The sequence below is a fragment of the Ruditapes philippinarum genome, unplaced genomic scaffold (genome assembly GCF_026571515.1).
Source record: "Ruditapes philippinarum isolate M1 unplaced genomic scaffold, ASM2657151v2 ctg3128_1_1_1_1, whole genome shotgun sequence".
Lineage (NCBI taxonomy): Eukaryota > Metazoa > Mollusca > Bivalvia > Venerida > Veneridae > Ruditapes > Ruditapes philippinarum.
Window position 1 is genome coordinate 61,954 of NW_026866287.1, and position 106,943 is coordinate 168,896.

The following is a 106,943-nucleotide window of genomic DNA, read 5'->3' on the forward strand; positions in this document are numbered from 1 at the left end:
TTGTTGAAGGGCAGTTTTTATCATTGTTATAAATGTAATTATTGCATCTTTTTGCTCATGGGTCATCCTTGAACATAAAAGTATTGTATATTCAATTTTAAATTTAATAAATATTCAATATATTTCTATATTAATTTAGCTTATACATATTAGGAACATAATTTAACAATTACAAGATAAACAAATATCTGTATATTAGTAAAAATTAAAAATTGATAATTATGTTTATATATAGAAAAAGATAATAATTGGAAGAAATGATTACACAAAAGAAAAATTAAAGGAGAGAAAAATCTGTGCAATAGCAGGTTTTGGAGAGGCAATGTTTATATTTTTTGTTTGTTTTTGATTATGTTAATCAATATGATGTTTACATAAAATTGTATGATTTTCACAGAGTCAGGTTGGCAAGGAAAATTTCAAAAATTGTACAAATAATCACGGGAGTAAGACATGTGAGAAAAGTATTTTGTGTTTCAATTCAAATTGATTACCTTCTTGCATTGTTTAGAAAGCACACATTGATATATGTTAACAGTTTTGTATATATATTTTTTCTGCAGGGTTGGGGACATATACATTATTTCAACAAATTATCCAACATTTACCAGTAGTTAACGACCAGTCTGAAAATACTGCTCTCTCACTTTTAGATGCAGCAGATCAGGGCCTTTGTTTAACAGACTCTGGCTTGAACCTTGTCAAACAAACTTATTGCTCAAATATTTAAATTCATTACTCAGTAAATGCAAGTCACTTGATCTAGTTTTAGTTGATATAGTACTGCACCTTTTTTATAATCATTTTATTGTGAACATAATCTCATTTATATACCATTGTGTAAAAGATGTGTCAAATTAAGACTCTTTCATTTTATAAAAGGCACCTTTTCAGACATGATAATACAAAAATTACAATGTTTTAAGAAGAAAAGTGTTGAAGGTAATATTGAGGTTAAGTTTAATCATGCTGATTTTCTCTTTCAAAAGAACAGTGTTGTAGAAGCTTTTTTAGGCATTGTATTTTGCTACAAGAAGAATTGGAAAATTTATATCTTTCAAGACCTGAGGTCCAGCATAATATGTATTTTCCCAAGCTGAGAGTATCAAAATACATGGCCTTCAGAAAGCTAGTACTATTTATCTTTTTATTATATATCTGCTCATTTTAAGACAAAAAGAGTTTCAATTCACTGAACTTCTATAAATTGTTTCAGGAACAGAAATATAGCTGTGAAAAAATAAAAATAATGATGGATGAATACATTTTTGTTTGCAAAAAAGACCACGCTCTTAGTAGTACAAAATGCCACGAAATGTACAGCAAGACAGGAACAAGCGAAGATAACTTGTTTGACAGTGATTTTCACTAATGTTATAATAGATTCCTCTATTTGTTGAATAGTTTTGGCTATTCATGATTTAGTAGTACATTTGGAATAGAAATTTATAGGTATATAATAAAGAACTTTGTCACTCTAGTTTGTATCTACCTTTCTTCTGTGTAATAAATGTGGTTATCATTATATTGATGTTGTTGTTTTTAGCTTGCCAGAGAGGGTGGGGGGTGAGAGTGCGAAAAACAGAGCATTCAGAAATAAGGTATCTGGCATGAAGTGTTTGGTATAAGTTATTCTTTTACATTTGTCTTCGCTAACAAGGTAGATGTAAAACATTTTATTATCTCAAGAACATGCATGGAAGTCTACGCATACTTGAATGTAAGTCTCTGTTGTTAAGACTTTTGATTCAAATTTACATGTATCAGTAATTGTCACAAGCAGACTTTTGATTCAAATTTACATGTATTAGTAATTGTCACAAGCAAGTGGGGATTTTCCGACCGTTAAACAATTACTGTTTAGTCCCAACAAGAAATGCAAATATGACGAGGTGCAAACTACCTTCAATAGGAGATATAACAAATTGAACAAGGCATAACAAATGACTAGGGTTTCTAATAATACTTTTTTGAATTTATAAAATTTTTCAGTCGGCCGAAAGTATGACCTATCTTATTCTTATTATCAGATAAGTGGATACAATAACAATTTCACAACATAGTTGTTAACAAAAGAGCACATGTCAATGTTTGTGGTTAAATCTATTGTTATTCAAATAATAGGTCAGAGTATGGATCTATCAATTGGTGCCAAAATTAAAGTAAACCATATGAACATGAACACCCATAAACAAGACAATATAGAGGATATTTGTTTAGTTCAGTGTACCGGTAAGATCAGAATATATATTTCACAGAGTGTGTTCTGAATTTTGGTGCATAAGAGACTGCTGAATATCTTATCCCTTTTTGATTAATTCAGTATTGAAAGACACTGATGGAATATCCTTTTCATTACACAAACCAAAATAAGTACTTGAAGTACTGAAATCTGTCTATGGCCTCCCTTGCATTTCATACATGTTTATGTGGAGCACATCTCTTGCATCAACTGGAGGGATATAAAAATAACAACTTCTTACAAGGTGTTTAAAGCAAATTTAATGACTCAGTCAAATGTTTTGATAATAACTGACAATATGGTTTACAAGCAAATGATGCTTTATTAAGCTCATTATTTACATACTATATACACATGTATAATCTAAAATTAGCAATAAGCTTTGGCTTTTTATAGCAATTAAGATACACAAGAAATTACTTCCCTTTCTTTCTTTGTAGAATGGAATGAAAAAATAATATCTTCAGATTAGGAGCTTAAGTTAGAATTCTTTGAAAAATAAATGATTAAATACTTAAATATCAAAGAAACAAAGGGAGATCACTCTTACAGCAAAATAATCTACCATGGCAAAATGCAAGCATGAAAGAAACCAGTCAAATCAATATAATGCTATAAAACAGGAAATTTGTCCTTTTTTTTCCCCTCAATTCATTCAAAAGTTTTATAAAAAGAAACAAGGAAATAAAGAAAATATGCACAGATCATGAGCTAAATAAAACCTCATATAAATGATGAAATATTAATTAGCTTGAATTTTTAGTTGTTTCAAAACAGCACCCCGCACAAATTTAGTGATTTTTTTTTCATATAAAATTTGTATTAATTCTGAGATAATCTTACAGAAAAAAAACATTAACCGATAATTAAAGCTCATGTTTGAAGAGCACAAGTTAAGGTGTGACATTTTGAAATTCTTCACATACATTTATATTCATTCACTTAATCTCACATTTTGGCTAAATCAGTTACCAGTATTGTAACAAACCAGTTTGAACACCAATACATTGTTGTTGCCAGATTAATAAAAAATATTTTAAAATTAAAATCCTTCAATTCAAGACATTTCAAAATTCCATGTACAATAGTGATGGTACAGTTTAGACCACTAGAGCAGGGAATATTACAGAAATTTTAAGGACATTACAATCATCAATCACACTTTAATATTACTAGCACTAGCATCAAATACCTCATCAATATCAATGTATTTAACAAAAAAATCATTTTAAAACAAGCTAACAGACAACAAAGTGTCACATGATCAGGTCATGTGACGTAATACTATAAATAGCTCAGGCCATGATGTAAAAATAATACATATAGCTTTACAAAAAGCCTATAAAGCCTACAGAAGCTGAGAAAATGATAATTTATCTAACAAATGTCTACAATCATGATTAAATATAAAATCAACTGCCAAATTATTTCTGACAAACAAATTAACCCTATCCATATAATGTGTTTCTCATTTTCCTACGATGACAAATCTCATGGTTCAGTATTTGTTACATTTTATTAAAGGTAGTGATCTTGATCTGAGTCTTGTATTTGACTTGAGCAGATTTTTCAAAAGCACCCTGCATGATCCATTCTAGTAAATTCTATGAGAGTCATATACAAGATTATAAAACTCCCTATAATAACATATTTACATGTATACCTGTACACTGAATAGCCATATAAATTTTTGTCTGTTGCATCATATTTGTGAATGTGATACAGGTGTATAATATAAACACTTCTAGATCAGTTTCTTTAATAGTCTCCCTGTCATTTAATACGTTTAATGTTACTATAACAAGTGGGTAGCAATTTTCTTCTTTTCTGTATGCTTAACAAAGAGCTCCCTCACAAACTACCATTTGTAGCAATCTGATGTACAATTTTTGTTAGGTTTCAAAATTTTGGGACAGGAAGATCCCTAGATAACAAACTCGGCCCTCTGAGGTAAAATGGGAAAATAAGACCCCAGAAGCTTCTCAGACACAAACAGGGATCACCAAAAGTCTTAACAAGTCTGTAATAGAGACTAGGAAGGTATATGAACAATTCATAGGAACATGAGAAACATGTATACATTATATGGATAATGTTGTAAATTTGAAAGTGAACTTAAATAATGCACTTGACAGTATAAAATTGTAAAAATTACTCTGAAAAAATGTTCAACCGGGATTTTATTGTTTTTTTCATTGTTTCACCCATGTTGACATATAACATACTGTTATAGTCATATCACAATTATATAATTTAACAATCATTATCTAGTTAGTCTACAATATGTGACAACATCAATAGTAAAATTCCACATATTTATTATATAACATATCTAATTTTCTACTCATTGTTGAGAGCAGATACTTCATTTTTTAATGAGATACAAAAATGTATACCTTCACATTACTGCCCACATATCTTACATTACAGAGTACACTTTGCTTTCCATTTAGGAAAAAAAAATGTTATATTATGAATACATGTATACGAAACCTATGTTACCTCAAGGTGATTTCATCAAATAATTTCACATGTTTTGTATTGTGAATTTCTGTATATAAAATCTCAGGTATCTTTAGAATATACATGTATATCATATATTTACTTGTAACAAAGTAAACAGATGTGTTGGTGAAAGTTTGAAAATAATGAGCAGTGAAATATTTTATATATTTTCTCTTCCAAATAAGATATTTTTCATATTGATCATGATAAAAACAGCGCAGGTGTCTATATTGAGATAATATTCCATTGATGGGGAAGATTATATCCCCAAAGAAGAATATATACAGCAAAGTCTATACAATTTATGCCTACATAAAAATAGAACACATTTAGCATGTACATGTATAATAAACTTTGGAGAATTACAAAAACTAAACAATATCATATACAATGTACATGATCCGAGAGAAAAACTTATGACTCTGTTAACTACTTAGTTTAACCCTACAGAATATAAGAATATAGAATACAAGTAGAATTATAAAGACAGGACAGCCTTTACCAGTATAGAGACAGGGACAGTCTTCAAACCTTAACAGTTTGGCCAGATTCTTTACTGTTTGAATCATTGATGTGAAATTTCTTAGTCAATGAACAATGTCAGAAGACCATTTCACAGATGCAGCATGGTGACAATATCATGAACTAGAAGGATTGGTGAGAAACAGTTGTTTCAACACCTAGCCCTGTCATGTGACAGTTCATCACCTAGCCCTGTCATGTGATAGTTTATCACCTTGCCCTGTCATGTGACAGTTTATCACCTAGCCCTGTCATGTGACAGTTCATCACCTAGCCCTATCATGTGACAGTTTATCACCTTGCCCTGTCATGTGACAGTTTATCACCTTGCCCTGTCATGTGACAGTTCATCACCTAGCCCTGTCATGTGACAGTTTATCACCTAGCCCTGTCATGTGACAGTTTATCACCTTGCCCTGTCATGTGACAGTTCATCACCTAGCCCTATCATGTGACAGTTTATCACCTAGCCCTGTCATGTGACAGTTTATCACCTAGCCCTGTCATGTGACAGTTTATCACTGAGCCCTGTCAACCTAGCCCTGTCATGTGACAGTTTATCACCTAGCCCTGTCATGTGACAGTTTATCACCTAGCCCTGTCATGTGACAGTTTATCACATAGCCCTGTCATGTGATGGTATCTGATATATACTAGTAACCACTTTATCTACTATACATTATATAATGATAAAGTTTGATATAACCTGTACACTTAAATCTTTCCCTAACAATAAAAAGAATGCAGTAAAAAGAAATTGAATATAACTATAAAGTGATTTCACATTATACATGCACAAAAATATAGTATAAATGAACAATAGTGTATAATTATCAATAATCATCATCATAAAAAGTTATCACAATTTTTCCAACCAAGCAAGCAAAGCATCTATATATAATATTTATACAACACAATTATAGTCTACAATTTTTTATACAAACTATGACTTGATATCCTTGATTTATCAAACAATGAATTTCAGCTAAAATTCAATAATTCAGAGTTAAAGTTAAACCATTCAAACTGTCCAAAGACAGTTTATAAACACTACTTAACATCCCACCCTATGATTTTTGTTTGATTGGCTTTTACGTCACACCAACACAGAATAGGTCATTTGGCGACGTTCCAGCTTTACTGGTGGAGGAAGACCTCAGGTACCCTTCTGTGCATTATTTCAGGCACCAACAGGCACCTGAGTAGAATGACCGACGTTCCGTAAGCTAGCTGGATAGCTTCCTCACATGAAAGAATCCAAAGTCCCTGTCGGGATTCGAACCCACAGCGGTGAGGGGCAAGTGGTTTGAAGTAAACGACCTTAACCACTCGGCCACTGACGCCCCCCAACCCTATGAAAAAATATTACCACTACTCCTTACCCTAAGAAAAACTTATCATCCTTACCCCCTCCCCTGTATTCTTCAGAAATATGGATAACCCAACTTCTTCAGAAAAAGGGAAAACCAACTTCTTCATAAATAGGGAAAACCAACTTCTTTTGAAATAGGGAAAAACAAAACTTCTTCAGAAATAGGGAAAAAATGAAGCTTCTTCAGAAATAGGGAAACATACAGCTGCTTCAGCAATACGGTAAAATACTTGTATCTGAGGACAATATAACTTGAGATATGTGAGAGCTATTATTTCAATAATTGCAGACTATGAAACTTCATTTCATTTCAGTATATACAAAAATTTCAATAAGGACCAGAAATAATGTATTATGTCTTTGTATATCTATATCCCGATAAACTAGAAAACAAGAAAGATATTAAAGCTGGCTGCAATCAACCACATTTTGCACAACATATATCTTTTGTTTGTATCAGAAATAAAGGAAAATTGATTTTAAAGTAGCAAAAAAAACCCATTTTCAAAAGTGATGACAATAATGAAATTTGAAACATCATTACCTTAACATTTTAGAATCATTTTATGTGGTGAACTTACAACAGATATAGACTTTATTAAATGCTAGATTTATACATTTCTGTTGCAAGGAGAATCTTCTATTAACTTTACAACAAAAGCTGTCTTCATGTTTCTCTGTTTTGCTGATAACATTATGCATATCTCACAGAAACAATACATTGGACTATAATACAGACAGTTTAATGAAAATTTCCTCATTAGAAAGTATGAACATTAAGGGAGTGCTGACGTTAAATATATTTCATTTATCCAAAATAAACTTCTTTATCAATCACTATGCAGTCTACTTATTAGAATAACTAGAGCTACATACACACAGTATGAAAATAACAAGGCTAACACAAGTCTACTGTGATCAAGTAAGCAAATAATAAAGAGTTTGATTGGACGTGAAATATGTATTTTTAATCTTATACCATGTAATATATGTCTATACAGAATGTAAAATTTTACATCATTCACTCCCATTGTTATTTTTATTGTACAAAAAGGCTTTATAAACTCATATCAGGTTAAGAATTGCACTAAATATTAATTTTTAATTTGATACAAATATGTTGCTTCCCCCCTCACCAATATCTTTCCATGTTAAGGGCCCCAGCTGATCTACTTCCCTACCCTACTCCATATTGTTCCATTTGAAGTGGCCAAGTTGATCTACTTCCCCACCCCACTCCATATCGTTCCATTTTAAGTTGCAAAGTTGATGTATGTAAGGGTTACAAATGTTATCTAGGCTTGTAAACCTCAGTGAAGCTGTTTTAGGATCAACATTTATCCTTCTCAACAAGAAAACTCCTTTTCCAATTATTTCATATTTTAACATGCATATATTAATAAAGGTTGAGAATAAAATATTACATATTTATATACACTGAACAATTATGGCATGCTAATACATGATAATACATTTAATCAAATGAATAAAAATCTTCATTTCAGCATTCAAAATTCATTAACACAAAATAATAGGAGCACTATGATGATGATATATAACAAAATTCTTACATTCCCAACAAATAGATCTCATAAAAAATACAGAACTTTACTTCCCCAATCATATAATAATAGATAGAAAAAAAACAACAATGCTAACTGTATGAGTTCAAACAATATCATTCTCGACTTTTATAATTTAAGCAAAGTTTAAAAGACTAACAGTATGCTATACTATTTACCAAAGCCACAGCCATGATACACATTCATGATCTGTGACTGGTCTACCTGCCACGGCCAATAGTACACATGCTTTGTCAGTGGTCTATCTGCCACAGCCAATAGTACAGATGCTCTGTGACTGGTATACCTGCCACAGCCAATAGTACACATACTCTGTGACTGGTCTACCTGCCACAGTCAATAGTACACATGCTCTGTGACTGGTCTATCTGCCACAGCCAATAGTACACATGCTCTGTGACTGGTATACCTGCCACAGCCAACAGTACACATGCTCTGTGACTGGTCTACATACCACAGCCAATAGTACACATGCTCTGTGACTGGTCTACCTGCCACAGTCAATAGTACACATGCACTGTGACTGGTCTATCTGCCACAGCCAATAGTACACATGCTCTGTGACTGGTCTATCTGCCACAGCCAATAGTACACATACTCTGTGACTGGTCTACCTGCCACAGCCATTAGACACATGCTCAGTGACTGGTATACCTGCCACAGCCAATAGTACACATACTCTGTGACTGGTCTACCTGCCACAGCCAATAGTACACATGCTCTGTGACTGGTCTATCTGCCACAGCCAATAGTACACATACTCTGTGACTGGTCTACCTGCCACAGCCAATAGTACACATGCTCTGTGACTGCTCTATCTGCCACAGCCAATAGTACACATGCACTGTGACTGGTCTACCTGCCACAGTCAATAGTACACATGCTCTGTGACTAGTCTACCTGCCACAGTCAATAGTACACATGCTCTGTGACTGGTCTACCAGACACAGCCAATAGACATATGCTCTGTGTCTGGTCCACCTGAGACAGTAAATAGTACACATGCTCTGTGACTGGTCTACCTGCCACAGCTAATAAACAAATGTTCTGTGACTGTTCTGCCATAGTCAATAGTACACATGCTCTGTGACTGGTCTACCTGCCAGTCAATAGTACACATGCTCTGTGACTGCTCTATCTGCCAGTCAATAGTACACTTGCTCTGTGACTGGTCTACCTGACACAGCCAATAGACACATGCTCTGTGACTGGTCTACCTGCCACAGCCAATAGTACACATGCTCTGTGACTGGTCTACCAGACACAGCCAATAGACATATGCTCTGTGTCTGGTCCACCTGGGACAGTAAATAGTACACATGCTCTGTGACTGGTATACCTGCCACAGCTAATAAACAAATGTTCTGTGACTGTTCTAACTGCCATAGTTAATAGTACACATGCACAGTGACTGTTCTACCTGTCACAGCCAATAGTACACATGCTCTGTGACTGGTCTACCTGCCACAGCCAATAGTACACATGCTCAGTGACTGGTATACCTGCCACAGCCAATAGTACACATGCTCAGTGACTGGTCTACCTGCCACAGCCAATAGTACACATGCTCAGTGACTGGTATACCTGCCACAGCCAATAGTACACATGCTCTGTGACTGGTCTACCTGCCGCAGCCAATAGTACACATGCTCAGTGACTGGTCTACCTGCCACAGCTAATAGTACACATGCTTTGTGACTGGTCTATCTGCCACAGCCATTAGACACATGCTCAGTGACTGGTATACCTGCCACAGCCAATAGTACACATGCTTTGTGACTGGTATACCTGCCACAGCCAATAGTACACATGCTCTGTGACTGGTCTACCTGCCGCAGCCAATAGTACACATGCTCAGTGACTGGTCTACCTGCCACAGCTAATAGTACACATGCTTTGTGACTGGTATACCTGCCACAGCCATTAGACACATGCTCAGTGACTGGTATACCTGCCACAGCCAATAGTACACATGCTCTGTGATTGGTCTACCTGCCACAGCCAATAGTACACATGCTTTGTGAGTGGTTTACCTGCCACAGCCAATAGAACACATGCTCTGTGACTGGTCTACCTGCCACAGCCAATAGTACACATGCTCTGTGACTGGTCTACTTGCCACAGCCAATAGACATATGCTCTGAGACTGGTTACCTGCCACAGCCAATAGTACACATGCTTTGTGAGTGGTTTACCTACCACAGCCAATAGACATATGCTCTGAGACTGGTCTACCTGCCACAGCCAATAGTAAACATGCTCTGTTAATGGTCTAACTGTCTCAGCCAATATCATAGTAAAGTACCAAAGTTAGTAGATTTAAGGTACTTTCTCAATCTTTTAAAGAGAGATCCAGGGTTAATTAAAGTAGTCACAGGAGTTATCTGAACTTAATGTGAAACCTTAGAATGCAATAATGCATAAAACACAACTTTGTAAATACTTCTTTTAATGGCCCATTATAGTTATCCTTTATAGACATCTAGAATATATTATTTCTAAAATATTATTACAAACATTTTATCATTGATTTCAGACTTGTATCACTAAACTCTACAGGGTTTTATTCTTAGAAAAAAATCCTTACAATCTGTTCTTGTAAATTCATTTATTTCAGCATTGGGCTGGGACTTAAAATCTTGACCCTTACATATTAACAAATACAACTTGACACTTTTTTCATGAGAATCTCAAAGAGAACTCATTATTACCACTATTTATATGTAATGAACTACAGATACAAATCTCTACGATAGTAAAAACACATTATGGTATAGTGAAGTTTAAAACCATGATTGTACATGTACACATATGAATTCATGATCACAATATTGTCATAATTTGTATACAAATAATAAAAATGTACACATATATGTCAATTATCTCTAGTTTGTGTGTAAACTTTATAACACATTTGTGTAAACTTTTTAACACATTATGCACAGCATAAAGCTTATGAACATGCCGATTTTGAATTCTTATTCATCTATTTATGTGAAATGTCTGCCCAACATTTAAGGTTGATATTTTCATGACATACTGGAGCAGGGTAAGCCCGGTGACCCCATCTGTGTTAGAACTCTGTCCAACCATTGTAGAGGTCCATTCAAATGTATTTCTATCCAGCATGGTGTACTTGTTACTGTTTGTCTCCTGCAGTCATACAATGAAATACATCTGTCATAAGTTTATATGGTCAATTTAATGAAGTAACACACCTATATTCAGTGTTTATATGGTTTATTGAATGAAAAATCACCTATATTCAGTGTTTATATGGTCAATTTAATGAAGTAACACACCTATATTCAGTGTTTATATGGTCAATTTAATGAATTAACACACCTATATTAAGTGTTTATATGGTCAATTTTGACTCACCTATATTAAGTGTTTATATGGTCAATTTTGACTCACCTATATTCAGTGTTTATATGGTAAATTGAATGACGTTACTCACCTATATTCAGTGTATATATGGTAAATTGAATGAAGTTACTCACCTATATTCAGTGTATATATGGTAAATTGAATGACGTTACTCACCTATTTTCAGTGTATATATGGTAAATTTAATGAAGTGACTCACCTATATTAACAGAGCTCCAGATAATTTTTTTGGCCAAGGGGTTTTTACCCCTCAAAATTTAGAGTGAGGGGTAAAATGCAAATTCTGAAAAACTTAAGGGGTAAAATCTGTCAAAAAAGCATTTTGCATTTTTTATAAACAAATTAAACTTATTGGTGTGTTTGTTTGTTTGTTTATTTTCTTTTTTTAGAAAAACCTTTACAAATTAAATACTGATTTAATGTGAAACAATACAAAACATGCCATGTAAAGTCAGATTTCCAGAGTATACACAGTAAAATTATCAGGGCTTCCATTTTCAAAATTTGGAAGTCAAAGACTTCAAAATCTCTGATATTTGAAGTCACATTATATAGGTAAAGAAGGAAAAGTATTGATTTTCTTAAGTCACAGGCCAAATGAAGGAGTAAATGACTCCCAAACTTCCACTAGTGGAAGCCCTGAAATTATTTTATTTTCTAGGAGTCAATATTTTTATTTTTTTTATTTTTGTTGGCATGTACCTTATCATGTACTCCAGTTTGAACAATTATAGTTGGAATTAAAGAAACATAAAAAAGATTTTTTAAATCTTTCCTTAAAAAAAGTATTGGTCTGAGAGAAAATTGTCCGTAACTGTAGACTGGGTACTAAAATATTGAGTACAAAACTGCAAGTGAAAAACATGTTATTTTGTTCCAACAACAAAAGTTAAAGAAATTAAAATATATTTTTGTTTATATTGAGGCATTAGCATGTCAATATATGCCTAAACAAACTTAATACTGTGTTAACTCCTACAACGATTATCTGGCACAAATTTCATCAATAAATTCACAGGTTGATCTACGGGAGTTACCTCCCTTCTGTATTTCCTGCTACTTTCGTTTTTAACATGCGTTGTTGACAGTTTTCAATGCAATTAAATGGAAATATATTGTATTTTTATGCTCAAAACATTTTCTTTCTACATATCAAATGTTTACACTTCTATTCTTTCACGCATAAATTTTGAAACACGAGCGTATTTTCATTTTGTTGTGCGTAACTGTGACGCACGAATTTTGAAAGTGATGCGTATTTTAGATTTTCTATGCGTATTTTACGCTTATACGCACGCTATCTGGAGCTCTGTATTAAGTGTATACAGTAAAAACTCTGAAAACCGGACCCTGTCCGGACTTGACAAAAAGTCCGGTTTTCAGAGGATTCCGGTTGTCAGAGGTTTTACACATAGATAAAAGGAGATGACCATTACCAGGTATTTGAACATGTCACAAGTTGAGATTATGTTTAGATTTACATTAAAGTACACAGAAGGTTGACACTTTAAAATGCTGTCCGGTTTTCAGAGGATTTTTTATGCATGTTTAGCATTAGAAACCGTAGAAAAGCGTCCGGTTTTCGGAATTCAGAGGTTCCGGTATTCAGAGGATTTTTTTTCAATGAACATATAGGGAGAAAAAACGGGACTTTTAAAATGGTCCGGTTTTCAGAGGATTCCGGTTTTCAGAGGGTCCGGTTTTCAGAGTTTTTACTGTATATGGTAAATTGAATGAAGTAACTCACCTATATTCAGTGTATATATGGTAAATTGAATGACGTTACTCACCTATATTCAGTGTATATATGGTAAATTGAATGAAGTTACTCACCTATATTCAGTGTTAATATGGTTGAATTAAATGAAGTGACTCACCTATATTCAGTGTATATATGGTCAACTGAATGAAGTGACTCACCTATAATCAGTGTATATATGGTAAATTGAATGAAGTGACTCACCTATATTCAGTGTTTATATTGTTTATTGAATGAGGACTCACCTATATTCAGTGTATATATGGTTAATTGAATGAAGTTACTCACCTATATTCAGTGTATATATGGTAAATTAAATGAAGTGACTCACCTATATTCAGTGTATATATGGTAAATTGAATGAAGTGACTCACCTATGATCAGTGTTTATATTGTTTATTGAATGAGGACTCGCCTATATTCAGTGTTTATATGGTTTATTGAATGAAAACACACCTATGTTCAGTGTTTATATGGTAAATTGAATGAAATTACTCACCTATATTCAGTGTATATATGGTAAATTGAATGAAGTTACTCACCTATATTCAGTGTATATATGGTAAATTAAATAACGTTACTCACCTATATTCAGTGTATATATGGTAAATTGAATGAAGTTTCTCACCTATATTCAGTGTATATATGGTAAATTGAATGACGTTACTCACCTATATTCAGTGTATATATGGTAAATTAAATGAAGTGACTCACCTATATTCAGTGTATATATGGTAAATTGAATGACGTTACTCACCTATATTCAGTGTATATATGGTAAATTGAATGACGTGACTCACCTATATTCAGTGTATATATGGTAAATTGAATGACGTTACTCACCTATATTCAGTGTATATATGGTAAATTGAATGACATTACTTACCTATATTCAGTGTATATATGGTAAATTGAATGACGTTACTCACCTATATTCAGTGTATATATGGTAAATTGAATGACGTTACTCACCTATATTCAGTGTATACATGATCAATTGAATGACTTTACTCACCTATATTCAGCTCCCCAACCTTTGACAAAGCTCATACGTATAGTACACATTCTAGTTAACTGGTATACAGATTCAAATCCTTGATTTACAGACTGGGCAAGTAGTGCCGCAAACTCTTGATTGTTAAAAATCTTCAAATTACACCCTGGAATGTAAACAAACATTTTTGGTGCCAATATTTACATTTTGTCAGGGAACCTTTAAATATTTTCTTTTCTTACAATTCTTTTTCCACAGAGTAAATGCTGCCAACAATATAAAATGTATATCACAGTCAATTGCATGCTGGTTTTACAGCTGTATATATACAAGGAATTTTAATCATTTTAACAAAGCTAGTGCTATGATAGATTTGTTTTCGTGATATATTGAGGGATAGTGGTGGTATGGGCTTTGCATATTGCCTTGTTCAGGTGAACATTTGAGCCAAGTTTGAAGAAAATCCTTCAAAGGGTAAAGGAACAGAACAGAACAGAATATTTTATTGGCATTAAATACAAACAAACAATATTTAAAGGACAATAAGGGAACCAGTCACTTACCAGGTGGTATCTTACATACTGTGGCCGGGTGCCATCCATACCTCTGGTTACAATTAGGGCTTTGAACAAATACAGCACTTTCACTTAGACATTCTGCAAATACTTCTCCTCCAATGTAATATAGCCTTACCCCTTTACCTGAAAATATTTGTGTTTTATATATATTGTGAATAAATTGTGTCACAGCAAATGTAGTTTTACTGAAATATAGTTGACACTCGTTATCTCAATGTCACCGGGAACATTGTGGAGATTAACATATAAGGGTTTGAATAAAACAAAAACAGGATTGTTTCCTCAAAAACAGGAATGTTTACTTGAAATTTCTTCATACTCTTTTAACAATGACAAATTAAGGATGGTGTTTTTTTTCTGTTTTCTTCAGGCTATTATCTTATTATTTTACAAGATATTCATTATGCAGCAAACCTCTATAAGCGGATGTTTACCAGGGTAAATAAGAATATGTAGTGAAATTGTATTATAAACACACAAAGAGATAATTACTCGGTTATACACCACTAAAATAAAAACCTTATGTTTTTAGCTAAAATTATTTATTCAGCATGTATTTGTTTCACATAAGGCAAGTTATCATTTTACTGGATTCAGTCCCTCTATTGGACAGGACTGTGTACCTGAATTTTTTCCGACTTTGATAAATTTGTTGCGGTTATAAAATGTCAATATAAACAGGCAATCTTTAAAAGATGCTTGTATGATATTTAGAACATTAAAAGGTATTTCTATATTTTTTTCATCTTACTTGTCTCAATTATACTTATTCATCTAAACTGTATTTAACACTAAGCTTTTGTAAAAGTTTCTTATTTCTATATCATGTTTAATTTGATACCTTCACTAAATGATGTTATATTTTTGTGGAATTGATGATTGGAATCCAGTATCAACATAGCTTTACCATTTCAAATCAATTGGCCACTGAGATTCTTTAAAGTATATAAAATATGATAATTTAATGCCTCTTTCATTTATTAGAAGATCATTTACCTATATGCCTTCTAGTCATTTCTACTTGCTGTGTTCTATTTATATTTGACAACAACCCTAGACAAAATCTCTCCGAGTTTGAAGGATCTGTGAATCCATCAACTGTCAGTGAAGGCTGTGATGCATGAAATGTCTCGCCAACACGTGTGTTTAACTCGTAGTAGGCAATTGAACACCAGTATGTCGGTTCTTTATATGTGACTGGCTGGGCATCGAGGGGCGGGCTTGGTGACATATCAACCCCTTCTGTAAACAAAACTTTAATTAATACAACATCTCTTTCATTTAGTATACCATAAAATATGATAGTTCTTTACTTATAATATGAAGAGCCTAATAGTTTACATGTCTATCTCTAAGCCAGGACATTGATGGCTTATGTCCTACTTGGTTTAAAATCGCATTTTCTCATTTGAAATTCTGAATTCTGCTTTTATGACATCAGTCTCTGGCAAGAATAATACAGATTTATTCAATGAGTCTAATAAACAATGTATTGAACCTACATCAATATAATATTCTATTTATCACATATCCAAAATATGAGTTTACAGAGAAAAAGATTTTTTCATTGATGCCCCTATACTACATTAGTGCATAACTCAGACGATCATGTGCAGCAATTTTTCTGAATGTTGTATGAAGATTATAACATTGGGACCCTAAGTGATGTCTACAATCACACATTCAGAAAGCAAATTGTCTTCAACACCATCAGTCAACATATCTAACAACTGCAACCTATTGAGGAGAAAGGAAACTGAATTGAGCGATCTGAACCATAAAAATATGGAAGCTCTTTTCAACATAGTCCGAGGACCCTCCCTGAACTACTTGGTCAAAGACACCCTCCAGTGTTTGGTCACTATCAGCCCTAGAAAGATAGAACTTACCCATGCCTTGGTTATCTGTGTTATCCCCATCTTCACTAATATATCCTGGTGGAGGCGTGTCTGAAAATATACACCATAAACAATATAACATTAGGTATTTTCAATCTAAACTTGGCATGGCTCCGGTAATCATAATACGCAACATAATTATATGCCTTATACCTCCGCCGGGTTACATTCTCCCCTGATTTTTGGTCTAGTCATCAGATCTCCTGTTGTGGTATCAAACGTACTACCCTGATATACAAAAATACAGCCAGCTAAAAATTCAAATCATCAATATTATCAATAAACATAAATCAATACACTTAAGATTATAAGCATATTAAAATCTTTATATCAACTAAGATGATGTCTCCATAAAAACAGCAGGGTTAATTTTTATAACATATTCTTCAAAATTTTGATTTCTTTCAACTGCTTTCATGAAGACATGACACATTCTGTCAAGCAGTGTTCAGGCACTTAACCAATGACAACATCCGAATAATTAATGCAAAGCAGCCATGATCTATCTATTTTGTAGGACTGTCAGTGTTTTGTCTTTGAAGTTGATTGAAGAACTGAATAATAGATGTAGATATAAAAGAATACTGATCTGAGGCAAGTTACAAATGTTTAACTCAAAGAACCGTCTTCATTCTCATAGTATCAAGAGTTTGTGTAGTATAATATAGTGGAAAAATTAAATTAGTTCCTAAAATAACTGAAACAAGAGCACTCCATGCAATGTTATTGCTCATCTGTTAAAAGTTCTAAATCAGAAATGGGCCTGAGGGGCAATTACCTCCTAAAATATTGCTCTTGTCTAATAACTGCACCATATCAGGATAAGCAAGAGTTTCATGTTGATAACATTTAATATAATGGGATACATTAAAGGTTTTTAGGATAACACAGCGATTGTAATAGCTAGCTTGACTTTTCCGCTAAAAATCACAAATTTGATGTACAAAATAATGTTTTATTTCAGATGTACCATTATTTAGAGTAAAAAAAAAATAATTAAAAAAATCTTATTTGATCTTCCAGCAGGAATGTTTCATTACGTACTGTGACAGTTAAATAAACCATCAAGACAACATAGGCACAGAGTTTATCCAGGAATTCTGGATGACAGAACCAAACTAATGGACACATTGCAGCAATTTTCACTAATTTCTGGTAATTTTCTAAATGAGAGACTAACCACTGACAACTCTTTATAGATCAAAAGATTACAAAAGACAACACCACACAGGTTTAAAAACAAAGTCCATCTATTTTACCTTTCAATAAAAAGCTCAGAAATTATGATAATTAAAAAGAACCTTTCATCTTGAAAACCAAAACTGTTTATGATCAGTGAAGGAAAAGTATTTTATCTACTTAATCTAAGAGGAATCAGGTAGTGCTGTTTTGTATTAAAAAAATATTTCATTGCAACAGTGATATGTTATTCTTATAAAATGCATCAAGTTAACATGTTTTGCCCAGAAAGTTCCTCTTAATTTACCATACAAGTTAGAGTAAGACAGCATACTATCTGATGACAAGGATTTTATGTATTAAAACATTTAACAATGACATGCTGGTTTTATGATTGAAATAATCTCTTACAGTCTTATGGACAAAAACAAAAAAATGAGCCGTGTCACAACAAAACCAACATAGTGCGTTTGCTACCAGCATGGATCCTGACCAGCCTGCGCATCCGCGCAGTCTGATCAGGATCCATGCTGTTTGCTATCAGTTTCTCTTCTTGTTATAGGGTCTGTAAGCGAACAGCATGGATTCTGATCAGACTGCGCAGATGCGCAGGCTGGTCTGGATCCATGCTGGTCGCAATCCATTATGTTGGTTTTGTCGTGACGTGGCTCAAATGGATTTTTTGTGTGTTTGTGCAATATCATTGTAATGAGAATTATGATCTATCAGCACACCGCTTTATGATTGAAATAATATGTTTTATTGTTTATTTCCTAGTCATAGGTAATATAGTAACTAGAGAATATATCATTCTATTCCTGGCTTTAAAAACCAAGGAAATATGGCTATGATTTTTCAATGCAATGCTTAGAGAATTTCACCAAACCATTTACACTATTAACCTTTTTTATTTATATAAACTAAGTATGTTTTTATCTGCAGTGTTCTAGACAGAATGAGTCAGTAAATGTACGGAAATACATCTTTATTTCTTCCTAGTGAAACAACAAATAACAACTTGTTCATTTAAACTTTTTGAAAAACATACAAATGAGTTTGATACCAACGAGTTTGATAAAATCATGATGGTATAAAGGTAAAAGGTAAAATAATAGGTTATGGTAGCAAAGGTGAACTTATTTTCTGTATTTTAAGTACTGTAATAGAAAAGGGACAGTTCCATTAATAGCTACATGGCTCTGAGAGCAAAGGGAAGCTAAATTCCACTAGCAGTAAAGGTGAAATAGGCTTATAAGTCAGTTTATCTTTAGATTAAAGATGATAAAACAACAAACTCTATTTGTTTTTTCTAGGAAAATATTAATGTTGAACGCCAGATCATGCCCTGACATTATACAACAAGACACTGTAGTGATAGAACTAAATATACAAATAATTTTAAAATGCTGAGGATATGCACAACTAAACTTGGTACTGATCATTCCTGCAAAGTTTGGACGAAATTGGACATGTAGTTTTTAAGGAGTAGTCCGGACAAGTTTTGTGACAGACAGACGGACAGGCAGACAGATGACAGAGAAGAGACCCCCATATTCCAAACAAAATCCAACAAAAGCAGGACAAAGGTATAAGACGTAATCAACATAAAAAAGTCTAAACAACAAATCAACATGGAAAAAAACAATTTCAAAATAATTGAAACGTAAGTGACAAATCTATTTTCTATCTATGACACAATAAGTATTGCGTAAATACTGTTATTTTCTAAAAGCAGGTCAAAATACATGTCCTGTAAGTTAATCGATAAGACAAGTTTCTCAACTTATAGATATATCTACGCAGAGCTTTCTAAGTAAACAACAGTATTGGATTTTTTGCCTACTAAACCACATGTTTGTTATTTAATAAAACAATGTGTTTACATCTAACAGTACAATCTACATGGACCATGTCTTGCTGCCCCGAACTGCTTGCATTACCTCCCGTTTTTACCGATAAACCGATATATAGGGAACCAATCAACTTGTAGCACTAAAAATATGATCAGCTGATGCTGTGTTACGTAATACGCCACAAAATGAACAACAAATTGGCCGAAAGTTGCTGAATATGCAGAATAAAAAATGTTCCGATGACTTAATTCAGGCCGCAGACGTCTTTATATGACGTATGAATTTATTTCCAAATAAAGCTTTTTCAGTGATTTTAATATTTGTCCTTTGATTTTGCATAATGGACTTTGCATGCTTAAATTTGGAACACTTCAAAGCTTATTTTGAAGACTTGAATACTAAATAACTTAAATTAATCTGCCTTAGAAACTACATTTAGACTCACAGTCAAGATATGCATTCTCCAGCCCAGGACTGTTCACCTGACATAAACTCATAGGAAGCATTAAAAGACAAGAAACATGGCAATGCCATGAAAACCAGGTTTTCAATTATCACCATTGTAGATAAATATGTTGTATTTGATATACAAATACAAGCAACAAGCAATGTAAAACATGAATAATGTAGGAGGAATTGCCACAGAAGAAATTGTTCACTATATATTCTATATAAGGAAAAAAAACAAAGGGCCATAATTAGGTCAAAAATTATCCAATCACAAAACCCTGACAATATACGCCAGGGCACTTGCTTACAAAGCTTCTGTGAAAGTTTGGTCAAAATCCGTTGAGAAATGTAGGAGTTCTTGTTCACTATATATTCTTTATAAGGAAAATAAACAAAGGGCCATAATTAGGTCAATTATTATCCAATGGCAAAACCCCGACAATATGCCCCAGGGCACTTGATGACAAAGCTTCTGTGAAAGTTTGGTCAAAATCCGTAGAGAAATGTAGGAGTTGCGCACAGAAGAAATTGTTAATGCCCGCCCGCTGACATACCTCAATCTAATAACCAGTTTTTTCCTTCGGAAAACCTAGTAAAAAAACTTGGAAGATTATTTTAACAGCCCAGTAGGTTATAATTTCCTGCAAATGCAAAACAATCTATTATGAAATGAAAAACAGCTTAATTTTCTACACCATACTCTATTAATAATATAAAATGAGCAATTGACTTCATCCCTGCCAACCCCAACCCAGTTTTTTTTCTCCTTTAAAAATGATACTTGTACAAAATTGAATAAATTGACTTAAAAATTTCCCACACACCATGCAAATAAAATTGAAAAACAAAATGGTAAAATGTCTGACTGCTTGTCATGCATGTATACAATCATATATAAGTATGAAAATTATGAGGTATTTCAAGGAAAATTCATTTAATACTGGAATATGCAATTAAACTTGAGCAGCGAATAAATGACAATATTGGAACTTTATTAATTTTACCTCAACAAATTTTCAGTCCAAAAGGAGTGAAACTTTAAAACAACACAAACTGACTGATACATTAAATAATTTATGTGTTTACTTATTTTATCTTACTACTAGAACAGACCTTATTGCAGAGCATTATTAATGTCAGATACTATATATAAATGATAATGTGGCTCAAATATGACTATATATATCCCATTATTTTTCCTTAAAAACGTTCAAATATTTTGAAAAAACATATAGATAATTAGTGATTCAATTGAACTTCTGAAAATCAAACATCTGTTGAACTAGCCAAACATTTCAGAATTTCCAAGTTTCTGGAATACAGTAGTGTGGAATATTCTGAACCTATAGAAGAAACATGAAACATCAGTTGGTTTATTAATACATGATGAAAAATATGAGCCGCGCCATGACAAAACCAACATAATGGGTTTGCGACCAGCATGGATCCAGACCAGCCTGCGCTGATCAGGATCCATGCTGTTCACTATCAGTTTCTCTACTTGTAATAGGGTTTGTAAGCGAACAGCATGGATCCTGATCAGACTGCGCGGATGCGCAGGCTGGTCTGGATCCATGCTGGTTGCAAACCCATTATGTTGGTTTTGTCGTGACGCGGCTCATATAAGAAGCTGATATAATGTGAGGATCTTTTCCTAACAAGTTTATCGAGTTTTATTACCATCTAATTGACTTTGTTAATATAACAGTATTAAGTTATCACAATTTGATCCTTGCTTGTTTGACAGGTTGTGATTGTAATAGATAAAATAGTCACTATTTATTAGAAACTACTGACATTTTACAAGTTTTATAATCTCAAGTATAATCATCCTTTTTAAAATTTGCTGCAAATAAATTTCAATTGATATATCCAAATTTTTCCAGAAAATTGTCCTGACTTCAAAATTTAAAAGTTCTGGAATCCAGAAGTATGAGTAACAGAAGAAGAGTGAATTTTAGGACCCTGCAATTCTGAATTTACTGACAAAATACAAAAGTGTTAATTTCCACTTAAGATAAACACTTTTTAAAACAACAGAGACAATCATAGATCTTTTTGGTAACAACGCTCTTTTTGGAGACATTAGAGAAAATCGAAATTGACCCTTGAATATCAAAATTCTTCATGGCAACAACAGAGCAAATCAAAATTCATGGCAACAACTGAGCAAATCAAAATTCATGGCAACAACTGAGCAAATCAAAATTCCTCTTTGCAACAACAGAGCAAATCAAAATTATTCATGGCAACAACTGAGCAAATCAAAATTATTCATGGCAACAACAGAGCAAATCAAAATTATTCATTGCAACAACTGAGCAAATCAAAATTCTTCTTGGCAACAACAGAGCAAATCAAAATTCTTCATGGCAACAACTGAGCGAATCAAAATTCTTCATGGCAACAACTGAGCAAATCAAAATTCCTCTTTACAAACCAGAGCAAATCAAAATTATTCATGGCAACAACTGAGCGAATCAAAATTCTTCATGGCAACAACAGAGCAAATCAAAATTATGCATGGCAACAACTGAGCAAATCAAAATTCTTCATGGCAACAACAGAGCAAATCAAAATTCTTCATGGCAACAACAGAGCAAATCAAAATTCATGGCAACAACTGAGCAAATCAAAATTCACGGCAACAACTGAGCGAATCAAAATTCTTCATGGCAACAACAGAGCAAATCAAAATTATTCACGGCAACAACTGAGCGAATCAAAATTCTTCATGGCAACAACTGAGCGAATCAAAATTCTTCATGGCAACAACAGAGCAAATCAAAATTATTCACAGCAACAACTGAGCGAATCAAAATTCTTCATGGCAACAACAGAGCAAATAAAAATTCATGGCAACAACAGAGCAAATCAAAATTCATGGCAACAACAGAGCAAATCAAAATTCTTCTTGGCAACAACAGAGCAAATCAAAATTCTTCTTGGCAACAACAGAGCAAATCAAAATTCTTCTTGGCATCAACAGAGCAAATCAAAGTTCTTCTTGGAGACAATAAAACAAATCAAAATTCTTTTATTTTCAGATTCCCTTATTCACAAGGTTGATTTCCTATGCAATGTTGTAAGATATTTGTACAGACAGATCTCTATGGTGTGAGTTTACTTTCCAAGCATGTATACATTATAGCATGTAAAATAATACCAAGACACAAGGACCCTTCATTTGATACCAAGAATATTGAAGTACAACAGTTCTATTCCCTATAGACATTTTTAGTTAACAGGAAAAAAAACAAGCTTCAATGACAACAAATGTCTTAATTCAATTTATAGATTGCCACGATCTCTTAAATTCTTTGTCTTGACAAATTTCACCTGCTTTATGAGACTGTGTGTGGATTAAACCAGAACTGATTATTAGCTTGCTTTCTCCAATAGTCTCAGTATGTCACATCAAAGTTTTCATGACTGTCTAGAATTTTTGTCCTTTCTTGTCTAGCCGTCGGAAACATATTGGAAAATCTGAACTGTATACAATAGTTCCTTGTACATCTTTTTACATTGGTCTTTCTTTATTGCCAATAACTGAAATGTCATGTCTGTACATTTTAAGGGCGGGTTGCACATTAATAGATTTACATAACTGTATCAGTTGTAAACATAATGTTCTACAATAATAATGTAGTCAGGGAATTGATATATAATATATTATTTAACTGATCAATAACTTAGCATTATGATGTACAAACTTGGTAAACTCCTGAACATTTCTAGTGTGTTGATATGTACAAATTCAACAAGATGTTTAACAGAAAGGACAAAATTATATTTTGATGAAACAACCACACACTGTCAGTGACACATGGTGCATGGTTTTTGCATGTTTTGCTAACAAGTTCATGTGTCCTATACTTCTCATGACTTTATTTCTCATTTTGTGACTTCATTAGAAACGTACTTGCAAGAAAATTGCCGGTCCGATATTTTTTTCCGAGTTCCGGACCTTATGTCCGGTACGAATACCGGGATATCCAAGACCGATCAAGACCAAGTTTTGATTCGCCGTTTCATTTTTAGTGTCCAATCAAATTCTAGACTCGGAAGAAAATGTCGGTGTTACTGCATTATTAAATTATTACGTTGGCGCTACGCCAGGCAAAAAACGTAAATTATCTAATGAAGGAAAAAAGCGAAACAAAAGAAATACGAGTCCAGGCGCCTGCCGAGAAAATTTGTGGGTAAATGGAAAAATGGCCGCTCATGGTTGGTTTTTAACGAGGAAGAAAATAAGATGAAATGTATACTCGGTTCCTATGATATCAAGGGTTCTATGATATCAAGGTATTTAAATTTTCTGTGACTGCTAGTAAAAGCAACATATGATGATGCTAATATTTGTAAAACTTGCATTCTAGATTCATTTTCATCTGCCAATAAATTTAATTTGGTGAATAATGAATGTATTTGGGGCAAGAAAACTATTTTATAAAACCTTCATATTTGACTACCATTTTCCTTAGTGATTTTACACAGTCAATTAAAATATGTTATAAACACATATACTGACATATAGTCTGTTCATATAGTTTTAATTTTATAGCAAGTTAACTGATGGAAGTTTTTCACAACTTAACTTGAAAGTTTTGACCCATCAATCCTTCCATACTTGCTTTTTTGGGGATTACCTTGATACCGTAGTAACCTCCTCTGAAATGACCCAAAATGGCAGGCATTGAAAATATTCTAAATAATGTCATTTTTATTGGTTCTTTTGAAATAATTTTTTGAGAAACAGTTCTAGAAAAGGTCCATTTATAAGATGGAACAGTGTTTTTTTTCTTTACATAACTACTACCCTAAAACGGTACTGTTCCCAATAGAAAATAGACATTAAAATTCCCAATTTCCAATGTTTAAATTCCCAAAATGGCTGTTCAAAATTTCCACAAGGCCAAGAAATTTATCTGAAATCATTTAAATCCAACATATTCATATAAATCACCACATCATAGTTCTACCTTGACAGTGGAAGCTGTTAGCTATCTTTATTCATGATTAATCTTATTTGTAGCTGAAAAAATGCATTAAAAAATATTCCCAATAGAAGTCAAAATAACGCATTTTTTCCCAATCAGTCTGGTACCGGCACCATTCCCAAAGTAGAGAAAAAAAACTCTGTGGAAGAAAAATCTCATTCATTTATGATATTTACATTTAAATATTTTCCGATAAACGTTAAGTACCTTGATATCATAGAACCCCGGGCTACATTGTGTCATAAATTTTATAAAGATCATATGATGATGATGATTTTGATCATGAATGTTTAAATTTCCAGACAGAGTCCATCAATCTGGATAAACTGATGTTTTATTTAAGAGAATAAAATTGTGTTGCAAATCTTTAAAAGTTCCTATGTCTTTAAAAAAACACAAAGGTATTACCATATACATATATTTGGAAAAAAAATTCGGTCAGACAAAAGTTCTTTCGGTCAGACAAGAATTGAAAGTTTGTCTGACCGAATGTCAGGCAAATGTTTCAGCAGTTTCGCGAAGCCTGTAAATATAACATAATATTAGTAGTGGTGGTATGGCAGAGTGGTTAACATGTCAGAGTAGTAATATGAGCTAACTAGGGTTGCTGGTGGCATGGGTTTAATCCTGTTATTTCCTTGAGCACATTACTTAATACTGAACCTGATTCCAGGAACAGATTCAAGAGTTTATCAACAAGCCTATACTACTTCCGACACAATCGAACTAAAATAAATTATGTATAAACTAACATTATAAACCTAGATTCAGGACAAACATTGCTGCAACAAGAGTGAATATAAATAACAAATTTTTCACCAGATAAACGTGATGAGTAATACAACCTGTTATTAACATAATTATACCTACCTAGGTTAACCAATCTAGGAACTAAAGAAAACTAAGATTATTTTATAGATGTATTTGTATTGTGAAGGATAGAAAACAAGTGGGGTATACTTCACAAGATTATCTACATACCTTAGACAGTGTCCTCAATACAGAACGGTTTAATAAAATTTATCTAAATTTTTGTTTTCTTTTAAAAACTATTTCATATAATGTTTTTATATTGGCCTGTAATCAATACTCTTAAATATATAATTAATTTTGGTATTTCCAGATTATCCCTTGTACTAACTCGCTTGTTTCATCACTATAATACATATAATTTTGTCGGTCCATTTGACCTTTCAACTTTACTTTTAAATGACATTTTACATGTGGTCGTCAAAATGTAACGCCATCCTGCAGACGCTTGCACTGCCTAACAAAACTGCCACCCTCTACTTTCAATTTACGAAAATGACACACACATATATAATTTTGTTAAAGTAGTATGCATGCTTGTTCTTATAATATGAGTAAAAGACAAAGCATCAATGTAACAAGTTCTATTTTCTCTACAATATTTTATTTTTATAGCCTCTAAAACCATCATGCTTCATTATGTCCTCATGTTAAATTTGATCTAATTATGTCACTTTGCGACTTTTCTTTCTCTCTAGGTCATATTGGCATACTATTGACCTAATTATGCCTAATGGCCTGATAATGGCAGTCTCTTATATTTTTTTTGGGTCACATTGTCACATTATTAACATGATAAAGTCTTCTACAGAGAGAGTGTTCAATCAATTAGCCAACTATTATATTACTGTTGATGTAAATGTGTTTCCTTATTTACTTCCATCAATAGGGCACTTCTTCATAATTCAGTACATTTTCAACTAAAATATCTCTGGTGATTACTATAAACTGCTTCATACATGAACTTGATAAAGCTGGCCTAAAATCAAGATGTCTATTAACTGTTTTATACCTGTATCTAATACAGCTGGACTAAACACCAGATGTCTATGATATACCGTTTCATACATATATCTAATACAGCTGGCCTAAAAAAAGATGTCTATAAACTGTTCCTTACATACTAGTATATCTAATACAGCTGGCCTAAACACCAGATGTCTATAAACTGTTCCTTACATATATCTAATACAGCTGGCCAAAACACAAGATGTCTATATACTGTTTCATACATATATCTAATACAGCTGGCCTAAAAAGATGTCTATAAACTGCTCCATACATATATCTAATACAGTTGGCCTAAAAAAAGATGTCTATATACTGTTTCATACAAATATCTAATACAGCTGGCCTAAAAAAGATGTCTATAAACTGTTCCTTACATATATCTAATACAGCTGGCCTAAACACCAGATGTCAATATACTGTTTCATACATATATCTAATACAGCTGGCCTAAAAAAGATGTCTATAAACTGCTCCATACATATATCTAATACAGATGGGCTTAAATCCAGATGTCCATAAACTGTTTCATCATGCACCTTATACAGATGGCCTAAACACCAAATGTCTATAAACTGTTTGATACATGTACCTTATACAGCTGGCCTAAACACCAGATATCTATAAACTGTTCCATACATATATCTAATACAGCTGGCCTAAACACCAGATGTCTATATACTGTTCTATACATATATCTAATACAGCTGGCCTAAAAATGAGATGTCTATAAACGGTTCCTTACATATATCTAATTCAACTGGCCTAAACACCAGATGTCAATATACTGTTTCATACATATATCTAAAACAGCTGGCCTAAAAAAAGATGTCTATAAACTGTTCCATACATATATCTAATACAGATGGCCTAAAATCCAGATGTCCATAAACTGTTCAAAAAAATGTACCTTATACAGATGGCCTAAACACCAGATGTCTATAAACTGTTCCATACATGTACCTTATACAGATGGCCTAAACACCAGATGTCTATAAACTGTTCCATACATATATCTAATACAGCTGGCCTAAAAAAAGATGCCTATAAACTGTTCCTTGCATATATCTAATACAGCTGGCCTAAAAAGAGATGTCTATAAACTATTCCTTACATATATCTAATATTGATGACCTAAACACCAGATGTCTATATACTGTTCCATACATGTACCTAATACAGCTGGCCTAAAACCCAGATGTCTGCAAACTGTTTCATACATGTACCTAATACAGCTGTCCTAAAAACAAGATGTCTATATACTGTTCAATACATGTACCTAATACAGCTGGCCTAAATACATTAACCTTGTACATTGTTGTCACAAGTATACCAGCAGGACCAGACTGGAATTTACCTATTCTGTCCTGCAGCCATTAGAAACCTGTATTTCCCATTTTCAGACTGTAAAAATGTTATTGTACAAAGCCGTGCTTAATCTTGATGCCAAAAGAATTTGGCATTCAATAAGCAACCTGTTCCAAACCTGGCAACATAATTACAGAGAAAAATTACCACATTTATTTTGTTATATTTTAGCTATATTGTAAAATCATTTCATTCAGGAAGTTGTTTTAGCTATACTGTGGTAATAACACTAAACTGAATTAAAAACAAACAAGACTTGTCATTAGAAACAGAAAATGCCCCTAAAGCTTTTCCCAGTAAATGAACAATGTAAGGTCATTTTTTACGCCTGATTATGGACAACAATATGCCTTTAAGATAGATGGGAAATCTGTTGTTGTAAATGGCACATTAATGAGGATTTTTTTCTGTTTTATTGTGAAAAAAATGCATTTTTAGTATCAGAAGTAAAATTAACATACTTGATTTCATTTTGACTTAACAAAAAACTATTGTAATGTTCAAATATCAATTATTTTAAATTTGCCTCATCAAATTCAAAATTGCCTTAATGGACATAAAGAAAGTAAAAAAAACAACTCCTGACTGTGAAAATTACTAAGTTACACAATAATATAAATGATCCATAAATACAATCTTTCAAATGAACAATGGCATAACCTTTAAGACAAAAAAAATTCACAGCTATATATAAAACAGGCAAATTTGTTGAATAATTCAAATCACTTATTTCAAACATTAAGGTTGTATGATCTTCAACAACACGAAGTTGACAAACAAGAGCAGTGTAAAGCAAAGGGACATACCACTTTAAAATAGGAAAAATAGCAAAGGGGAGGTAAGTCTTACATAAAGCAAAAGAGAATTGTGGTTCTTGGACAATGAAGATTTCCTTAATGTGATCTATCAATATATGAAGCTTCAAGTTGACATCTTTTAACATTTCTTCAGTTTTGTAATCAAGAAAATTATATGTTAATACTTTCAAACTCCAAAATCATATACATTTAGTGAGAGTTATTGTTCTAAAATAGTGTGCTTCTCAGCTGTGAAATTTTTAATAGAATGATATCTCCCAATATTGTAAGAGTTATACCCTGGACTAAAATTAAGTTTAAAAAAAAATAGGAAGCATTGGCCAAACTCAACTTTTTCTTATTTCTAAATTCAAACACACCCAAAGTAAAAATATTGTAGTAAAGAATACTCCTGGAAAACATAATTTTCTTATTAGAAAAACATGATTCAAACTTCATACTTGACCTTGAAAGTCAAGGCCATTTACAAAAAAGGTCACACTTAACTCAAAATATTCAAAACATGATGGTTTGTCAACTGTAGCAAAATTCACCAAATTGACCTTTATTGTCAAGCCATTGAATTACAGTCAAGGTCAATTAAAGTTCAATTGAATCTACTTCACTAGTGAGTTTGACTTTTTTTAAGACATTGTCCTCAATGAGATATAACCACATGTTATAAAGTTATATGTTTTAAGAAAAAAATGGTTTGCTCCATTCAATTCAGTGACAGACGCCGCACAGAGTGAATGCAAGAGGGACAATACCAAATATATATCCTCCTTCATCAGGGGATAGTAAAGTTACATGATATAAAATAATTGCTTTAATAATCTCGTCATGTTGCAATAATCATTCTACTCTGTATCAAAAGTTCAAAACCAATGAAATTACTTGAAATTACCTAGACCTGAAAATCATGATACAAATTTAATAAACATTACCTTGAATGTCATTAAAATTCATTCTGCATCTCAATGGGAATAACAAAATCATTTATTTTTTGTTATAATATTTCCAAAACTAATTTAAAATTCTTTCTCTCCAGCTAATATATAAGTCTTCTATAAATGTCTCCCTATGTTTTCTTGTATCACATCTCCGACCAATCAAGTTGAAGGAGGAGAAATGAAAGTTGGTCTGTCTGCATTATTTAGGTATCATATTGTGAAATTAGAGTCGCTTACTTTTGTAGAAGACATATAAAACATCTGACATAACAAGATCACTGTATAAAATCAACCTGTTAAACATATAAACAAATATTTTATCCCTCCTGCCATTTTTTATTTACAGTTGAAGTTTATTTATTTCGGAACCGTTGTAAACAAAGCACGGATCAGTGCACTTTAGAACATGTAAGTCATGTGTGTATAGATAGTTTTATAATACTTATTGGCCATACTTCGTATGTACAGTGAGATATAGTAGTGTAGTGGTAGCGCGCAGGTCTGTCAACTATACAGGTGCAGGTTCAAATCCCAGCATTTCATTTTTTTTTTAAATATTTTTTTTTCAATGTACAGGTACTCAATTGAGCTTTTGTGCTACACGTGACATCATAGCTTGCAACGGAAATCATTTATTTATTGCGAGCACAGGAGTTCTGGGCTGTTTGCATGAGGTGTATGTTGTGACGCTGCTAGGAGGACGTCATCACACTTTTTGTACTTGGTGAAAACCTTGCCATTCATTCTCCGTGGTATCACCTATTGAGGTACTCTCTTGGCACTGGAGACGAACACGCCAGTGCCAGTGCGAATTGAGTGCCACAGAGATTGAAGGCATTGTTTGATTGATGAATTAAATTGAATTTTAACTAATTATATATGCTACAGCATTCCCTTGAATAAAAAAAAAAACATGGACAGTTTATAATGTTCCAAAAATGTAAATAGAAAATAAATAAATCAGAAATTGAATGAATAAATAATGAAATACAAAAGGCCTAATAAAAGTATTACCCCCTTGTTGGATTTGAACTTACGACCTTCCGCATGCAAAACAATCCCCATAACTACTACACTGTCAGGCCAGTTAATATTCATTTTCCTGTTTTCCTGGTAATGTGTTTTTGTACATGCCTTTTTTTCCTGCCACCCCTATGTACTTTTAGATTTAAGATTTCCCATTCTCGATCATATTTGAATTGACAGTAGCTTGTTTTCTCTCTGTCCACAGATTGTACATATTTTGTCACATCAGCACAGTTTTAGATCATGGAGACATACCAAGAGGCCCTTGATTACAATCAATCAATCAATCAATCAATCAATCATCAATCATTCAATCATTCAATCAACCAACAAATTATTCAATTCATCAAAACTAAAACAAGTCAATATTATCAAATACAATGATGTAACAAAGAGGGCATATTTACTGAAGGGTAAGCTGAACATCAAATGACAATGTGATGGATTGAATGCTGATATAAAACAAAATATACAGAGAAATATATGTAGCAATATAGCTTTTGTTCTGAGAACAAAAAATTATATATGTGCCATTTTACCACTGTCTATTTTATATCACCATTTTGTTACATTACAGGCAGATCAAATAATCTGCTAATAAACAAACAAACAAAAAATGAACAAATGAATGAATGAATTAATTAATTAAATGAGTGGATGAAACAACAAATGAAGTAACAAATGAAAGACAGAAAGCAAAACAGTTAATACATCAAATTTACTTAATGTATATTCTCTAAAAATCATGCCCCTGTTTTTTACGAAAGGGGGCTCCCTTTTTTCGAAAAGGGGAACATTAAATTTTATTAAAGAACAAATTGAAGAAAAATATTAAATATCATAAAATAAAAAGAATATGTACTGTTTTTGTATTATTTTATTGTTTGATTATAATTATATTCCTTGAAACATCAACTGTCTTATATTTTGTGCTAATTTATCATTAACTCCTAGTTTCTTGGTGGTTTTCTTTTCCTTTGTCAAAAGGGGAGGGGAAAAAATTATGGGCAGGGCATTTATTACAGATTACACAGTAATTTACTTGCCAGCAACACCATTGCCATCTTGAGCCAAGAACATTTCAAATCAATAAATAAATTCAGTATAACATTATGTCACTGAATCCTGGAATATAACAGCATAATAAATACTCCATCTGATGACATTAACACCAAATTGTCCCACAATTCAATCAGTGGGTCAGAAAATTATTGGACCTGGGAAATTCAGCACATTCCTGACCAGTATTCTTGGTCAGCAAATATGCTCCAAAATAAGATCACAATGAACAGTGATGTCCAGACATGACTTGACAGAATTAATCTAGCTGAAAATCATTCATCTATTAGAAAACTAATAACATCAATGTCTGGAAAACCAGGAAAATAACCTAGAAATACTGCAAAGGTCAATCCACTTGCCTAAGATCTTTTCAGCTTAATAAAGTTCTAGTTCAAACCATCAGCAGATTCATACTTTTATGAAAATGTCAACAAATATAAACTACATTTTTACTTATATAATTACGGTATTGTTGAAATATCTATCTTTTGTAGTTAAGTGGCACTTCACAAAACAGAAACACAACACCTTTCTTGTTTTCAGTGGTCAAAGCCATGGTGACCTTGACCTTTGACCTTTAAATCAATTGGGTTCATTTACCAGTCATGATCAACCCCAAAACGGAATCTTAGGACTGTAGGTAAAACATTCTTTAGATATTGGTCAGACAAGCTTTAAGTGGTCAAGAGCATGATAACCTTCACCTTTGACTGAATGACCTCAAAATATATTAGATTCATCTACAAGCTATGGGCAATATCCCTACCCAGTTACATAAACCAAGACATTGATTGGACAAGAGGGAGAGAGCCCTATTCATAAATTGACATCAAGGGAAATTTGGCACAAAAATAAAATATAACAAGCTTAAAGTTGTACTGATAAAATAAAGTTCCCAACTATTTACCTGCACCAAAGAGTGACGATATAATATGTCGATGCATCTGTGCTGGTCGACTTTCTTCGTTTTCCGATGAAGACGAGACGAGAACGACCTGCGTACTCGACATTTAGCCGGTCACTCTCCGAATGTTGTCCCTCGATCCACCAGAGATTTGTTTGTTAACTGATCCTGATAGTACAGTCTAATGATGTCATTTAATCTTACTTATATGTTCATCTATACAGATAGTCAAATGTTCAGACTGTTGTGTCTGTCAGTAAACTTCCATTTAGCAAGTTCTTATAAAACAAGTTAGTGCTTGTGGTCTTTTCTTAATTGTTTCCATGCCAACATAAACAAAAAATTTGCTTAGAAAAAAAAAAAGTCATCTAATATGTATGACTTGTATTCATATATATATATATTTATTGCAGCAAGTCACTCCTTATTAGAAGAGGTAGAAATTTCAGCATTTTCAATTAAAATCATTGTGATCAACAAAGTCAGATATGATTTTATATCATGTTATATATTTCAATAGAAAACAAATACTATCACTTAAGGTCTCCTACTTTCAATATGTGAAAAATTAATGAACTGGTGTACGAAAAAATATGAACTTGACCTGTTCATAAATTATAAATTATGACCAAGTAATATTAGACCCAAAGTTAACACGTGTATAAATCATAACCCAGTAATTTTAGATCCAAAGCAAACACTTGTATAAATCTTGACCCAGTTACTAACACTTGTATAAATCATTACCCAATATTAACAGACCTAAAGCAAACACTTGTGTAAATCATTACCCAATATTAACAGACCAAAAGCTAACACTTGTGTAAATCATTACTCAATATTAACAGACCTAAAGCAAACACTTGTATAAATCATTACCCAATATTAACAGACCAAAAGCTAACACTTGTGTAAATCATTACCCAATATTATCAGACCTAAAGCTACCACTTGTGTAAATCATTACCCAATATTAACAGACCTAAAGCTAACACTTGTATAAATCATTACCCAATATTAACAGACCAAAAGCTACCACTTGTGTAAATCATTACCCAATATTAACAGACCTAAAGCAAACACTTGTGTAAATCATGACCCAATATTAACAGACCAAAAGCTACCACTTGTGTAATCATTACCCAATATTAACCAGACCTAAAGCTACCACTTGTGTAAATCATTACCCAATATTAACAGACCTAAAGCTACCACTTGTGTAAATCATTACCCAATATTAACAGACCTAAAGCTACCACTTGTGTAAATCATTACCCAATATTAACAGACCTAAAGCAAACACTTGTGTAAATCATTACCCAATATTAACAGACCAAAAGCTAACACTTGTGTAAACCATTACCCAATATTAACAGACCTAAAGCTACCACTTGTGTAAATCATTACCCAATATTAACAGACCTAAAGCTAACACTTGTGTAAACCATTACCCAATATTAACAGACCTAAAGCTACCACTTGTGTAAATCATTACCCAATATTAACAGACCTAAAGCAAACACTTGTGTAAATCATGACCCAATATTAACAGACCAAAAGCTAACACTTGTGTAAACCATTACCTAATATTAACAGACCTAAAGCTACCACTTGTGTAAATCATTACCCAATATTAACAGACCTAAAGCTACCACTTGTGTAAATCATTACCCAATATTAACAGACCTAAAGCTACCACTTGTGTAAATCATTACCCAATATTAACAGACCTAAAGCAAACACTTGTGTAAATCATTACCCAATATTAACAGACCTAAAGCAAACACTTGTGTAAATCATGACCCATTATATCAGAGCTAATACTAAAACTTGTACTAATCATGACCCATTACAGGGCCAAAAACCCTTCTTTGTAGAGGCCGAATATAGGCTCAGCTTCCACAACCAAACTAGCCTCTTTTCCCCCCAGTTTGGTCCTAAAAAATCCCCAGTCTTTTGAAATTTCCCATAGAATTTAGAACAAAATTAAATGATGGTGCTGAATTAAGGTCTTTTACTGCCTTATTAGTATTTCCCTGTGCTTTTTGCTTTTCTATTTTGAAGAACTTGTTAAAAGTTTGTGTCAAATTTGAGACTTCTTTTCCCAAAGTATGCCAAAATCACACATATTTCCCCCCAAAAAGGCTGAGGCCAGCCTCTTCCCCAAAAATGATGTTTTGGCCCTGCATTATTAACAGACCTAAAGCTAACACTTGTATAAATCATGACCAAGTATCATTAGACCTTAAGCTAGTACTTGTGTAAGTCATGAAATTGTATTAACTATTAACAGACCCCAATCTAACACACCTGAATGAATCCTAACTCTGTATAAACAGGCCCTAATCTATTACTTGAATAAATCATGCCTCATGATTAAGTATTGGCAGGCTTTCATTTACCTTAATCAAGGCTAAACACCCATAGAACAAAACATCAGAAAGTTGATACTTATATTAATCATACCTCAGTGTTTACAGGCCCTCAGCTTACACTTGTATAAATCATGGCTCAATATTTACATACTGTACATTAAATTGTATAAATCATGGCTTAGCATCAAAAGAATAGCAAAACACTCAGCCTTAAAAAAAAAACATTTTCTACGTTTTTCTAATATTTTTTAGGAGATATTTTCTCACATACAGTATTTAACTGGCACATACTTCCTAATGAAAGCAATTTCTACATTACAAAAATCTAGAGGCATGTCCCTTTAAAGCATCAGTTTTAAGAGATGATATATAACACAGACCAGACAGTTTAACTAATACATTTGTTTTCTATTATATATATCATATATTGTAATGTTACATTAATATATTGACTTGTATAAGATACAATATATTCCAATAACTCATACATTAAAATTCAAACAGATGTAAATAGAACAACTGCTGTAAAATTCATAATACCATGTATATATATATATACAAAATATATACAAAATTTTACATGCAAGATAAAGGTATGGTAACTGACTACTGAATAAATTTCAAAGGTCCCTTGAAAAGCAATGAAAACTAAATTAAAAAGGAGAAAATTGCAGTATAATGGGTTGATTCTGTTCCTGAGACAAACATTTCGCACACTCCCTTATACCAGTTAAGTTCATGATAAAGAATTGGAATCAATCATCATAATTATAGGACCAGAAACACACGTCTTATAGGACCAGAAAAACATGTCTTATAGGACCAGAAAAGAAAAACATGTCTTATAGGACCAGAAACACACGTCTTATAGGACCAGAAAAACATGTCTTATAGGACCAGAAAAACATGTCTTATAGGACCAGAAACACACGTCTTATAGGACCAGAAAACATGTCTTATAAGACCAGAAAAACATGTCTTATAGGACCAGAAAAACATGTCTTATAGGACCAGAAAAGAAAAACATGTCTTATAGGACCAGAAACACACGTCTTATAGGACCAGAAAAACATGTCTTATAGGACCAGAAACACACGTCTTATAGGACCAAAAACCACACGTCTTATAGGACCAGAAAAACATTTCTTATAGGACCAGAAAACATGTCTTATAGGACCAGAAAAACATGTCTTATAGGACCAGAAAAACATGTCTTATAAGACCAGAAAAACACGTCTTATAGGACCAGAAAAACATGTCTTATATAGGACCAGAAAAAACATGTCTTATAGGACCAGAAAAACATGTCATATAGGACCAGAAACACACGTCTTATAGGACCAGAAAAACATGTCTTATAGGACCAGAAAAACTAAGATTGTACTTTAAAATTCTATATTCAGCTTCTGTGACCTAGATTATGAAAAGGGTTGGTACCGTTTGTTTAAACTTGGTTCAGCTTCATGCAAGCAAGTTTCATTAAATCAGGCATCATGGTTTCAGAAATTAAGGTTCAACAGGTGAGCTAAAAAGCCATATAAACAAAAATGTTGTGATGGTTTGGTGAAAGTTTAGATTTTTGGTAATTTTCATAAAATAAAATAAAACAGAAATTTTCAATAGTTTCATCAAATTTGGTAAAAGCCTTTAATTAGCATCTGTTTAATGCAATTAAATTTATGGACCTGAAACACTATATATAATTATAGACTATTAGAAAAATGTCCTCTAAAAAGTGCAAAATAATTAGCAATGTAAATCATATATCTAGATAAGCTTGCACCTGTTAAGATTTCCCCGGGCCTGAAAAACACATAAATGATAATGTTGGCCTTCAATATAGAATCAATAACCTATCAGTCTGCAGCATCTGCTAAATGAATTTACTTAATGAGAAGTGAGAGTTAACATCATCATTTAACATCCATAAAACATCATAAAACATGAAACATTTAACCTATTCACTCATTTTATATTAATAAGATTTGTCCCTAAATTATAAAATTATTTTTAGTATATACAAAAGGTTCTGGGGTAGATTTGGAGGTGTGTTTGTCTATCAACAAGAGAATCAGTATCAATGATGGATACTGGCCAAAATAAAGTTAAAAACATGCCCATACTACAAGGCCATTCTGGAAAATCTATTTTCAACTTGTGACAGTGTCCTTAAAAATTAGTAAGTCACAAATTACCCTAGATATCAGTCATAGTATTTCTAAAACTATCAAATAATGTAACTATTTTGTTTAAAATCATAAAAATGGCTGGTCCACTGATTATATTTAATGTTTGAATCATATGGTGTACTTAATTATTAGTGTGATGAGAAGGGGTATTGGGGAGAATGGGTATTGGGGAGGTGAAGGGTATTGTGGAGGTGAAGTGGTATTGAGGTGAAGAGGGGTTTAGGGGAGGAGAAGGTGTTAAGGGAGTAAGGGGTTTAGGGAAGGAGAAGGGGTTAAGGGGAGGAGAAGGGGTTTAGGGAAGGAGTAAGAGTATTGGGGAGGTAAAGGGGTATTGTGGAGGTGAGGGGGTTTTGGGGAGGAATAGGGGTATTGGGGAGGTGAAGGGGTATTAGGGAGAAGTAGGGGTATTGTGGAGCGGTGAGGGTGTTTTTGGGAGTAGGGGTATTGGGGAGGGTGAAGGGGTATTGGGGAGGTGAGGGTTGTTTTGGGGAGGAGTAGGGGTCATTGGCGAGGTGAAGGGGTATTGTGGAGGTGAGGGTGTTTTGGGGAGGAGTAGGGGTATTGGGGAGGTGAAGGGGTATTGGGGAGGTGAAGGGGTATTGGGGAGGAGTAGGGGTATTGGGAGGTGAAGGGGTATTGGGGAAGTGAGGGGGTAGTAGGGAAGAGTAGGGGTATTGGGGAGGTGAAGGAGTCTGAAACTTTCTACTTCACAGTGAATAGAGTCTTTAAATTTTCTCTAAATGGACCATACAAAATCTTAATATATAGTTACATAATCATACTAGGCAGTAGGGATAATACAGGCTTCTTTAACGTATATCATCATACATAATAACCTATTCATTTAATATCTTAATATAAACTTAAGAAGTTGGATAAGTCTGCTATTACATAATCACCTTAAAGTATAAGTTACCTTTAAGGAGATAACAGAGTTAATAGTACAAATGAGCTGTGTTGGTTTTGTCCTGACACGGCTCAAATATAGAAAATTGTCAAGTCTACAGAGTTCTGCACTTTCCATGGATACAGTATGTAGGTTTCAAGTAATTGAATTTCCTATTTCTTTAATTGTTCCCTCCTTATTTAATGGAATTCTTATGTTATGACAGAGAGAAAATAGTTTCTATTATTTGTGTTTTAAAATGAGATTTATATCTAAATAAACTTTTATTCTGTTAAAAACAGTTTAGACACATTTATATCTAAATAAATTAGGATAAACACATTTTATATGTAAATAAATCTTTATTATAAGTTATTATTCATATATAAATAATAATAAATCCTTATTCTGTTCACTTTAGTTATACATTTGTATGTAACTATAAAAATTTAAACTTAGGAAGTAATATCGGTCTTAGCAGTGTTTATCGGCTATGTAACACCGGTTTGGAGTTTTGATGCAAAGGAATTTACCACGAAGGCCGTTAAGGCCTTCGTGGTTATTTTTTTTGCATCAAAACAACAAATTTATATATTCATAAACCTTTACTCTATTAAATTAAGTTACACATTTATATATTCATAAACCTTTATTCTGTTAAATTAAGTTACACATTTATATATTCATAAACCTTTATTCTGTTAAATTAAGTTACACATTTATATATTCATAAACCTTTATTCTGTTAAATTAAGTTACACATTTATATATTCATAAATCTTTATTCTGTTAAATTAAGTTACACATTTATATATTCATAAACCTTTATTCTGTTAAATTAAGTTACACAATTATATATTCATAAACCTTTATTCTATTAAATTAAGTTATACATTTATATATTCATAAACCTTTATTCTCTTAAATTAAGTTACACATTTATATATTCATAAACCTTTATTGTGTTAAAGGGACTCCACTGAGGTTTTTTGACATGACAGGACTAGAAATAATTTTTTGAGATAATACCGTATTACTCCATTTGATGTAGATCTATACTAATAAGGTATGTGCAAAATTTCAGATCATTAGCTCCCTACGTTTTTCCAGAATATTTATTATAATAGTGAAAAATGACCCAAAATTGAAAAGCGTTTAAACGCTTTTCACTCAAATTGGACTGAGAATAGCACAAACATATAATTTTCAATGTATTTCTTGCATATTTCTTGGTTATATTTTATTTACATTTCTGTTTTAAGTGCTCATGTTTATCTATGTGAAAAATTAAAATTTTATGTTTTTAGGCTTATAAACCTCAGTGGAGTTCCTTTAAATTAAGTTACACATTTATTTATTCATAAACCTATACTGTGTTAAATTAAGTTACAATTTTATATATTCATAAACCTTTACTCTATTAAATTAAGTTACACATTTATATATTCATAAACCTTTATTCTGTTAAATTAAGTTACACATTTATATATTTATAAATCTTTATTCTGTTAAATTAAGCTATACATTTATATATCAATAAACCTTTATTCTGTTTAATAATGTTGCACATGTGTTTTGAAATAAATCTTTATTCTGTTCAACCTAATCACAAATTCATGTCTAAATTTGCTAAACATACCTTAACAAAATAGGAAGCAAAAAATCTCTTGAATATAATAAATACTTTAATAATAACTTTTATTAATAAAAGATGATACCCAGCCATATTGAAATTTTATAATACTCTAACAATATTGATCTTAAATTCTTAATTCAAATTAAAATAACAGTCCTGAATTAGATGAATCATTCATGTGACTGGAAATGGAGACAACAAATCTTACAAAATAAGTCAAAATTTATCTATGTTCTGGTTTCAATAGAATTATATATACATGTAACTGGCTTATAATTTTGGCAGTGATGTCTACTTCCCAATGTTGAGTATGAATTTCACTATTTATTAAATCCTACTACTTAATCTGAAGGTGATATTTAAATAAATATAGAAATAATGCATGCCTTTACATTTACATTAACTTAGATTAAACAATTGTTTAAAAGCTTGTAAAAATTTTGCAGAGAAATTGAATCTAACTATGGACAATGTAACCTAACCTAACCTGCGTCAAAATATGCAAATATAACCAATTACGCTGCTAGTAAAAGTTTAGATATATGACAATAATAAAAGGTAAATTAAACATTTCACTAATGGTTTGTGAATGTTTATACATTTCCTATATTATTGATATATTTTTTCTTTTGGTTCAAATTTTTGAAATATTATATTAACTCATCTAGAGAGATGTGCTCCTTAAAATAAGTTCTTGTTACATTGAATGTTAAATATCAATTTGTAAATTAAATATAATCTATTTGAGAGGCAAGTTTGTAATTTATAAATTCTGTACAATTTGTTATTTCAGTCCTGTCAATTATTCTGATATTCTACTATGTACATATTTCATTTATAAAATAAAACAATACAGTAGTGTACCTAAATATGTATACAATGTTTGTGCCATTGAAATTATGGGATGATAAATATTGTATTATATTGTATTGTATTAGAATATACATTGCTTTGACCTTTTTTATCCTTAATTAATTTCCTATTTTCTCATATTATTTTACATAATTTCAGAGACAAAATGAACATTAGCTGTTTAAACAACATGCATATAAGAGCTGGCTCACATAAACAAATTACTTATTACATATATATACCCTTATTGTTTCTCAATTTAAAACATTTCTTTCCTTCATTACATATTTTACAATATATGTGACTTCTTTCAAACTCCGGCAAAATATTTTTTCAAATCGATACAGCGGCATTATGCATCAAGTCATATGACTTAAACGCATGTCTCTGATTGGCTAATGCAGACTAAAATTTAACCAATAGCAGCTCAACCTGTGTTTAGAATTAACCAACTGCATGTTAGGCAGTTGGAATAAGGCCCTGAAAGTCTCCAGAATTTGGATCATGTGTTAACAAAATGTTCTAGAAGAGCGAATGCCGCAATATATATGATATTTCATTTTCAATTGATACTTTAAGACATGTTAACGCTTCATATTCTGGAAAGAATTTTATATTACTCTTTCTTGAAATTATTTTTCTTCAGTTAAATATTTATACCATATTTCCAGACAGCCTTTAACAATTTCCATTTTTGCAAAATAACATAAAACCATAATTCTGACAAAAATTTTTGAGCCAATAACTTTTGAATTTTATCAGGATTTAAACATATACTTCCAGGCTATATTTCCAGACAAAACAGAAATGAACACCTCGTTTAATCATAATAATTTAAGACAAAACTTCAATTATTCCAACACTGAATAAATCCACTTTACTTCATCTTAGATTTGGATTTTGTCAAAATATAAATATGTGAAAATAAAAATATTTAAACAAAAAATATTTTGGTTTGCCAAAATTTAATTTTCTAGTAAATAAACCACAATGTTTATAATTAACATTACAGAAACTATTTTTTATCAAAGTACAGAATAAGTAGTGTTTTTGTTTGTTTAACTGTTTCAAAAGTTAAGGTCAGTGCTAAGAACTTTCAATTTTATTTTAAGATTTTTATTCAAAATAATTTTTTAATCTATGTAAACTTTTTTTTCTTCAAAGGAATGAATATGCTGCATTATTTTAAGTAAAATTCTTAGAACTTTTATATGTTATATACCAATTTCATGCAAAAGCAAGAGTTACAGGAATAGGATCAAAAACTGAAACTATTCCGTTTACAAATTTTTAGAGTATATTTCAATCTACTTAAGATATTCTGAAACTTATGAAACTTTTTATGAAAAATAACAGATAAAAATACAATTCCAAACCTGCTTTCATTAAAATTCACAAAATTTAAAACTGAATCTGTTTTTATCCATATTTACTGCCTCAAATAACTATTCCCCCGCAGAAAAAAAGGAACAAAACTATGTGAACGGTAAACAATATGTAATTAACTCCGGATTAATGTTATAGGTATCTACCAGCACTATCTATAAGACGTATTATCACTTATTTTCTCCTTAGAAATGGACGATAATGTCTTAAATTTAATTCCGTTTGTCGGCAACAACTTACGAGTGACCGAAACCCGATTTAGTAAAATATACGACACACTATGCCTTTTGAAGGGTGCGTTTTATCTATTCACCAAATTTCCACCAATCAGAAAACAGTATCCGTAAAAATTCTAATTTTCCAAATATCGACAAAAATCTGTGTGCCTGCATTTTGACTGCAGGGCCTACTGCATCAGTAAAAAAAATCCAGACTGTGTCTCAGTTTTTTATACGCAGATTGAAAGACAGACACAGTAATGTACTGGAACCAGTCAACAATGTATGTCTGCTGCTTTCCAGACTGTACTCGGAATCCAATAGTTGACCTATGCGTTACTAAAAATAGCAAAAACTTACCTACTTAATGCATGTAGGTAATATTATTGGTTCCCAGCTCTCCACTTCACCATACTTACTTATATACAGCAAATGAAGAGAGCTGCTATTTATCTACGTATTGATTTTTGCCATCAACTGAGAAAAATACAAGACAAATATACCAAGGTTTCATTGACCCGATCTATATACAAATGTCTACAGTGACACAGCTAAGGAAAAAAAGTTCCGAGAAAAAAAAAAGATCAGAAAAAGCGTTGGAGCACTTATAGAATAATATGTATAAGTTTGTAAATAATACCTGGAAGTGTGATTAATCTGATTTGAAACACTAATTTTAAAATATATACAGATAAAAACCTCACATATGTGCCAATAGTAATTCCATTTTCACTTGTTCTTCACCCTGTTATACTAAAATAGATTCTTCCTTCCACTACATTAGACTGTTCTATTTCAAAATGAAAGGGATTATCATATACGTTAGATGAATTTTGTTTCCAGGAAAATTGCTGGATATTAAAAATAACCTTAATTGTAACAGTTGGCTATGAGAACTTAAGTCTGTAAGGTTCTTTTAATTTGGAAAAAAAAGTAAAAGAAAAACTGTATTGGTTTTTTCCATGGAGGTGGGGGAAGGGGTTGAACTTGTTAGCAGAATATTTTTGTGTCTAGAACCCAGCAACTTTACAATCATTATATAATGACGCAGAAATGTAACCAGCAAATTTTTTCTTTCTTTCTTTTTTTTTTTGGTTTCGAATTAAGTATCAACACTGTTATGACAACCTAACTGATCTTTACTGATAGAGGACATGGCTTACAAGCATCTCATTGTAGCACAAGTAGGCACCTTACTAAAACTATCAACTTTCTGTGAGATAAAGTTTGATTGCTTCTTTAAACAAATACATGACACAATTCAAACAAGATGAAATTATATAAGCCTAGCTTAACAAGGTTTTGGGTTTTTTTAATTTCAAGTGTGGCTTTTTTCTTTTTCTTTATAGCTGATTATTGCTGAAATTGGTAATTACTAGATATACACTTATCAAGGAATGGAACACCAAGGTGTGACCAGAAATGTGTTCACATCGGCATTATAAAACCATACAAACTAGAACTTTTTATCAACAGAATTTCCGAGTCCTATGAAATATCTAAATCACCCTACAGAGCATCATAAATGAAATAATATATTAACAGCAAATGCAACAGAAGTATCATCAGAGTATATTCCACTAAAAGTTCATCTTGCACTGCTACAGGTGATAGTAGGTGTGCCATGGTTAAATGTCTACTTCTAAATAAAGGGTTCAGTGTCCGTATGACAAAGTTAACACCTCGGACTTATGTAATCGAAGGATTGCTGTCCCCACTGGTTTAGACCCAGTTTTGGGCAAGCTGTTTTATCCTAGAACAAAAACATTCAATGCTTAGTACTAGTTGGTTCCAGTAATAAGTGCAAGATTTTTTTCAATAAGCTTATAGCTTATACACAAAGGAACTAAAATAAATTTGTATAACTAAATAAAGGGATTACACATACAAATTACACATACAAATCCAACTTGGTTCAAGACCATGTTCTCTGTATGAAAGTCCAGTTCTACGTCAGTTACAAAAGTTGACCGGAACTTTTATCACAATTAAACTAAATTGATTAAATCTATCCTGGGGTGCAGTATTATTGTCTGGTGTCATATTAGTCTTGTGAGAAATTGTGTTACATTATGAGAAAATATATAAGTTCATGCTTAAATATACATTTCAGCAAATTCCAAAAAAAGAATGAGGTTTAGGAGTTGCTGTTTAAAGAGATTGTGGACAACAACAGACAATGAATGATAGACACACCACTATCACAAAAGCTCAACTCTGAGCACTTAGTGCTTAGGTGAGCTAATAAACAACATTTTACGTAAGAAATCTCAACAAGCCACCATTAACAATAATACGCTTAGCAAAAAATAGAAATAAAATGTTTTGGTAAAAATGAAAAAACATGGCGGTAAGAATAACATATCTAAAAGGCTTTATATAAGATCAAGTGCACTATACATACAGGTAGGTAGATGCACTATTAATTATTCAACTGGCAAAGAGCTCAATAAGACTTTCACAATGAATAGGTCATGTTTAAAAAGAGTAACTACAATTCTTCTAGGTATTTTATCAGCACCTAAAATTGAGCAATAACAAGTTTTCCTGTCAATTTGCCTTCAGCTTTCATGTATGCTTATGTTTGATCTGTGAAAATATTGATAAAAGAGAGGGAAAAAATAGTTTATTTTTCAACAGCTCCCCCTGGTGTCATCAATAATATAAGGGAGACTACTGGCATATTGTCTGTTTTCAACACAAGTAATCAAAAAACAATTTTCTCTTTGAGTATTGTGTGTCACCCTGTTCTACTTTATGTCCAGGACACAAGAAAAACTTTTATTATGGATATTTATGTCCAGGACACAAGAAATTTTTATTGTGGTTATTTTTCTTTCTTAAAGTCATGTCAAAACAGGACCAAGTTTAAATTATACTACATGCATCTTTTTAAGCACTGATACACACATTGGTGGTGACCTACCAAAGTCTTAAAATCCAAATTAATTGTATATAGCTCAATCCCATCATAATAGCTCACCTTGACAATGTTGTGCCCAGGTGAGCTTCAAATATATCTTACTGTATTAGAAACTTAAAATTTTAATTAAATAAACAGTTTACAACATTTCAACATTTTAATTACACACCTATTACAACCCTTATTTTTAGAATTTCTTAAAGGCCCGTTATGCCCCAGAAAAGCTCTTTTAATTTCATTATTGGGCCAACTTACTGAACCATCTTTTTCTTCTGTTGCTTTTTAGGTTTTAATATTTATAGTGATTTAAGTAAATTGTGTGGAAGTCAAAGTATTAATACATGTATTTGGTTTACATTTTGCTGCTTATTTGACCACGTATATCACATTTAGTGCTACTTTCTTCATATAACAAGTATCTAACATTAACATTCATATTTTCCCTTTCTAAAGAAGTTAATATTCCTTCGTTTGAGACATGTGCCTTTAAAATTAATATTTATTAAATAAACAAAATAAAAATATGACAAATATTAATTTCACTGGAAGCAATGATTTGCACAAAATTCTTCAATAATATATATACATTGTATATATTAGCTAAATTATGATGAAAAATATAATATATTGCAATAATTCATTTTCCTAAGTTTAATCAATAAGCAAGAGCTGTCAACAAGATATTGTGCTCAACTTTTCTCAGTGACATATAGTAAAACAAAAGCCTGGATTTTGTAGGAATTAGCAAAGAAAAAGATTTATAAATAAACAAAAAGTTTTTTTTTGTGTTTAGTATACACACATGCTCACTGCCGAGATTCTTGTCAGAAAAAGGTACCCATTCACTAAATTATGTAAGGAAAAATTGCTAAAAATATTAACTTGTTAACTGACAGTTGTGAAACTTGACAGATTAATGACTTTTTGTTATTGCAAAAGTAAAATGTTGGCTAATGAAGTTAAAAAATATTGAACTTACAAATAAAAATTTATCAAATATATATAAAAATATATATAAATGCAAGACCTTGACCTTGACCCCAGTGACACCAAATTTGATCTAAAGTTAGAGGACCACCTAAGGTATGATCCTAGACAATATGAAGGTCATTGGCCCAAAATAAAGGCTGTATAAGTGTGAAGTGTAAAAATCTTGTGTTAGGACAGATGACCTTGACCTTGGGACTCCCAACTCTAGACCATCCAAGGTATGTTCCCTCCTAATATGGGAGATATCATTAACATTTATAAATAAAATTGCTATGAGGAATTTAAGATACATCTAACTTCCAGAATAAGTTAACCATGCCAGGGTTCTATTTTCAAAGTGTTAAAAAAAAGGAAAATAACTTCGGAAAAATGATGGCATAATTGTATTATCGTTTATAGCGATATCATGTACTTTGTATTAATAAATATCAGTGTGTAAATTATAAAGCCATAATTACTGGTACAACTTTAGATATATATCTAACTTGCGGGTTTTGGATAATGGCACATTATGCCTCAGAAACAAATAAATTTTCCATTCTTTAGGAAAGGAAAATATGTTAACATTTCAATAATGGTTTTTAGCAAATTAGATGCTTATCACCTGAAGAATGTAGCACTGAATGTAAATTATTTGTCAAGTCTGTTTTACAGTTACTGCAGATTTCTGTCCTCTCTATGTTAAAATAATACAGTAATTTCCCAGTTTAACTTGTGACTTCCCTGTGCCCCATATTGTTATAATAATACAGTGATTTCCCAGTTTGACTTGTGACTATCCTGTGCCCCATATTGTTATAATAATACAGTGATTTCCCAGTTTAACTTGTGACTTTCCTGTGCCCCATATTGTTAAGATAATACAGTGATTTCCCAGTTTAACTTGTGACTTTCCTGTGCCCCATATTGTTAAAATAATACAGTGATTTCCCAGTTTAACTTGTGACTTTCCTGTGCCCCATATTGTTAAGACAATACAGTGATTTCCCAGTTTAACTTGTGACTTTCCTGTGTCCCATATTGTTAAGACACTACAGTGATTTCCCAGTTTAACTTGTGACTTCCCTGTGCCCATATTGTTAAACAATACAGTGATTTCCCAGTTTAACTTGTGATTTTCCTGTGCCCCAATTTTGTTAAGACACTACAGTGATTTCCCAGTTTAACTTGTGACTTTCCTGTGTCCCATATTGTTCAGACAATACAGTGATTTCCCAGTTTAACTTGTGACTTTCCTGTGCCCCATATTGTTAAAATAATACAGTGATTTCCCAGTTTAACTTGTGACTTTCCTGTGCCCCAAATTGTTAAGACAATACAGTGATTTCCCAGTTTAACTTGTGACTTTCCTATGTCCCATATTGTTCAGACAATACAGTGATTTCCCAGTTTAACTTGTGACTTTCCTGTGCCCCATATTGTTAAGACAATACAGTGATTTCCCAGTTTAACTTGTGACTTTCCAGTGCCCCATATTGTTAAGATAATACAGTGATTTCCCAGTTTAATTTGTGACTTTCCTGTGCCCCATATTGTTAAAATAATACAGTGATTTCCCAGTTTAACTTGTGACTTTCCTGTGCCCCAAATTGTTAAGACACTACAGTGATTTCCCAGTTTAACTTGTGACTTCCCTGTGCCCCATATTGTTAAGACAATACAGTGATTTCCCAGTTTAACTTGTGATTTTCCTGTGCCCCAATTTTGTTAAGACAATACAGTGATTTCCCAGTTTAACTTGTGACTTTCCTGTGCCACATATTGTTAAGATAATACGTTGATTTCTCAGTTTAACTTGTGAACAAAGATTTCCTGTGTCCCTTTATGTCAAAAAGATACAATGATTTCCATGTTTAACATTTGAAGCCACCAGTGCCCCTCTATGATCTTTAGAAACACCACTGGGCTTCTTACAATCTTTTTTTGCTATAAACATACCTGGTATTGAAAAGTTTTCACTAAGGCCTGTGGGAAATTCTGTGTTTTCTGGTACAGTTGTGGCGTAATTCTCCAGCTCTGGTAATTTATTTGGTATTTCTGTACTTCTAGGTACCATCACTGGTGGTAAGGCTGAAAAAAAAATCATTTGAATGTTTAGCTTGTTCAAAGTTTATTTCAGTCATTAACCAGATTACTATCTAAACCTGCAGACCGTTAAGGAACAAGTATTACATGATCCTATGCCAGTACTAACTTAGTGGCTAACTTCTCCATATATACATGATGATGATTGCTGATCAACTTGTATTACAAGTGTTAATTACAAAGTCATGTACTTACAGTCTTTGTATGTATTTCTGTGTGTGATAATATTAAATATTTTGCATGTAGCATCAATTCGTTCTACAAAAGTTATAATTAATCATGACAGTCAGGTCTATTTGAAAGACCCTGGTTAGGGTCAATTTTGACCTGAACGTCATGATTAATATAACTTTTGTAGAACAAATTGATGCTACATGCAAAATATTTAAGGCTTACTCTCAGGGCGATGTATAAGTTTTACACATTAAGTTATGCATTTCCTATATTTCAAAATTTATAAATCAAGTGACCCAGAGGCAGGATTAATACCAGTTTTGTACAGGCAAACAGGCATTGCTACATGCTAAATATTTAAGTTCTTGGCATTGTACTTTCACAAGATAAGACAGAAATGTGTAGTTAACTATTGTAGAGGACTACCTGAGGATTATTTCTGTGAAATTTGATCAAAATCCATCAAATGGTTAAAGAAGAGATGTTGTGTAAAGAAATTGTGGATATTAACAACAATGCTCACACTGCCATGACAAAAGCTCATCTCTGAGTTAGCTAAGTGTTTAGCTTTATGCTCTTGTTCTTGTAACAGAGCATCTGAACACTGAAACATTCCTATATCTGACACCAGATGACATGTTCCTATATCTGACACCAGATGACATGTTCCTAGATCTGACACCAGATGACATGTTCCTATATCTGACACCAATTGGCATGTTCCTATATCTTACATCAGATGGCATGTTCCTATATCTGACACCAGATGACATGTTCATATATCTGACATCAGATGACATGTTCCTATATCTTACACCAAATGACATGTTCCTATATCTTACACCAGATGACATGTTCATATATCTGACATCAGATGACATGTTCCTATATCTTACACCAAATGACATGTTCCTATATCTTACATCAGATGGCATGTTCCTATATCTGACACCAGATGACATGTTCCTATATCTGACATCAGATGACATGTTCCTATATCTGACACCAAATGACATGTTCCTATATCTGACACCAGATGACATGTTCCTATATCTGACACCAGATGACATGTTCCTATATCTGACACCAGATGACATGTTCCTATATCTGACACCAGATAACATGTTCATATATCTGACACCAAATGACATGTTCCTATATCTGGCACCAGATAACATGTTCATATATCTGACACCAGATGACATGTTCCTATATCTGGCACCAGATAACATGTTCATATATCTGACACCAGATGACATGTTCTTATATGTAATATTAAAAGGCTACATAACAAAATTCAAATGTTGGTGTTAAATTACCAACGAAGAGCCCTCAGACTAATCTGAATTCTTTTAATTAAATATATATTTGATTAAAATTACTTTCAGTGTCTGTTTACAGATATATAAAACATATCTTCACCATCAGATGAAATGAATTCAAATTGAAAAAAAAAAAAATCTTTTAATATAATATTAATGACTATTTTCTCTCATATTTGAATAATGAACATACTAAGAAAAGAATTTATGTGCTTTTTTTAGAGACATTTCATTTTAGTTTAATAAAAGTATATGTGTCCTGATCTCTTGTTTATTTTGATTTAAAAAATTTAATCAAGATTGAAATCTGTAGTTGATTGCAATAAAAATGCAACTTGACCAGTGTTTTGATATTACATATGTGCACATGCAAAACATGAACACATTCAGTTAAATAGTTAATTTCATGGAGATATATAATTTCACAGAAAATTTGATAAAAAGGGGCATAAACATATACTTGCATTGTTCTGTTTTTATTTGTTTGGGTCGTCAGACCAAACAAATAATGGTAGCGAAATTTCAGACTCTAATGCTGTTAATTGCAAATGCCGAAAGTAGTCCGCTTTTTTGAAGCGGTTACTTCCCTTTATATCTACACTTACGCCGAAAAATTCAGGGGAGATCACTGCGTAAAAATGGTGAAATGACAGGCGCATTAATTTTCAAGCAAAATAATTCCCGAATGGACGAAGATTTCTATTATTGTTTTATTCTTTTTAGATATACATGCTTATAGTAAGCTCAATGATTATTTACATCTGTGTTAAACAACAGTTACATGCATGCAGCGTCGTTACAAAACCTAATTTAGAATATTTTTTTTCTTCAGGCCGTTAACATATAAATTCACCGTGGCCGAGGGGTTTATGCGCTCGCTTAGGAAGCGAGAGGTCTGGAGTTCAAATCCCAGTTAAGGCAACTCATTTTATTTCAAATTGTTTAAGTCAAATAAACATAGGATTGAATATCAGTGTTGCAATAAGTCTTATAGCCAATTTACTACAATTAAAACACTAGAAAGCATTGGTGGCACTATACAAAAACAAATTGCTTTATAATCTCACAACCTTCACCTTTCCGACATTCTGAGACCCAAACAAATTCAGCGCCTTCTGTGCTTTGATTATAGGTATAGTAGAGTAAATAGTTGCAATTATATACCTACCAAATATGGAAGATAATGAATCCTCATCTGATCTTAAGTGATCAATGCTGGACACAGACACACCTCAATTATTCTTATATGATTACAGTCATATTTAGAATTTTCTTCTTTTTTTTTCTTTTTTCCTTGAAGTTTTCCTTTTTTTGTTCTGAGCCTACCCTTTTTTTGTTTCCTTTTTGGCAACAAATTCAAATTATGATTATAAGTGGTTTACACTTGTATACATGTCCTGCATTTTTGCACAGGGCTCTTTTTATGTGACAAATTAAATCTGTGACAAAAATTGTTCTATGTTACACAACACTACAATGTATATCAATGCAATGACTGCAATGAATTTTTTTTGTTTGTTAATCCTTCATCTATAATGTTGTTTGACTCACCTTTTTTGTTCTGTTTTGTGTACTATGTTTTATGATGTGCCATGTCTACCAATCGTATATTGAAATAAACGTATGTATCTGTGTTAATTACCAACTACGATCAATAAAATAATCAAGATGCTGTAAAAAATGGTATCTATAAAGAGTAAACTTTTTACTTTTATAACATTACACCATTAAATATTCGAGCAACATTATAAGTTACTCACTTAATAAAGAGTTGCTGTCCCCATTCTCAACTAAACCTTCTGGCATATCAACACGTGTGTAATGGTAAGGGTTAACACAGACTTCGTCCCGTTTTAAATGAAATGCATATTCACATGTCTCAATGGCCCTAAGTTCTTGATGAGATTGTAGGTCGGGCCAACGCCAGAGTCTGCAATATATAACATGAGGAAGACCCTTCCGATGCGACACTTGTAACCGACCATCTAATGACCTGAAAAAATATACAAAATATACATACATGTATAGGCTAGTGTTTAACTATACTCTAAACAAAGGAATTCTAAAAAGGACTTGCATCATCTTGAAATGGATGTTATATGACTGTCTAGCTTTTAAGTTCTCTTCTACTGATCTTTTGCAAGACATAAAAAGATGTTATAGACTTCAGGGTTTTTTTCCAGGATTTTGGGAACATGACCCATACCCATGGAAATTGGAATTTCAGCGATGTTTTGTTAAAATTTGGGAAAAATTGCATGACTTAAATTTTGCAGTGATTAAATGAATGCAAAGAATAACTGTCTAGGAAGGCATCTTCAAACTATTAAACACCATAACAGTGAAGAAGTCCTTATTTTCTAAGATTTTAGAATTTGTTATTAAATATTTTTATTTTGTAACTTTCAATTGGGAATTTTTTCCTGTGGATTGGGAAAATAATATACTATTTTCGATTGGGAATATGACCGAATATCGGCTATAAAATAAGGCCAAAAAAATCCCTGGACTTATAGGTACAAAAATATCAATACTTTTACACTTAAATTTAATAATCATGTCTTTATCATAATTTTTATGTACATGTATATTTATTATGATTGGAGTTTATTTGTCGAAATATTCACAAAATATTTAAACATTCTGACCATTCCTCTAACTCTTCCCCACTTTTTTTTTATAATTTCTTCTCCATGGCATTCTTTTATGTATTTTGAAAATGTACAATTATTATCAACACATGGAAGTTTGGGTCAAGCTGTAACTAAATAACCATTATCATTTAGCCATGGACGTTTGGGTCAAGCTTTAATATTATAATAAAATCACCATTATCAAGCCATGGAAGTTTGGGTCAAGCTGTAATGGAATCACCATTATCAATCCATGAAAGTTTGGATCAAGCTGTAATATCACCATTATCAAGCCATGGTAGTTTAGGTCAAGCTGTAATATCACCATTATCAAGCCATGGTAGTTTGGGTCAAGCTGTTATGGGATCAACATTATCAAGCCATGGTAGTTTGGGTCAAGCTGTAATGGGGTCACCATTATCAAGCCATGGAAGTTTGGACCAAGTTGTAATGGAATCACCATTGGCATTATCAAGCCATGGAAGTTTGTGTCAAGCTGTAATGGAATCACCATTATCAAGCCATGGAAGTTTGTGTCAAGCTGTATATCAAGCGATGGATGTTTGGATCAAGCTGTAATGAATCACCATTATCAAGCCATGGAAGTTTGGGTCAAGCTGTAATGGGGTCACCATTATCAATAGATGGAAGTTTGGGTCAAGCTATAATGGGGTCACCATTATCAATAGATGGAAGTTTGGGTCAAGCTATAATGGGGTCACCATTATCAATAGATGGAAGTTTGGGTCAAGCTGTAATGGAATCACCATTATCAAGCCATGGAAGTTTGGGTCAAGCTGTAATGAGCCCATGGAAATTTCAGTAATAACATAACTGGATCACTAACATCAGTCAATGAAGTTTAAATTGGTCAAACCATCATTATGAATGGGGTCACCATCATGTTTTCTTTTATGACCAGTCTCTTTAATCAGTTCCAGTATAAGATAACTTCTAACCATTCATCACAAGTTAAAATTAATCTCTTTCAATGTTAAGTATTATACACATAAAACATTGTTAAACATTACAAATATCGGCTGACAATTTAACTTTGGGAAATCTAAATTTCTTTCATTGAGTTAATTGGCATATCCAAATTTTCTACTTCAATGCAAGGAAGTCTTTTCTAGATCGATGCAAGTCTTTTCTGAATCTATAATATAATTTGCATATTACATGTACATAAGACATATTCAGAAACTGATAAATTAGTTATGTATGGGTAAGAGTTCGTATTAAGACGACCGTAGGGAGTCTTATCGAACTCTTACCCATATAACTGCAAATCGGCTCTTACAACTCGATATCAGATAAAAATATAGAAAGTGTCACCTCTTTAATTAAGCATAACATTATTATTCTCCGACAGTCACGTACAAACAAGGATGGGGTCATATTACTTAATCTGGCATGTAAAACAATGAGTTTTCAACAATACCTAGGATTGTTAATGCAATTCATTCCTGTCATATGAAACAAAATAATGTTTTGTTTACTTTTTCTAGAAAATAAATTAATAATTGACATTTTTCATAGAGTTTAAAATATATCAAAAAGTTACTGTGTTCACATTTGTCTCTGCGAGCTGAGCTCCACGTGCATTATCTATGTAATAAATTTGAATGTATCCTCACATTGCTACGGTGTTATCAGCCTTTTTAGAAACACCTGACCTGGCTAATTAAAATATGCCAATCACAATTTTCAATATCAGCACTGGTTTCTTAATGAAATAGCGGCTACACTAATTACTGCCGAGTAAGAGCCGATTTGCAGTTATATCTAATAAATACTTGATGACGATACCAACAGAACTGCATACATAACATTAAAAAAAAAAAATTTTTTTTTAAACAAATCTACATTTCCAAATACAAACCAAGTTAATTATTTTGGACATATAAATTAAATATTTTCCTAGTAACTACAGGAGCTGTTACTGATGCCCGATATATTTCTTCATAATTTGATCAGGTAGAGAATGTGTGACACTATTTATTACTATCTTGATGGTACACATGTAGAAATCATTTTCATATAAACAATCTTTCCCATTATACCTTTATCAATCACAATATTTCTCCACTATTTCACATTCAATCTTGTATAAAATGCCTCTTTAAATCCTTTTCCCCTCCCTTAATTAAAAAGATTACTTAATCAATAAACTTTCTCACAAGTAAACAACTGCTGACCTAGTTCTTGCCGGTTGATATATTACACCTGACCCAAACAGCTGAGTTCAAGGGAGGTCACCATGTCATAGACTGTCTAGGAACTACTTTTTTGGCCTAGATATAGACCACACCACATACAGCTGATGATATATACAATAATATCAGGAAGATTCATTCATAGCATTTTAACTTAACAGTTAACTTTCTGTTTGGGTATTGCATGATACAATACTATGGGATTGTTCAAATTGGTTGGCTCTTATATATTTGAGAAAATTTAAAGTTTACTTTTTCTTTGCCAAATATATAAATTCTGCAAGTGTAAAAAGAGTTATCATTATGTAATACTCAGTACATTCTGATGCATAAGTTAACTTAACTGTCCATAAAACAGAACTAGTCAGAACAAAATGAAACCAAGCTAAACAATATCAGGCACCTGCACACATCTAATTATTGAGTATTATTGAGCACCTGCACTCATTTATTGGGCACCTGCACTCTTCTAATGGTGTAAAGTATTATTGGGCACCTGCACTCATCTAATAGTGTAAGGTTTTATGGGGCACCTGCACTTATCTAATGGTATAACTATAAGGTAATACAGTATTATTGGGCTCCTGCACACATCTAATTGAGAGCACCTGCACTACCTGCACTCATCTAATGGTATAAGGTATTATTGGGCTCCTGCACTCATATAATGGTGTAAAGTATTATTTAGCACCTGTATTACTCATCTAATTGTTTTAAGTATGTTTGGGCACCTGCACTCATTTATAGTAAGTATTATTGGGCGCCTGCACTCTCTAATGGTGTAAAGTATAATTGGACACCTGCACTCATCTAATGGTGTAAAGAATTATTGGACACCTGCACTCTCTAATGATGTAAGGTATTATGGGGCGCCTGCACTCATCTCATGGTGTAAAGAATTATGGGGCGCCTGCACTCTCTAATGGTGTAAAGAATTATTGGACACCTGCACTCTCTAATGATGTAAGGTATTATGGGGCGCCTGCACTCATCTCATGGTGTAAAGAATTATGGGGCGCCTGCACTCTCTAATGGTGTAAAGTATAATTGGACACCTGCACTCATCTAATGGTGCTCATCTAACAGGATACGCTCTTTACATTCATACATGTGTTTTTTTATTATTATGTTTTCTAATAATGGGTGTCTGTCTTAGTTTCAAGTTTTTTGACTGTGTTAATTTTGTAAGTTAATTTTACTTTTTAAATTGCAGATTAAAATGATGCACTGATGGAAGTATTATGTTTAATGATAAATAAAATGAATTGTATGAATGTTCAGTATATGTGTTAATATATGTTAAAATTGTGATAACCATTTAATCATTTCTTTTTACATGTTATATTTTCTTTGATTGATATGTGTTCTTTTGTGTGTGTGTTTTTATTTTTATTTTAGAAGGCCGCATTGTAAATAAGATGTTGCAATCTGTATATGTCTTAATGTGTTACCTTGGGTAAATAAAGTTATTATTATTACTATTATTATTATTAAGAATTATTGGACACCTGCACTCTCTAATGATGTAAGGTATTATGGGGCGCCTGCACTCATCTCATGGTGTAAAGAATTATGGGGCGCCTGCACTCTCTAATGATGTAAGGTATTATGGGGCGCCTGCACTCTCTAATGGTGCAAGGTATTATCGGAAACCTGCACTTTCTAATGGTGTAAAGAATTATCTGGCACCTGCACTCATCTAATGGTGTAAAGTATTATTGGGCACCTGCACTCATCTAATGGTGTAAATAATTATTGGGCACCTGCACTCATCTAATGGTGTAAATAATTATTGGGCACCTGCACTCATCTAATGGTGTAAAGAATTATTGGACACCTGCACTCATCTATTGGTGTAAAGTATTATTGGGCACCTGCACTCATCTAATGGTGTAAAGTATTATTGGGCTTCTGCACTCATCTAATGGTGTAAGGTTTTATTGGACACCTGCACTCATCTAATGGTGTAAAGAATTATTGGACACCTGCACTCATCTATTGGTGTAAAGTATTATTGGGCTTCTGCACTCATCTAATGGTGTAAGGTATTATCGGGCACCTGCACTCTTCTAATGGTGTAAAGAATTATTGGACACCTGCACTCATCTATTGGTGTAAAGTATTATTGGACACCTGCACTCATCTAATGGTGTAAGGTTTTATTGGACACCTGCACTCATCTAATGGTGTAAAGAATTATTGGACACCTGCACTCATCTATTGGTGTAAAGTATTATTGGACACCTGCACTCATCTATTGGTGTAAAGTATTATTGGGCTTCTGCACTCATCTAATGGTGTAAGGTTTTATTGGACACCTGCACTCATCTAATGGTGTAAAGTATTATTGGGCACCTGCACTCATCTAATGGTGTAAAGTATTATTGGGCTTCTGCACTCATCTAATGGTGTAAGGTAGTATCGGGCACCTGCACTCATCTAATGGTGTAAAGAATTATTGGACACCTGCACTCATCTATTGGTGTAAAGTATAATTGGACACCTGCACTCATCTAATGGTGTAAGGTTTTATTGGACACCTGCACTCATCTAATGGTGTAAAGAATTATTGGACACCTGCACTCATCTATTGGTGTAAAGTTTTATTGGACACCTGCACTCATCTAATGGTGTAAAGAATTATTGGGCACCTGCACTCATCTAATGATTACATCAATGTGAAAGCGCAAAGTAACTTAAACACACTTAAGGCAATAAAACCATAACTTCATATCAAACATAACTTCATAACTTCTTATGAAAACATTGACAAAATAATGTAAAAAAATATTGCAAAAAAAATAACAACAAAAAAAACAAGAATATTCAAACAAAATAAAAACCAACCAACAAAAACTGTACTAGAAGCACACAGTTGGGAATCTTAAATAATACTAGACTAAAATAATTTCCTTGGAAATCTCAAGTGACATGAAATCGATATATCTTCAATGTAGATCTAAACTTCTAGCAGACATACATTCTGCTGTCACGCCTTGCAAAAAACAAACTTCAGCCTCTATCCCTGCTGCTTCCACAGCATATATCTGAACCTTTATTGAACTAAAATCTCAACATTTAAATAACGACTAGAGACGGCATTAAGAAAACTACATACTGGTGTCTGCCTTTGAAAAAAAAAACTAATAAAGATATATGACAGACTAGCAGGGATAGTCGTAAATTGCTTTTTTTTGTAATATAAGAGGGTGAAAGAGCCAATAATGAAGGTAATTTTGAAATAGATATTTAAAATAAAATTGCCATATATGTATAAAAGACTGTACAAAGTATTATTACAAGTTTTAAAATGTGGTTTAGGAAAATGCAATCTTTACTTAGTAAATTTTGTTTGGAAGACAATAAGGAACAAAAATTTTAATGAAAACAACACAGCACCTATAAATAAATAAAACTCACTAAATTATGAAACATTATATCTTCAATTCATTTTGAACATGAGGCTCTTACCTGAATTCATTTTGAACATGAGGCTCTTACCTGAATGTGTCTTGTTAACAGTTTCATTTCTGACTTAGGCAAAAATAATCCCTGAGTCACTGACAAGTTCACAACTACCACTCAATGATCTCCCCACTTAAACTTATGACAACTCATTGACCATCTTATTAATTACACTAAGGAAGGACCACTCATTGACCAACTTATTAATTACACTAAGGAAGGACCACTCATTGACCATCTTATTAATTACACTAAGGAAGGACCACTCATTGACCATCTTATTAATTACACTAAGGAAGGACCACTCATTGACCATCTTATTAATTACACAAAGGAAGGATTACTCTGACACTGACCATATTAAGTAAACTAAGGAAGGGCCACTCACTGACCATCTTATTAATTACACAAAGGAAGGATTACTCTGACACTGACCATATTAAGTAAACTAAGGAAGGGCCACTCACTGACCATCTTATTAATTACATAAAGGAAGGATCACTCTGACACTGACCATATTAAGTAAACTAAGGAAGGGCCACTCACTGACCATCTTATTAATTACACAAAGGAAGGATCACTCTGACACTGACCATATTAAGTAAACTATGGAAGGGCCACTCACTGATCACAGTTAAATAGAAGACTAGCTGATGTATGTTTATAACCCATGGTATATACGGTACCTGCTCACTATCAATATGGTATATACCTGCTCACTATCAACATTGTATATACCTGCTCACTATCAATATGGTATATACCTGCTCACTATCAATATGGTATATACCTGCTCACTATCAATATGGTATATACGGTACCTGCTCATTATCAATATTGTATATACCTGCTCACTTTCAATATGGTATATACCTGCTCACTATCAACATGGTATATACCTGCTCACTATCAATATGGTATATACGGTACCTGCTCATTATCAATATTGTATATACCTGCTCACTATCAATATGGTATATACGGTACCTGCTCATTATCAATATTGTATATACCTGCTCACTATCAACATGGTATATACCTGCTCACTATCAATATGGTATATACGGTACCTGCTCATTATCAATATTGTATATACCTGCTCACTATCAATATGGTATATACCTGCTCACTATCAACATGGTATATACCTGCTCACTATTTATATGGTATATACCTGCTCACTATCTATATGGTAATGTATATACCTGCTCACTATCAATATTGTATATACCTGCTCACTATTTATATGGTATATACCTGCTCACTATCAACATGGTATATACCTGCTCACTATTTATATGGTATATACCTGCTCACTACCAACATGGTATATACCTGCTCACTATCAATATGGTATATACCTGCTCACTATCAATATGGTATATACCTGCTCACTATCAATAAATCAAGGCAATATGAGCAAAAAAAGTAAAAACCTATAGCACCTGTACAAACTCCTCGCAGCGGTAACTTCCCCTGATCTGTACAGTAACCACTGCCACCACAAGTAAATTCGGTCGAATATAGCCGGATATATTTTTTTCACTTTTAATTTAAAAATAGAATACTTTATATCATTTTAGTTTTCTTTCGTTAAATAGTTATGCTTAATGTACAAGAAAGTAAAAAAATATACGTATAAAAATTATTTTGTAAACATAACGAAAGATATTTTCACTGTGACACCGTATGCATAGTAAACAATGGTAGAATATAAACAGATATTGAACGATTGCACAATAAATTTTATCCGGCACTTGTTTTAAAGTGATAACAAATTGTGTGTCTTGAACTTATTTTGTCTGGTAAGGATGTAATTATAAATCTGCCAATTTGATATGGGATCCCTGGCGTTCTGAAACTGGCCGCCATGTTTTTGTCACATGATACAACTATCATCACGTGATTTCAGTGGTGGCAGTGGTTAAAGTAGCAAAGCGTGACGTAACCGCTGTGAGGAGTTTGGCACCTGTAACCTTGACTCCATTCTACTCCATTCAAAAGTAGAGGACATGCATTCAAGGAATATTCCATTAAAAAAAAGGTATATATACATTGGTAGACAGATAGATTTACAGTGTTGACAAAGGTCAGACAAATTGTCATAACCAGTGTGAAAAAGTAATTGCTGGATTTATCTCCCTTCAATAAGGAAAAAACCTATATAAACTCTGTATATGCCAGACTGAAGCTGGACTGCACTTTTGGTTGAAACACAGCTGATTTTATATTGAAATTCTTTATCAAACAAAGTTTTCTAACTTAATTTTAGTATTTATTAATAAAATAAGTTTTATAAAAATTAGGTGTTAGACAAGTCATCGATTTGGTTTAAAAATCTATGTAACTAAGATGATGACATGAGCAATCTAACTTTATGAAGAAAAGATTTCTAATAAATACAATTTTATCCGTAATTTTTTATTCCAATTATAATTATAAAATATGCACATAATAACATTTAGTCTAATCAATGTTAAATCAACAAAGATAAGTGTTAATAATCAAATAACAAATAACTGACATGCAAACAAAATAGTGAAAGCTAACTTTTAACATAAATCATAACAAGTAACATGCACCTTCTTGCAATTGTTACAAAAACAGAATCTGGGTATAACTGTATTTTATTACTTCAGTACCAGTACTTAACTATAGAACATGACCACAATGCAAACATTGATGATGATGGAAAAGAAAATTTTTCAGTCTGGTTCCCAGTTTCTATTTTTCAACAACAGACCCAGTGTCAGGTTTTTTTACATTGTTTTTTTCAACTGTTTTTTAAAAGTATTTTATACAGTTAATTAATATGAACAATAACTGTGGTCAGAAAAAAATGAACAAGCAATACTGGTGAACTTTATTAACTTACTATACCAAATCCCTAATACAAAGTTGTCTATCATTAAACTTCTCTATATTTCTAAATTAACAAGGAATCAAAATGGACCTACATAATTATTTCCATTCATACACTTGTTACTATATATGTAAATACTAATCAAATATTCAACTATGATTTGCCAAAATATTATGATCTGGTCATGTGAATTAATTTATGAGGACTTGATAGCATTAGCTTCGATCGCTCAGATTAAAACTTCATAAACCATTAATTCAGTGCCGCTGGAGCATGTACAAAAACTGTTACAATGATGTCACATTTTACGTCATCAAAACAGCTCGCTGTAAAGTGAAAGTAGGTTTTAAGCAAGGATCACTTGATTTTATTATTACAACTTCAGCTAAATTGTACAGCTTTATTGGAATTTATAGTAAAAAATACAATTCTAGTCAGTTCTAGTGGACATTGTATACACATAAGGGAGGCAACTGTGTATAAGTTAATGAAAAGTACAGAGACTGCCAGAAATGTCAACTTTATTAAAAATAGTGTTACTGTTAGATATATCAAGTGTATTAAATACAAAAATAAACATCAGAGACAGGTCGGAAATTGATAATCCACCCTAAAATGTATCAGGGCCTTAATATTCATTTTGCTGGCCTATTATCACTAGAAACAAGTTAAAATAAACAGCAAACTTGTAATAAGTCTTGACAATGGAATAACAACAGGTCACCTACTTACAATGACCATTCTCTCTACTTATTATTATTATTTTGATAACAGTACACCTAATAGTTATCCCATTAATGTGGCTAACGATTGGATTGGATGGAGAGACGATAATTATGCGGTTTTATCTTGGTGTCTTACCTTGGTTTCCAATATTCTTGACAAAAGTTAATAAAAGTTAACCTTGTACAGTTATATACTCAATACAGGTCATAATTTATAATTACTTATATAAGCAGAAAGACAACTCTATAAAGAGATCAGGTAATGAAATGTGAACAATACACTTACATCTGTTGCTCTACTGGATACCTATATACATTGTATTATAAACCATTAAACACAATCTTTGAATCTGTCAGTTATAACATACCAATCATCACTATAAGCTGCCTAAATATTTTTTCCAACAAAGCGAAAAAAAAAAAAAATTAATTTCTCTAACTGCAATATCTAATATTCTACCATGATAATTGACTGGTTTGCAGGATCAAAATTATCGTCTTTCTTTTTAGAGCCAGGTAAAATCGGTAAACCAGCTATCTTTAAAAACACCTGTCACTGTGCATATATTGCAGTCATTTGATTTTGAGCTGTTCAAGTTCTCTGCAGAACCAGACCTAATGATAAATGTGTCCATTTTTTACCAAAACAACTTGACAGGCGGAACTATCTTTAGTACTGCACATAATTATATTAATTAAAGCATTGGTCATTTGCCTTGATATGACCAATTTATAATGGGCGCTGAGCTTGTGTTCAACTGGATGAAGATGCATAGTACATCTAGTAGTATAGGGTGGAATAGCATGCTACAAGATGGTGTATTTTAACATTGTACACACAGATTAAAACATCAGGAAATTTCTTTTTAAAAAGTTTACAATCAAATAAGTATAGAATTTAGACATTTACATTTTTTCTGACTTCTAACTTCATAAGTCTACTGACAACCAGACATGCCAAAAGTTTGGTATTTAAGTGGCTAATCTTTTGTTCTCTCTTTTGTACTTTAAGCCACTTAACAGAACAAGAGGGCCATGATGGCATGAGACCGCACACCTGTATATAGCAGAGCAACAGATAAGCTTTAAAAGTGAATTGAGTATTACTCCATCGTTTCCTTTGGAATTGGGTATTGGCTCCATTTAATTGGGTATTCAAAAACTCGATACTCTTCGATTTCAAGATCAATTGGGTATTCAATTATGAAGATATGAATTTTATGGTTTCAATATCAATAAAATTAAATTTAGATATCGTAACTGTTTTGATTAACAGTTTTACTAGAACTTTTCACAATTGTTTTAATTTTGTATAAAATGCTCATGTTATATTCCATAATATTTTTAAACAAGTTCGTTTTCTGACTGATTTTTTATTATTTGCGACTGTTTTGTTTCAAATCATTTTCCCTTCTGTATGACGCCATTATTGCTTTTCAAAGCGTCTATTGATACAGCTGGGACCTACTTATTGACGGTCTCCGCAAAAAAACGGTCTCTGCCGGTCTGTAAAGACCGTCAAACCTGAGTAGACAAATCGCTGTTCTCATGCTTAGTCGGTCTTTGGAGACCGGGACCGTCAAAGACCGGAGACCGTTGATTAGTTGGCATTGATTCGGGAATATTCGGATATCATGCATATCGATATAATTAGTCCAAAACAACGAATGTACAAGACGTTAATTTTGGTTAAATCTACGCACAGATAAACAATTCAGGAAATTTTTTTTAAAAAGTTTAAAACAATTCCAAATAAGGATAGACATTAGACCTTATCTTTTTTTCTGACTTTTAACTCATTTTATTGAAAAAACGTAGACAGCCAAAAAGTTTTTGGTATTTAAGGGGTCTACTCTTGGTTCTCTACTTTTTTTATTAAAGTTTTAACAGAACAATAGGGATGATAACAAGACCCCACCCCCCTGCCAGAAAAAGGCCCCTGGGTTTATTGGAACAATTTAACCCAGGAGATATTTATTTGAACATAACTCTCTCTTTTTGTTTTTTTTAAAGAAGAATTTTTAAGTTTTTACTCTACACATTTAAGGAAACTCAATGACCTTGGGGCGGGGCCAATTTTTACACCAAGGCCCTTATTTGAACAAACTTGGTAGACACTCATTAAAAGATGTTTCATGCTAAAATATCTTAGCTCTAGCTCTTTGGGTTTTTTAAAAGAAGATTTTTAAGTGTTTACTTTATACATCAAGGGAAAAACAATGACCCCAGGGTGGGGCCAATTTTGACCCCAGGGCTTTTATTTGAACAAACTTGGTAGACCTCCACTAGAAGATGTTTCATGCTTAATATCTAAGCTCTAGCTATTTGGGTTTTTTAAAAGAAGATTTTTTAAGTTTTTACTATATACAACAAGGGAAAAACAATGACCCCCGGGGTGGGCCAATTTTGACCCCAGGGCTTTTATTTGAACAACTTGGTAGACACTGACTAGATGATGTTTCATGCCAAATATTTAAGCTCTAGCTCTTATGATTTTTAAAAGAAGATTTTTTCAGCTTTTTCTTCCGGTTGCCATGGCAACCAGAGTTCTGCATGGAATTAAATTCTTTGAACAAATTTTAAAGTTGACTACCAAAGGAACATTCCTGTGAAGTTTGGATGAAATTGGCTTAGCGGTTTATGAGGAGATGTTGTTTAAAGTAAAAGTTTACGGACGGACACCAGACGGAAAGCAAACACTAAAGCTCACCATGTGACTTTGTGACAGGTGAGCTAAAAAGTAGCCACATAAGAGCTTACTGAATGAATAGCATCAAAGGAAATTTACTGTTAATACCTATTGTTCCCATTCTTTTATAGTAATTTACTCCTTTAAAAGTTTGTTTACTAATCAATCTAATTATCTATATCCTAAAAGGTTTTGAATAAAGGGCCAAGTTTTAGTGGCGGCATGGCCGAGTGGTTAACGCATCGGACTAGTAATCTAATGATCGCTAACAGCATGCGTTCAAACCCCGTCAGGGGCCAGTCATTGTTTCCTTGAGCAAGAAAATTTACACTCATTGCTCAGTACTGGTTGGTTCCAGGTACAGATTCACAGAGCTCCAGATAATATTTTTGGCCAAGGGGTTTTTACCCCTCAAAATTTAGAGTGAGGGGTAAATTGTAAAATCTGAAAAACTTAAGGGGTAAAATCTTTCAAAAAAGCATTTTGCATTTTTTATAAACAAATTAAACTTATTGTTTTTGTTTGTTTGTTTATTTTCATTTTTTAGAAAAACCTTTAAAAATAAAATACTGATTCATGTGAAGCAATACAAAACATGCCCTGTAAAGTCAGACTTCCAGAGTATACTGGAACTCAAGTTCAGGATACACTGCAAAATTATCAGGGCTTCCATTTTCAAAATTTGGAAGTCAAAGACTTCAAAATCTCTGATATTGTAAGTCACTGCCAAAATGAAGGAGTAAATGACTCCCAAACTTCCACTAGTGGAAGCCCTAAAATTAATATATTTTCTAGGAGTCACTATTTTTCTTTCTTTATTTCTGTTGGCATGTAGCTTATCATGTGCTTCAGTTTGAACAATTATAGTTGAAATTAGAATTAAAGAAAAATAAACAAGATTTTTTATCTTTCCTTAAAAAAAAAGTATTGGTCTGAGAGAAAATTGTCCGTAACTTTAGTCTGGGTACGAAATATTGAGTACAAAACTGCAGGTGAAAAACATGTTTTTTTGTTCCAACAACAAATGTGAAAGAAATTAAAATATATTTTTGTTTATATTGAGACATAAGCATGTCAATAGATGCCTAAACAAACTTAATACTATGTTAACTCCTACGATGATTGTCTGTCAATAATTTCACAGGTTGATCTACGGGAGTTACCTCCCTTCTGTACTTCCTGCTACTTTCGTTTTTAACATGCGTTGTTGACAACAGAACTTTTAGTTTTCAATGCAATAAAATGGAAATATATTGTATTTTTATGCTCAAAACATCCTCTATCTGAATATCAAATGTTTACACTTCTATTCTTTTACGCTTAAATTTTGACATACAAGCGTATTTTCATTTTGTTGTGCGTAACATTGACGCACGAATTTTGAAAGTGATGCGTATTTTAGATTTTCTATGCGTATTTTACGCTTATACGCACGCTATCTGGAGCTCTGGATTCAAAACTGTGTCTATAAGCTTATAGCTTGCTACACAATCGAACTAAAATAAATTCTATATAAACCAAAGGGCCAAATTGACCCATGCCGAGTTGACCTTTACCAGTTGACTGGCTGAACTAACCCTGTGCTTTGTGCAATAATTCAATTAGTGTTGCATCAAGGCCGCCCCATTGCTCAATTTGCAAATTTTTTTTTCAGATCGCCTATTTTAATGAAGTCAATGCATGCCAAGTCTCGCATCTGACAATCTTTCCAACTTAATTCAGTTAATTTTCACGTATCTTAAAATTTTCTGCCATGGTGTAGCACCACAACGGTACTAGGGTTGTTTTAAATTTTTTTGCGAAATTTTTTTTTGAACTTACTCATTTTTTTTATTTCATTTTTTAAAGTTGACTGGATGATAGCTGTTTAAAAAAGCCTAAACTTTAAAAAAAAATGAATTATTTTCGTATGTCTGATAATTTTGGGAAATCATGTCCCCAAAGTGTTATTCAAATTTTCCCCCATTTTTGGATGGGGGAAAAACCCCATAAAATTTTAAATTTTTAGATCATGCAAACTGCAATGATTCATAACAGTATTTTGTAGATATGAGATTGTTGCAATGTCAAAGCACATTTTATATAGTTTAAAATGATTGATAAATTTCAAAATCCTCAGTATCTGTCTAGAATGTATGGCTCATGCTTCTATTCATCAGTCAATAGCTGGCTATGTGAAATTTACCTGGGTATAGTGATACATTTTGTGCTTGAATCTTGCTGTGTTACAGACTTTTCTAGTTCATCTAAGCCTCCAGTCTTTTTCAATTTCTTTACTAGACTTTTCACTGCCTTTTCACTCCACTTGTCTTCTTTTTCTGAATCTCCCTTTTTCAAACTTAGTAAACGTTTCACAATAGGTGGTGTAAATGGGGAAAAAGTTGTCATTTTCAGTTAAATTTCACTGACACAAATGGTATTGGTTAAAGTTTCAACTTGTACACATAAGTGCTGACTGCCGACAACTACAAACAAAAGGAAACCATACAATTTCTCAATTTTTTGCAATGATAAAATCCGCCATAACATTGACCTAACAACACATCGACATGTTACTTCTTCCGGTAAATAGTTCGAAAACTCTATTGTCCGATATAGACAGTTTTGGCCTCAACTTTGCAATAATAATTCATAACTTATAATAATACTATTCATTGATACTGAAAAAACTAACATTTCCAATTTCGGCTGAAAAATTCATAACTCAATTTACAAAAGATTAATTCGCATATCCGGATAAATCCGTTAATAACGGATTTTACCGAATGCAGGTATAAATTAGTCCCGATCAGGTCACAGTGCTCTAGCTGTTAAATACAAGATACAAGATACAAGAAAATTTATTTTACGTCGGATACATATAAACAGAAAACATTAGCTCATGAGCTATTTTCCGACAAACAATAGTATATGAACTAAACAAAAGTAAAGCAGCTATAAAAGAAAATATAAGCATAAGCACATTTAAGTACATGGAAGTAAGATATTAAAGCAACTAAAACATGGATTTAATAAAACAAATAACAGATAATATATATATATATAATATATAATGTACATTCCTGTAAAAGAGTTAAATATTAGTTAAAGACAGACATGTATAAAAAATAAGCATAAGCACATCTAAGTGGCTTGTTCCCTTGTTAAATCGACCCTTGGTCAACATGGCATTTTTTGTTCACAAGTTATTTATCACTAAGTATTACGATTCACCTAGTAAAATCACGAATAATCAATTAGCTCTAATTCCAATGTATTTTGAGTAAAGGCTTATATCCTGCTCTGCCTATATACGCCAAAAGACCATATTTATTGTATTTGATTACAACAGGGACAGACCCTGATTATAATGTACTAGATTCTTTCTTTTTTCTTTTTTTACATAGTTATACAAAATTATTCCTTTGTTTTTTAAGTAATATAGGTAGTACTGGTACTTATAAAATCATATGGACTCTGTTTCGTTTTTAACAGTGATTAAATAGCTACTTGACTACGAGCTCTTTCTGTAAAATATTACGAAATAATACATTTGCTTTTTTAAAAAATGCAATTCTTTTAATTTTATGAATAAAAGAAAATAATGCATATATTTTTATAATATCGACATGTCATAGATAGATATCATAAAAAAAACAACATGTAAGAAAATATTATATGTCTATATAACTTTGTGGTATTATAATGTGATGACTTAAGTTTTGTTTTGAGCGGAATAGGGCACGTTCTTAATATTAAAACAAATTGATTTGAATGACTGAATTTAAATGTGATTAATATAACAAGATGTGTGCAAGTTCCAATTGACAGTTATGGATATGAGACGTACATATTATACATGTTCGATATGTCGCATCAAGTGAGCGTCTGAAAATCAGTCTGTTGCAAATGGTTTCAACATTGAATTTTGGAAGGATTATATTTTTCTTGCAACAATTTGGAAAAAAAAACACCGAAAATAGTAAAAATGGTAATACCCAAGACAACGTTGCCGGAACGTTTACCAAATATTAACCGGTGTGATTTCTTTACCGTAAATATCAGCAAATTTTATCGTGGATGGAACATGATCCTAACATCCCATTTTGCTGAATACAAAACGTATTTCACAGAGCTTGATTAAATAAATAAAGTGTTAACATTATTCAAATGCGAGCAATTGTTACGGTGCTCGTGTCATAGGCAATGCAAAAGAGCCCTCGCAAATGTGATGGAGCCATCACAGCCATACAATATGTGTCGAAATTGTGGGGTTATGCCGATTAAAATTCATGGATATACCAAAAGTAAAACAGAATCTCCAAATGCATTGAGATATTAGCAGTGTCTATTCTAGGATTTAAAAAAACCAGGGGGGGGGTATCGAAAAGTGAGAATTTATTACATATGTTGATCTTTTCCTTCTCTCTCTATGTAAATTTTTCCCCCTGCCTCTGAAAAAGATTGGGGGGGGGGATTCTCAAAAATTATGAGTGAATCGCCCCATCCCCCCTCCTAGAATAGACACTGTATTAGGTTCTTCGATCAGTATGTACTACACTACATCGCTATACATATGTATATCTATAAAATGTGTTATTTCAAAAAACTTCTTCGATCATCAATAATTAGATGACTTTTTTCATCAATAATTAGATGACTTTCAAGAGCAAATTTCAATGTCATTTTAAATTATTGTTTCCTAGATGTTGAATGTTTTTCAAAAAGAGTGTCTTTAATCTAGATCATTTGATTTGATCTTAGGTCATTGGGTACGTATTCTTCATATTCCTTCGGTTTGATTTGAACATTAAACTGTTAATTCGCGTAGCATTGCTTGGGCGAAATTTATAGTTAAAGATACTCCACTGAGGTTTAAAAGCCTAAAACATAACATTTGAATTTCTTACATAAATGAGCGGAGGCACTTTAAACAGAACTATATGCAAAGAAAGTTAAGAAATATACTTTGAAATATATTGGAAATCGTATTTTTATGCTTTTCTTAGCCCGGTTTGAGTGAAAAGCGTTTAAACGCTTTTCATTTTGGGTCATTCTTTTACAATTTGAATAATTATTCTGGAAGTGCGAGAATAATCTGTTTTTTTGCACAAGGATTAGTCGTCTAAACATACATCAATTGGTATAGTTATCTGGAAAACATATTTTCAGTCCCATCATGTTAAAAAAACCGCAGTGGAGTCCCTTTTAAGAAAAATCCAAAACAATGAGAAAGATGTTATACTTGGCATAACATTCTCCGATTTTTGAAAAATAAGCTTTAAAATCGGATAGTTTAAGAAACTGTTATTAACCTTTTCAGCTTTGTTTTTGTCGACAGCTCTAAAACGGAAGTATCGAGGACTCTCATTTAAATAAGAAAAAGCCAGCGTTAAGTATCTCCCTGGGTGTAATATGTCTTTAATAAAATTGCTTTTTTTTAGGATTTAAACCACATTTATGTGATATTAAATACACTTGAAATTGTATAATCAAATCATCTTCAAATACTAATTCCGCGGAGCTTTCGGTGGTTTCGCCCTCTGAACCCCCACTAGGCTCTGCCCTGGACACGCAAGGGGGCCTTTGCGGCCCCCTTGATCTCCTGCGTGTACATTTGTGCGTATATTTAAAATTGCTCTAGCTAAGCCCCTGTAGATCCTGTAACACAATTTTTTATAGTTTTAAATCATAAATATGATGCTGAAATTAAGATTTCTCAATATTGTATGTTCCAAAAAGCATTATTTATAAAGATATTAACGAATTTAACATTTCCTGTAAATAAAGGGAGGTAATAAAATTTATTTTTCTATAAAGTTTAAGTCAAATTTTAAAATAAGAAATGAATGCACATATTTCATATTTTAATGATTACATATAATATGCACAAATATTTGCAGTACATATTTTACATATTCTTCGATGTTTGAAAATTGTTTTATTTTGCATATTAATATTATGTACATAATTATATATAATTTCACTTAGTGTGATTTACCACTTTGATCAAAACATACAGGATTTTTGAATTTATGGGCTGATTATTTAAGTAGCTCTCGATCTATGTAAAATATTGAAATACATAACAAAACTATATTTTAATAGATCAATATTTGTTTAGTTGAATGAATAACTGATATACTACAGATTGAAATCACTGATTTGTTATGCATACGTCACTTAACGCATATGTCGAAAAATCCAACGCAACATGACGCAAGTAAAAAATATATTCCTAGGTCGGGGTCAGACAGACATTCACTTATTCGCTGACAATTTGGAGAATGTGTTACAAGTTTATGTTATATTTTGATCAATCTACAACTACTTTCAAAATATGATTTATAAGTAGATCTACATGTATAGATCGGGATACCGAAAATAAGCTACTTTCGCGAAATCAGATCGCGGCTACGAAAATAAGATTAATTTTTAACATAGTGCATTTATTCATTTAAATAATTATGTTAATTACATATTTATGCATTCTTTAAATGATTGAAATTTAAAAGCCCAAAAACTATTTAAAAAAAGCTGAAAATACCTTTGTACGCAAAAAGCTCATATCTCCATGTAAAGCGAAAATAAGATCGGGTGTACGAAATAAGATTTATCTTTATATTCTGTATTTAAAACGTATTTTTGTTGTTATTAAATGATTTGTATGAATGAAATAATAAAGAATGAAATGTTTTGTAATGAAATGTAGGACGTTTACAAGTGCGGCAAATATGGTTAATATCCCAAATATAGTAAGAACCAAGATGGCGTCTACGAAAATAAGATTTACATGGTTCATAACTTATATTAAAATGGTATTAACGTATTTTCCCAATCTAAATAGATCTATACATCTTAGATATTTGATACGAAACATTGCTTGGTGGACCTGTATCACGATTGTTTCAATTAAACCGTTGGGACAAAATAATGCCCTGCCTAAGGAGACAGTGACCTACTTTCTTGTCCTTTGATGTACAACCATGTGCACAGTTTTAGTTGTAAAATTGAACTTTGATATCAGGTGACCTAGCTTTTGATGATGTGACCCGCTGTCTTGTTCTTTGATGTACAGCTATGAAATTTGAACCAAGTGCACAGATTAAGATGCAAATTGAACTTTGATATCAGCTGACCTAGATTTTGACAAAATGTCTTACTTTGTTGTGCTTTGATGTACAGTCATGAAATTTTGGCCATTCATCAAAAATTCGCTAGACACAACTGCATTTAAAGATTCCTACTCTGATCTTTTACTTGAATAATGATTCAACCACAAACATTGACGTGTGGTCTTTTGTTAACGATGCAATTGTTGTTGTATCCAATAATCTGATAATGCACTCGTTCTAACTAGTCTGAAAGTAATTAAAAGCTACAGTCTCACATCCCGACAGAGCCCGGTAGACGTCCGAGGTGATCCGGGAACGACCGGGAACAACCGGGGTACATCCGTAACTCTGCCGGCAACGTCCTGGATGATCCGGGAACATCCGGCATTCGACCCCGGATGGAAGAGAATATTTAATATCACCGGGGTGGTCCGGGATGATCCGGGAAGTAAAGCTTTGCCTGCTTCATCCTTAGCTCTGCCGGGAACGACCGGGGTTACACCAGGGAAGCACCGTAGCTCTGCCGGCACAAACCGAGGATGATCCGGGGTATGATAAAGCCGGTAGAGCTACGGTAGAGCCCCGGTGAATGCTGGCAGAGCCCCGGTGAATGCTGGCAGAGCCCCGGTGAATATCGGGAGAGCCCCGGCAGAGCCCCGGAGGATGACGATGGAGCTACGGTTGATCCCGGTAGAGCCCCGGCAAAGCCCGGTTCATTTCAAAGGAATCACGACAATTTGCGATGATTGCACTTGTTTGTATTAAAACCGTTCCAATTTCCCTTATATCCAGTCTTCCATAAGGGTTTTTCAGAAAATCATCATGAATTACTATTCTGGAACAATAGATATTATATTAAAAAATCAATGTTATCATTTTCGCGCGTCTTCAATCCACCGGGGCTCTGCCTGGATCGTCCTGGACTCCGCCTGGATCGACCGGGGCTCTGCCTGGGTCAACCGGGGCAGTTCCTGCGTCATCCGGAAACGACCGGGGAAGCACAGGCATGAACCGAAGCTTCACCTGGGTTTGGCCTGGATGATCCGGAGCGCATCCTGGGTGGTTAGTTGGGAATTACCGTAGTGCTGCCGGGGTTAGTGTGACCGCAACAATAATTACACCCCGGATCGTCCCGAATCATCCCGGTAACTTACCGGGATGGTCCTGGGCTCTGCCGGGAGTAAGTGAGACCGCATTTTAAGCAACATTTGCTTGATAAGCCATCATTCGGCATTGTATACACACCGGTCTATCAAATATCAGTAAGACCGGTGTACACAATGATCATTCGTAACCCTGCCAATGTGACGGCCATAAACTTCCTTTGTAAGATTATATTGTGTCTATTCAGTAATGCGATTCCCGGTGATTATACTGATAGCCCTTATTTGAAGCCAAGAGCAAGTCACATCATCAATCATTTGTGCAGAATAATGCCCCTTTGTCACCTTACGGAATAGTATTATTATGGAAATACGGAAGGATTGGCAACTGATGCAAAGTACACATAACTTAAATTATTTATTGAAGCAGTTGATTACTGATTACACAAGACGTTCCTCATAAACAGTTATCTTGAAACAGTTCAATAGGTTTTTAACAAGATTCCTGGAAAGGATATTATTGGGTATGGAACGCCATAGCTGCCTCATGTTATTACATTTCTTTTTATCTTGCCCAGAAAGCGTCTTATTTTGTCAAATATAAGCGTTGTGATGTCATTGTAATTTGTCGACTTGTCTAAACATTGCCTTATTATACCTAACAGTAGTCTTATCTCTTTAAAATGTGATGTTGACTTGTGTTAAAATTGTTTTATTATTTCAAACAGTAGTGTTATAATGTCAAACATGTCGTTTTGGCTTGTCTGAAATGTGTTATATTATGTACTAGTTAGTCGCGATTTTTGGTCAAATTGTGGAGCTGTTTTTTCAAAAGACTGTCTGATCATTTGAAACAGTAGTGTTCTCTTGTCGAAATTTGGTGTTGACTTGTAAAAGCACAGCTTTATTTTATCAAACTGCCATGTTATTTTGTCAAAATACGGTGTTTAAATGCCTAAACATTGTCTTATTAATTGTGTCAAACAACTGTGTTAATTTGCCAACGTACACTACTGAATTGTCTTTTTTATCAAATATTCAAATTATCTTGCCGAAATGGGGTGTTGACTGGGCTAAATCATTCCTTATTATGATAAACTGTATGCTATTTTGTCAAAAAGCAGTTTTGACTGGTTAAAACTCAGTCTTATAAAGTCAAAAAATTGCGGTATCTTGTCGAAATGTGGTAATGACTTGTCTAAACTCTTTCTTATAAGTGTTTTATTGTCGAAATTTGATGTATTCTTGTAAAACACAGAAACAGTCTTATTATGTTTAATAATTGTGTAAATTTCTTCAAATTTAGTTCTGTCTTGAGAAAGCGCTGTCTAATTTTGCTAAACTGTCCCGTTATCTTTTTTGCTTTATATTTTATCGCTCCGCGCGGGCTCTGGTCACGTGATACTAAATTTTGACAACATCACATCTGGACAGGATAACACGATTATCTGACATAATGAGACGGCATTTAGACATGTTAACGTCATAAACTGGCAAGTCAACGCCACTGTATTACATAATGATACTGTGTTTCAATAAGTAAACACCACAGTTGAAAAGGAAAAAAGATACTTCGCCATAAAAGGACGATGTTTAGTAAAAATAACACCTAAGCTTGACAAAATAAAATGACACTTTGACAAAAAGATAATAATTTTAGACAAGTCATCACCACGTTTCGACAAGACGATATAACTATTTGACATAGTAAGACGAAGATAGACAAGTTGAATCTGCATTTGGACATAAAAGCATGCCAGTTTGACAAATTAAAATAGCGTTCTAACAGTTCATAACCATAATTTGTAAAGATACCACAATTATTTCACATAATAAGACGGTGTTTAGGCCGGTTAACATAAAGTTTTGATAAAATAGCATGGCGATCTGAGAAAAAAAGACAGTGTTTAGACATGTCAATACCATCTTTCGACAAGTCAACAATACTGTTTGACATAATAAAATAACGTTTACACAAACAAACAAAATTTATTGGCAAGTCAACATTAGTATTTCACATAATAAGTTTATTTTTAGACAGGATGACAACAGTTTTAGACAAGACAGCATGATGTTTTGGCACAATAAGACAGAATAACACCACATCATACGAAGCAACATAACAGTTTGATAAAACAGGACAGCACTCAGCCAGGTCAATATAACGGTTGAACAAGATATCACTACTAGCCGACATAATAAGATATGAGTTTGACAAACTGTCACCCAGTTCCGACAAGATAACACTACTGTTTCACATAATAAGACAATTTCTAGACAAATTACTACCACAGATGGACAAGACAGCATGCTATTTTGACATAAAAGACATTCATTAAGCAAGATAACACCGAATTTGAACACAATGACATGTCAGTCTGACAAAATGTGACGGTGTTTAGACAAGTCAATATCACATTTGGACAAGACAAAACGACAGTATAACATAATACAACAGTGTCATAACATACCAGGATCACATTTGGACAAGATGACACCAACTTCCGACAAGATAACACTACTGTTTCACATGATAAGACAATTTCAAGACAACATTTAAACAAGTCTTTGTTCAGACATAATGAAATCTTAATTCGAAAAGATGGCGTGCATGTTAAACATATTAAGACTTCCATTCGGCATGTTATTATCGGATTTGCACATGACAACATGACGTTTTGAAATAATAAGACAGTGTTTAGACAAGTCAGCACTACGTTTTGACAAGATAAAATGAATATTTGACCTAAAGACAGATTCCCATAAAATGTTGGCAAGCCAACACTTCTATTACACATAATAAGACGCTTTTAGGGAAAAATAAAACGAAATGAAACAACACGAGGCAGCTATGGCGTTCCATAATTGGGACTCACAGGTTGAAGGCTCGTAACGTTTTCCAGGAACTCCGTAGTACTTACTACGCTCTCGCAAATACCCTGCATAATTACCATTACTCACGAATTTTTCGTGCTATTCTTTGTGAGTGTTTATAACCAGCCTATAAATAAGATTTGCTGGATTGATCAGTTACCATAGCCTTGCGATGGAAATCTTGGCGTAAGTGAAATTTTAGTACATTGCAAAAAAAAACTTTAATTAATCAATTTCTTTATTTATGTAATAGTTTCTGCACGAGGAATATACTCTGTAAAGTATTAAGTGACCCGGTGGAGTTCCAGATTCCGAAACAGCGTAGCAAAGGATACCAACACACGACACAGCCAACGTGATAACGTGAGTTGATTCGTTCTTATTTTTTCGCATAATAAGTTCCTATTGTTATATATCCCACTAGTTATCTACATATCATTCACATGTAAGATGTAGATGAGATTCAAACCATTTTACGGGAAAAAGATGTTTAAATTCCTGCCAAAATGTTGTCTTCTTGGAATATTTTGCGATGAAAATATTAAACAATTCATTACACCTAATTATACGCATATATACGCATATATTTTGGATCATGACTTTAAATTTTATTAAAATTTGTTATGTTAAATGTGCATTAGTTTTCTACTACGCACACCGGTAATTCCTATTGTCCGGTTAATCAAAATCTTTCTGGAAATAGAAAATTTTATATTAAGATAATTAAAAGAAACCTAATTGACAGTTTTATCAAGCATGGTCCGGTATATTTAGGTAGTCATCTAAAGAAAGAATTTATGATATTAGAAGATGCACATTTTTTTTAACTTTACCATATTTAAACTGCCGTTAAGTTGGGTAATTCTTACAAAAACCCAGCGGTCACATCTTTTATTTTACACATGCGGAAACTTCGAGACTACATATCTACTCATTATCTAAAATCATTGAAATGACCGCTTTCTTTCCTTTAAGAGTAATAAATCTCAAACATTTGGTACCAAGATTTTGAAATCTGGTGAAAAAAATTGTTGGATTTGGATTGAGCGGCCCAAGTTCCATGCCTGTACTAAATAATATCGATTATATTTTTCACTATATATATTACAATCCTTCAATAAATGATAACTAAATGGTCCTATACACTTCATGATTTTTTTATCTGAACTTTGACCCCTATATGTGACCTTGGTCTTAGCCGCAGGGTCCAAGCAAATTCGTAGGAACAGGTTGACTAATTTATTGTGACGGGTAGTGCACCGTGAAGCTATAACAGTGAAAATTGTTTGTACATACGGATAAGCTGGGGAAAACCCAAATTTGCCGAGTTCCGGATAATATAGCCTGCAACACTACCGAAAGTAATCTTACACTTACAATATCGTTTATAAAGGTCACTTTCCAAGACCCATAACTCAGAAATGGGTCTCAACTGAATTATTGTCCTTTGAGAATTTCAAAAATTCATGCTAAATTTGTTGTATGCTACATCAACATTAAATTACTGAAGGTATTTTCTTGAAACTACACAAGTGTCTTCGGTATCATAATTGGAGGTCACTGTAAAATCGCATGACTCTGCTATGGTATTTGACTAATATTTGGCCCTTCGTGTATTTAGAAAATTCTTTACTAACGTTTAGCATGAACGTCATCTTCAAAACAAATGACGACACATTATGTCTTAGAAGTCCATATTTAAAAAAAAATCTTCACATAATTATGAAAAACATGTGTTTAATGGATATAGAGCTTATTAGATGTTTTACAACTTAAGGGATTTGTGCGCAGTGTGCAGTAATGTGCCGTAAGGGTTTCAAAATGTAAACAACTATTTTGACTACCATACAAAAGAGTGATTCACTATGATAGAGCAAAAAAAGTAAACAATATTTCATCTATATGGCAAAATAGTATTTATTTTTCGGAAACTGTATCAAAATACCTTAATAAAACAGTTTTTGAGAAATAAAAATTATAGCATTTGAGACATATGTGTAAAACTTAATTGTGTTCTTTAGTGTGGTAGTCTCTTTAATTGTGTTTTTATTTCGTTTCAGGTACAGCAAAATGAAGAATATACTGTGTTACCAACTTTATATGATCTATGTTTCAGTACTTCTGTTCAGTAATATACCTGTCGAAGGATCATGTATGTTTTTCTTCGTTTTTTTATCCCTCTTTGTACACTAGTTAACATATAGTCTTTAATGCATTTATAGGAATTTGCTTGAAACTTAGATAATTTTACTGTGTTTTTTTTATAATCGTAAGAAACACTGCAAAATAACAAACTCATTTTCACAGCACTAGAAATTCTATATAAACTTTATCAAAATTCAATAGGTGGATATTTCTGTAAAAAAGTAGTGCATTGTTCAAAACTTTACTTCATCTTTGTTTTAGATACTCATTTGAAACTTTATTCGAGGATAGATAACTGTAAGGACGAATGTATCTTACAGGAATGAGAACTCTGCAATTAATAATTTTAGAGTTATTTCCATTTGCTATTATATTGATTAAACCGCCGCCTTTATATGTAGACAAATGGTTAGTAAATCAGGCCGGTTGAGTGCATCGACCACAGACATATGACCAAACAATATGTATTAAAATTAGGGTAACAACAAGAAAAACAAACATATTACAGTAAAGTAAATTAAATGTTAAAAAATGATATTTTTCTGATAACCTAAAGGAAAAGTAAAATAGTTTTGAAAGAAAATCAACCCAAGTCTGTGAGTATCATTTGCTATCATGATAATATTCTGTGAGTACAATATAGATTTTAGCGTACTTTTTCAATATTTTGGTATTATTTTCAAAAAGACATAACTTGTACAATATGAACGGAGTTAACCACCTACCTGCTGGAACCTTTAGTGGTTAACCTCTGTCACCAGTAAACCACCTGGCCAGTCTGTACATCCGTGCAGTCTCAACCGGCTCTATACTGGTGGACTGCCCCACATTCAAAACTTGACAAGTCCATTTAATAAATCCAACATGTTTATAATTACAACTAAAAAACTGGTGATCGCCCGTACAAATCTTTATATCTAATTATAATCATTTAACTTCTCATATAATTATAGCTGAGACTGGGTATACTGTACCGCCTTTGCTGTGCTGTTGTTTGAAAATAATTCCTGTATCGATAGTTCCCTCTATTCAATGAGAAAATAACGGAATTATGTTAGAAATTCATACTTCGACCTATTTTTCACATGCTGGATGATTCAACAAAAGACTATATATAGACTTATAATAAATTCAACATAAAATGTTTAATCCCACGCATATATTTCTAAGGGTTTTGGTTTTTATGTTTATTAGATATTGACGAATGTCTGAGAAATCCGTGCCAGAATGGAGCAACTTGTATCAACGAACACGGGTACACGTGTACATGTGCCGGCGGCTGGCAAGGAACAAATTGCGACATCGGTAACTATATTAACATCTTAGTAAAAAAAAAATGACTAGTTACACGTTTTTCTTTAAATTATGTATAAATCGACGCATATATTTAAGGATTCTTTTACACGTTTTTTTCCAGATATTGATGAGTGCTTGAGCAATCCGTGCCAGAATGGAGCAACTTGTAACAACAAACAGAACGGGTTCACGTGTACATGTGCCGGAGGTTGGCAAGGGACAAATTGCGACATCGGTAACTATGTCAACATCTTAGTAAAGCTTTTTTTTAAAAATGACTAGTTACATGTATTTTTAAATTATGTATACATCGACGCATACTTTTAACGATTCTTTTACACGTTTTTCAGATATTGATGAATGCTTGAGCAATCCATGCCAGAATGGAGCAACCTGTGATAACGAACAGAACTGTTACACGTGTACATGTGCCGGAGGTTGGCAAGGAACAAATTGCGACATCGGTAAATTCTTCGTTGTTTGAGCAAAATCTTTTTTTAAAGAAATGACCATTTATTTTCTTATGAATATATTTGAAAATTACATATAGCAATACTGAATAATTTTCATGGCTGTATTGTTGTTTTCCTTACTCATATGTCAGTCAGTCTAACGCAAATCTATTGAAACTCGATACTAATCATGGCGTAATCAGATACAAGCAAATGAGCCAGTTACCCTTGCCAAAATGAGCCATGTGTCACAATAAATACAAACCGTTGCACGTGCTAATGTATGCGTAGTTGGAATAAAAATGCCAACGAGTTTTACATTATGTAGATGTATATATATTTTACGACATAGATCTATAAGTATCCGATCTTCTTGGTCATAAGTATACAGCTGCTTTTCCTGTTACAAGGCTCTTTGTAGGCTTGGTTAGTATATAACATACATCTTTAGCACATGGGTTACTACACTGGGTAAATTATTCGTAACTTAAACGTGTCATTCAAGTGATTAATCATCAACCGAAAAAGATATTTGAGCCCAAACGTAACTGTTTTAACTAGAAGTGGTTAGTGTAAAAAAAAGATCTGCAAATAATTAAGTGCAAGTTGTACGGACTATAGTATTGCTCGTGTGGTAAATGCGACTGATCAATGTCTTTACTTTATATAGATATTAATGAATGCGCAAGTAATCCCTGCAGGAATGGTGGCACATGTACAAATGGCCAGAATCGTTTCACGTGTACGTGTGCGGACGGATGGACGGGCGTAGATTGTAAAAACAGGTGAAATGCCTTTTCTTTTTATTGAATATCATAAATACTTCAACTTAAACTTTTTTCTTCTTAGCAAAAATAAGTACCAACTTTCGAGGAAGTGTTCTTACACGTAAACGCATTTTATATCTTGTCAAAATATAATTCGAAGATCAATATTCATTTTAGCTCGACTATTCGCAGAATAATCGAGCTAATGCAGTCACCCATTTGTCGGCGTCGGCGTTCCTGTGGTTAAGTATTTCCATAACTACTGAAGGGAATGAATTGAAACTCCAGACTTGTTCTCTGTGAATATCTTACTTGATTGGCACAAGTCCCATAACTCTGATTTGCTTTATGCATAATTATGCCCCTTTTTCTACTTAGAAATTCTTGCTTAAGTTTTTGGTTCTAAGCTGGTATCTCCATCACTACTGAAGGGTTTGTGCCTTTTTGGGACAATTTTATGCATTCATAATAATAAAGCAGTGATTTACTCGATAAAGCATCTTAACAACAAGTCTTTGTACATTTTCGGATAATTTAAAGTATTCCTATAGGTATTAATCATTATAACTCAATAAAACACTTTTTTTTCGAATAGTCCGAGCGTCGTTGTCCACCGACAGTTCTTGTTTAAAATTTAATTAACAAAATAATTAAAGTCACGTAGTGATTATCATTTTATAAAATAAACTAATATATATGATAAGTATAAGCTGTATCGTGTTTTTATGAATTCAGTGTTTAATACTTTTTCACTTTTACATTTGAACAATCTTTTTAAGTTATTTAAAGTCAGAATTAAAGTTTATATTAAATGACAATAAATTCAAATATATCTTAAATCATCCACCATAAATAATTACTTGAGTTGAAAAAAAAATTTAAAAGGGTGTGAAAATCTTTAAATAATAGAAGACATTGAATATTTGTATATACTGATTTTATTTAACGAGATAAAGTAATGGAGTTACCCATTTTATATTTATAACATGCCCGAAAAAGTAAAGAATACGCATTCTTCCATTGACACGCTTATAGTGAAGCACTAACATTTAGCAAGTCTTTAAGCTATGTTTGTATAATGCAAATTACTTCATTTGTGATTGTGCAATATACCGTTATAACAGTTTCAGCTCAAACTAATACCGTTGCAAAGAAGCCGCGAAATCTGCACGCGTATGGTATAGACATACTTTTTTTAACGATTTTTACTCAATATCAGTAGTAAAACAGAATACAATATTCACTATGTTTGTGTATATTGTACATCATGTTAATTTGGATGTGATGTGATTATTCAACTCAGCACTTGGACTGAGATCCCTGCTTTAACCCTATCATAAGACATTGAATGAAAGTTAAGTTATCCCCATTTTCATATGCTTATAAAATATACAGTATTTAAAAGCTGGGAAGAAATTAATCAAACGTCAAAGTGGTTTATTGACGTCATTACGTCACTGACGTTTCAAAATTTTATGTAAACATTTTGCCATAAGCTTAGCCAATGTTTAATTTAGAAAAAAAAAGAGAAATTATGGTAGACTTTTTTTTTTTAATTGACATGCAGTCGGTGGATATGAAACCTACTTTGACGTAGACTATATGTTGACGTAAAATACACTAAACAAAATAAAATAGGGGTCAATAATATATTTTAGGGTATTTTGATAATAACTTTATATTTTAATCTAAATATATCACTTTCACCTTGTGCACCCATGTACTGTTAGCAGCGAGATTTCATAACCATGAAAATATCGAAAAATCCGTGCAAAACGCTCATAAAGACATGTACCTTCAAAAATTGCATTGAAAATGAAGATATCATATCCAACCTGATTGTTATTCTTTATACCGCTGGAGTTTTAACACAGTTTCTTGTTTTCTGTGCTTCAAATTTAATTACCTTTATCACAAAATATGCCGAGGAGGCACCTGACTCGAGATGAGGCTGCACAAGCCCTCGGACGTTTGCTAGCAGGCCAAAGTCAGCGTCAAGTGGCACAGGCCCACAACACCAATCAAAGCGTCATTCAGCGGTTATGGACAAGGTACCTAGCCACCGGATCTGCATTTAGACGAACAGGAAGTGGTCGTTTGAGGGCAACATCTGCCCGAAACGACCGTGCAATGGTAGTAATGGCGAAACGGAGGCGATTTGATTCTGCTGTTTCATTGAATAGAGATTTTGCAAGGGCAACAAATGTGAATATTTCTGTTCAAACGTATAGAAATAGACTTCATGAGGCTAATTTACGCGCTCGGAGGCCAGCTGTACGTGTACCACTCACTCCAAGACATCGTGTTAATCGATTGGCGTTTGCACGTGATCGCCAGAATTTGATGGCTGCGTTCAAGTTTAGACACATTTTGTTCACAGATGAATCAAAATTCTGTTTGGACTTCCATGATGGTCGGCGACGTGTCTGGCGGCAACGTAATGAGCGTTTTAGAGACTGTTGTATAGTTGAACATGACCAATGGGGAAGCGGCTCAGTTATGGTTTGGGCTGGCATCTCTTACGATGGGCACACGGACCTACATGTGTTTATGAATGGCTCTGTTACCGGTCAACGTTATAGGGATGAGATACTCGCACAATATGTTGTTCCTTACGCTGGTGCTGTAGGTCAGGAATTTATTCTTATGGACGATAATGCCACTGCACACCGCGCCAGAATCGTAAACGCTTTTCTCGATGAACAAGGAATCGAGCGGATGTACTGGCCAGCACGGTCTTCAGAGCTTAATCCTTTGGAACATGCATGGGACATTCTGCAGAGGCGAGTTAAAGCCCGGATTCCACAACCGTCAACAAGAATTGAGCTCGCCAACGCTCTTATTCAGGAATGGGCACTGATACCACTTGCTGACATCCGTACACTTATCAGGAGCTTTCCAACCCGTATTCAGGAATTGATCAGGGCTAGGGGAGGTCACACTCACTATTGAGGTAATTTCTACGACAGAAACTTGACACTTTAAAATCTTTTACCCCACCCATAACCTTAATTAAAGAAACATTTTGGACACCGTGAACAGAGAGATGAAACCTAAGTCATGGATTAAATGGAATACTTTTGTTTTTGCATCGAAATGTGTCAGTAGATAATGGATTTACTAATGTATAAACTTCAACAAATGTAAAATAATATTTTCATATTAAATATGCATATAATTTTATGACCCCTATTTTATTTTGTTGAGTATATAACATTTGAAATCATTTATAAATCGACGCATACTTTTAACGATTCTTTTACACGTTTTTCAGATATTGATGAATGCTTGAGCAATCCATGCCAGAATGGAGCAACTTGTAACAACGAACAGAACGGGTACACGTGTAGATGTGCCGGAGGTTGGCAAGGGACAAATTGCGACATCGGTAACTGTTAACATCTTAGTAAAGCTTTTTTTAAATGACTGTTATCTTTTATATGACCATTCTTAAAAAGTTAATAATAGCCTCAGACAAGTGTGTCGTTTTGATGCGAAACAATTAACCACTCAGGCCTATGGCCTTCGTGGTGGTCAATTCCTACGCATCAAAACTCCAAACCGGTGTTAAATAGCCGATAAACACCGCTAAGACCGATATTATTATTATTAGACCCCGCTTGCAAGCGGCGTCTAGTAGATATGCATTTGTCCATACAGCAATGGGGAAACTTTTAGACTTGATTTTGTGTATTTTGTTTTTTGTTTTTACAAAATCACACTGTCTTTAAATTGTCTAATAAAAATAGCTTTTATGATGTACAGCATGTCACAGAGCTTTAAGGGATTAGAATAAACGTTTAACTGAAGTGATAGTGCCATGTTTGAATATCAAATTCCTTTTATCATTATTTTATTTTATCTACATAATAAATAACGTGCCAATGAGCCAGTCTATAGTCGATCGCTCTTAAAGAGACGTGACAACTGAGGCATTGTCACTTTTTCATTCAGATATTGATGAATGCGCGAGCAACCCGTGCATGAATGGTGGCACATGTTCAAATAATCAGAATCAATTCACGTGTGCGTGTATGGCCGGGTGGACCGGGGAAAGGTGCACTACAGGTAATATGTTTTCCTTTTAGATATTAGTGTATTTTTTTTTTCAAATTTCTGTGTGTTAATTTTCATAGAAGAAAAAACTCCATATACTATATAAAATTCTGTTCGCCTTCCATTTTTTTATAATGTTTTGTAAAAATAGTCGTGACGTTATAAAGTAAGCCAAATAAAGCTTGTAGTATTCATCTGTAGCTTTTCTACAGAAATTAGAAACATTCTCCGGTCGCTATCGTTCCCGTTGAAGTTTCTAATTTGTGTAGAACAGCACGGATGAACACTCATATATACTAAAGATGTTCAATTGAAAATGTTTTAAAAGTCAAAACTTACAAATTAAACTATATAATATTTTGACACAAATACAATAAATAACAATACTTGTCCACCTATTTTTAAAAATATTTTATTTTTATTTCGTTCCGTCTTGAAAAAATATTAGAATTTGGTTCTCCTCAACCGTTATAATAACTAGCAGAGCTTTATTAGCGACATGATCAAAACTTGAAATTGGTATCTCCGGACCCTATAAAGTTTTGTAAAATTTTCTGAGCCATTGCAATCAGACAGCGTTTTTGTATGTTAGAGAACTGTTTCGATTTCATTGATGGCCACCTTTTTTGATGTAAGTTTGTTAATTTATCCCTTTGTAATTTACATATGGTAAGTTAACAACGGAATGAAATTAATAAACAATTTATTTATCAAAGTGAAGCTGTTAACTTACCATACAATTCAACTTCTCCACCCAAGTATTTTTATGCTCCTCGAAGGATGAACATATAGTCGCCTCTTCGTCTGTCCGTCTGTCCGCTATTCTTGTCCGATACATAACTTTGAAACAACAAGAGGTATCAACATGAAACTTTTTAGGTAGAGTAGATATGCAGTGCACAAGGACAGTAACTCAGCCTTGCTTAATGTTGGAGTTATTGCCCTTTGTTCATATTTACACTTTGAACTTTGTCCGGTATATAACTCTTAAACTGTAAGAGATGTCAACATGAAACTTTGTAGGTCGATAGAGCTCATTTGATAAAAGTCCAGTGCAAAAGAACCATAACTCTGCCTTGCCTAAATTTGGAGTTATTGCCCTTTGTTCATTTTTACACTTTGAACTTTGTCCAGGACATAACTCTTAAACTATGAGAAATATCAACATGAACTTTATAGGTAGATAAATCTCATTTAAAAGAAGTGCAATGCAAAAGAGTTATAACTCTGCCTTGCCTAATTTTGGAGTTTTTGCCCTTTCGTTGTTTAATTTTACACTCTGAACTTTGTTGGGGACATAGCTCTGAAACCATAGAGGTTTGTAGGTGTATTGATCACATTAAATAGAAGTGCAGCGGAAAAGGACCTTAACTCTGCCATGCTTGATTTTGAAGTTATTGCCCTTTAAGTCGTTTTTACACTTTGAACTTTGTCAGGGACATCACTCTGACACTTCAAAAGGTATACTTTTCTGTGTCTAAAACATACTCGGGGAGCATCCCCCGGTTCAACCGGTTCTTATTTATAAGGCTTCTGATGTTAGCAGTGTCGTGTGATATGGATTCTCGGTTTTGATCATGTAGAAGCTCATTTAGTTTTGCTAGTTACTGTATTGAGAAGAGCTAAAAACTAATGTTTTTTTTTCCGTATGGTAAGTAAGCGACTTCACTCATAAGTTTTTCTTTTGCAAACTTTGAAAGCGCACGTCTTTTGGATAAAGTTCGACTATGAAAATGTGATTTTGTAGCTTAAATTTCACTGTACACACAGAAAATTTTTGTTGTTGAATATATCCAAGTTAACAAAATTGTTTATGTAAACAATTTTTTTCATTTTGTTTAAGTATTGATATTTATTATCATTTATACTTTGTACGATAACTATTCGTTCAATAAAAAAGAAAGGAAGAAAAAAAACTGTTAACAATAAGATAATATTTGAACTTCGATTTCTTGAGTTACATTCAGCAATAACATCCACTAGGCCAGAAAGACTGTTACTTAAAGTATTTATAATAAATTATAATAGCGTTAAAACTACTATCCACCGTTGTCACCGCAACCAGAATCAATAACTTCAACTTTCTTTATCTTAAACTAAAGAGAGTTCAATACACAAATGATTTTTATTTTCAAAAATGGTTGACAGGTATGCAATTGTCTACTTTTTCGATTTTTAGTGTGAGTTAATTCCCTAGAATTGTGATTAATTCTTTAATATGCATTGATATTTTGTCTTGTGTTTAGACAAAACGAATAGATTACGGAAGCGTCCTGGTGCCAATTTAATGTTGTATAAAAATGATAACTCCTACGTAGGAGATAGAAAAGCCTAATTAGGAGTTTAAAACTCCTTCATAGGACTTTATAATTCCTACGTAGGACTTTATAATTCCTACGTGGTAGGAGATAAAAAAAAAGCCTTATTAAAATTAAACGCGTCATTTAAATCATTAATCATCAAATGAAAAAGATATTGAGCAAATGTAACCAGAAGCGGTAAGTTTAAAAAAAGATCTGCAAATAATTAGTGTATTTTGATCTGCAAAAAGATCTGCAAATAATTAGTGCATTTTTTTTGCACGGATTATAGTATTGAAACTGATGTGTTTCTTGTGTTAATATTCGACTGATAAAATGTATTTACTTTATATAGATATTGATGAATGCGCAAGTAATCCCTGCATGAATGGTGGCACGTGTACAAATGACCAGAATCGTTTCACGTGTACGTGTGCGGCCGGATGGACGGGCGAAAATTGTAAGTAATAGTGATAGAATATAAACGAGAACTTAATCGGCTGGTATCAGTGCATGGGGCGACAACAAGGGTCAATCATAGGAAATTAATTTCCATCATTGACCATTTTGGCGCCCCATGCGCTGATACCATTACCGCAGCCGGTGAAGCCGGTGAGTATTTATTCTTTAACTGTTTTATCGCATGACCATCACGACTTTTTTCTTGGAGATTTACGCTCTCTCGTTATATTTGATTTATTTAAACATATAAATATTTTTAGAAATACCCACAAAAATACACCCATTAGATGCCCATTTGACGAGATAAGTTGATGCATTTTTTCTTAATGCGAAATATTAATAATCTTTCCAGCTCATTTTCAAAATATAATCAAGGAAATATTGCCGATAAGAATCCCGGTGTATATATCAGAGGTATATAATCTTGTACGCGTATTTTTTTAAAACTAACGACAATGTGAACACTATATATACTTCCATCTATTAATAATTAAGCTAGAATATTATGTTCATACTTGTAGTGATTTACTTAGTGGCTTACTGGTCAGAATCTCCTGTAAAACGAAGGCATTGTTGAAAGCAAAGCAAAAACAAAAGAATAATTTGATCTGTTCTCGAGGTCAGGATGCAGAAAATGGCGATTAATTTCCACTTCGAGTCAACATCTTTATAATAACTGCATTTTCAAGTTAGAAAAAAAAGATCGAGATGATATGTAAATATAAAAAGTTCTGTCAAATGTGTAATGTTTTGTTTTGCTTTTTTTCAGGTATACTTACTTTATTATTTGAAATAAAAAAATAAACTGGGCATGCGCGGGAAAGTGTACTGATACCTCATTGAGAGCACCCTAAAGCGTACTGATACCTCATTTAGAGCACCCCAAAGTTTTCAAATTTTGAAATTTAGAGAACGCCGATCTTCAAAAGAAAGTTGTGGCGGTCATGCGATAATACAAGTGAAATGCTTTCTTTTTATTGAATATCATAAAATACTTCAACTTAAACTTTTTTTTCTAAAAAAAAGTGACAACTTATAATTCCTACGTAGGAACGTATGACGTAACATCGAAATATCAACCGTTACGTAGAAAAATCTAACGCCATTTTTCTCTTCCTGTTTTATTTTTAACTTTGCGTACCTACGTTCGTTATAATTTATCTAAAAATTATCAAAAAAGACATTTTTATCAATATTTTCATATTTTATATTTTTTAGCTTTTGAATGTATTTTTCATTATTTTGTATAATCTTGATAAACTATATAACGAACGTAGGTACGTAAAGTTAAAAATAAAACAGAAAGAGAAAACTGACGTTAGATTTTCTATGTTCATTTGAATTTCGACGTTACGTCATGTGACTTTCATCATCATGTGACGTCTGTGAAGGCATTGATTACTATTATGCCAAGGAGGTTATCACTAAGGCGTTTTATGGCAGAAATCTCAGAACATGATAAGGGGAGATCACTACTACGTACATGTAGTAGACCTAATACTGTAAACCATAAAAGCCGTTAACGACAAAAGTATTCGAATGATGCATCGTAAGCAGAACGTACGGACGATCTTGCATAATGCTTAGCAAAAATTAAACTGTTTTTTATTGTAAAAAAAAACACACACACACACAAAACATAGAACTTTGTTTCAATAACTTAATAAAAAAACAAACAACTATCTTGTTCAGGTAATGCCTTAAGAAAAGAACCACCCATACCAGATATAGACGAATGCGCTGCTCGTATCGATAACTGCTCTTCAAATGCTAGATGTGACAATACTGCTGGCAGTTTCACGTGTACCTGCGATTGGGGATACAAGGGCAATGGATATTCATGTGTTTGTATGTACATAAAAATAAGTTTTTGATTATGACTACTGAAGTAATCAGTGTATATCGAGGCGAGGGGTATGAAATACTCTCCGTCAGTCCTTGCATTCCAGTTTTTTTCCGAATGATAATTCAAAAAAGTATATAAGAAATAAACTTGATAAACTTCAAACCAACGCAAAGGTGGTCCTCTCACTTTAATGGAGTCACTGGGTTTAATGTCTTGCGTTTATTTATTTTTGACAGTTAACATTCTCTTTCTGACAGGAACGAAAGTCTTGACTTGTCAAGCTAATTGTGTGAATAGTTTATTTTGTCTGGGTGAAGGGGCATCCGTGGCCGAGTGTTTCGTGCCGGAAGTAATGCACGGAAGGGCACCTGAGGTCTTCCTCCAACAATAAAGCTTGAACGTCGCCATATGACCTATACTGTGTCGGTATGACGTAAAACCCAATCAAACAAACAAGCAAATTGACTGGGTGAAATACCGAATGTGTAAACCTATTTCAAGAACAAGGGCTGCGGAAGTATTTGCTTCTTATTATTCTATACATGTTTCTGTTTATTCTACAATTTCATACTTCGATGTATCTTTTAGCACAGTTGGAATACCTATGTAATCCCGACGATAGTATTAATGTGTTCAATCTACCAGACGACAGTTACCTATTTGCCATGCAAGTCGTCACAAACGGAAATGACATACTATGTACAGTGCATGAAGAAAATGCGACAACTGTGAATTTAACAGGATGTTCAAAGGTATAAAAATGCTAAGATAATTCTGACATTGGAAACATTTTAAATTGAAATGTTTTTCTGCACCACTCTACACAAAATCAATTTGATGTTGCAATCGTAAATTGCATTAGTTTTAGATTTGTGTATCATTGAACCATGAACGAAAAATTGAAAAAGACAAATTATCTTTTCAGTTTTATAAAGCACTATGTGACTTTCATTCGGAACAAAACATTTCCTTGATGTTTATACAGAGATTTTTGTTACGAGCTTTCCGCAAAGAAAACACCATTGTGTATTTATAATCTGCCAAGTTGTGACATTTTCAAGGGAGATAAATGCGCATCGGTGAACATTTTAACCAACAATTTTATTTACTTGCTAAATGTAAGGCCGCTCTGTGGGAGGATAAGGAATTTTGCATGCTTTGCTTGTAATTTAGGAAAAAGAAAACTTCAACTATCTCTCTTCCCTTTTACACAGCCGCTGGTTTTAACATAAAACAATGTATGTTTGTATTATATGTTAATTAAGATATTCTGATATTTTCATGGATTATTAATTTAAATTATAATTTATTCCATCGGTTCAGCCTTGAATTAACAATGCCCATGACTATTAACCATGCAAATATCAATAGTCCCTTGCAAAACTCACACTTTTGCTTTATAAAGAAAGGCGTTGAATTCCTCTCCATGTTTATTTCTGGTATACTGATGAAGTAGCTTTTCTACATATAATGTGAACTTCACATCCCTGACTATGCCTTAGAGACTTTAGACTCGGGATTAGAATGCAAAAGCCCTGGTAGAAAACCTCGTTTATTTGTAAGCCAGTCAAAATAGGCTTTAAGTGGCCAAGGCCCGCTTCAGACGACCCAAATGCTGTCAATTATTGACTCTGATGAGTCCAAATGAGGAAACGGGTAAATTATTATTTGAGCTAACATCATAACGAAATTTGCTTTTGAATGGCACTGTTACTGCCAATACATTCAACATATGTTGTCTCTTACACAGTAGGTCAGGACAACAACAATATGAACGATTATGTCAATGCATACCATGTTAATGAACAATACATGGTTTAGATTTATTGGTCTGCACAGTTACTGAACAATCTGTCTGGAACATACTGTAGAAGCGAATTCAAAGTCAAATTCTTCAACTCTCTATATATTTATACGCCAGATATTGAATGGGTCTTGATCCCACTTTATAACATATACATTGTATGTACTTACCAGGACCATTCTGACCGGTATCTTGAAATAATCAGGATAGGGAGTGGTTTAAGTTACTACATGTACTGAAAATTGTGATAACTGACAAGTTTATTACACCCACCATCCCTATTATATTACCAACTTAGAGAGATCAAATCTAGATAATTCATTAAGTGGACTATCTTTTCTTTTAGGTTGTTATTTCTTAGTAGATATTGGTTTTGCCTATGCATATACTATTCCAAATTTTGATGAATATGTTGATATAAAGTAAATTCTTTAAGCATTTTCTTGTTTTGCTAAGTGTATTACTTCAGAAATAAGACATTTTTTTATAATCAGTGACACTGTTAATTATTTAATGAAAATACCAATGTACATTATATTCTGCACAGAATGAAGAAATCATTATAACGTACGGGCCATACAGTGAAATAGCTACATATAAACTACATGGTGGTAAAACTGTGATAGTAAAATTCGTCTGTCTGGAGATTGCCGAGCAAGGAGTTATTCATACAGTCAACAGTTCTTATGCAGCACAGTAAGAATTTTATCTTAAATATAGGTCTAACAAAAATGTGTAATTTTTTGCACACCTGTGCACAAAATGAAAATTGCTAGGTCTGGTTTTAAATATTTCGGATGAAATATTGTCTAGTGTCTACATAAATGTTCAAATTATAGCCTTCCTTGATGAAGATGGCATGCGTTTTCTTTATAATATTATATATACAACTATGTATACAGTAAAACATATTCAAAAATGTATTTTTTCTTAAGCTATTAAGGCTAAGACAAACATCTTTTGCATAAAACTTGTCTAGTGGACCTTTACCAATTTTATTCAAACTGCAGCCATGGGGTCTATCCCGAGGCGGTAATGTATAATTACATTTATATTCAATACTTGAAAAATCTTCTTTAGGCAAAAGCTTAGATATTTAGCATGAAACTTTGTCTAGCGTACCTCTACCAGATATGTTCAAATTATGGCTCTGGGGTCTAAATTGGTTTCATCCCGGGGATAAGGGTCATGGATTTTTCTTGTATGTATATACAGTAACATCTTAAAAAATTCTTCTTCAGTCTTTAAAGTCATTAACACTAAAACTTTAGATCCTAGTGTACTGTTGTATCCAATCGCTAGTCTAGATTCTTCTTTGGACAATTTATAATCTTCATTGCTAAAAATGAAAACATACTTGGGCATATAAAGCAGTCATGTCCGTTTTTACTATCTATTGTCAGCTCTATACAAGTTCTGTAAGTGTAAATTAAATCTGGTTTATTTATTTAAGCGTTTCTAAATTACAACACTAATTGTACCAGTTCAATATTTTGTTTTCCCAACCAGGCTGACTATAGACCAACAAATTAGTATTGACCCTTCATACAGCGTGACGTCACAACTAAGTGCGACTTCAACTACTGTTGGAAGTGAAATAATTTGGACAATACTCTTTCCAGGTAAATTATATATAATATGATATTGTCGTACAAATTCAGGCTTAGTCTAAACAATTTTTGTACGCGCAGAATAAAAAAAAGTTAGCTATGGTGCTCCTGGTTTTCCGTCCGTCTTCCGTCTCTGTCCTTTCCATAACCTTTTAATCGATCGGAGGTAACTAAATCTGCTTGACAGCATTGTTTACCATAATGAGACGATTTGCAGATCACAGGGTTTGGCTTCTTCGTACCAATGTGAAGGTCACACTTTCTAGGTATGAAATTCAAGTTTCGTGTCTGCTGTATATCTTGTGATCCGATGGAAGAAAATTAAAATTTTTGTTCAGAATTGTTAATAATAATGGCACCATGTGTAGAGCGCTGTTTTGATTTTTTTAAACAAGTCAAGGTCATACTGAGTCATTTATATCCTTATAACTTTTTTATATCTTAAAACTTAATAACTGGAATTATTATTTATAACTGTGATACCTCGCTTTATTGATGAAAAAAAAAACAACTTAATATTACATGATTTTTTAGTCTTAACATTTTTTTCCTGGGCATAATATCCTCGAACTTTCCGTCCGTTCATCTATCTATCAGTCTGGTCTGTCCGTACTAATTTAACCGGAACCAGCAAGTTTGATATATCTTAAGGTGATTCCGCTTTGTCAGCCATGTTTTTTTATACTAAGTGGGTTTCTACTTCAACAAATAGCATTGACATGTCAACTTGCATTTTGTTGACAATAGCCAAAGTTTATGACAATCAAGTTTAATAACTGTGTCATCACACATAACTGTGTTAAGCACATTTTCCTCCCTTAACTGAACAAAAATTGGTAAATCGTTTTGGAAAATGTTATTGATACCGATCAATATGAGCCGGGGACATTTGTGTTCACTAAACACGTTCTTGTTATACTTTTATTTCAAAGAAAACTACAACTTAGAAGTGAGCAGCTGTACAGCGTATCCGGGCATCGATGATTCATCCGAGAATTATGTCAATTTGATCTCTAATGGCGGGTATGTCTAATATCTTTATTAAGTTATCATTTTGTAATACATAAAATAACATGATTACAATTATCTTCATATTTTGATAAATATTTCTTGCAATATTGTTTAATAATGATTCTGTTAATCAGAACTCAATGAACTACAGAACTCATGACGGAACTTTGACTATTCTTGGAACCACAATAGAAAATATTTATATATTGTGAACATACGAAATGTCTATTTATCAGAACTGTATATCCATCGGTGTAGAAGTTATGGTTTAGCATCGAAAAACAAAATCTAATACAATTTGATACTACCTTTAAACTAAAATTAAACTGACAAATTGTAAAAGAACATGCATTTTATATTTAATTATTTTTTACATGCATTATATATATATTTATTATGTTACAAAATTCATTTTCCAGATGTTCTGTCATAGCGGATATTATAAGTAACTTTAACAGTTATAGTAATGGAACTGCCACGGCCACATTTCAAGCCTTCAAATTTTACAACTATGAGAGTGTATTTTTGGAATGCAGTGTGAAAATATGTCCATCTGGAACAGCTTGTATGGTATGTAAACAGTTTTATGTTGATTATTGTTCCACTACATTATGTAGAGGAGGCTTTACTGGAATCAATTTGTCTTGTCTGTTAGTCAGACCCGACTTTGATGGATCGGTACGTCCATCTATCTTCTATACCTTTATAATACTGAGCAGAATTTTCTTTGGGGAAGATTATGTAATCCAGTACTTACAATAAATGTTTATACTTTTGCTTACACAGCTTTTATTTATTAACGGCTCTGAAATATACCTAATGTGGTCCTCTACCTATGAAAAAAGTTTAAGAGCACTGGGTCAAGGTCACCAGTGATATTTTACATTAGCACATACAGTCTTTTCTTTGACCGAAGTCTTTCATATTTGGTAGGTTAATAAACAAGTTTGGATGAAGCTTAGGTCAAGGTCATGTGTGCTTATATTAGATGTTTCTCCCTATATAGCTCCCTATGTATTTTCTATTTGCCAATTATGCTAAAATAGATTTTTTTCCATATTTTGAATTATTTACTAAAGTGCAGTTTTGATGAGCATCCATCGTCACTAGCGATATGTCTTGTTTTTCATAAATACATGTACATTTTTCTAAGATGATTTTTTAAATGATCTCTGCTTTCATTTAATATTATAATTGCAGACCTCGTGTAGCCGACAAAAGAGAGGGATTCAAAAGAGAGCGTCTGGGCGACAACGATCAATGGTTCCCGCGACAATAAGCAATGTACTGTACGTAGCTGATGCATACTCTAGCGGGACCTTGCAATGTACGTTTGTACTTTCTTTGTTATGACGAAAGTGTGTATTTGTCGAAAGGTTTTTGCCTTCCAACCTCTTAATATTTTTGTTTCATTGCAAAGGATCTCTCTAATTAGCAAATAATGGAATTGATGTTAAACAATTAAAGGCATGTTCATTTGAAACTGAAGCAAGCGTTTATTCTGTATTTTGATGTTCATATCATGGGGAAAATATTATTATATGTAAAATTCAATTTTATTTCAAAATGAAATGGCATTCTGAGAAATATTCAACATGGCTGTTCATCGCTTTATGTTTTTTTATGAAACAACCATACATTACAATTCTGCATAACGGTTTTAAAGGAGGCAAAGCATTGTATTAACTAGTGTAATATACAATCAGTAGTTTTTATATCCTAGTTGCTATATAGAGTTTAAGAAAAAAAATATATCTGTCTCTTATTTTAAACGCACACATAATTACATAATACGACCTTTCAATTTTAAATGTGTCATATTTAAATCGTATGCACATAGATGCACAGTGTTAGTTTCACGGTGCATTAGCCCTGTCTAATCACCTCATAAAAAAGATCGAATTTGTATGAAAATATACCATTTAAAATTCGGACTGCTACTTAAAAATGTTTATTTGATTTTCTAAATTGATGTACGAACAACCCCCAAATGTGGAGTTTCCTCATGCAATTAAATTATACTCCGATTTCCGCCACAATGAAGTGCAGAATTTAAGGCTTAATAAACTCATGTTGTTGTCTGACCATCATGACATCAAAAATAAGGACGGGGCTATATATGAAACACATTTAATTAATTTTTTCCTTCATTGTAAAATTTTCTGTCCTTAAAAGTTAAAAAAAAATTGTATTAAACAATTTTAAGTTTACAACCTTATTATTATCTCATTTTAGGTATCCTTGACTTCCCCACGACAGTCATCTTTACTGTGATAATTGCCATAACAAGGGCTGCACGAGGATAATTTATAGGTATATACAGAGGCAATAAAACCGAAGGAAATTCATATACAATGAACAAAGTCAAATATTAACTGTGTAATTAATATGTAAACGTAGTTATATACTAGAATATATTTATGATATAAACAAACGGTAATAACCTTAGAAATTCTTTGTAGTATTTTTATAAATGTTTATGTATTTATTTGTTTATTTATTTTGTTTTGCTAATTTACACAATGTGCACTTTAACTGAGAAATTGTTGCTGCAAGTTAGTGTTTCTTTAGAAAAACAATAAATATTGAAAGAAGGCATTCTTGTCATTCTTGTCATTTTTTACAAACTCAGTTACCCCTGCTTTTAAACGGACAGCAAAAGTTGTATTTGAGCTGCGACCATTTGCGCCCAACAATGTGTGGGACTTAGGTGCTGCTTAACGTTCAGTAAAACTTCGATGGTTCCAAAATAATATATATATCGGGATACTGCTATGTGATATGATATCCGTATGATAATGTGTCAGCAGATACCATACCTCTATTATTTAAAATATAATTTACTCTTTATGTGCATCTAAGTTAGAACTTTGCTAAATTTTACTAGCTCGCCCGGCTTTCACTTACATTCTCAAAAGTTTGAGATAAATCTCAACTTAAGATTGTCTCAATATTGACTGAGATATACTCACCTGAGAAAAATCTCAAGTTGGATTGAAACTGGTTAAATTGTTTCACAACATTTGAGAATTTTCTCAACTGAGACTGTCTTTTTATTCAAGCTTAAAACTTCAAAAAAAAAATAATTTATCAAGAATGAATTTAGATCTACATGTTTTTGTAAACATTATTATTTTTTAGTATGATTATTGTGCGTCATAATTTCATGAATTCATGAATTAGAGCGCATGATGTCACCCACAATAATCAGTCAATATATTACTTAATATATGAAATTTTTTGCCTCAAAGTTTAGGTACAGTGCCTTGTCTGCTAAGAAAAATGGGGCCGCTAGACGGTGCTGTCAAGTTTACGTTAGTCCACCACATGCACGACACTGAGACTTAGATGATTTGTACGCACGGGCGTACAGAAGTACGCCTAGTTAAGCCCCTGATAAGTAGATAGTGACAGTAACAACATAAAATTACGGACATATCAATAACTGCTAATTTATGGTAAAACACTGCTTTTATTGCGGTTATCGGGCTTTAACCACGGATAGGTTATTTATGAAATAATAATATATCGCCAAACAGGTCTTTTAATGTATCTTTTTTTATTATTTTAAAACAAGACACCATCATTATCAGTGCATAGATGAGTGAATAAATAAATCTACCTAATTTACTGAAGGTAACTTGATAAATCCTATCTTCCACGAGGCATTCGGACAATCACTTAAACAAACATTTTTACACACATTTGCTTAAAACAAAATTAAACCATTAAACTATTAACAAAAGAAAAACACGTATGAATAACGTTAGAAGCAAAACATATTAATCAGTGAAGGCTGCGACTATGTAGCTATCTTTTAAATTTGTATCGAAATTGCATCATTTTTTGACGAACATTAACAGGAATATCATTGCACATTTGTACAGCAATATGCTTTTGGGAAATTGAGATCTAACATAGGCTTGTACTACATCATCGCGTTCTCAAGATCGTAGAGCATAATTCGTCCTTTTTGTGCAAGTCTAACAATATCCTTCATGTATGTTGATGTTACATCATTTAACGTCTTGTGTTCAAGTATTCCAATATAATAGTTTTTTTCGAGTTCTGAATGGAATTCATTTTCTTTCACTAAATAACTGAATTGATTGATGGTCATATCTAGAATCATTCTTGCAGCACGTTTTTATTTGATATACCTCACTGATACAAGCATGGAATCTGAGATTGGTGACGACCACTTGGGAAATTATTGCATTAAATTATTATAATTTAGGGATTTGTTTTAAAGATAAGTGTCAGATTAGTGTTTAATACCAGGTCGTATTAATATGCACAAGTAATTTGGCACATAGGGTCTGCTAATCTAATTTCTCCGTGATGTATACAAGTGCAGATGGATGAAGTGTCATTTATGTTTTACACTCGTGCGTTACACTTGTTATATTTCTTTCGACTTTTCATGACAATATAAAATGCGTTGTTACATTTCTAGTTCATTCTTGTTATTTGTATAACTGAACATGGGAAAAACTCCTATTGCATTTTCTTCTATCGGAATGATGTCAATTGCTCCCATTTGCATTGATTTAAAGTCAATAGTGATAAAAGTTTTGATTCTGTACATACATCTATACATACAAAACAAATGTATTGTGAATATTTGACTTTGCGGATACTTCGGCATCCGATTATCTTTTAAATTATTCACGACGGAGCTTAGCTGATTTAAAGGTGACGTACTACATAATTCGTTATCATATTTTGTGGGGGAAATCCCTTTTTAATTTCCATTTTATTTTATTCAGTCCGATTGTTTTCTCGTTTCTTTTTATTTTAGAATGTTAGAAACTGTCATATTGGAGGTTACATGATCAACGCCGTATAAATACAACTGTGGATGTTTCTAAATTCCTAAATTATCATTGACATGTATAAATATTGAATACTGCTTTTAAACCGGTGCTTTGGGTCGTCAACGGTAGCTTGTGTCCATGAACTAGTAATACAATCTAAAAATATTTGTTACGTATTTGTCTGTATTAACAAACTAGAAATTAAACAGTTGAAGCAGATACTGTTTTAAAGAATATTTACATTAAAGAATGTCTAGATCATAATGCTTTTATTACAGATAGGTAAGTAATTTTTCCCTTTGACATTCCAATCACATTAACACTTTCCACAAACATAGCTCCTTCGCATGCTGATTTATAAATATAATAACTCTTGAATGACCAAATAAAACACCGAATTATTAAGCCAATAAAAGATATTGTGGCCAACACAAATGTGCTTACTTTGCTCATGCTGTTTTATTTTTTTTCTATTTTAAATAATTATCATATAAAATATATAATTAAACATGTGGAAGTTTTAAAGCCTGAGATCATATGTATCTTAGTTAAATGCAGCTATAAATGATTTTAAAGTCTCAAATATGCAATAATAAACAATTAAATAAGCGGGAGAATCACGCCGTTCGTTACCCAAACAAACAAGATGGCGGATGCAGCCGAAAAGTAAGTTTTTCGCTTTTCTTCTCTGAAATTCGTGATGTTCTTTTGTAAAGGTACATATAATAACCTTCTACACAATTTTCCTGGCACACAGGCTTTTATTTCATGATGTTTCGTCCCGTACTTCATCTGAAATACGCGTCACCAGATTCGAAGCGAGAGAATTTTCCACCGGTTTGATCGTGGTAACGTACGGCTTCTTCTCTCAAATTCAATGTTTCTTTTACATATATGTATATTAACTGAAACCACTGACTAAAAAAAAGTTGTTAAATGATGTCAAATAAGCATCCATGCACATTTTGGCTAGATTTACCTTGTAAATATTAATATCGGGCATTTTACGGAAATGATAACGTATGGCGCACAAAGTATCAATGATAACGTACGGCGCATTTTTCTACTAGGTGGATTTCTATTTGTCCAGTCAGCTGAAAATGAATTATTTGTATGTAGGAAACGATAAATATCTGAGAAAAAAGTTTGTCAGGTCAAAAATAATTGAACAATGCTGCACCATCGGGTATAAATATTTTTCTAGCTGGTAGCATAATAGACATTCGTTTTTGTATTTTCTGATCGAAGACTGACATTCAATCTAACAACAAGTAGTTCTCAAAACAGCTTAAAACTAGCGATGTAAAAGAAAGAAATATTTTTATTTTGTTACAAGTATTCAACAAATTACAACGCATGCAAAGTTTAAAAGGAGCGTTGGCTTATAGAATTGTCAATAAATTTACGCGGATGAATATGATTTTAATCAATGAAAATGCTATTTTTAGCGATGTCGATTACCGAATACTACTCCGAATACTTTAAATCTGACCGTCGATAAGTGGAATATATCGATTCTACATGTCGGACTGTTTTGGCAGAAGATTTTCGCTAAATTATTTACATCATTTTTAAACAACAGATTTATCTTAAACAAAATACCTCGAAATTAATAAGGATTACAAACCCGAAATGCAATGGAAATTCTAAATTTAGAATTACTTGATTTTATTCAAACTATTCGATTAATCTCCGTGGTGCAGAGGTAAGCGCTCGTTAAATGTGCGAGAGGTCTGGGGTTAAAATCCCAGTCGAGGTAGCTATTTTAAAAAAAAAAAATTAAGTGTCTTTGTTAAGGAAGTAGCCACGATATTTAAAGATAAAGTATGGCTGTCATAAAAAATGAACATAAATGATTTTTGATGCAACTCTAGTTATGCAAAAATTCCGTATGTATCAAACTCTGGTGCCCTGCAAGATGAATTATAGTACATAAAATAAACTTATACAGGAAAATACATATAGATATACAGTACGATTTAGATTGCAAAGATCAGAAAATACCACAGAGCTTGCAGCCCTTTGATTAATATACCAATAATTAATATACAAGACATATTTGCGCGACATGGCCTTACAGGTTTTTTTTATAAGAGTAGACAGTAGACATTTTATTTTATTCAAATAGGCGTTAAAAGCCGATGAGGACATTAAACATGCACACTCACGAACAGTGTATGACATAAACATATATACATAATATAAAAAAAAACATGATAATGCTGCTATGAACGGACTTTTATATATCATCGACTTTTGTTCTTCTATGAAAATTTACACATTTTTTTTTAAGAAATACAGCGTTTTCATTGGATAACAAATAAAGCTGAACACTTATATTATTTATTTCAGTTTCTTTATTTGGTTCTACACATCCTCCTTTGTCTGGTAAACATAACTTTTCTATTATATAGAAAATCAATTAATCAGAAAAAAATGCGCCGTACGTTATCATTGATATTTTGTGCATTTCCGTAAAATGCCCCGATATTAATATTTTCAGCGGTTATTCTAGACAGAAGGGGCATGAATGCTTAGATGACAACATATAACAACTTTTTAAAGTCAGTGGTTTAATATACATATATGTAAACGAAACAGTGAAGTTTAGAGAAGAAGCCGTACGTTACCACGATCAAACCGGTGGAAAATTCTCTCGCTTCGAATCTGGTGACGCGCATTTCAGATGAAGTACGGGACGAAACATCATGAAGTAAAATCCTGTGTGCCAGGAAAATTGTGTAGAAGGTTATTATATGTATCTTTACATTAGAACATCACGAATTTCAGAGAAAAAAGGAAAAACCTACTTTTTGGCTGCATCCGCCATCTTGTTTGTTTGGGTAACGAACGGCGTGATTCTCCCCCGTGCCTTACCAAATCATTCCTACGCACAGGTTATTTTCTATTTAGATTATGTACATGAACTACTGTACATTATTCCGAATGTTTTGTAAATCATTTAAATTTGCGTAATTAATATTATACTTATCCTATATATGCACTGTCCATGAGAGAGGGACAAGAAAAATAAAAATGCTTTCACTGATGCCTACAGGTCTGGTAAGAAAAATAATTCAAATACAAACTTGTCAAGTGACATGACGTACGACACTAGTGCAACATTGTTCTGTTTGTGTCATTTCTCTAATCAGTTATTTCAGATTATAAAAAAATATCAAAGCATGTACATTTTCTTTTTCACCTATAATGCTACTCATTTCTACAAATATCAACAACTATCATGTACAAATGTTGCTGCAATATGCAGCAATTGAGAGGCTCCGCGCGCAAAAAAAAGAAAGAAAAAGAAAAAAAATGCGCTCATTACGATACAAAAATGTTCCTGACCAAATCATTCCAAATATTGCTGCAATGTGCATCAATTGAGAAACTCCGCGCAAAAAAATCATTCCTATGCACAGGTTATTTTCTATTTAGATTAAGTACATGAACTATTGTACATTATTCCGGATGTTTTGTAAACAATTTAAATTTGCAAAATTATACTTATCGTATGAATAGTTAATGTTGACCTTCAGATAACATTGATCTTTAACAAAAATATAATTCTAATAGTACTGAAGTATGAAGTGTGTGTGCATGCGTGCGTGCCTGCGTGTGCGTGCTTGTGCGTGTGCGTTAATTAGATTATATAGTGAACTAAAAAAATCTTCTTGGGAAATAAAAAATCACTTATCAAATTTCAACCAAACTTGACAGGATTGATCCTTGGGTAGAGGGCTTCCAAAGTTGTTCAAAGAATTTCATTCCATGCAGAAATCTGGTTGACATGGCAACCAAAAGGAATTTTAAGAATAAATAAAAAAAAAAACTTCTTGTAAAGACCCACAAGGCATAGAGCATAGATATTTTGCATAAGGCATTGTCTGGTAGATTTCTACCAAGATTGTTCAAATTATAGCTCTGGGATCAAGTTGGTCTCGCCCGGGGGTCATTCATTTTCACTATGTACATATAGTAAAAACTTAAAATACCTTCTTTTCTGAAGGTACAAGGCTTAAAGTTTTGATATTTGGTATATGATGTCATCTATATAGGTACTCTGCCAAAGTTGTTCAAGTTTTGCTTCAAGTATCAAAAAATTAGACCAGCCCCGGGGTCATAGGTTTGCTCTATACGATTTAGTAAAAACATAAAAAACAACTTCTCTAAATTGACAAAGGCTAGAGGATAGACATTTTGCATAAAACATTGTGTAGTGAACCTCTACCAAGATTGTTCAAATTATAGCACTGGGGTCAAAATTGGTCCCACCCCAGCGGTCATTGATTTTCACTATGTGCATATAGTAAAAATTAATAAAAAAGAACCCTTCTTGTCTGATAGAGGTACAAGGCTTAGAGCTTTGCTATTTGGTATATAATATCATCTATAGGTTATGGTGGCTGCTTTGTGTCATTCGTGTTTTCGCCCCGCGAACCTGCCAAGCGAAAAGTCGAGAATTAACAAGTTAAAACGGCGGGGTCGCGTGACGAAAACACGCTAAGTAGCGAGGGCGCGGGACGAGATTTAGGGGTCGCGAAGCAAAACCATGATAATTAGCGCCTACGCTCCGCGCCCCCGCCAATTTAATTGTTATTTTTCGACTTTTCACTTGGCGGGGTCGCGGGACGAAAACACGCTATTTATAGGGGGCGCGTGGCGCTAATAAGCGTGTTTTCGTCCCGCGACCCCGTCGTTTAATTTTTTAAATTGTATTTATTTAACTTTGCCCCGCGTCCTCGCTAATTAGCGTGTTTTCGCTCTGCGCCCCGCCAATTTAACTTGTTAATTCTCGACTTTTCGCTTGGCGGGGGCGCGCGGCGAAGTTTATTTATTAAACTTCGTCCCGCGCCCGCGCTAATTAGCGTGTTTTCGTCCCTCGACCCCACCGTTTTATTTTTAAAATCTCGCTCCGCGCCCCCGCGGGACGAAGTTTTATTTATTAACCTTCGCCCCGCGCCCTCGCTAATTAGCGCCCCGCGCCCCCTGCCATTTTAACATATTAATTTTCTACTTTTCGCTTGGCGGAGTCGCAGTGCGAAAACACGAATGACACAAATCAGCCACCATAATAGGTCCTCTACCAAAGTTGTTTTAATGCTAAAATTGCCCTGCTCCAGGGGCGAAAGGTTTTCCTTATATGTATTTAGTAAAAACTTGAAAATCTTCTCTGAATTGACAAAGGCTAGAAGTTAGATATTTGGCATGAGGCATTGTGCAGTGAACCTCTAAAGAGATTGTTCAGATTATAGCCATGGGGTTAAAATTGGTCTCGCTAGGGATGGTGGGGGGTCATTGGTTTTCACTATGTATATATTGTAAAAATTTAAAAGATCTTCTTGTCTAAAGGTACAAGGCTTAGAGCCTTGACATTTGCTATACACATGATATCATCTATAGGTCCAAAGTTGTTCAAACTTTGCCCCTGGTGATAAAATTGGCCCTGCATTGATTTTCATTATGTACACATAGTAATACCAGAAACTTAAACAAATGTTTTCTGAATAGGAGAAAGCTACAGCTCAGATATTTGACACGAAACATTGTTTGGGGGACCTGTATCACGATTGTTTCAATTAAACCCTTGGGTCAAAATTTTGCCCTGCCTAAGAGGACAGTGACCTACTTTCTTATCCTTTGATGTACAGCCATGAAATTCGGACTATGTGCACAATTTTAGTTGTAAAATTGAACTTTGAAATCAGGTGACCTAGATTTTGATGATGTGACCTACTATCTTGTTCTTTGATGTACAGCTATGAAATTTAAACCAAGTGCACAGATTAAGATGTAAAGTAAACTTTGATATCAGCTGGCCTAGATTTTGACTAAGTGTCTTACATTGTTGTCTTTTGGTGTACAATCATGAAATTTAGGCCATGTGAAATATGATCTTCATCACCAAATTCACTAGACTCTACTGCATAGTCAGATCACTACTCTGATCGTTTCATTGAATAATGATTTAACATTGACGTGCGCTATTTTGTTAACAAATAGGTTGTGATGAAATTGTTATTGTATCCACTAATCTCATAATACACACGTTATAACCAGTCTGAAAGGCAGGCGCAAGTGCAGATGAATCGCGTAAATTTTGTTGATATGGTTCTTCTGATGCTGACACTTCTTTGACCAAAAGTTAGACAGAAAAAGAAGAAGAAGAAAAAAAACATACTACGTAACTAAAACTACTTTTGCTATATGGGATTTGCTTTATCACTGAAATTTACGGGAACATGCAACTATAGCCACAATAATGACATGCGGTTGTTATAACATCATTGTGGATTCTTTCATTATTGTTTTTGCACGCTTTACATCTAGTATTATAGCTATAGTTAAGCAACATTACCTTGATAAGCCATCATTCGGTACCCTGACAATGTGACGGCCATAAACTTCCTTTGTAAGATTATATTGTGTCTATATTGGATTCCTGGTGGATATACTGATGGCCCTAATTTGTAGTCAAGAGCAGGTCACATCATCAATCATTTGTACAGAATTATGCCCCTTTGTCACCTTACGAAATAGTAGCAAATGACAATTTATTTCAATACTACATAAGACAAATCCTTGTCTTTTAATATACTTGTATATCATGGTGTATATCATGAACTAACCTCAATCAGTTTCAAACCGCTTATAATTTCATCAAATATTTATCACACCGTACAATCAAATGGGCAGACAGCAGTTCCAACGTCGACAGCTGTACATGTCGGCGCACGAAACACAATTGACGGACTGTAAGTATTCATCTATTTCTAACATATCCGTAAACCACTGTTATGGATTCATAGCCAACATCCAAAGGAACATACTAACACATTTCTGGCCCTGTGCAAGTTTTACTTCACGTGCATTTGGACTGAAAATAACCACACCATCCGATGAGATGTGGCATTTTATTTTTAAGTTACAAAAATTAATATTTTCTCATGATAATAAATCCTTTTATCATACGATTCGTAAACGTCAACATTTCGTCATTAAATATTCCAATTGATATCTTCGAAAATGCTTTTCTGTTAAAGTTATAGGGTATTTAAGTTTGAGTGTCATCAAAATTTTAGTAACGTCATCAGCCGTTCGCCTCTTTTTAATGATAACATCGACAGCCATTCATCGGCAAGAATGAATAACGCTGAAAGCCGTTCAAGGAAACAATTTTCAGCGCTTTTGTGCTACAGTAACTAGGAAAGAGTTAAACTTTTTTGTTCATTTAAAATATTACTTTATGCATGATACTTTCTAATAGACGTCATGCTTACGAAATCCATCTACTCTTCAATAATTTCTAAATTTTCAACCATAATAAATGATTTATTTTACAAGATGTAAATTAATTTAAAGTATGATTATTAATTAGTTAGTTAGTTAGTTAGTTAGTTAGTTAGCTAGTAAGTAAGTAAGTAAGTAAGTAAGTAAGTAAGTAAGTAAGTAAGTAAGTAAGTAAGAGTGAGTAAGTAAGTAAGTAAGTAAGTAAGTAAGTAAGTAAGTAAGTAAGTAAGTAAGTAAGTAAGTAAGTAAGTAAGTAAGTAAGTAAGTAAGTAAGTAAGTAAGTACGTACGTACGTAAGTAAGTTAGTTAGTAAGTTAGTTAATCAGTTAGTTAGTTAATTAGTTAAATAATTAGTTAGTTACTTAGTTAGTTATTTAGAGTGTACCTGAGTTCGTTTCGTAAGTAAGTTAGTTAGTTAATCAGTTAGTTAATTAGTTATTTAATTAGTTAGTTATTTAGAGTGTTCCTGAGTTCTATTGGCGGCCTATCATTTATTGTATCTTAGCTGAGAGACCTTTATCTCCATTTACCACACTGTATTTCAATAAAAAAGGTTGTAAGATCTATAAATATATTTCTGAAATGTTTAATTCAAATTAGGTAAAGGCAAATTTAACGCTTAATACGAATATGCAGTCTTATAAATGAAGGCTACTAACTAACTAACTAACTAACTAACTAACTAACTAACTAACTAACTAGCCAACTAACTAACTAACTAACTAACTAACTAACTAACTAACTAACTAACTAACTCACTAACCAACCACCAACCAACCAACCATCTAACTAACTAACTAATACTCATACTTTAAATTAAATTACATGTTGATACAGAAGTGCACGTTGTTAAAATTAAAGCAATGTTTTTTTTTATCTTTTATTTAAGTGGCAAGTGTGATCTTGGCCACTGATGCAAACACATAACTTAAAATGTAGAATAGACACATAATTTGATCGTGTTATTTATTGAATCAGCTGATTACTGATTACACAAGACGTTCCTCATAAACAGTTATCTTGAAAAAGTTCAATAGTTTTTTTAACAAGATTCCTGGAAAGGATATTATTGGGACTCACATAACGTTTTCCAGGAACTCCGTAGTACTCACTACGCTCTCGCAAATACCCTG

General features: G+C 33.0%; 2 protein-coding genes across 24 annotated transcripts; one reads left to right on the plus strand and one right to left on the minus strand.

Moving 5' to 3' along the window:
• Positions 1 to 2,484: 2,484 nt before the first annotated feature.
• LOC132731996 (mothers against decapentaplegic homolog 3-like) lies at positions 2,485 to 67,449 on the minus strand. 18 transcript variants are annotated; one of them, XM_060718308.1, is made up of 12 exons: positions 67,066 to 67,445; positions 62,478 to 62,498; positions 52,050 to 52,282; positions 48,647 to 48,778; positions 16,835 to 16,894; positions 15,942 to 16,187; positions 14,931 to 15,068; positions 14,389 to 14,533; positions 8,920 to 11,377; positions 5,806 to 8,428; positions 5,736 to 5,763; positions 2,485 to 5,679 (listed from the first exon to the last, which is right to left on the minus strand). In XM_060718308.1, exons 1-9 carry the CDS (start codon positions 67,266 to 67,268, stop codon positions 11,254 to 11,256), a joined length of 1,302 nt encoding a protein of 433 aa, XP_060574291.1. In that variant the 5' UTR covers positions 67,269 to 67,445; the 3' UTR covers positions 2,485 to 5,679; positions 5,736 to 5,763; positions 5,806 to 8,428; positions 8,920 to 11,253. The 18 variants fall into 18 exon arrangements, with proteins under 18 accessions (XP_060574291.1, XP_060574294.1, XP_060574293.1 ...); XM_060718311.1 differs by having other exon boundaries at positions 2,485 to 5,539; positions 5,624 to 5,679; positions 5,736 to 8,428; XM_060718310.1 differs by having other exon boundaries at positions 2,485 to 5,567; positions 5,624 to 5,679; positions 5,736 to 8,428.
• Positions 67,450 to 76,097: 8,648 nt separating this feature from the next.
• On the plus strand, positions 76,098 to 96,296 carry LOC132731999 (fibropellin-1-like). 6 transcript variants are annotated; one of them, XM_060718317.1, is made up of 17 exons: positions 76,099 to 76,314; positions 78,012 to 78,103; positions 79,291 to 79,401; positions 79,514 to 79,627; positions 79,743 to 79,856; positions 80,515 to 80,625; positions 83,883 to 83,999; positions 84,566 to 84,679; positions 87,323 to 87,427; positions 89,122 to 89,277; positions 89,864 to 90,027; positions 91,627 to 91,775; positions 92,589 to 92,701; positions 93,622 to 93,712; positions 94,120 to 94,270; positions 94,901 to 95,027; positions 95,936 to 96,296. In XM_060718317.1, the coding sequence occupies exons 2-17, from the start codon at positions 78,022 to 78,024 to the stop codon at positions 96,004 to 96,006; spliced, it is 1,890 nt and encodes a 629-aa protein (XP_060574300.1). In that variant the 5' UTR covers positions 76,099 to 76,314; positions 78,012 to 78,021; the 3' UTR covers positions 96,007 to 96,296. The 6 variants fall into 6 exon arrangements, with proteins under 6 accessions (XP_060574302.1, XP_060574304.1, XP_060574305.1 ...); XM_060718319.1 differs by lacking the exon at positions 84,566 to 84,679 and having other exon boundaries at positions 76,098 to 76,314; XM_060718318.1 differs by lacking the exon at positions 80,515 to 80,625 and having other exon boundaries at positions 83,886 to 83,999.
• Positions 96,297 to 106,943: the final 10,647 nt, after the last annotated feature.

Excerpts from the sequence above, each read along its gene's own strand:
- LOC132731996 (XM_060718309.1), bottom strand. The coding sequence starts at position 67,268 with ATGACAACTTTTTCCCCATTTACACCACCTATTGTGAAACGTTTACTA. Across the intron at positions 16,188-16,834 it reads CACAGATAACCAAGGCATGG|AAGGGGTTGATATGTCACCA; the intron begins GTAAGTTCTATC and ends TTTTGTTTACAG. Across the intron at positions 15,069-15,941 it reads AATGACTAGAAGGCATATAG|GTAAAGGGGTAAGGCTATAT; the intron begins GTAAATGATCTT and ends AAATATTTTCAG.
- LOC132731999 (XM_060718317.1), top strand. The coding sequence starts at position 78,022 with ATGAAGAATATACTGTGTTACCAACTTTATATGATCTATGTTTCAGTA. Across the intron at positions 79,628-79,742 it reads AGGGACAAATTGCGACATCG|ATATTGATGAATGCTTGAGC; the intron begins GTAACTATGTCA and ends CACGTTTTTCAG. Across the intron at positions 84,680-87,322 it reads CGGGGAAAGGTGCACTACAG|ATATTGATGAATGCGCAAGT; the intron begins GTAATATGTTTT and ends TACTTTATATAG.